Consider the following 144,179-nt stretch of genomic DNA (forward strand, 5'->3'; position numbering starts at 1 on the left):
TTTTTTTGGTGCTGTACTAGTGAATGTTTAATACATAACAAAAAAAAGTTTGTTTTAAACCTTGGGATTACATAGAGAGTATTTTGCGTAGGATATGAGCAGTTCCCATGAGCACTATCTTTTGAATTTCTGCCATTTTGGGGTTTCCTGGTATCTGAGTTAGGTAGCAATCAGCCCCTTTCGCTATCATTCCCATGTATTGTTTTAGTCTTCAATTATTATTATCATTATTATTATTATTATTATTATTATTATTATTATTATTATTATTATTATTATTATTATTATTATTATTGAGTGAGAAAGCAATGCATGCCTTCAACGTGACACTGGGGTACAAATATACGAAGCCCATTATATCCATCATGACTACCCGTCTGATAAGAGTACAATAGGCGCAAGCATCACAACCATATGTGCGCGACATGGTGTTCTAATATAGATGAATTGTATATGACCTTACAAGTGGGGCCCAGTTAGAATTTTCTTCTGGAAGAGTCGCCCACTCGGCTCAAAAGGCCCCTAAATAAGGTTTGTTTAAGGATGATGAGCGAAGTACCCATGTTTCGAGAGGTGAATTATTTAAACTTCAAAGGCTGGTGCACATATCGTCAGCCACTAAGGGACATACTAAACTGGTTAAGGTCAAGCAACTGACAAGCATTCTATAGTAGTGAGCAGATTATTTGCTGTAGCCCACCTTTTACACCGAGACAAAACGTGTGCATGATAACATTTCCAATCAGTTATTATGGGCAGAATCATTATCACGCTGGGTGAAATGCTTAGATGCATTTCGTCCGCCTTGCCGTTCTGAATTCAAATTCCGCCAAGGTTGACTTTGCCTTTCATTCTTTCGGGGTCGATAAATCAAGTAGTCCCCAAATTTCATGCCTTTTGCCTTTAGTAGAAAGAATCATTAATTTTTTTCCTGTATAAGTACGTGTGTAATCATCATCTGAAAACAGAGAGGAAGTTGTCACAGATCTTGAGTAAGATCAATGGTCACTCTACACCAATGAAGTACAGACAACTGACTCAACACTACAGTAAACTATACCACACATGTACTGTCTCCTTAAGATTCACAAGGATGGAATTCAATTAAGACCTATAGTGAGCTGTAGAGATTCAGCATGTCATCCACTGAGCCGTTTCCTTGTGGATATGATCAGTCCATCAGCAGGAAAGTCAACATCGTACGTGAAGAATTCCACCCACTTCACAGAATTGATCGAGGATACCCCCATTGAATCCAACCAGAGGGTGAGTCTTGATGTGATAAGTCTGTTCACCAAAGTTCCAACTGGTGAAGCACTATCAGTAATTCAAGGAAAACTAGTGACAGACACCCATCTAAAAGAATGCACAAGTATACCAATAAGAAACTTGATGGAAATATTGACCTTCTGTATAGAAACTACCAACTTCGGAAAGGACACTGATATATATCGACATGAAGATGGTTTAGCTATGGGTTCGCCATTATCACTGATAATAGCCAATATATATATGGAATACTTTGAGTATTTGGCTTTAGGATCAACATCACTAAACCCAACCCTATGGCTGCGATATATTGATGACAACTTTATTCTTTGGCCCCATCAGAAAGATGTCCAAGTGCTGTTAGATCATGAGAAATCAATAAAGCCATCCATACAGTTCACAATGGAAAAGGAAAAAGAGAATCAGCTAGCATTCCTGGACGTATTAATAACACGCACCAAGTATGGATTCAGGACATCGGTATACCGCAAGCCGACCTTCACTGGATGACACCTCAACTTTAATTCCCACCATCCATACAGTGAAAAGAGAGAAATTGCTCAGTGTCTAAAACATCGAGAAAATAATATAAGTAGCGATCGTGATACACACCACGAAGAAATGATCAAGCTCAATAACAATCTATTAAGTACCCCCAAAACATACTATCCACTCCAATTATGAAGAAAAGAGAAGATGAAACCAATAAACTGGCCACAGTCTGTCTACCCTAAGTGAAAGGTTTCTCCGAAAATATACAAAAGATATGCGGCCCCGACACCCGATGAAGGCTGGAGGGTATATCGGCTGAAATGTTGTTTTAACAACAAACAAGATGAGGACAAATATCCGTCTAATGTAAATAATGTAATTTTATTTATCTCATTCAATTTCAGAAAAACCGAAGCATGCCTGGTAATTACGGAACAGGTGCGTGACTTGCCTTCTGTTTGAGAGAATGTATTTCAAAATCTGTTCTTATACTTGATTATTATAGGTGTCAATGTCTTTGCTTTTCTTAAGATTTTCATCTGAACTTTCACTAATTTTTAAGCAAAACAAGATTCCTTATCAATTGATCAAATATCTTGCAAAACTGTAACATTCAAAATCATACAGGAACATTTCGAAATGATTAACTGAGTAGTAATAACGTTTGAAACGAATGCTCCATCTCCATTATAAAGTGCAATCAGACCAAGTTATCATTCTCAGTATTTCTAGTCCTCAATGGAGTTTTCAGTTTAAAGGAAAGTACACTTAAAATTTGCCAAAATATCTAATACTTTCAATAGACTTAACAAATTCTTGTACACGGCCAGCAGTTTTCGGGAAGGGAGTAAGTAAGTCGATTACATCGACTTCAGTGCTCAACTGGTACTTATTTTATCGACTCCGAAACGGATGTAAGGTAAAGTCAACCTTGGCATAATTTGAACTCAGAATGTAAAACCGGACAAAATACCGCAAAGCATTTTACCCAGCATGCTAACCATTATGCCATCTTGCTGCCTTTCAGTAGGCTTAATGTGTCTAACAAGCATACCGATATTTATACAAGCTCTGGAAAAGTATACATGGCGAAGAGATAAATGCTTTGTTGTTCAAAAATATTTGTATATCTTTATGAAGCTCAAACATGCAGCCAAAATACGTCCGCAAGATAAATATCACACTTGTGTACAGTCAAGAAGAACTTTGAGTTCGAAACCTAAGCAATTTCATAAAACGTTTGAAATGAACGGGGATTTTAAAGAGTATCAGCATGGTGTACGTATATACAATCTTTATACAAATAATCAAAACCTAAGTATTCTTTTCACAGTTTTCATAGCTAACACACGTCTATGGAGAAAAAAAATGAATGATATACAAGGAAAGAATCTTGCTTGTTATGGACTCAGCGAATCCAGACCGATTTTATAACATAGCTGGCGTAGAATAATTACATACGGAGTCAATGATGAGTGTACCTTATATGTATTCGAGGAAGAGTATTCAAGCTTCGACAATTACAAATTTGCATAAAAATTATTACTGAATATGAGAAAATATATTGAAATTCTTTTACTCTACGCTTCTCAGTTGGACATCTGACTCCAGAAGGATTATAAAGCCCATTCCACTTCCTTACTTTATTTTTCCTTATCATTGTTTGTGTGAAAGTTACAAAATAAAAAAAAAATGAAAAGAAAAAAAAAGAAAAGACAGAAAACTCCACCAATAACCGTATGTTATCACTGAAAGAGCCAACTTAATTGCTAAACAATATTATAGAAATATTTGATACAAGCGAAAGTGAAAGTAATTTCTGTTGCATCTAAATCAGTAGCTCTCAACCTCGGTCCATATGACCTTTGGGGGTCCATATAAGATTTTGTTGTTAAAATTCATGTGCAATAAATTGGTTATACTTCTATAACAAAATATTTTAATAATTTCTTTTATACAATTCCTAATATTTAATTATTAGAGTATGATAAGATTTTTTCAAAACACTGAATGGCTACGCGGTTTTACTCGAGTAAAAGAGGAATCAAAGAGGTCCATAGGCAAAAAATGGTTGAGAACCGCAGAAAATAAACGTCCAAACAGGTTCAGATCACTTTTAGATATACAGAACAGACTTATTTTGATTTGAATCATGATAGAGAAAAGAAATGTTCTCTTCAACAGCAAGAACAAAACAAAAAGAAATTTTGTATGACCGCTTTACATAATTGCTCTACAGAATTGTTCGATCCTCTAGAAATAGTAGTTAAGTCTCAAATATTTCTTTATTGTCTTAGAGAAGAAAGCGTCAAAATTTTAATGTCGGTTGTGTGTGTATTTGCATTGGAAAGTTGAATTAGTTACGTGTGGATCTCATTTGGCTCGAATCTCCTTCTCCATTATCTCCTCCTCTTCCTTCTCCATCACTTCCTCCTCCTCCTCGTCCTCTTTCTCGTCATCATCATCACCACCAACAACAACACCAGTAGCAGCAACAGGCATTATAATCAATCTTTCCTTTCAGGTATAACCTTGCCCCTGCAGTTGAGCAGCTAAAATTATTTGGAAATTCATCCCCATATTTCCTTACTCTAAACACTCGTAGACTTGAAGACTACCTGGAAAAAATGGGTGGCAGGAAATAACTCCTTTATAGACTAGTTGAAGTTGTGGAGAGTCGCAGCAAGTTACTTCCGGAAACCGATACATAGTCACAAATACAAATGTATACAAACAGACATACGGACAAAAACATTCACACACACACACACACACACACACCACACACACACACACACACACACACCGTACATACACACGCACGTACGCACGCACTTCACCCTCACAGATGTGGCTATAATTGAATTTGAAACACCGAAGTTTCAAAAACAGTTTTTCGTTTCAGAAGCCGTTCGAACAAACGAATTAATGGTTACTTCATTATAATGTATAGTTGATCAGAAAAGGAGGGAGAGAGAGAGATAGAGAGATAGAGATATAGAGAGAGGTGGGGTATATAAGTATAGTGAGAGGTAATCTACTTTTTAGATTAGCTTTCCACTACTTAAGCAGCAAATGGAAAACCCGCCAACTAAATGATAAAGATTTTGAAGATGCTTATCAATAACTCTATGCATGAGTATGCATACATACTTACATACATACATACATACATACATACATACATACATACATACATGTATACATACATACATACATACATGTATACATACATACATACATACATGCATACATACATACATACATACATACATGCATACATACATGTATACATACGTACATACATACATACATACAGACAGACATACATACATACATATATGCGTACTTACGTACATACTACATACATACATGCATACATACATACATACATACATACATGCATGCATGCATGCATGCATACATACATACATCATACATACATACATACTACATACATACATACATGCATACATACATGTATACATACGTACATACATACATACATACAGACAGACAGACATACATACATACATATATGCGTACTTACGTACATACTACATACATACATGCATACATACATACATACATACATACATGCATGCATGCATGCATGCATATATACATACATACATACATACATACATACATACATACATACAAGACACTGTAGAATGAGTTTCGCCGGAAGGCCAAAGAGATAACAATCAAGTGTAAGGTAGAGTTCATAGCCAATCATTCAAGAGGGCAGTGGTAGGATGTCCCCGTCAAAATCCCAATAAAATATAAACATAATAGCTGAGATATAGTGAATTTGAATTGAGGAGAGAAACTAAGTGTAGCAGCTGAAATCAGTTGCATAGCGGATGTCAACATAAAGCTATAAAGCCCTGCGCAAAAGAAAGCACCTACGCTGAAGTATTGAGAAATGTAACGCTACTCTACCTGGAATAAAAGTTCAAGTTTATACCTGTAATTATTGGAGCACGGGGATATGTAACAAACTGCCTATATGCACCAAAAATACATATGAAAGACACTTTGACAGTATCAAATGCTGTATTCTGTGTTCTAAAACAATATCCACGTTGGTATTAATACTTCTTCTGTCGCAAGTAATTTTTTCAAACATAAAACTGCAGGTTATTTGCGACACCAGTGCCTTATTAGAAGCTGAGATTCTATGCACATCACTAGCGGAGGAATTCCTGGTCTCTCTATTTTTCGGGGGCATGACATTGGTCAAAACCATGAAAGGCCCAAATCACGTGATCTGGTAGCCCTAGCGGCAATGCTGGATGACTATCTCCGGCTAGCAATATAATCACAAATACTGGTATGCACCACAAGTTCATATGGGAGGTTCTTTCATGGTACCTATTACAATATTCTGTATTCTAACACAGCATCTACTTTGAAGTGGATAAATATCTATATATATATATATATATATATATATATATATATATATATATATATATATAAAATTAGAAAAAAACCCACCTTTTATCAATTCAAAATGAACAATTAAATTACAGCATCTAGAAAATTACAATAATAGAAATATTAAAATTAAAATAACAATAAAATGTCAATGATTAAGTAAATTGCAAAAGAATAATAATAAAAACGTATATAAAATTTTATTCCCTTAAATAATAATTATATATATATACATAATACACACACACACACACATCCACACCCACACACACACACACACACACACACCACACACACACATATATATATATATATATATATATATATATATATATATTATGTGAATAGAAAGATGAATAATCTTGTAGTAGATTAATCAAAAGTTTAACCGATACCTTAGTAGCAAAAATCACAGCAGTAAACAGCACGGTTGGAGGTACAACCATCTGGCGTTGCAACCGTGCGTTGGTGCGGATAATTGAAATTAAAACATTATTGGTGAATTGAAGAAATGGAGCTGAACGCAGATTGAACAGAAATCGTTTTATTTCATTCTACACGTGTTTCGAAAGGCACAAATTACCAAAATCCGATTGAATAATGGGACCATATTGTGTCTTTCTCTTCAGGAAGAAAAAAGGAAATCCGTTGGAAAAACAAAAACAGAACAGAGGCGGAGCAAAAAACAAATCGAACTGTGCTCCTAAGAGCCCATGGCGAAACTGTTTATCAGTGTATGTGAGAACCGGTGCTGAAGAATTCAACGGGTCAGGCATCGGTCAATCATGTGGGTGAGGGTGTATAGATGTTCTTTGTGACCGAGAATAAAGTTCTGACTATTTAAAGAATATTGGATGTTTTATAAGGGGCGAGAAAAAATCTACTTAGAGACGTGTGTGTGTGTATACTGTTCTATATATGTGTGTGTTGCGTAGGGGTAGAAAACATTTTTGTGTACGTGTGTGCGTTTGATCGTTCGGCTGTCAGTGGCTACTGCCGTGATAACCGTTGGGTGGCAGAAAAAAAAAAAAAATTATATATATATATTATGTTTTATGTGTGTGTGTGTATGTTCATCTAAGCCTGCCTTGACAAGGAAACCCCCCGCTGTGAAAAAAACCAAGCCCCGTTTGTCTTACAGGAGTAATTTCCTTGCAGTGGTTAATCGTAGATATCTTAAAGGCTATTTCAGAATTTGTTACCAAGGGCTATGGGTGCCGGTATTATTTATAAACGCTATTTAAAGGCCAGATAAGTGTAACGCCGCCAATGGGGGCATCGAAAAGCCGACTGTAAGAGCCCGTTTACCATCCGGCCTCTGGCAAACAAAATATGGAACCGAATACGGCCGGCTTTTTAAAACATTGGATACGCCGCCACCGAACCCAAGACTGAAGAAGTTTGAGGACGACTTGTGGGACATAGTTAGAAAGATTAAGTTCAGGAAGTCACCCAGGAGAAATGCCCACCTCAGATACCTAGATAAAATTACCAAGGACATTAATAGAACGGACGGAGTCCTGGTCCAGTCCGACAAGACCAGGAACACATACAAGATGAAGACCCCATTAAGCAGTACCTAGATTTACTCGGTAAAGAGATCAAGAAAAATTATAGAAAACCAATTGGAGTACCCTGAGGAAGGTAAACTTGGAAATTAAGGATATAATATTTAAACACCGAATTCAAATGAGAACTCAGCCGCTTAGCCCCAAGCAACCCAGATTTATAGTGAAGGACCATAAACCTAACTTCCACACCAACCCAGCGCTAAGACTCATATGCCCTGCTAGATCTGATATCGGGATAATCAGTAAGTACATTTTAGATAAATATATCCCTAGTTTAGTAAACAAGCTGAAGCTCAGCCTCTGGGCCAATTCCTCGCAGGTAGTGAAGTGTTCTCTTCCATCCCCAATAAGAACCGTACTAGGTTCATTCAGTTTGATATCGCCAGCTTCTACCCCTCGATTAACCCTAGTGTGCTAAATAAGGCCCTCTGGCATGCTCACAACAAGGCTGGCCTCACCAGAGAAGAGATAGATATCATTTTAGTTGCCAGGAAATCGTTTATTAAGTTTGATAATAAGTTGTGGATCCGTAAAGATACTCCCAATGAATTTGATGTGCCTATGGGTAGTTCGGATAGTGCGCAGATAGCCGATTTGGTCGGAATATATATTCTCTACGAATTGTCCGATCAATTCCCGGAGATCGCGGGCGGCCTGTATCGTGACGATTGTCTGTTTTACCTGCAAAACACCACGAACAGAATAGTGCAGAAAACTAAGAGCAGGTTAGCTAGGTTTTTTAATAGAATGGGCATGAGTATAGTTTTTGATAATGAACTCACCAAGGCTAATTTCCTAGACGTTACACTTAACCTTAATAGCGACTCATACTGCCCTTACCATAAGCCTTCCACTAATTTGAAGTATGTCAGTGTCTTCTCAAATCATGCCAAAACCGTAACAGACAATTTGGTTAAAAACATCTCTCTAAGATTGTCTGGCTTGTCCGCCAGTGCCGATATTTTTATGCAGAAAGCGGATTTTTATAACGCCGCACTATCCAAGGCCGGTTATAGGCAGAAGGTAATTTATATGATCCGGCCCTTCCGATGCCATCATTCGGTCATCAGGATAGGGCCGTATATAATAACATTAACATTTTAAGTAAGGACGGGAGCGCGGCGGATGCCGGGGTAGTCGCTCCCGCATTTAATTTAGCGAACAAGGATAATTATCGGTCCGGGAGGTCTTACACTAACCCAAGACCCGTTATTCATCCGAGAATCACCCACCCGAATGCGAGAGCTGGCGTCCCGACCCATCACACTGATAGGAATAAGCATATATGGTTTGTAATCCCCTTGGTAAGCAGATTAGGACTAACCTCCCCCTCATGTTTAGACAAGCCATCGCCAATAACTTCCCCAGAAATTCCAAATATTACTCCACGGTTAACTCACATAAAGTTAGGATAGCTTTCTCCACACTAAAAACCTCGCCCAGATAATCGCCTCCCATAATAATAGGCTACTTACTAAGACCCTATCACCTTTTTCCGGAGGCACAGCCTCTTCCGCTCCCGGTTTAATGCTCAGTAGGAATAATTATAGTAGTAATAATGATATGAGAGCCAGTACAGTGACACATAATCTCAGCTCCAGCCAGGGAGTACCCACTAGGGGTATAGTTATAAATAGGGGTGTTGTGGTTGACGGTAACAATGGGAGTAGGGTAGAGAGCCCCATTAGCATCCCCAGCATCATTTCCCGCAATAGCAGTACCACGGGCAGTAGCAATGACAGCTCTCTGATAGAAAGTGGAGAATCAGGGGTTATTCCTATAGTTAATAGTGACGTAGTGGAAAATAGAGTAGTAAGCGGCTGCAGGTCTCGGAACGAATATAGTGACAGGAACGCAGTTCTAATCTCAGAAACCAATCCTAGCAGATTAAGATTCACGTCGGCGAACTCCAAGATCAAAAACGCCGTCTACCAATGCAAGGTTTACACGGACTCAGATGCCTTCACTTATGTAGGGGCATCATCCTCAAGATTGTCTTTGCGTGTCTCCAACCATTACGCAACTTTTCGGGACGTGAACAAGCGCCAGACCACGGGACTCAGTAAGCTAATATGGCGACTGAAGGATGCGAACTTAAGCTATAGGCTGGAATGGTCAATTTTGTCGGTGGCCCTCCCATTTGATAGGGGCAGAAGACAGTGCAACCTTTGTGTCTCCGAACTCTTCCATATTTTGTTTGCCAGAGGCCGGATGGTAAACGGGCTCTTACAGTCGGCTTTTCGATGCCCCCATTGGCGGCGTTACACTTATCTGGCCTTTAAATAGCGTTTATAAATAATACCGGCACCCATAGCCCTTGGTAACAAATTCTGAAATAGCCTTTAATATCTACGATTAACCACTGCAAGGGAAATTACTCCTGTAAGACAAACGGGGCTTGGTTTTTTCACAGCGGGGGGTTTCCTTGTCAAGGCAGGCTTAGATGAACATACACACACACACATAAAACATAATATATATATATAATTTTTTTATTTTTTTTCTGCCACCCAACGGTTATCACGGCAGTAGCCACTGACAGTCGAACGATCAAACGCACACACGTACACAAAAAATGTTTTCTACCCCTACGCCAACACACACATATATAGAACAGTATACACACACACACGTCTCTAAGTAGATTTTTTCTCGCCCCTTATAAAACATCCAATATTCTTTAAATAGTCAGAACTTTATTCTCGGTCACAAAGAACATCTATACACCCTCACCCACATGATTGACCGATGCCTGACCCGTTGAATTCTTCAGCCACCGGTTCTCAACATACACTGATAAACAGTTTCGCCATGGGCTCTTAGGAGCACAGTTCGATTTGTTTTTTGCTCCGCCTCTGTTCTGTTTTTGTTTTTCCAACGGATTTCCTTTTTTCTTCCTGAAGAGAAAGACACAATATGGTCCCATTATTCAATCGGATTTTGGTAATTTGTGCCTTTCGAAACACGTGTAGAATGAAATAAAACGATTTCTGTTCAATCTGCGTTCAGCTCCATTTCTTCAATTCACCAATAATGTTTTATATATATATATATATATATATATACACATATATATATATATATAGCATCAGAGAAAATATGAGAGAGTTAAATAGAAGAAAGTAGTAGAGTTCAATATATATATATACACGGTTTCCCCAAAGTAACTGATGGGTTTCAGCTTTTAATAACTTCTTTAACTTTTTAAATAAATGCATGACATTTTGATACAATATAAAGGACATAATGGAAATTAAGCTGCACATGTCAAATATTGAAACACTGCTACATCACATATGAAAAATGACATCGCTTAAATGGCAGCCATTTTGGGCTTCGCACGCCCATGCTCTTTCCAAAACTTGCACCATAACACCCACCAAGAGTTTCAGACTCCACTTCTCTAATTTCTCTATGGATGGTCTCCTTTAGTTGCACCAAGGTCTCCGGTTTGTTGACGTAAACTCTCTCTTTCAGGTATCCCCACAAGAAAAAATCCGGGCTAGTTAAGTCTGGAGAACATGAAGGACCATTCAAAGTAGACTTCACACATGGTTCCACCAAGATGAGGCAACTACTCATACCGCAAGAGAAATAATGCAGTTGCCACGGCAGTGCTTTGGAGAGAGAATAATCTCCCGCTACAGCAATGCCAACTGGCCTTCATGTTCCCCAGACTTGACTAACCTGGATTTTTTATTGTGGGGGTACCTGAAAGAAAGGGTTTACGTCAACAAACCGGAGACCCTGATGCTGAAGGAGAACATCAATAAAGAAATCAGAGAAGCAAGGTTTGGAACTCTTGAGCGTGTTATGGTGCAAGTTTGGGAAAGAGCACGGGCACGCGAAGCCAGCGAAATTTCAAGGACATTTATAAAGAGAGAGGTAGTCTTACAACTGTTTCAGGGATATAAAAGATATCCCAACATCAGAGACAATATGAGAGAGTTAAATAGAAGGAAATAGTAGGGTTCAGTGTAAGAAATTATTCTGGAAAGGGAGAATAGAAGAAGGCATTCCACCGCATTCTTCGGATGACGTCCTTAGTTTTGGTGAGTAGGAGTAAGAGGAAAGTTTTTGCGAAGGAATAGGCATGTCCTTAAAGGAAATGCCAAGGAATTGTTTATCCATTATATATATATATATATTATATATATATATATATATATATATATATATATATATATAATATATATATATATATATATATATATATATATATATATATATGCCTAAATAGCGCTGTGCTGAGAAGATTTAGCAATCGCAGAAATGATAGCCCTTAAGTTGTGTGTGAGAGAGAAGTTACAGCATTTGCAATTTCGTTGTGTTAGACCGGGACTGGTGGGTGAAGATAATAACTGGTTCATTGAGTTTAAAGGAGAAAGCGTCACTGGTACGATGGAGAATTGCGTATATTAGAGTGTTTTGTCACTTGCTTGAATCCAGAAACTACCGGTAATTTAAGTCAAATGACTGGTTGGAGATCTACTAGTTTTATACTAACTACTGAAGCCATTCCTAAACGAGTTTCAAAACGTTTCTGTTAGGCTTTCTCCCTTTTCCTCTCTAACACACATACATGACCTTAAAAACGCCAATGTTTAACACCACCGAAATATTTAGAAATCGCTTATCTCCACAATCATGTAGAAAGGTGGTGTTGGTGGGAGTAAGGAGGTACCCACGAAAAGAAAACGATATGATCACAATAAATAAAATCTAGGCATACCTTTGTAAATCGGTCACACTACAATTTGTCCACCTTTCAAATAACAGTAGAACCTTCAGATCCCTTGCGAAAATAGTATCTTCAAGTTTTGCTGAATCTTTTTGCACATCACACTTCAACACAAAAGCGACCAGTCCAGACGGTATGACTTCCTTATCTGTCGAAGCACCTTGTCCAGATAGAGTTCTTGTCTTTGCAAAAAGGTTTCACCTGTCTCTATCAACAGAGACTTCAGGCTTTGGAATACACTACATGGTTTTCTAATTCCAAGAATTTCGGTATCCTGATTTTGTTAATTAACGCTTTCACATTCTTCCAACATCTAAAATTTGATGGAATCGCTTGTAAACATTCGCCTCCTTTATCATCACGAGTCACCTATTCTCCTCTGTAATCACCTATAAGGCATCCTCTAAATCCCAAAGTGATCACTTGTACGACATCGACATAGCCCCTCAATGGACACCAACACAGCAACGACATAATCAGATATATTTGAGACTTGACCCTCAATGTCACTCAACAGTGGTTCCTCTCTCTTAAAAGTGACACTTCACAACACTTTTGATTTTCAACTTGGCCTGCTCCTTCTGTCCATCTCAGATTTCTCTGATGAGAAGATTCCTTTCAGGCAATAATAGTATATAGCTTGTATTAGGTTTCTCTTAGACTCGCTTAATTACATCCATAGGATTAAAAACTGGTACTCGCACCCAGCACACTTTATCTGCAGACTCTGAACTAAAGAAATTTAAAAAATTAATACCAACCACATTTAGCTCACCTAACTAGGAAAACCCGGAGAAAACTCATTGTACACTGGTCGTGTTGTAACTACTTTTTTCTATCACAGTTTAAAAGATATTATCATACAATATTCATTCTGTTGTATTTCGGAAGGGCTATTAAACCAATAATAAACATGCACTTGATCTATTCCACTCCTTTTATTATTATTATTATTATTATTATTATTATTATTATTATTATTATTATTATTATTATTATTATTATTATTAATCTCACTCTTTTATAATTCGTTAATATTATGGATTTAAATGTTAATAAAAATAGTAAAAAGAACTGAAACAGAACCAGTGCGAGTGTTTATTATTTGCATAGTGACCCTCCTGAGATAGAATACAATCTGTTTCAACACGTGTTCACATGAAAAGTCTTACAAAGTAGCAAAATGTATTACGATTTTTTTTTAATTTTTAAAAGGAGTAACTCATTTAAAAGCATCCACGGACCAAAGAAATAGATCCAGCAGAACAATGGATTAAGCCTATGAGGTGACAAGAGATCAGAATGAAAAGAGTAAATCCTATGTAGCATCTGGTCCAAAGTTAGCAGAGATCCAGAACAAACACCGTAAGGCATTTTGGCTTACGTTCTTACAACTCTGCCGATTATATATCTGCGTAAACTGAGTAAAGCAGACTGTGTGTTTTCATGTGTGTGTATGTATGCATGTATATATGTATGTATGTACATATGTATATATATATGTATATATATATATAGATATATATATATATATATATATATATATATATATATATATATATATATATATATATATATTATATATATATATATATATATATAATAATTATTAGGGAATATTACTTCCGTGTACACAGGAAAAAGACATTCAAATTAGATGTACTAAAATGAACATCTCTCAATGTTTAATTTGTATATATAAAAGTGATTTTAGAGACAGAACCACCTTCAACTCAATCAACACTGAAAGATTTTATATATATTGTTAGTATACGATTTAATTTTTAACATTTTATGGAGTGGTCGGGTATAAAACCTTTCAGTGTTGTGAGTTGAAGGTGGTACTGTCTCTAAAATTACTTTTATATATATATATCACATACGCGCGTACACACACACAAACAATCAAAGTCAATAAAAGTTTGGTAATAAAAACAACCTGTGAAGTGAACGAGCTGAACGCTCTAGATTAATGATAAATTTCCAGTGATTCAAATTCCCCACATGGCATTAATATTTGTATGTGACTAACTCCATACATTTCAAAGAAAATAAACGATCAAACATCATCCAAGTCTTATTTTCTGTCTCCTGAAAAACTGAAACATTCATTGACAAATGATACAAAGAGATCGTTACCGAAATCAGTTAGACGGTGCAAGGGAGATAATTCTCATTTCTGCACGTATCATTTCTGCCTGTATCCAACGCTCCATAAATTGCTTATTGCTTTATGGATGCTACGTTTGTTCCAGATGTATGATATAAATGGAGAATGATAGCTACTACTATGACTACTACAACAACAATAACAACAACAACAACAACAACAACAACAACAACTACTACTACTACTACTACTACTACTACTACTACTACTACTACTACTACTACTGCGGCTGCTGCTGCTTCTGTTATTGTTATTGTTTATTATTATTATTATTATTATTATTATTATTATTATTATTATTATTATTATTTGTAGTAGTAGTAGTAGTAGTAGTAGTAGTAGTAGTAGTATACTTCTGTCTATACTGCGTTTATTAACTTTCATTTCAAGATATTATCCATGCATTCTGAGTCCGACTGAGAGACTACAGCAGTGTTGGTAGTTAATTCCTCAGTTGTTTGTCTCCGAATTAAACAGTAACAAAAGGCATTCCAGGCATGGCGACCACGATTTGCATTATCCAATTTTTTTCTTTTTCAAAGACACAGAGTGTAGTTTAGAGCTTTGGCTGTTATTTCTAGCCGAGTCTATCGTGGACTTACCGGTGAGATTTATCGATAGCGTAGGTGAATGTGTGTGCATTTTCCCTAAAGACTCCGCAGTTAATTCTTGGAGTGGCGAGAAATTTGAGATGAAAATCGCAAAACTATCCTTCATTTGTGATTTTACCAGTTCATTCATTGCTCTCAATTGTTCCTAGTTTATTTATTTATTTATTTATTTATTCGTTTTCCTTCGTTCTGCCAGTTAGATGATGATATATTTCGTATATATCACGCTGTTTCAGACAGCACGTTACTAACCTTGACGGAGCAACATGTTACCATTTGTTCATGATGTACTTTAAAGTTAACGAAAGGGAAAGGAATACGCTTGCAGATTTCCGAATTGATCCTTATATTCATAAGATGCTAATCTTGGTTTGATAATTGGAACAATCGACGAAAATAAGGAAATGTTTAATTAGCGACTACTTTAAAATATTAGTCAAACGCTTGTTCTCTCTTTAACAAAACAGTTTGTTTCTAAAATATAAAATGCAAATTTCCAGACGAAGTCGTAAATACGAGCAGATGTCAAACAATAGTAATATATGGCACTATAATTAAATTTTCTTCAAAATTAGTCTTTTGAATTTCGCCTCATTAATTTCTACTCATTTTTGTTATTTCCATAATTTTTCTAGTAATTTCTCATTATTTAAATTATTTAATTTTTTAAAATGGATTTGTTTAATCCACTATGCTTTGTTTATTTATAACTAATTATTTTCAATATTTACTTTTAAAATGCTTACATTATTCCCAAAATTACTTTCGTAATTTCTGAAAGCTACTGTTTCATAATTTTATTAACATACATTGCCAAGGAAATTAAACAGACATGCACAGCAGGATGCAGACATATCAATATGTAACTATTTCTGGAGGCAGTGGAATGGCAAAAACGCAGTTTATATATGTTTTAGATTATACAATTCAATCTTCTGTGTTCTGAATTCGAATCCCTTATGGTTTGAGTTGGCCATTCACCTTGCCAGCGTTGATACGAAGTCTCTACATGATCGAATGTTCGATATACTGCAAATCCTAACTAAATAAATCTTATATGTAACTCTGTGGAGGTGCAGTGGCCCAGTGGTTAGGGCAGCGGACTCACAGTCGGAGGATCGCAGTTTCGATTCCCAGACCGGGCGTTGTGTGTTTTTATTGAGCGAAAACACCTACAGCTCCACGAGGCTCCGGGGTGGCGGCGGCCCCTGTTGTACTCTTTCGCCCAATTTTCTCTCACTCTTTCTTCCTGTTTCTTGAGTAACGCTGCGATGGACTGGCGTCTCGTCCAGCTGGGGGGAACACATACACCATAGTAACCGGGAAACTGGGCCCATCAGCCTGGTTAGGCTTGAAAGGGGCGCATAAATAAATAATATGTAATTCTACTATCTAAATGAAAACAGTTAACGACATAGCTAATAATATTGTCTTAGAGAATTATCAAAGACAATATTATTGCCAATGCGTGAAGAAAAATAAAGAGAGAGAATAGTCAAGGCTAGAATGCCTTTGGTAAAAGCCCTATACGATCAGAAATGACCATGAGATAAATAGAATAACAAGCGAGAATATCCGATACATTAAAAAATTCTCCTAGGAAAACAATGGATGTACCCTGCACAGGGTCAAAAACTATTTAACATAAATGTGTTGGAACATAGACAGCTCTGTCGCATGACTTTTAGAGCTCCCCTGTAACTTTTTGTTTCTAGGCCCCCATCCCTTCAATCAAAATTCATAATCTACGCACCTTTAATTCATAGCTATATTTTACTATAATCTACCTGAAGTTCAATATTTCACGCTATTCTAAAGAACATTTTAAAAAGTACAAGTTAAATTTATTTAGGTTTATTACAAATTTCAATAAGTAAAACTTCCAGATATGAATAAAAGAGCACATTTATAATCCAGGCAACTTTCAAAGACAAACACGGCGCACTCTTCGCTCCGCGAAATCATTTATCATTTCAGAATAATCAAGCTGAGAGCTAAGTCCGTGATCAATAGATATCATAGACAATCCACAAAGTCTGGTACACGTTCGTGGTACAATGTAATATTTTTAGGAGAACTTTTGCAGGTACAATGTATTACCATTTTATTTCTTGAAATTTTCAGTTAACATAGTTTAATCGTTTTTCAACATCTTAACCAAGGTAAATAGATGATTCCTCTTCGTACTTTGATTTTAATACAGGGCTCCGCAACCATGGAGGCCCTCTGAGACGGGAGGGATTGCAGGGACTTAGCAACGGCCCTAAACATAGAAATAATCGTGATGATGAATGACCGCGTCTTAAAATCATTTTAGAAATCATGGAGCTTTCTCCTGTCAGAACATATGTCTAGGGGAAGAATACTCTAATGTAAAACCTGAGGGTCGTTCAGTTTCTGTCGTTCCAGCCAAATGTTGGGGCAAAAGAAAAAAATTATTCTATATGAAAAGTGGATGTCGTTTTGTGTATGCTTCGTTCGTTATAATTCATTTTAAGTACAGGAACTTATTAGAACCAGAAACAGTCTATGGACATTTCAAAACATAGCCTTCCCTGTTGTATTGATCGAGCGGTTCGTCGTGTCTGCGATTATGAAATGCGGTAGGCTTAGTCAACTGGAGGAGCAGAACCGACTTCCCAATTCTCCAGTCTTTCTCGCAGTTCAGTCCTTCGTTGCTGCTTTTCTCTAAGATGTGCCTAAGAACTGACCGTACTTTCGACTTGAGTTCGCACACACACACACACACACACACACATACACACACACACAGTACTTCAAAGCTTTCTTTTTACTTTCTAAACTGTAGGATTGTTTCATGGAAATTTGGCGGCTTCAGGCGACTAAAGAGAAAATCTCTAGTTGTTTCTGGAGTGGCGCAGAATCAGATTTGTTGTAAAAATATGAAAAATAATATAACCCAGATACCCTACCCCCAAAAGTCTCGTTTTTATTACGTGACACAGACTGGTGTTTCTATCAGTGACCCTTGTTGCTTTCATTGTTTAAACCTAGATTGGTCTTGATCGTACAGGCCAATAATCCAAGTGTCACTACCTCTGGCTTTACCAATTTTCCTTGAAACTGTACACCTATGACATCATTGAATGTGTCCTTTTTTTTTAACTGGACGGAGATTTAGCTACTATTTTTGTGAGATCGTTTGACCGCAAAGGAGAAACCTCGCCGGTTCGAAGAGGTTCTATTTCTCTCCAGCATATCAGTAAGGCAGTGATATACTATTCAAGTAAATGAGCAGTTTTAAAATAAGCTACATCAATACCTATTTCTTTACTACCCACAAGGGGCTAAACACAGAGAGGACAAACGAGGACACACAAACGGATTAAGTCGATTATATCGACCCCAGTGCGTAACTGGTACTTATTTAATCGACCCCGAAAGGTTGAAAAGCAAAGTCGACCTCGGCGGAATTCGAACTCAGAACGTAGCGGCAGACGAAATACCTATTTCTTTACTACCCACAGGGGGCTAAACAGAGAGAGGACAAACAAGGACAGACAAACGGATTAAGTCGATTATATCGACTCCAGTGCGTAACTGGTACTTAATTTATCGACTCCGAAAAGATGACAGGCAAAGTCGACCTCGGCGGAATTTGAACTCAGAACGTAACAGCAGACGAAATACGGCTACGCATTTCGCCCAGCGTGCTAACGTTTCTGCCAGCTCATCGCCTTTAACTCTGAAAAGAAATCACTATGTAGCCCAAACGGCCGAACTTGCCTCCTTTGTGTTGAGCCAGGCTGCAATTAGAGAGTCTGTAGTCATATGGACTGCATAAACTACGCAAGTCTTCGTTCACAAAGCTAAACTATAATGAAATAAGGCAAAACCATATTTTTAAAATATTTTTGGTGGTAACTTTTATTTACATCTCATAAGACACAGAAGAAAATACTTCGTTTAAACAAAAATAAGAACATAAGAAATAAACCAGAATTATTTATGTATTTTCAAAACATTGATTGGCATCTGGAATGGATATATGTTCATTAATAAAGATAACAATTATAATCATGGTAAAATTCATTCGAGCGTAACTTTGATCCATAAATTCATCATAAATGTTAATTTTTGTTTTAAATATTTATATAAAAAAAAATGTTGTGTGACTCCTTGATTAAACAGAAAGCTCATTGAATTCCTGGTGATTCTTCTGTAATTATTTCTTCAAAAGATGGAGATTTGTTAATCTTAATCAAATTCTTGTGATCGGATCAAATTACCACAGCTGAGTATGTGTGTGGGCAGTAACTGAGAAGTTTGGAATAAGGGTTCATAGTTTCGCCATATAATTTACTTCCCGTACGAAAATCCGCCTCCACTACCACCACCACGTCCTCCACTGCCGCCGCCACCACTTCCTCCACTGCCACCACCACGGCCTCCACTGCCGCCACCACCACGGCCTCCACTGCCGCCTCCGCGACCGCCACTACCGCCACCGCCTCGTCCACCTTGGTTTCCGCCATAGTTTCCACTTTGATTGCTAGGAAAGATGAAAAATGAATGAAGATATATATATATATATATTAAAAAGAAGTTTGAAAACATATATATATATATATGTACATATGCGCTGTGAAGCGCGTCATGTAACCAATGTACAGCCTCAGTAGAAGGTCCTACACTCCACTCCTAGAATTTCAATTAGCAGATAATCAGCAGGCGTCTATTTCCTCTACATGAGTGGTTCCCAACCGTAGTCCATATCACCCATTGGGGTCCATATAAAATTTTTGGGGGTCCACACAAGCAAAATAGCAAATGGGATCCATAGTAGTATTTTATAGGTCCATGAAAAAAAGTATTCTGATTGAGGTGTATTTATTTCAAGAAACAGCTAGGTCTCTTTCCCCGACGTTTTACTCTGTTCAACCTACACAAGTGACCGTGAGAAAAACAAAATAGGAAGTTTTTAAGAAACATCTATAAAACTAATTTCCAAACATTGAATGGCTATGGAGATATACTAGAATTAAATAGTAATCAAAAGGATCCATAGATAAAAATTGGTTGAGAACCACTGATCTACATGTATAAATGAAAGTAGTCTTCTCTATGAGATGCACTTGTGTCCTTTGACAGATTTTATTATAAATCTTAAGTGGAACCCTCGTCACACACATCATCCAATGACATGTTTGGATTTAGGATTGGCTAGTTTAGTCACCATCCCGCGCATGTACTATGATACATGATGCAAGTACAGGTAGAACCTAATCTAATTTGAATTGGGTTATTAATCAATGCCATAGTGTCCTTAAAGATATCAATCAGCTCGTTATATAATGTTCAAGGTAATATCAGAACGGTAATATACAAAGAAATCAAAGATAAATCGTTAAACAAATATTGAGCTTAATATGAAAAAGTAACCATCATATACCAGTGTTTAAAGCTATATCTTATGAGATATCAATCAATACATCATCGCTCTATTAAAATCCTCTCGACCAACCGTGTTTCTTATTTTGTCGAAGGTATTTGGAATTCATAGCAACGAATACACAATTAGATTAATTCGGAACTGATTGTGTACCAGTTACTCGTTAGCACAGTGGTTCACTTTTTCTTATACTTCGTGATGCACAGAACACCAAGTGAAAAACTTACTGGCGCACTTCTCTTGAAAAGTAAAAATATCACTTGGATATTTCTTGTGGAAAGTTATACAAAACTTTGGATTAAAGTTAAAAATTTACATATAGTTATATGCAATCATATCTAACATGTTCGACATGGAAAGATGATGCGCTGCACATATAGTCTCAAGAGGAGAAATTTACCTTGCGGACAATATAGGTATAAACACACTACTAGGTTATGAATGACGTCATCGGATCGTAGGTCACAAGCATTTCTGCGTTATTACGCATCATTAGATGCATATATTGAACCGTCGTTCATGGCCACTACAAGCTGATGGTTCTCATTAGAACAGCAAATAGGACATTTGTTGTAATTATTAGGTTGGGGAAGAGGTTCGTGCGCCATGTTAAAATAATGCTTTTTTTATATATTTTTGTGCTGTGTGTGTTCATTCAGTTCAAGTCATACTCAATGGTAACTCACAATGCATAGTCGCATACCGCCAGAAAGACCATCAACAAATTTGAAGAACTGGACGGTGTGGAGTGCTGCCGCATTCAGCCTATAGTCCAGACGTTGCTCCATCTGACTACGGTCTTTCCAATGAATGCAGCACTTTATGAAAGGTCGCCGATTTGAGTCATTCGATGAAGTTGAAAAAGCCTGTCAATGAATATTTCGATTTAAAGCTGAAGGATTGGTACTTTGACCAAATTCGAAAGCTTGCACATCGTTGGCAGAAGGTTGTGGAAAATGATGGTCTTTATTGTGAAGAATAGTTGTTGTTGTTTTTGAATAAATTTTTACGTATAAAAATTCATTATTTTAACATGGAGCACCAAATTTTTTCCTTAAACCAGTAATTAAGGCATTTAATAATCATACTTGTGTATAACAAAATTATAAATAATACATTTTCCAAGACACTCAAACATATTTATGAATTTTCTAAAGCTTTAAATAATATAAATAATAATTTTATCGCAAATGAAATGGCTGTTGAGCATAATTGATTTGTGAACTATATGCAAAATTAAGGCCTTTTCTACTTCTTGTTCTAAGACCACTGACTATATATTTCAAAAATCTGCAGCTCAAGTGGATACCTCCGTGCAGTGCAGTAATGCCCCACGTCACAAGATTTATTGATCATTGAGTTAGAGGCTTGCAATCAATATTCCATTAGATTTATACTCTTTGTCACTTGAGCAAGACATATAATTCTAAGGCAAACTAAATATCAATTAGTAATGTACAAGAGATATAAAGAAAATGAGAAATTACGAAAAAAGCAAAAAGAAACTTACCCGCCTCTGTTGCCACCACGATTTCCTCCACCTCCCCATTGTCCTCCACGCTTTCCACCATTTCCCCACTGTGTCCCCTGATTTCCGCCGCGTCCACCACCTTGTCCTCCACGGTTTCCTCCACTTCCACCTTGTCCATAATTTCCACCTCCTCCTTGTCCACCTCCACGGTTACCTCCATTTCCTCCATTCCATCCTCCTTTTCCTCCTCCTCCACGGTTACCGCCATTTCCACCATTCCATCCTCCTTGTCCTCCTCCTCCACGGTTACCTCCATTTCCACCATTACCTCCGTTCCATCCTCCTTGTCCTCCTCCGCCGTTTCCTCCTCCTTGTCCTCCTCCGCCGTTTCCTCCACCTTGACCATATCTACCTCCTCCTTGCCCGCCACCGTTACCTCCGTTCCAGCCACCATTACCTCCACCATTTCCGCCTCCACCATTTCCGCCTCCACCACGTCCAAACTCTATGGCACTCTTAGGCACCTGCAAGTTTCCACAGTCAGTGTTATTCAGGTAGTCGCATACTTGGATACTAGGATTAAATACAGTACCAGGAGCACATTCCTGAACATCATTGAGGTAACCAAGGTTGCATTCGTAGTACATCTGACACATTTCATTGTGACGTTTCTTAAAATCTTCTGCATAGTCACCACAGAGTTCGTTGGCTAGAAAATAGAAAGAAAATATTGTCATTACTCATTATCTCCTCCTTTTAACGTTTCCACTCACAAACGTCTTTATTTCTCTTTCACGTTTGCTCTTACTATAAAGAAATGAATGTGTATCTGTGAGACAATCTATGTTATAATTCTGCTTAATCGTTCGCCCATTACACTTTAGTTAGTTAGAGGCAAATGTGGAGTGAGAGTGAGAAAGGAAGGTGGAGTGAGAGAGAGAGAGAGAGAGAGAGAGAGAGAGAGAAAGGAGAAGTGACACACAAAAGGAAAGACGAAACAAGACAGAAAGAGGTATGTATGCATGTATGTAATGTGTATATGTATCTCTTTATTAATACGCTGAGGGAAATATAACATTGTCGTTAGTTAAAGAGAGAGGAGAGAGAGAGTGAAGAGAATGAGAGGGATAGAAAGAAGAGAGACAGGAGATAGAAAGAGGAGAGAGAGGAGATAGAAAGAGGAGAGAAATGAAATAGAAAGAGGGGAGAGAAAAGGAGATAGAAAGAGAAGAGAGAGGGAGAGATGGTCAGCGGTGAGAGTTAGGTGGAAAGGATTGCTATTATATGTGATGAAATAGTTGAAGGAGGAGGTAGATAGAAAGAGAGAGGGTAAAGCGAAAATTTAACGCAGGGGAGATGTGGGAAAGAAGTAAAAGGAAAAAGGGAGAGAGAGAATAAGAGGAAGAATGTGTGTGAGTGAGAGAATGTGTTTACTGGAGGGATAGAGCGAAAAGTGATAGTTTTTCTGTTTTGTTTTAATTTTCTTGTTACCCATCAGTTAATGCATGCGCTTTAGTGAAGTAACTATCGTCTGCTCAGTCAAAGCTTATGAAATATGGCCAGCAACAGACAAGACAAAGAATGATAAGGTTTTTTTTTCAAATAACTATGTTAAAATTTGTTAAAACATTACCAACGTAGGGAAACAGAATAATATTATATTTTTTAGAAGTTTATTGAGATTGCTCGTCTAATATTACTTATATGAACTTTTACATCATCTCAAGGCTCTAATGGTTCAGAAAATTATACAATTCCATCTTACAGTTTTCAAATCAACCGTGGAATTTTCACTGGGTACTACTAGTAACGATAAAGCTACTTTATACATGTTAACGTACATTTGGAAACATTACTTCATGTCAATCATAAGTAAGAAAGTTGGGTGAGCCAATTTCCATCTAAGCACTTGATCACAGTTGATTCTTAACCAGATGGAGTGCAGGGACATGGCTGTTATATAAAGCACAAGTCTATCCCTCTGCTAGTAACCGATTTCTTACACACACATGTACACATAGGATAATAATCCTTTCTATATAGGCACAAGGCCTGAAGTTTTGGGGGGAAGAGTCATTCGAGTACGTAACTGGTACTTAATTTATCGACCCCAAAAGAATGAGAGGCAAAGTCGACCTCGGCGGAATTCGAACTAAGAATGTGGCCACAGACGAAATACCTATTTCTTTATTACCCACAAGGGGCTAAACACAGAGAGGACAAACAAGGACAGACAAACGGATTAAGTCGATTATATCGACCCCAGTGCGTAACTAGTACTTATTTAATCGACTCCGAAAGGATGAAGGGCAAAGTCGATCCCGGCGGAATTTGAACTCAGAACGTAGCGGCAGACGAAATACCACTAATCATTTTGTCCGGCGCGCTAACGATTTTACTAGCTCGTTGCCTTTACAAAGGATAACAATAATAATGGTTTGAGAGAAAGGAAGGGATAAATCGATCGCATCGACTCTAAAATTCTACTGGTACTTATTTTATCGATCACCAAAAGATGAAAGCAAAGTCTACCTCCGCAGAATATGAATGTAAAGAGAGGACGAAACGCCGTTAAGCATTTTGGCCGACGTACTAACGATCTTGCCAGCTCACCGCCTTTTTTCATAGAACAATGTTAAAAAAATGATAAGTGAATGCTCTAGTGTATAGTTTAGAGTCACACTGCATATATCGACAGGTTTCATTACAGCTATATATTTAAGTACCTTGCTTATTTTGATGATTTAATCGTGTCAACATCCATTTGACACCCCTGTGGATCACTTAGGAGGCAGACATATGAATTTTTTGATGAGATGTATTCCAAGATTATTAATGAAATGTATCCCAAGATTATTGATTTTGTACTAGTTGGAGGTCTCACTACACCAGTGTGATTAATTCTCATGAAAATATTATAGGAAAGAGTTACGCAAATTGATCAGTCGGTAATTTTAGAATCCTTTCCGAATCAAATGAGTTCACATAACCATAAGAGACAAGGCAGCGTCTACGAAGACCTATATATTACTAAAGTGACATACTTGAGGTAATTTATGTGCCTATTACGAAGTAATGAACGGATCACTCAACTGAGATGCTGGTTAATGCTGAACTATATTAGCCTGTGGTACAAGGCGGCAAGCTGGCAGAAACGTTAGCACGCCGGGCGAAATGCGTATTTCGTCTGCCGTTCTGAGTTCAAATTCCACCGAGATCGACTTTGCCTTTCAACCTTTCGGGGTCGATAAATTAAGTACCAGTTACGCACTGGGGTCGATTTTTTAGCCCCTTGTGGGTAGTAAAGATATAGGTACTTGCTTTTGTAGCTGGTTAGATGAAGCCATTAACAGCAAAGTACCTAGTACAACTTGTATGACGAGTATTAGAATATAAATCACCACCTGTTAACTGCTTGCTTAGAACGCTTTCATTCGCTCATTCATAATTATCTTTCACTCAGCGAGGACGCATCTATGCAGTAGATCATCCTGCTAGAAATAGCAGCCAAATTATTTCTACTGACACCCAGCCATCTTAAAATAAGGAAACGACTGATGTTGCAGTATACAATAACAATAATATCGATATGAATATATTTTTTCTACTTACGCCGTGCGCCGTTGCATTGGACATTGCCAGGGTAATCACAATACTTTTGGTTATCGTTGAAGTACAACCCTTCTGGACACTGGAGCCTTTGTTCACCACTGTCGCCTTGACATTCGAAGTAATAGCTGCAATCTGATTGGTCAGCGCGTGCACAACTTCCACCTTGCCAGTTGCCTCCTTGTCCTCCACCACCTCCACCACCACCACTACCTCCACCGCCTCCTTGGCCATATCTGCCTCCACCGCCGCCTTGGCCACCCGATCCTCCACTACCTCCACCACCTCTTCCGCCGCTACCACCGCCGCCACCTTGTCCCCATCCTCCACTACCTCCGCCACCACCTCTTCCTCCGCTACCACTGCCGCCGCCACCTCTTCCGCCGCTACCACCTCCACCGCCTCCTTGTCCCCATCCTCCACTACCTCCGCCACCTCTGCCGCCGCTACCACCGCCGCCGCTACCACCGCCGCCTCCACCTTTTCCCCATCCTCCACTTCCTCCGCCGCCTCTGCCACCACTACCACCACCACCTCTGCCACCACTACTGCCGCCACCACCACCCTGACCATATCCACCACCACCACCACCTTGTCCGCCAGTATTTCCACCGCCTTGACCCCTGTTTCCTCCATTATTTCCTCCTTTCTGCAAGGAAAAAGAAAAAAAATGCCATCATTCGGTAAAACAAAGCTCAATTAATGGAGATTTACATTAATTTCGAATATTAACAGTTAGGTAAATAACATTGTTGTTTAGCCTCTGGTCAGTTCAAGGGAGAATTGTAATAGAAGATATTCCAAGTCACCTCTGCGTTTAGAACTGTATTTTCTTGCTTTAATATGGCAAGGTGTGATTTGTGAGCATTTAGCTACTATTTTTAACAGGAGTGTTTTCTCAAATTGATTAAAAAAAAATAATGTCATTGACTCCATAAAAGAAAATGACCTTGTACTGACCAAAGAAATAAGGCATTTATTTCTTACTTGTTAGTAATAGTAAATGTCTATACAAGATTTGGAAAAGCTAGGATTTTAAAACCAAAAAAGTATCCGGCTAAAACGCATTTTACAAATGCAATCTGTAAGTGGAATAGTAAAAATATTCAAGACTTTTCTAAAGTTCAACATCCAATACTTGTTGTTACTCCAATTTCAGCGATGGAGCTTTGTCTTTCTATGAAAAATTCTAATAATTAAAAATACAACGAAAGGAACCATACGCACATACATAAAAAGAAATATATATATATATATATATATATATATATATATACAAACATACGTATATATAGGCATAAGTACATGCACATATATACATATACATGCACACAAACAAACGAATGTGCAAGCGTCATGTTTGTACTAACGCCTCAACAGAAATTTTTCGATTTCTGAAGTCAAACCTAAAACTTCAGAATCACCATCGATATGTAAATGCGAAAGTAGCGATATAGAGAACAAACTAGAATAAATAAATAAATAAATGACGTTCTTTCCCCTCATTCTGTAACTCTTGGCAATCCGTGAGCCCGACCTTGTTTCGATTTTAACTTTAGCTAAAACAATTTGACTTCAATAATCCGATTTATGGTCCTTAGGACGAAAGTACTAATTACTTCCCTGAAATCCTACCCCGCCCTACTGAATAATAAACCGTTCTTTCTGTTCCTTTCAAAGAAAATATTAACTTATATAAAACCATCACAACATCCTAAATAAATATATTGAAGAACGTTGTAGATAAAATGCTTATTTTAATGGTATAGTCCAGTGGTTCCCAACCTGGGGTCCGTGGACACCTGGTGGTCCGCAAAGGTAGTACTGTGGTGGTTTGGGGGAGGTCCGTGATCGTAATTCAGAATTTCACATATCAATATATACATAAGGATAAGCATATTAAAAGGGGTCCGTGGGGAAACTCATTTAAATAAAAAAAAGGTTCGGAACCACTGGCATAGTCAGAGGAAGGAAAGTGTCCAACCGAGATTTGTGGCGGAAAGTGCAATGGAAGAAGAAGCTATGATTCGTAAGATGTCATCAATAAAATGTCATCCAATAAAATGGAACCCTACAGGCTTAGCTTGAAGAGTCTTGACCAAAGTGCCCCGCGGAATGAGCTAACTGAATTCATGGGATTACGAAGCAATTTTTTTAATTAATTAGCCATTTCTGATATAAACACGAGGCCGAAAAGTTCAAGGGACGATAATAATCAAATATTATTTTATGGCTCGAATATTACATATTTTAATACAGTGGCGAGCTGGCAGAATCAGCACGCTGGGAAAAATGCTTCGCGGCATTTCACCCGTCCTTACGTTCTGAGTTCAGATTCTGCCGAAGTCGACTTTATGTTTCATTCTTACGAGAACGATAAAAGAAGTACCAGTTGACTACTGCAATCTATGTAATCGACTTACTCCACCTCCTGAATTACTGACCTTGTGCCAAAATTTGAAACCAATATCACATATTCTAATGCTCCCTGGAAGGATTAAAGCAAAGTCGACCTCGGTAAGGTTTGAAATCAGAACGTACTGTTATGTAACCAAAAGCAGTACGGTATTGCTATCAGCGGCTCTATCGGTTAAGCTTACACTATCACCTATGTTATGAATAAAATAAATTGTGCATTTATACAAAATATTGCCTGATGAGAGTCTAAATAGATGCTTAAAAATTAGGTCAAATTCTACTCTCTCAATGAAAGTTATACCCCAGCAGATCCTCAAATATGAAACGTAACCGAAGACGCCAGTTTACAATCTACAAATGAAGCTGACATACTTAACTAATAGAATTTTTGTTGGAAGGAAGTGAGTTCTTAAATAAGGATTTCTTTAAAAATGAGTTTCATTTATGAATTTTTTTAGACTACAATGTTATTAATATAACATTTCTTGTAAGTTGGCGAGCTGGCAGAAATGTTAGCTCGCTGGGCGAAATGCGTAGCCGTATTTCGTCTGCCGTTACGTTCTTAGTTCAAATTCCACCGAGGTCGACTTTGCCTTTCATCCTTTCGGGGTCGATTAAATAAGCACTGGTTGATATAATCGACTTAATCCGTCTGTCTATCCTTGATTGTTCCCTCTGTGTTTAGCCCCTTGTGGGTAGTAAAGAAATAGGTATTTTGTTTTATCTACTCTGGAAGGATGAAAGATAAAGTCAACGTCGGCGGGGTTTGAACTCACAATGTAAAGAGTATTAACTAATAATTTCATCTTAGTATTTCACAGGAAGTTTTTCATTTCTAATGAATGATTAAATGCAAAGTTAACCTTAGCAGGATTTGAACTTAGAACATAAAGAACCAGAACAAATACCATAAAGTCTTTTCTCCTGCGCTTTAACGGTTCTGCCAACCTAAAAAAAAATATTCTTTTCTAACAAGGTGAAACATTTTTCGGTGACTTAGTCGATTATATCAACCTGTAGTATCTGAATTTACGTTATCGTCACAAGAAGGATGAAAGGTAAAGTAGATACAAGAGTAATTTGAACCTAGTAAGTGAAGTGACATAACTAAATAGTGCAAACACTTCTGGGCGGCTATGCCAGTGAACACCATGATAATTCTTTCACATTTGGGCACAAGGCTGGCAGTTCTGTGAGAAGAAGGCAAGTCGATCACATCGACCCCATTACTTTACTAATACTGCATTTGTTTCAAATTGCAGTACAAGGCCAGCAAAGTTTATGAGGATTGCTGATCTAGTTTATCGACTCCGAAAGGATGAAAGGCAAAGTTGATCGTGGCGGAATTTGAGCTCGGAACGTAATGAATTGGAAGAAATACAGTTAGGTATTTTGTCCGACGCATTAACGATTATACCAGTTTTCAACCTCTTATTTCAAATCATAATTATGATAACAATAATAGTTTACATATAAGCTATTCACATAGAAAATAAAATTCTGAAATTAGCTTCAATAGTAGGAAATACTACCTAAATATCGATATCGCCCCCAAATTTTGATGTTTGGTGTCTAGACAGATGCTAGGCCAATAACATTACAATTAAACATTGCTAATTAATTTCACACAATATATTACGGTTATTTATTGAAATACCCACAGTCTTCGAAGAAAGAGAGAGAGAGAGAGAGAGAGAGAGAGAGAGAGAGAGAGGTCACGCTCGTTCCTTTCCCGATTCGTTACCTGAATGGAAGAAATATTAGGAAAAAACCAAAAAAAAAGTTTCTAATGCTTATATACGCATCATGCAGAAGAGACTTTCTATACGTACCTGTCCGCCTGACCAATTATTGCCACCGCCATTGTTATTGTTGTTAGATCCTCCTTTTCCACCACCGCCAGGATTGAGCCCGTACACTAGAAACATATGCATTATATATATACAACACAACATATAAATATACATACATACACACACACACACACATACATCATACATATGCATATATGTATATATATATATATATATATATATATATATATATACATATATATATACGCACATATGTATATATCTGTGTGTGTATAAATTCAATAAATGAATGACAAAAAAAAACCCCCAGATGTTACTTGACCACTCATTAACTTTCGGCTGTTTCTGCTATAAGAAGCAGTGCACGCAGGACCGAGTTCTTGTGCAGCATTCTATAGCTCCCTCGGAGCCGACCCTTTACTCTAAAGCAAAAGCTGATTGAATTTTTGGTTGCTGGTATAGCCAAACTGAATCAAAATCATTACACACACACACAAACACACACACACTCACACACACCCACACACACACACACATATATGTATGCATATGCATATGCATGTACATATATCCACGTGACCACGTAACCGACCAGGCTATCAGATGTTGCTACACATCGCTGGTCACAATGCGCTTCGCATTGTTTTAGCCTTCAGATGACGCCACCCCGCTGGCTAAGCGAGCAGGCCAATGTACACACACACACACACACACACACACACACACACACATATATATATATATATATATATATATATATACTTCGTTTTTTTGTCTGGTTTGCAAGATTCTTTACGTGAATTCATGTGTTGAAACAAATTTTGTGTTAATAATATTGGCATAATGCCTCTCCCTAGACACAGCAAAATTTACATACGCACATACACATACACCCATACACACAATAAATATTGCCAAGAAAGTTATTTAATTTTTTGTAAATATACAGATTTACGATAATTTTGAATGACTTTTGTCTTGTCAATGTTATGATTTTTTTCCTTTTGACATTTGACAGCCGTTATTTTTAGCTTACTTTAGCGTAATTTAGTTTACAACTGTTAGTTCAGTGTCAATTTTAACATAGAGTGCAAAAATGAACATTTTCGCTAATACTTTGCTTTTTTAAACCTGTAAAGGCAAGAAAGCTACTGAGGCTCACAAAGAAATATGTAAAGTTTATGGTGTTGGTTGCATAACAAAACGCATCTGTCAAAAATGGTTTAAAACATTCCGTTCTGGAAATTCTCACTCATAGATGACCAACGTTCTGATCGACCTACTGAAGTTGATGATGACCGAATCAATAAGGACCAGAAGTTCTATGAGTGTAGAATCATGAAATTGCCAGAAAGATAGCAAAAGGTTATCGAATAGAATGGAAAATATATAATTGATTAAAGTTCATTCTTTGTATGAAAAAAAAAATTACATTTATTTCACACAACCGAAACTACTTTCTTGCCAACCCAATATATAAATAATGAGGGCGCATAGGTGATGCATTTACCGTCTAGCTATCGTAATTTCAATTCCTAGGCCGGGAGGTGCGTTGTGTTCAACAAAACACTTGCTTTGAATTTGCTGCAAAAAGTCGTTTACGTTCGTGGTAGTGAGTTTTTCTTCGGCGGGGGGAATAGGAATGTGGCATGGGTGTCAAGGGGGCGGCAGCCCAAAATTTTTGGGAACCACTGGTCTAAAACTATTAACTCAGTATATTTAGATTAAAATGCCTGCTTTATTTCACAATTATAAGTGGCACAAGTGCGATAAACTTGAGTTTAATTGAAAGAATCGGCTTTCTTATTACTCCGTTCTTAATTGGTACTAAACATAATTTTATGTACATTAGTTAATTATTTTGCTTCGTGCATCACCATTTCTTCCTCTCCAAACGCCGAAATTAAACTTCTCAAAGTAGCTTTGCTTTTAATGACTTCATAAACACGGTGCTTTCATAAATGTGAGATGTCATGTTCCTTTCCCCCGTGCTCTTTAGACCCGTTACAATCTGCCCTGGTTCTTCCAAAACATGCGAAAGATATTTGACCAGTTTTCTTTACATTTTGACCCATTATAGATTTTTCTTTCCTCGCTCCCCAGTTACACTGATATACTAATAATGAAATAATAAAATCACTGTAATTAATCTTTTGCATGCATACAAATACTATTACTATTACATACATATACAAATACTATTACATATTTCTTTACTACCCACAAGGGGCTAAACACAGAAAGGACAAACAAGGTCAGACAAACGGATTAAGTCGATTGCATCGACCCCAGTGCGTAATTGGTACTTAATTTATCGACCCCGAAAGGATGAAAGGCAAAGTCGACCTCGGTGGAATTTGAACTCAGAACGTAACGGCAGACGAAATACGGCTACGCATTTCGCCCGGCGTGCTAACGGTTCTGCCAGCTTGCTACAAATACTATTACAATTTAACAAGTATTCAGAGTAAATGGGATATTCAGGCAATAAATAGAAAATTATATAATCTAAGTCGATGTCGCAATGTCAGCTAAGAGAAATACTGATTTATAACATTGGCACAATGTCACAAATGGTGCGTGCGGAGAATAAATGGTTAGATACATCGACACTACTTTATTTATCGACCCCTGAAAGATGAAAGGTAAAATTAACTGTAGCGAATTTTGAACCTAGAACATAAAGAGCGACGAAAAACACAGACAGCTATTTGTCAACCACTTCCACGATTCTACCATTATCCGATCCTCGTTAAAGGAAATAATATTCAGTTTATTTAGAGATTTTAATAAAAAGTAATTGGGTAATACTATTTTAGTATTGTGGGTTTATTTTATTGACCCAGTGAGGATGAATTTAAAGTCGTCCTCGGCGAGATTTGAACTCAGAATGTAAATATCCGCAATTGCACAACGCAGAAAGATATCTAGAATCGGATTCTGCTATCCACCACCTTTATTCGTTTGTAATAACGAATAAATATATTGTATTATATCTTAAAGCAAATATTATCAGCTGATAATATTTGCTCAGAAGCACTTGAGTGCATTTTTCCATGGCATTATATTTCTATCAAATGAAGATATCACATACATACTGTTCCTGTACACAAATCTATATTTTGTTTCGGCAAGTCATTAAATATTAAACATTAAACACTAAGCAATGATAAAGATATGGGTAAAATTTGTGGAGCGGCAGAAAAAGGCCTTGCCGTATTACGTTACATCCCTTTTGCTAGCATTGAACCATCTACAAAAATTACTTTAAACACAATTAATCTCAGCTTTCAGTATATTAATTTATCTGTAAATTTAAGTTGCTTCGTTTTTGTGCCTTTTCACTATCATAATTTTCTAATTTATCCAAGATATACATACATACATATATATATATATATATATATATATATATATATATATATATATATATATATATATATATATATATATATATATATATATAGTTACAGGAAAGTTCTTTAGTCTAAGGACGCTAAAACTCCGACAGAGTGATAGTATATAAATTAATGAGATATTTTGAATGATGTTCACAACTATGCTTTCTAAAACAGTTAGTTACCCAGTTACTTTTCTTGTTACAACTTAGTGTAGCAATACTAAAACAATTGTTAGAAGAGGAACCGGAATTTAAAGAGAATAATATCCTAGCAAAAGTAACCCTTACTTGGGCTCTCGATTCCTGGTGAGGTTGTAGAGATACCGCTGTGGCATACAATGCGTAGCTCAAACCTCTTCAGGTATGATCTCAGCCAATTCCTTTCAGAAAGATACAGAAACACACCGAAAGAAGGGCAGAGACAAAGAGAAGAACCAAACCCAGGACATTAAGAGTACTTTATTTATCGATTACGGAGAGTGCAAAGAGCCGCAATGTCGTATGGATTAGCACGAGGTAATCTATCCAACATTTCAACGACTCAGGAAAGTAATCATCTAACTAATGCTAGTATGGAAAACTGATGTAAAAACGAATGAGCGTGTGTGTGTGTGTGTGTGTGTGTTTGTGTGTGTGCTTGTGTGTGTGTGTATGTGTGTGTGCATGTGTGTGTGTGTTTGTGTGTGTGTGTGTTCGTGTGTGTGTGTGTGGGTGTGTGTTCCTTAGTGTATACGTTTGAAGGATATAAACATGAGTAAAATAACTAAAATACAAGACGTTTACGAACAGTATCCACTGGAATGTTTGTTCTGCAACGTGTTATAATCATTCTCTTGTTTCTTTCCCTGTCTGTCTGTCTCTCTCTCTCTGTGCCTCTCTCGGTCTGTCTGTCTGCCTGTCTCTCACTCTCTCTTAAAACATACAGAAAGCTTGTGGATAAGTCATTGGAAATTCAACAATTCCGGTACGTAATAAATAATTTTATGAAATAGTCTACAAAATTACCAAGGTTGAGGTCGTTGACTGCATTGCTAAATATGCAAATTAAAGCATATAAACAATCATAAAATCTGCAAGGGATTATAAATCCCTTCGCTTTGATGAATTTTGTTGAAATATATAACCAGTTACACATATTTAACGAGAAACATACGAGTATGCTTTTTCTTTATGTATGGAACCGTTACACATATTTGACCGTTAGCAGTTTCCAGCAACTAGGAGAATAATTGATTAATATAGTACACGCATTACCAACGAAACATTAACCAATTTCCTTGGTGACACGTTTCATTTGATGTTGACGTCAAAAGTAAATTTTTAATTTCCATTCCGCAAGCTATGCACACTTATACATTCAAATACTTATAAACATACACACTGCTAAGTCTATATATATATATATATAGGTTTCTTTTCATTATATATGCGCATACATATGGACGCACGCACGCGCGCACACACATGCACATCTCGCATATATGTATGTATCTATATGTACGTATATGTATATATATATATATATATATATACACATATATACATACATAGATACATACATACATACATACATACATACATATATATATATATATATATAATATATATATATATATAAATTTGACATGGGTGATTGTTTTTTGTTTTAGGATTCACGGTCAAACGGCTGGGTGGAATTGCGTGAAAAATTACACAGATGTGTAGAATGATCCGGTGGTGTTGCTTGGCTTTGTATCTTTTATACCTCTCATGGTTACCGAGATAATCTACTATAATAATACTCTTGTGTTTTTCAATGAGAAAGGAAGGGGTAATAGATGAATACGGAAGGAAGGGGACAATGTCATACTTGGTAGTGGGATGATGAAAATTGTATGCTGAAAAAATAAATCATACAGCGTTTCAACTCTGGGTGAATATATGTGTGTGTATGTAAAAGGGGGTATGTGAATGTGAGTGCGTATGCGCGAGCAATGGAAGTGGGATGGTTCATCTTTGTTCGCTTAGTATTTGTGTTTATTTTTTGATTTGGTTGAATTTTGGTTGTGTTTTTTTGTTGGTCAGTTATTTTTAGCTTTTTGACAAAAAAAAGTCATTCTAAAATTGTTTTTTAACGTAAGTGTGCCCAAGCAAGTCGAATGCTTACACAGAGCAGGTTTTACAGCGACATCATCCAAACCGACCGGGTGAAACCGGGTTTAGCTGTTAGTATATATATATATATATATATTATATATATATATATATATATATATATATGTGTGTGTGGTGTGTGTGTGTGTGTGTGTGTGTGTGTGTGTATATATATATATACAACTTATAAACAAGGGCTTTTGCCCTTGTTTATAATTTTAACCATTAAAGGTATTTTAATATGCTGCCACTTTTTGATGAAATTTTTTCTATAAAAAACTTCATCCTATATTAGTAGTATGTATATATATATATATATATATGCATATATTCACACACATACACCCACACATGCACACACACGCACACACACACACATATATATTGTGTGCGTACGCGCGCGAAATGACTAAGGTTATTAATCAAAAGTCGAAAGAAATAAAGTTCTGAGGTCAGAAATTTGCCACGTGATTTAGAATTCAATGCTTTTCATAACGTGTCAGAAAGGTTTTTTTTTAAAACTTCCTGAGAAAGAATTGAAGCATTTGATAACAGGTTGAGAATCATTCAACACATGAAAAATTATATTGATGTCATTACAAGTGTGGCCTATAAAGAGATGACGACGCTTCAGATTTCAAATACCCCAATCTGAGTACGTCTGACGCTTTAAAAAAAAAAAATAATAAAATAAAAAATATTAAACAAATTTCGAGAAGTTTAATAGTTAATGCATGACTTATAGAAGTGAAAATGGATTGGCATTGCTCTCAACAACAAACCCAACCTTAGACCATTACGTTAAGTAGAATAGCTTTTCTAAGCATAAGCACCTTATCATCACATGTAACCACATTTAGCAAGTGTTGTGGAATATTTTCATTCAGTTATTACTATGAAAATAAAATTAAGTACTGACTAGAAATAATTAATGGAGGTACTAAATATACACGATTACTCTGTTATATTGTAATAGAACTGGGGATTTATCATCTCTGTGAAAACTAGTGTAGCACGAAAGTTATATTCTTTCTTAAAAAGAAGTATTTTGCGAGCGGCCACACACTATGCTGATTAACAAAATCAATGTACAATGAGTCTCATCTGAATTAAGAACGCGCGTTATCAAGAATACCAGTACATACTGAGAAAAGACTAAGATCTAACTAAACTCACATACAACTGAAAGAGAAAGTAGCTGTTCTCGGAAAGGGAAAGTTGCTGCATACTGCATGGCATATGCTGATAAGATCAACAAAGAAATTGATAGATCATGCGTGCATGTGTTAGTGTATATACAATCATACACATATATAAGACAGAGGGGTTGGATGAAAAAATGTAACGTAACTCACGATAATGATATAATTCGGAGTAAAGAATGAAACAGCTGTAATCTCTACGGAAATATCAAAGTTTTTTGCCGCTCACACTTCGTCATTTTGCTTACACGCACCCTCACACAGACACAGACACACACAGACACAGACACACACACACACATACATGCACGCTCTCACACAAACACACACACACACGCTCACACACATACACACATACTCATATATTATATTAGTTGTATACATGCATATATACATATATATGCATACTTATATGTGAGTCTATGTATGTTGTGTTTTTGTGTGCGTGTGTTTGAAATTACTTACATTGTCTTTTTACCAGTCTGCGAGCAGGAACATAGTTGATGCAAAGCAGAAGTCCTACAAGAATGAATGTTTGCTGGAGCAAACCCATCTTTGGACTGGAAGGAAAAGTAAATAATATTTCAATAAATTAAAAGAAGAAAACGCAACATAAGTGATAGCAATAGAGTATCAATTCCAATAAATACTTGTATTTCAAGATCTTTAAATATGAATTATATTACTACTCCTTACATATAAAATTGGTATTAAATGAGGTTAGGAAATTTAATTATACAATAAATACTACAAATATTCTTCTGATGGTGGTCTGTTCGTACAACAATTAGGATTTAGTTGAAAGTAATGAAGGTAATGGTGATGGTAATGATAGTTGTGATAATGATAATGCTGTTGGTGATGTTATGGATGATTATGATGGTGTCTAATATACACACGAGAGAAAATTGCTGATTATAAAGTCCCCACTGTTTTTGTTTTTTCTTGCCCTCTCAAGGATGCAATCTAATGTTGATCTTAAGAGAATTTGAATTCAGAATGCAAAAGGACGCAACTAAAAACGTTTTGTTCATCGTTTTGTTGATTTTTCTATTTAATACTTCCCACGAGGATGATGCTAATGTAAAAAAATATAAAGGAGATAAATAATTCATAATGTTTACTCCTTTCTTCACAACATGAGTATAGAGAAACAGCTTTAATTTGGGAAACGAAACAGTTGCTCACGTAGCTCAATATAGTCAACTTCTTACTAGCTTATGAAATATTCCTGAGTTCTATTGCACTTTTTTGTATTTTCATGTTTAATATTAAATCAGTTATTCTTAATAATAACAGGTAGGGAGCAATCTGTTCAGTAGAATCTGGTATATTACGGTTATTTATTCTTCAAGTAATGCTGGAATGTGAGGTCAAAGTAATTACTGAAAGAATACAGTACGAATTATGGTAAAGCCAGAATAATCCCATTCTACATATATCTCGTATTGTATTATCTATTGAGTGACGAAGCAGAAGCACTCTTGAACGATTTTGTAATTGTGTCCTCTCTATATATTCTATATCGCAGGAAATATTTGTCCAGTACCAATAACTTCGTGCTGTTGTGGTTTAACCTCCAGTCGGTCACCCCAACTGAGTAAAGCTATGATAAAATGTTTTCTATAGAGGCAATGCAGTCTTGCTTTCCTAGATATCGTGTGTGCACCGGAGTATTTTGTCGAATGTGCCTTTTCCTAGATTCTTTCGTAGACCGAAAAATAGTTCTTGAGGAAGCATTTGACGGCAGTTTAAGACCCTCCCTCGCTGACTCGGTTGTGTAGCTCTTACTCTTTAAAACTACATCAGTCATGATCGAGTAGAAGAAAGTCCAGCCGTGACCATCCTGTCTTTTTCAGTAGATTGTAGGATGTAATTCGAGTGAGATGTGGTGGTTGTTTCTAATAGATCAAATGATCAAGATGAGTTTCTTACATCTCCTTGTTTGTTTGTGTGTGTGTGTGTGTGTGTGTCTGTGTCTGTGTGTGTGCGTGCATGTATGTACATGTAAGTATGCAAGTTTCAGTAAGTGGCTGTCATTTTGTTTCGCATCCAGGATTATCTCTGTTGAAGGTAAAAATAATTTGTGATACATACCTTTTAGTGTGGTCCACTCGAATGCTTGATTTGGTGGCAAACTTTCTTTGTTATATAGGCTTAGTGCCACGTGACCTGCTTGAGAAAAATATGTGAAAAGCGAGAAGAGCGAGAAAAGAAGAAAATATGGAAACAAGAGAAACATAGAGAGTAAGAGAGAGAGAGAGGGGAAGGGAGAGGGAGAGAGAATAATGCGGAAGAAAAGGAACTAAATGGGAAAGGAGAGGGAGAAAGGGAGAGAGAGCATGGGAGATATAGTTAACGAGAACAAAGATATACTAAGAATTAACGTACATGGAATAGATTGAAAATGGAATAATATAAAGAGATAGAAAAGCAAAATTGAAAAAACAAGCGAAGAAGAGAGAGAGAGAGAGAGGGGGGAGTGATTAAAAATAGTGATTAAATAAGGGTAGATAACAAAATTATAGAAAAAAAAAATGTTAAGCCTGTGGTGCAGTGTGAGGGGAAAAGATACATCCCCGAAATAAAATAAAACATTAAAAACAAAAAAAAAACCCAAATAATTTTTTTTGTGTAATTTGAAACTACAAAAGGTTTTCCTTTGGAGCAATGATACCAACCATCTCTGCCACCACTCTTCTAAGATCTCTGTTCCACTTCTCCCCTACCCCCGGTGCTTCAAGAATGTATCTAATAGACGAGAAACAAATGTTGCCATTAGCTAATTAACTCCCAAATGAAGGTCTTGTTTGTTCAGCGTCGACTAGAAAATGCACTGATTGTTTGCTGTACGGCTAATCCAATTTCTTAGCGTCCTGTCGTCAAAAATCCGGTTGGAAAGCCACTGAGCAGACTAAGCAACACCCGTACCACAGTTAAGGTATTCGCCAGGTGCGTCCATCCCCAAGCTGACAGTTGCTGGTCTTTTACGTTGACATTACATACCGTTTTAATCCTGAAGATATTACGTTACACGATGATGTTATTTGATTAGACACCGACATAAAATACTTTTATCGCACTAATCATTTGGTTTAAAGTGTCATATACAGGAGAAGTGAGTTTACATACATGCATACATACACACAGACACATATGTGTGTGTGCATGTACGTGCGTGTATATATACATGTGTGTATGTACGTACATGGATATATATATATATATATATATATATATATATATATATATATCTTTATATTTATATATATATATATATATATTATATATATATATGTACACATACAAGCCTACCCACACATATGTATATTTAGAATTATACATATCCACACACAAACACACACACTTATTTGTATGTTTGTATATTTATGTGTGTATATATAACTGCCCAAAGCATGAATATTAACTAGAGAATGCTGAATAATGCAATATTTCGCCTACTAATTTACTAATTTCGCCCTAAAATCCAATAGGTGTTGTTTAAAATGTAAATTCAACAGACAGCATTAACGGAATCACATGTTCAATTTACATGAACTTGATAATCAACACTGATTAGTCTCGTTAATTATTTTTTAGTTATTTGATTGCGGTCATGCTGGGGCACAGCCTTGAAGGGCTTTACTCTTACAAATCGACCTCGGGACTTTTTAAAGCCTAATACTAATTTTATTGCTGAACCGCTAAGTTACGGGAACGCAAAGACACCAGCATCGGTTGTTGAGCGATGGTGGGGGATAAACACAGACAGAAAGACACACACACACACACACACACACACACATATGACGGGCTTCTTTCAGTTTCCGTCTACCAAACCCACTCACAAGGCTTTGGTTGATCCGAGGCTATAGTAGAAAACACTTGCCCATTCATTCATACTTTTCGTTCACCCAGTTGCACTTTCAGGGGTTGATTAAACTCGTGGTTAAAGTAGAAGACACGTATCTTAGGTGGTTCCCATAGGGGGATCGAACCTGAAAACACGTAGTTGCGAAGCAAATCTCCTCTTCGCTACACAATCATATGATGCTGGTCAATTTTCGTCTGCCACTGATTTTCTGTGCTTTATTATCATTATAATACATCAGCGTTAAGTGTGATATACAGATTGCTGTACAAATCTACTTCAGTCGCTAATATCTAAAATAATATATATACATACATACATATATGTATGTGTGTGTGCACACATATATATATATATATATATATAATATATATATATATAATATATATATATATATAATATATATATATATATAATAATTCTCTAAATGAGATATAGACAGTGACTGCTGCATAATATAAGGGACATTAGCCAACTGAATATGGCTAGGGACAGGGCAGGGTGGTGGGGGTGTCACTGTTGCGTTTAGCCCCAGGCGAACATCAACGTCACCAGATAGGCCGACGCCATCACGGCGTCCTCTATCTTGCAAAGGAAGATCATTCCCCAAGAAGCGGATGCCACACACGGACCTAGGTTTCAAGGTGTATTGCCTATTATCAACGTGTGGTAGGCACCGCTTCTCGACGAATGACTCACCGTGCAAGATATATATAAAGATTTTCAAGTAAATACATTTACTGATTTCGAAAATCTGTTCGACAGCAATAATAATTCTCTAAATGAGATATAGACAGTGACTGCTCCATAATATAAGGGACATTAGCCAACTGAATATGGCTAGGGACAGGGCAGGGTGGTGGGGGTATCACTGTTGCATTTAGCCCCAGGCGAACATCAACGTCACCAGATAGGCCGACGCCATCACGGCGTCCTCTATCTTGCAAAGGGAGATCATTCCCCAAAATCTTTATATATATCTTGCACGGTGAGTCATTCGTCGAGAAGCGGTGCCTACCACACGTTGATAATAGGCAATAGACCTTGAAACCTAGGTCCGTGTGTGGCATCCTCTTCTTGGGGAATGATCTCCCTTTGCAAGATAGAGGACACCGTGATGGCGTCGGCCTATCTGGTGACGTTGATGTTCGCCTGGGGCTAAATGCAACAGTGACACCCCCACCACCCTGCCCTGTCTCTAGCCATATTCAGTTGGCTAATGTCCCTTATATATATATATATATATATATATATATATATATATATATATATATATATATATATGTATATATATATAATGTGTACATAGGAGTGGCTGTGTAGTAAGTAGGCTTCTTACCAGCCACGTGGTTCCGGGTTCAGTCAGACTGCGTGGCACCTTGGGAAAGTGTCTTCTATTATAGCCTCGGGTCGACCAAAGCCTTGTGAGTGGATTTGGTAGACGGAAACTGAAAGAAGCCGTCATATATATATATTTATATATATATATATATATATATATTATATATATATATATATATACATAAATTATTAGAGAGTTATCCACTATGTGGATAACTCTAGTGCTAAAAATAGCTCCGAAGCAACCACAGAAGATCTGTTTCCAACTAAATCAACATATTTAGCGGAAGGAAAGTGAAATACAACGAATAAAATAGATTGACTCTATACAATTGTTTCATTACTAATGTAATATGTAGTTTTACTTACACTTACATCTATAAATCTTCGGTAGAGTTTGTCAGAAATGCAATTAATTAGATCGATTCGAGCGTCAAAAACACGAGCGGTCCAACCAATTACATTTTTAGTTATGTCTCAAATTCCGCGCCAAAAGCATGCCTAGACTCCATTGAAACGTATGCCGCATCAAATAAAATATTGACTGCCGCGTAGTTAATTTATAAAATTATAAATGAGGGTGAAAAATCGATATTAATTTAAAATATACCATTAATTTAACACCAAGTGGCTTAGCACAAAAAACTACGGAGAAAATACAAATTTATACATAAATTATTAGAGAGTTATCCACTATGTGGATAACTCTAGTGCTAAAAATAGCTCCGAAGCAACCACAGAAGATCTGTTTCCAACTAGAATCAACATACATTTAGCGGAAGGAAAGTGAAATACAACGAATAAAATAGATTGACTCTATACAATTGTTTCATTACTAATGTAATATGTAGTTTTACTTACACTTACATCTATAAATCTTCGGTAGAGTTTGTCAGAAATGCAATTAATTAGATCGATTAGTAATGAAACAATTGTATAGAGTCAATCTATTTTATTCGTTGTATTTCACTTTCCTTCCGCTAAATGTATGTTGATTCTAGTTGGAAACAGATCTTCTGTGGTTGCTTCGGAGCCATTTTTAGCACTAGAGTTATCCACATAGTGGATAACTCTCTAATAATTTATGTATAAATTTGTATTTTCTCGGTAGTTTTTTGTGCTAAGCCACTTGGTGTTAAATTAATGGTATTATTAAATTAATATCGATTTTTCACCCTCATTTATAATTTATAAATTTAACTACGCGGCAGTCAATATTTTATTTGATGCGGCATACGTTTCCAATGGAGTCTAGGCATGCTTTTGGCGCGGAATTTGAGACATAACTAAAAATGTAATTGGTTGGACCGCTCGTGTTTTTGACGCTCGAATCGATCTAATTAATTGCATTTCTGACAAACTCTACCGAAGATTTATAGATGTAAGTGTAAGTAAAACTACATATTACATTAGTAATGAAACAATTGTGTGTGTGTGTGTGTGTATGTATGTTTGTGTGTCTGTGTCTGTGCCCCCAACAACGCTTGACAACCGATGGTGGTGTGTTTACGCCCCATAAACTAGCGGATCAGCATAAGAGACCGATAGAATAAGTAATAGGCTTACAAAGAATAAGTCCGGGGGTCGATTTGCTTGACTAAAGGCGGTGCTCCAGCATGGCCGCAGTCAAATGACTGAAACAAGTAAAAGAATAAAGGCGTATATACACATATATACACTTATATACACACATACAATAATTATAACGATAGAGAATATAGAGAGTGGTACATCCTCAAAATTTATTTCATTTTATTTTACAATGTTACACAGCATATATTTATGGTTACAACTACCTACACGTGTTTTCGCTGCACAGAGTAAGAGCAGCTGCGTATGCAACCAATCATTATTTTCTGTGCAGCTTCGTTCAGGGTCTTTTAACCAGCTTGGCTCAAAGGATGACATTGTAAAATAAAAGGAAATAAATTTTGAGGACGCATTAGTCTCCATATTCTCTTTCGTCATAATTATTGCAAATATACCATCAAGTGAAGCGAACACAGAATTATCCATCGAAGAAATTTGCAGCGTGAGTGACAGTTCCTAGTAGTCATAGACGTTAAATACTAATCGATGCAGTTAGCTGTACCCCACCCGGAACATGAGAGCTATCACGGTATTCAACCGTAAAACTCTCTCTCTCTCTCACTCACACACACACGCACGTGCACACGCACACACATGCATACACACATGAATTTCGTTTTAGATGATATGATGTTGCTTGAAAGAGATTTGGTTGCTACTTTTAGCTAGTTCAACGACAATACCTTCATTTATTTTAAGTACTTATTGGCATACCATCGTGTCTGTTTTTGCGCAGAAAGCTCGGTTCAATTCGCCTATTCCTCGCTTCTTGAGTGGCAGATCTAATCCATCACCTGGTTAAATAGATACGGTTTGTTGCAAGCATGTGAACTAGGGTGACGTTCTTTTTCCCGCTCATCAGTTTTGAAATCCTTGATTGGACGCCACCTTTTCTCCTTCGGTTTAATATTTACCCATTCTTTTACATCAGTATTTGGTTATAACTTAATCATAGGAAGAAGAACATTGTCCATGATGCTTTCGTGGGGTTTCTGTGATTAGTTTGGAAAGGTATTGGACCACGACTCATGGTTTATCCTAAATCCAAAGACCTGGTCGAAATCCTTTCAGCAAAATGGATACCATTAAAGGCCCCAAATGCCTAGGAAGTGGTGTTGATCCATGTCATACAGTCCATTTCTGAGGCGTCCACACAGGTTCTGCCTTTGTACTTGAACTTATAAGTCTTGGGTAGTTCCGAAATTATGGTAGAAGACACTTGCTGGAGACGTCTCACGTTTGGATCAGACATGGAACAACAGATCTGCAGAGTGAACTCCTTAACTGCTCCGCCCTACTCAATTCGATACTGAGTAGAGAGAGAGAAATTTTGTTTAATTCTATCTTATCATGTCACGTGTCCTTTCATACCTAATTATCCTCTCCTAAGTAGGAGGTAAATCGGAGTTGTTCATATTCACATTTTGTGAGGCAAAAAAAAGACTGGGGGCTGCACCATAGGCATAATTAAGAATACCTTATACAATAATAGTTTTATAATTGTTTTTAGTTTTGACAAGATCTGCTCTTTTGAGTGGAGGAGTATTAGTTGTGACGACACCAGTACTTAACTGGTATTGACCCCAGAAAGATGAAGACCAAAATTGACCTCAGAAGGATTTGTACTCAGCCAGTAAACTGTCTGAAGAAATACCGCCAGGAATTTTTACCTACTCTAACGATTCTGCTAGCTCACTGCCAGCTTAACAACACTAGACACATGTTCTTGTTGTTCTTGTTAGCATTTCAAGCCTTGACTTTCCAGACTTTTTAGGACTTTAATCTTCAATGTATTTTTCTTTTTTTAAGGTGTAATGAGGGAGTTTTGACTGCTATTTCGAATCGGTCAAACTTATTGGTTGAAGCTCCCGCATTGGCTAGTGAAATACCGTTGTACAACATTGAATTTTGGTGTATACTGTGATGTATTTTTCACAGCGTGAATATAATGAAATGTTTTCGTCTCTTTTGAAGAAATTAAAATGTTTTCTAATAATGTTTGTGTCTTTATGTCTCCTCTGTACCCTGAAACACGCTGAAAACGAAAAATTGCCTCGAATGATTGCCAAAAACTGTTAAGCGGCCAAAATAATGAATGAGATGCCGCTTCACTCACCGTCTCAAATAACTTTGCCTCGATGGCGTTGATAAAAATAGCCTTCTTCAATTTACAGTCGGAACCATGTTTTGCTTTTTACTCCATCATCACCGTTTCAAAGATATATTTAGTACCCACTCGTAATTGTGCCTGCTTCAACCAGTCTACATCGCGACATTCGATGGGCGGATCGTAATTTCTAAGATGTGGCTATTAACGAAAATATCGGTGACATTCGCATCAGAGGGACACGTCAATCGGTAGCATACAGAAATGGTCATCGTATCCCGGCTTCTACTATCGCTACAGAATTAAGGGATCGTTTGATTACATTGTTTATTTCCATTTAGCTGGGCCATGTCACTGTACGAAGAAGTACGAGATAGGATGATTTCTTGTGCACCGATCTCTTTAACGCTTTAACCATTTAGCATTTAGACAGGCTCTATCTAGCCCAATTATTCAACCTGTTTTATATTCAAACTGCCAAGGTGTGACCCCGTGTACCTATCTTGCAATGTCATTCTAAAAATAAACAATCACATCATCAAAATCTCAAAGCTACGAGGTGATGCATGACTAATTCAAGACATTGCGAATAAATAAAAACTAAATTTGGCAGGGTAATCTGAACGCTAAATGGCAAATATTCGCTAAAAGTCAGAAACCATATTAACTCGATAGACTTTGTGGTCCAGCTTAATACCACTCGAAGAAGCCGGAAGCAAATTGAGCTTGGTACTGCCTGTGGCTCACATGCGACAAATTTTGTACATCGTCAACTACACACTGCATGTGACTTTCAGCAACTATTTCATTCCAATTTAATTGCTTCTTTTTCGATGCTTGAATATTTAAGATACCAAATCGAATCCTCTGTTTATATAAAACAGATAGCATACTATTTACAAATGAAGAGGTTCCTGATGTAATGGAAACGATACGTCCAGCAAATGTTACAATAGCATCTAATGCTGAGCTATATGATAGGAGTGCAAGGCCAAACCATCTTCATAGCCGCCATCAGAACTAATCATATTAAACTTCGATTCATTGCTAAAATGAATCTGTGACCACTGTTCTTCTGTTCAAACGACAAGACGAGCTCTTTGATTCTTTTTGGAGATCAGAGGTTCCTTTGCCAGTGCTCGAGCAAGCAACCCAGGACCTCGTAACCCCCGAGAAACTGTTTTGTGCGATACGTTGACATCGGAAGTGGATCTAAACTTGCGGGATATCTCAGCAGCGCTCTTAAACCTATCCTTCAGTGACGGTCTAACCATAATACGATCCTGTCTTGGTGAGGTTTTACGAGGTCTACCGGATTTTTAGCTTAGCATCTGTCGATTCTGATGACTTAAACCGAGCTACAATTCGTTGCACAATACATCGCTATCAAAGAATCTGACTTGACCTCTTGGTGAAAGCACACAATCCTTTGTTTTTCATCACAGGACACCAGTCGTCTCTCACTAGCGGCCGTGTTGACATTGAATGTTCCAATAAGGTAAGATCGTAAGAAATAACTGTTAGGCCATAAACAATCTTCTAAACAACTACTACCTCGGTTAGTAATTAATTTCTTTTGAGTGACCCTTAACTTTTGGCCACTGCAATTTTGAAGATTGTTGGTTTATTTCCTCATAACTTACAAAATATTTAGATGTATCTAAATATGTGTAAAATATCTAGTCTCAACGTTTTGTTAATCTTCTATAATAACTATTTCAATGCACTTGTTCTTCGCTACTGTAGATACCACGAAGCGAAGCAGTTCTTCAACATGACATGAGATATACGTTCAAGTATTTCAGTCAGTCAGTCATTCATGTGATTGTTTCACCATCGAGAGTGAGAGAGAGGGAGAGAGAGAGAGAGAGAGAGAGAGAGAAAGAGAGAGAGAAAGAAAGAGATAGAGAGAGAGAGAGAAAGAGATAGATAGATAGAGAGAGAGAGAGAGAGAGAGAGAGAGAGAGAGAAAGAAGGAAAGAGGGGAAGAAGTGAGAGGTGTTGTCTAATGCTATTAACTGGGAAAAGTCAAGTTGAGAATTTTAAGATTCCCGTCTGATGTTACATGAATGTGAACAAGACATTAATCAAATTTATTCTTGGGTGTTATACACCACATGAAGGCCCGTTTAGATGCTCATGGTTTTTTTTTTCTAAAACAATTAGCAGCAAGAGTGAGTGACCCGCTCATATTGTTGTCGTTCAAGTTTAATGGAATGTACGCGCCTTCAAACACACACGCGCGCGCGCAGACACACAGATTTCTATGTGTATATGCAGTTGATATACATGTTCATGTGTGAGGGCGCATGGGCTAGTGGTTAAGATATTGCACTCTCTGTCGCGATATCGTGATTTCAATTCCTGGACCGAGTGGTGCGTTGTGTTCTTAAGCAAAACACTTCATCTCACGTCATCCATGAAAGTTTACCGATTCAATATTGAGTTCGAAATAACAACGCACTGGAGAAAACAACATACTAATGACGCATAAATATATACAAGACAATTCACCACTCATAGAGAATAGTTTTATATATTAACTAGCAGTATCGCCCGGCGTTGCTCGGGTTTGTTTCGACCCTTTAGAATTGGAATTTTTGAAAAGTAAAAATTTTGCATTATGTAGCTTGTTATTCTCTTTAAGTGCACATTTTCTGGTTGAAAAACACCGAAAAATGGCGACAGAGCAGTCAAAAAATCGTAAAAGATAGGAACTTTCATAGGAAAAAAGCACCTTTTTGATGTAAATAATTTTTGGTCTTAACATGGTTCGATTTGAATTTTATTTTCTACGGAATGAAGAACAAGCCTTTTTCTATCATACTCTCAATTTTGGTCAACTTGCACCATAGGGTCTCAGAGGAGATAGTGTTAGTTGAAGGCTACCAAACCTGTCACTCACAGACAACTTCAACTTTATATATATAGATTGAAAAACAATGAAACAAACATTGATAACTTCCTTTATTCAAATAAATACAACACAGTCATCATTGCAAGCAGCAAGCAGTATTATTTTAGAATAAATATGAACTCATCTACTAAGGCTGTTTGGATTATTGTGCTAATAGGTGGTCTTGAGGCAAAAGGTGCAAGTATTTTGTTCTAAAGAGAAGGCTTTTGCTACTGGCCTGGATATCATAACGTTAAGTATAGATATTATGCGATTACATTGTCCTTCTCCGGATTATTAAGAGTACAGTCGCAGTCACGTTCGGGTGGTTTCAATGGTAGTGTAATCTCTGTTTGTGGCATTCCTTCCCAGTTGCCCTAAAATATAGAGAAGAGACAGAAAAAAGAACGACAATTAATAAACCATTCCTTAAATGAAAATATTGACTTTTTACAAGGCCGATAAGTTTTCATTGCCGTTGTTAATGGAAAGCAGGAGGTCTTTACGTTCTGAGTTCAAATTCCGCCGAGGTTGATTGTACGTTTCTTCCTTTCGAAGTCGATAAAATAAGTACCAGTTGAACTCTGAGGTCAACGGAAATTTATGGCCTTGTGCCAAAATTTGAAACCATTATTAATGGAAAGCTGATAAAAACACAGGTATTTTTGACTTTGTTGTCATTGACTGCCATCAGTTTTATTTGCCTTTCTCAGTTGAGAGAAAAGAACGAAACTATACTTTCCATTCCCCATGGTAATCAAATCTTTTGATACTCTACAATATTTCTTCCGGATTATTTGTTCCTGGAGATCCTCATTCGTTTATTTGAATGTCGTGCTTTACTCTGGGTTGTGTTCCAATTCTTGAAATTATGAACTACAAAGGTCCATTAAAGATTCACTCATACCACATGCTTACACCTCACGATCACTAGAATGATTAAACTATTCCACCAACATTTTGTTGCCACTTAATTTCGAATCAAGAGTAAGCATATAAGTGACCACTGGCTTAGCTGCATGGAGTAGCCAAAACTCTACCAGGCCACATCCTACCGTCTTGAAGAATGAGGGAGATATTGTAATGTAATATACAATAAGTAAGGCATAATACAATGGCAGGACGATCACTGCCTAAACAATGTTGATTATAGATTTATTCAGTTAATACTGACCTGGGACGACATAGTATAACATCAATGTATAGACAAACAATAACACCAATACATCCACAGGCAGGCACATGTATACAACAATTAACATGAAAACTCAGTAGAAGACATAGAGGAAAAGGTTTTAGCAGTCGCTCTAACTGCTAGAAATATCAGCCAAATCTCCCTTAAATCGCGAATGACACAATAGAGAATGTAGAAGCTGCTAAAAAAAATGTAGGTCTGTCACAGCTTTAACGTCTTTTATAATTGGTCTGCTCGACAGGGGCTATTCTGATGCTGAACCACAAGTAAATGAATCTTTACGCAAATGGTAATCAGTGAAAACAAAGGGGCCAAAGCTCATTCAAATAATACCTCGGCCCTTAAAAACGGAAGAATACATTAAATAATTAAGTCACAGATGTACATGAAGAAGGTTGGTTACAAATTGGAGACTTTCGTGTCTGTTCAGGTTAGAAATATCAGTCAATTCTCAATAAAAATCATTTCATTCTACCATTCTAAAAAGGAAGGACATAATGTAGTCTCTTATCTAGAAAAAGACATGAAGTCAAGTCTAACTTGAGATTACCATCAGGCTAATCACAATTCAAGGAAGACGGGGCTCTCTATAGTAGCTAGACCTACTAATAATAGCAGTCAAATGACCTTCAAATCACATAAAGTAACATCAATATAAACACATTAATTAATGCACGCATGCGTACGCATACACACGGAAATTTGCATGTACACGTACAAGAAAAAACGGATGTCAGCTCTGAGAGGGCGCTTAAACTGTCAGAAATAGCAAGAAAATCTCTCACGAATTACTCGCCATAACAGTCGGAGTGTGCACTGGTCACTTTAGTGTCTGATATACAAAAAGACAGTATAGTTATTATGGTTGGAAAGCCTTTCATCACGTGTCTGCTTGCCGCCTCCTAAATTAGGGCTAAATATAATGTTAACAATAACTATAGTATTTCTTTATATCTTATCCAAATTATTTAATGCTGTTTACAACACACACATGTACGCTCTGCTATACAAGAATCCAGGCATGTCACGGCGAGGGTGTCTTTTATCAATGTCTGCTCGATTAATGCTAACCCGAGGTTAAAAAGACAAAACAAAGTAAAAAAGAAAAGAAAAATAAACAAACAACTATAGTATATCGTATACATCTTATCTTAAAATAATGTATTTACCAAATCCCATGGGAACATTTATTGCATTCGTAATGTTTGTATTCGTTCCATTAGCAGCGGCAGACCATTTGCGTTATGATAGCCATGTATACCAACCCTCACTGAAATCACGCCCTACCCTCTCATATGTATATACATATATGAATGTATAGATGTTGAGTATGTATGTATGTAGTATGTATGTATGTATGTATGTATGTATGTATGTATGTATGTATGTATGTGCGATGGGGTGCTGAAAAGTTCCTGGCTTTGGGCAAAAGAAAATACAGGAGGATCAGTTAATTATGATTTTAACGAACTTATTACCTCTCAGTTTCACACACTTATTGCAGTGGTCCTTCAGTTTTTCTAAGCCCTGTAAAAGAATTCGGAAGGCAGAACCTCTAAGCAGGCCTTTTGCGAGACCCTTAAAGCGAGGAACTTTTCGGCATCCCCTCGTATGTCATTTGTACTGAGATACTAGCTAACACTATTAAAATCAGATTTATACCATCCCATGTGACTCTGGATTAGAAGAAAACGATGTAACGAGGAGGAGTTTCTATGTGTTCTCCCGATCTGTTAGAAATAAAGACAAAATCTACTTCAAATCATTTGATATAGTCTTAAAACGGAGAAGAATGCACTCTAACGAGCTTCCAAATATCAAAGTATACATGTGGAGAGCGAGAGAGTAGTTAGCTAAGCGTTAGGTGAGGATAGGTGTAGCTCAGAGAGCATTGTCTGAGATCATTGGAAGAGATATCCCAGCGGATAAGTTAACGACAGAGTTTATGGATGCAGTTGATAACATCAGCCACCAAATTCTTCGAAAAGTCATTCAGTAACATCAATATATAACCAAGCAGTAGCACCTATATACATTGAGTAACTCACACATATGAAGGCACAGAGGGTATATGTGAGACACCATTCTATCACTATATGATTCTCTGAAGCAAATAAAAGTACAGAAACACCTATATGCCAATATGTGAGTATCTAAAGTAAGGATGAGATATAGTTGACAGCACCATTGTGTACATATCAGAGTGAAAAGCAGATGCGGTAAACAGCATAACATTGTGTATTAGCGTAAAAGAGGTGATTAGTTGCTGTAGAAAAAGAGGAAATCAATTAAATATAGCCTCGTTTATCACTGATTCATTCAGCACTTATCTGGGATAACACGATACGCATAAATGTGAGCCATATTACGCTTATTACGGATTGATCTGTGGTAACATAAGTCGGCGATCAGTCGAAAGCTTTGCTTCTACCGTAAAAGACGTGTCTCAGCAACTACACACAATATTCAGCTGCCGAGAATTCAGAAACTATTTCTTGGGTTTACATGACCATGCTGCTAGGTTGCGTATCTTTTTATTTTCATACCTTTTCACGTACTCGTACCCCTCGACCTAAGGCCAGCGAACAGAGAAAATATGAAGGCGTTTGATGCTTAACAATCAATGCAGACGAGTATATTTCCTACAAGAAAAGGTAGCGATAAAAAAGCAAAACATGCGTGACAGATTCGTTGCTGTGGGGCGCGAGTTTGATATCAATGTTCTATTCATAAAATGCATGATACTTTATCCCTAATACATCTCATCACGGTGTTTCTTAAACACCTCCCCCCGTGATAAACGAAGTTAGTTGTGCATATATGTGTGTATGCGAAACAAAAGTTTGTATATGTAAACAATGGTGCAGTTACGCCAGCGTTAAATTTAAATTCATGCTTATACTTGAGGTGGCAGCGTAGTGAATAAGGAGGCTGAGAGTGAAAGGTCGATGGTCTAAAGCAGTGGTTCCCAAACTTTTTAGAGTCGCGACCCACTATTTATCACGTCAGTTTATGACGACTCACTTAACTCTACTAAGTATAAAAGCTAATGCGTAATTTTATAAGTTTTTGCGACCCACTAAGATTCAGTTCACGACCCATCTGTGGGTCGCGACTCATAGTTTGGGAACCACTGGTCTAAAGCAAAGGTCGGGGAACATTTTTAACCAATTACCCAAAATATATTTATTTACGCTAACGTTATCCCCTTGATTTGAAAGGAAGAAAATCAGATTCTTTGAATTCGAGAGGTTCATTGAATCTAATTACAAGTCTATTGCATTGGGCAGATGCAATGTTGCCAGAATAAAAATTTCTGTCGTAACAAGGAACACCTTTTTCATATAATTTTGCTTATGTCTACTGAGTCCTCTTTATCCCCAAGAATTTCATATTTACCTCACTTGGGGTAATTTACCCTCGCTTCGCTGACCCTAGGTGTAAAGGAATGCTCGGCAATATGCTGTTAGGCTTTAACAATTAGAGAATGTACTTCCATTAACGCCCCCAGAACACCGCTATAACCAACAACTTCTCCCACAACCACCTGTACAATCATCATCACTGTGACTACCACTCATACATCTCTCGATGACTCACTAACCATTTTCTTCGGTATATGTGATCGTGTGCGCGCGCGCGCGCGCGTGTGTGTGTGTGTGTCCATATGTGTGAATGTGTGAACATTCGTACATTTATGAATATGTATGGAGTGTACGTACATATGCATTCACGCCCTAACAGTACACACACAGTTATACCAAAAACAACTCATACATGCATATTTAGTTATCAAATAAAGCTAGAAACGTTTATATGTATAGTACAGTGCAGTGTATGTTAGCTTGTGTGTGTGTGTGTGTGTGAAGGTACATACACACATACATGCATATACATATATTAAGACACGCGCGCGCACGCACGTGTGTGTCTGTATATATGTATATGCATGTATGTATGTTTGTATGTACCTTCACACACACACACACAGACACACACACACACACACACACACACACATATATATATATATATATGTATAGAGAGAGAGAGAGAGAGAGAGAGAACGTGTGTGTGTGTGTGTGTGTGCGTAACGTGTACTTGCTATCCAGTTGACATTATGCAGGGGCAGGATCCGATGTTTGCAGCTATTAAAAAAGCACAGATTTCTCAATGTTATTTTGAATGCTATTGATTGGATTTATGTCCAGAACATGTCTGTTGATTTCAGAAGAACTAATGAATAAATCTAAGAACCGAAGAAACACGAAGACGATGCTACCGGATGAAATAGAAGCAGAATGACTATGAGGAGGGATGAGGTGGGATGGAGGTGGGTGAAAACATAATAGCCATACACCATATACTTGCCATTCAGTTGAAAGATCTTTATTCTACATGGTCATACAATCTGCTAGAAATAGCAGCCAAATGTATTTAAAATCATATATATTGCCTTAATAATAAAAATGATAAATTGAAAAATGTAGTCCTACATGGGACTTTTCTTGAACTCAGTATACATTGGTCACGGCTATGAACTCCTTTAATTATAGTTTTATTCTGATGGAGTCCCCATAGCCATTCAATGTTTAAAAACTAGTTTTATAGAAACTTTGAAAATTCCTATTTTGTTTTACTTACATTGACTTGCGTAGGGTGAATTATGTAAAATGTTGGCGAAAGAAACCTAGCTGTTTCTTGCAATACATACCAATACATACATTTAAATAAAACATTTTTCAAGAACCATTAATATACTATTGTGAATCTTAAATTTACAATATTGTTGCGTGGACCCCCAAAATCTTATATGGTCCCTCTAGGGTCATATAAGCCCCGGTTGAGAACCACTGATCTACTTTGTCCGCTGGGCAGCAGCACTAACTTAGAGAAAATTTATTATATTATTTATTTCTTAAAAAATATTGTTTAAATATTTTTGATTATTTATTAAAATATTACAATTAACCTGAAGATTGACTGTAACCATAACTCGAATTATTAATTGAATTTAAATTATTGTTATTCGAATTGGTTACGGGCATTAATAGCTGCAAATACTTTTTGATAGTTTATAAAAAAATAAATAAATAAATAAATAAATATAAAATATAAATAAATATAAAAATATAAAAAAATATAAAAAATATAAAAATTAAAAAATAAATAATTAAATAAAATAATAATAAAAAAATATATATATTTATAATTTATAAGTTTAAATTATTAATTCAAATAATTTTTTTAAAGTTTTAACTTTAATTCAAATATTTTAATTGGATTTTTATATTTTATATTTTATATTTTTTTAATATATCTTTTAATTAATTTTATTTCTATGTATTGGCTTATGATTTTCACTGTTTGATTTGCCTAGTAGTGGTTTTATCTCTAATTTAATATATATATATATATATATATATATATATATATGTGTGTGTGTGTGTGTGTGTGAGAATTATTCGGTAGCCGTTATAAAACTCCGAGTTTCGAATGCCGAGGTGAAAATCCACGGCATCATCACTTCAGTTATCCGGCCATCGGAAAAAATGCTATGAAAATGACCATTATAACGGTCATTGTATAACGGTCATTGTATAACGGTCATTGTATAACGGATAACTGAAGTGATGGCTGCGTGGATTTCCACCTCGGCATCCGAAACTCGGAGTTTTATCATTGCTACTGAATAATTGTCACATATTACATTTACAGATAAATTCCTCTATTTACATAATATCGAGGTCTCTTTCATTTTTTTGTCTTACCTATTTTATTTGTATATATATATATATATATATATATATATATGAGTAGTAGGTATTACATGAGCTTTTTAGAAAGTTAATAATATATCAGCTTTGAAATATTTCTTAGAACTAACAAGAACCTCTGCACTTTGTGTTGCTGTTTAGGTAATGGTATGCTTGTAGGATCATCAGAAATTGCGAGGCCTATTATATGCAGCTATTTTCTGGGGTTTAGTTGAATAAAAATTTAGGATATGCAGGTTTGAAAATATCTCACGGAATGACGACCGTGCCCTGCATATTTACAGGATGCCCTTTAGCAAGACATAGCGCCCGTTCAGCTACCCTACCAAGAATATGGCAAACTCATGGGACTGAAGATTGGCAGATTGGGAAGTCAACTGAGCCAACTGAGTCTTACATTGATACTGAGCGGAGGAATCCTGAAAAATCAACAGTCAAGATCACCAATCTGTATCAAGGGAGTAACTGCAACGCATCCATAGGAGTGGCGTTCACGGTTGTGTAATCATCTAATGGAAGATTCATTTTGACTCAAGATTCCACATCAAATTCATATGAATAATAGAATTGGATGGTGACAAAGAGTCACGGGAATCCGTCTAAGCAACCCGATCGGATATATATATATATATATATATATATTATATATATATACCCAGTCGCCATGATAGATCGTTAGCCACTACACACATTTTTTCTCTCCTTGATACCTCTCCTTGTTTTTTCTGTGTCCCTTTCTGTAGAAGAGCGTAGGCTCGAAACGTAAAAGACCTTTTCTATTCCTGAGAGTTATACTAATACATCTGTTTGTTTTGTACACCATCTTTCTTCGTCTTTTGTTTTTTTTCGTAAACTCTCTCTCTCTCTCTCTCTCTCTCTCTCTCTATATATATATATATATATATATATATATATATATATAAAAATATTAATATTTCTAAGTCTCTCTAAAGGAGACTACGGCAGCGGTATTGGGTATTAATTGTTATCGCCAAGCTAATATGGCAGTCCAGAAATATAGGACGAATGCTGCCGTCGATTAGAGCTAGAGGTGATGGTTTCTTGGAGCTAATCAACGGCAGCATTCGTCCTATATTTCTGGACTGTCATATTAGCTTGGCGATGACTATTAATACACACACACACACACACACACACACACACACACACACAATTGAATAATGTTCATGACTGTTGAAGGTGAATCTTAAAGACTTCGTGACTATTTATAAAGACCGAGGCTCTGAGTCGTTGTAAGAGATTAGGCGGCTCATATCCTCATTTAAAGATGCTCTCAAGCTTACTATTAATTGAATTAGTGATGTTGAAGGCGAAGTCTTTAGTAAATGAGGAGGCTCTCTCTCCCCCAACTGGATTCTTTGCGAACAGAGCTGTCTGCATTGAAAAAATGTTAGTGTATAGGAGGACTTTACAAAGTTAAGCAGAGAGCAGAGAGCGGTAATACAATTTTTAGAGGCAGCAGAACTGGTAGCTATATGATGCAAATATATATATATATATATATATATATATATATATTATATATATATATGAGTGACAATTAAATATAACAGAGAAATACACATAAATGACAAATAAATAAGCAAAATAATGAAGGCAGACCACTTAAGGGTGAAATTTCATTAAGCTGAACCAGCACTTCAATGATTTGATTCGCCTAGAAGAATAAAAATCAAACTAGGGACTAAAAGGATTTGAACCCATAACATAAATAAATGTGCCACAAGCTATTTTGTCTGGGCATTTGTCAAGTCTGTCATCCTCACAACAGATATTTCGATTATATATGATGATATTGTACTCACTGGAAACCTTCTGCCGTCTGATTGGTTACACTGCATGGATAGAGGCGAAATCTCGTAGAGTTTGTTAAGTAGGTGTGAGGTTAACGGCGTCCATCTGACGGAGTTGTAGCTATTACGATAGCCCCTCGATAGATCTATTTTATCAACGTCCCATCTGCAACAGGAAGAATTTGAGATTTCGCTTGAAATGTGGCAGAAAATACGACGCGAAGAAAACGTTATGGAAAATAGAACAGAGAACAGAACATAAAAAATAGGACTTTGACGAAGGACATAGAAAGTAGGGCATCGACAAGATGACAGTAAGTAGGACGTAGACAAAGTACATAGAAAATAGGACACAAAGATTAGCACATACACAATAGGACATAGAATTTGAAAAAGATGTGAATAATAAAAAAATCAGTGAAATACAATTTTTGTTTCAACAAAAGGATCAATTGTTGCTTAACCTCAATTCAGAGCTGATCGACTAAACCTGTGGTCATAATAAATTAAACAGTGACTATATCGATCCTCTTGTCAGTCGTAGACTTTACGAGACTATATAATCCATAGTTCCCTTCCATGGAGGACGGTAGATTGATCACCTACGTGGAAGCTCTCACGATGGATTGATCTCTCCGCAAGTTGAATAAAAATATTATCTCTATAAGTTTTACAACTTTTATGAGGGCCATTAGCACATTAGCAATGTGTGTTGAAATAGATTATTCCTAATATTTTCGTATGTGTATATACACTATGTATATTTATACATACAAATATGTATATATGTATGTAGGTCATTATTCAGTTTATTTCAAGATTTCTTGGCAATAGAGAAAGAACCGTTTTCTAACCAAGATCCGGGGTTCATTTCATTGGAACTTCAATATCAACAACAGGGTATGTACGTATGTACGTATGTATGTATGTATGTATGTATGTATGTATGTATGTATGTATGTATGTATGTATGTATGTATGCATGTATGCATGTATGTATGTATGTATGTATGTATGTATGTATGTATGTATGTTTTATGGATGAATTCTCATGCATATAGTTACATACCTAGACATGCTCGTATATAATTAAATGGTAAAACTTCTAGAAATTTTTAGATTTCTACAGTTCCAGTGATGGATTGGATCTGTAGTCTTCGAATTAGCTTTCTTCGTTCTTGCTTTGAGAGGCTTAATTTCTCAAGATTTGTATTTAGGCACTGTGTTACATATCCCAGGGCTCCAATAATTACAGGTATAAACCTGAACTTGTAATCTGGATATGGTAGCCGCAGATTTCTCAATAGTTTAGCATAAGTGTTCTCTTTTTCACTGATCTTCAGCTTTATGTTAACATCTGCTGGGCAGTTAATTTCCGCAACTGTGCACAGTTTCACTTCTCTATCCCAAATCATTATATCAGATCTATTTTGCTTACATTTTATTGAGGTCCTCACTAGTACATTCCTCCAGTATTCCTTTTTATTATGAGTGGATATGGCTTCTATTACATGTATGTATGTATGAATGTATGTATGTATGTATGTATGTATGTATGTATGTATGTATGTATGTATGTATGTATGTATGTATGTATGCATGCATGCATGCATGCATGTATGTATGTATGTATGTATGTATGTATGTATGTATGTATGTACGTACGTATGTATGTATGTAAGTATGTATGTATGTATGTATTTATGTATGTATGTATGCGTGCATGCATGTATGTATATTCAAGTGAATGGTTGCGAGCGCAAATCAGTCACTAGTACTGACTTTTCAGTTGTAAAATACTGCCTTCTAAACAGTTCAGGGTAATTTCTTTTCGGTATCACTTGTTGAGGGAGGCAAAGGAGGTAGAAACGCGTCTAGGCGTCAGACAGAGTGTGTGTGATAAATGTGTTTTAACATCTTTTTACCATTAGCGACAACTTTTTTTCACGGTAAACTGCACTGAAATTGTCTTTATAAATAAAAATAGTGCACAAAACGTATTTCAAATAGCCTAAAAGATTAATGTAAAAAATAAATAACACTGAAGCAAAGTAACACCAAATATATAGTGCGTGTGTTTTTATTGGCTAAACTGGCAAAATGACCATTCCTAAATACAACAATATATATATATATATATTTGTGTGTATGTGTGTGTGTGTGTATGTATGTACGTATGTATGTATACATATTTATGTACACACACACACACACATACATATACATGCCTGTATGTATATATGTATGGCGAGCTCCCGTATTTTCTGTTCGTCTGTGTATTTAGTATATGTTCGTTTGTTTGCTCACAATATGTATTGGTATGTCATATTTTCCGTTTGTTGTCTTTTGATTTAATCCTGAAAATATTATTTATGTTACGCACGCACTCATTAAATATATTTATACCATATATATATATATATATATATATATATATATATATATATATATATATTATATATATATATATATATATATATATATACATATATAATATAGATATATATATACATATATATATATATATAATACATACACACACCCATTATATACATATATCCTGAAAATATTATTTATGTTACGCACACACTCATTAAATATATTTATACCATATATATATACATACATATATAATATACATGCATATATATATATACATATATATATAATACATACACACACACATTATATACATATATCCTGAAAATATTATTTATGTTACGCACGCACTCATTAATTATATTTATACCATATATATACATACATGTGTGAATATATATTGTATTATAAAATAATATCGTGTTAGTTTTAAAAAATAGAATAAAAGAATAATGGGACTTAAATAAGGTTTTATCATATCAAAGTTATGTCCCTTGTTTTAGTAGTTTTTGTTTCTTCTTTTTCTTCATTCAGAAAAATAAAGAATTAGGTTGAAAGGGGTGTAGCAGCACATTATCGTTGGGAGGTCTTATCTAGCTGTCTTCCATCGAGGTAAATTAATCAGAAAGGCAGAAGTCGAGGTTTTAATCACAGAAATGCATATAATTACACTCGACCACAATCACCTGATTCTGCTTGTCAACGAAACCATTTGAGAGAAACTGCCATAATGATGGCAGTACGGGGAGATTTTATTTGTTCTTGAATACTAGGCCCTCTTAGATCAACAATATCTGCAGGGAGGAGTTATTTTAGAAAATATTACAATGAAACAATGTTTTGTGAAGGAAGAGCTGGACATAGTAATCAATGCAGGACTAGGGACGATGTTGGTAGTAACAGAGGTTACTACCTCTGGCGGCGAGCTGGCAGGAACGATAGCACGCCGGGCGAAATGCGTAGCCGTATTTCGTCTGCCGTTACGTTCTGAGTTCAAATTCCGCCGAGGTCGACTTTGCCTTTCATCCTTTCGGGGTCGATTAAATAAGTACCAGTTACGCACTGGGGTCGATGTAATCGACTTAATCCGTTTGTCTGTCCTTGTTTGTCCCCTCTGTGTTTAGCCCCTTGTGGGTAGTAAAGAAATAGGTAGTAACAGAGGTAACGAAAATGCAGTGGCGTAGCTTGAGTGTGTACCACTGGGCTCAGCCCTTGACTTTGCCTCTCTTTCTCTCTCCCGAGCCCACAAGCATATACAAGACTTACAGAGAAGATTTAAAAATGCTGCCCCACAAAAGGTCGCCTGGGGTGGATCTCACCACACGCAACCTTCTAGTGACGGGAAGGATGAGAGGTGAGTAAGACAGATAAGCCTAGCGGGAGATGGTATTGGTCCAGTTAGTTACGAGGAGCTGAGGTCGTTACGGTGGCGGTAGAAGTTGCAGAGAGATGAGAGAAGGCAACTGTAGCGTGTTTGTGAGTGAGTGTGTAAGAATCAACAGTGTTACCTGTAATACATAAAAAATAGCAATACGTTATACAAAACGAGTTTAATGTAATATGCATTTGGCTACCTTCTGATGAATTCGAACCATTTATTTAGCGTTTTCGTTTCAATGGAGCTTTTGCAAACTTCTAAATTCGTATTCGGGTAATAATGTAAATAGCTAACACACATCTCATCAGTTATAGCAAATCCACCCTGAAAATAGAAAAATTAGTAATTTATTTAGCATTCAGTTTGAATATTGATTTCATTTGTTAATGTTAGAAACATTCGTAGTCACATTCCGCCCCCCTCTTGGAGTATCACAGCTGACTAGAATATAACTTATTTCTCGTTTTCTAATGATCGAATGATTATTATTTCGTATGTCGTTACCAGAACTGCGTTGCTTAATTTTCATTAGTCCCATTCACCTCGACAAAAATTGCCACCCCGTTGACTTACTTCTCTATCAGAGCAATGGACTTACGGGGTTATTGCCATAGTCTTTATAAATTATACAAGCTTGCAGAAGAACGCAGTTCAAATATTGTTATGACTAGAACTAACTATTATATGGACGCCATGTGCAGTGTGAAAATAAAATTTAACAGCTTAACACAAGGAAAACTGAGCTCAGACGCAATTCATTCACGTTTTGGTATTGAACGTGTGTAAACAATACATAATTACTAACAAACATGTTCGCTCGTAAATAGAGAATTCATATAAAAAAAGCAAAAAAAAACACGCACACAAAAACAAAGCAGTTCTTTCTTTCATTTCTAAGAGCAGAATAACAAGAAAAGGGGGTATACATTTTCACTGATAGCAGTCTGGTCAGGTGTTATCAAGGTATGTCTTTGCAACCACGCAGTTTCCAGTTCAGTCCTAATATGAGATACTTTAAGCTGCTAGAGTCTTGGATCCATCAATTTGCTTACTGCAGGGCCATAGCAGTCTAAAGTAAGTGTATATGCTAGACAGAGACTGCATAAAAACCCTTCGTATACATACACACATCCATATATACATGTGTACACACACACGTACATACACACATACATACACACATGCATACACACATATACATAATGATTCCCCTTAGTCATGATGGTACAAATAACCCGTTATTGGAATTTCAATTATACTTAAAGCACAGTAAATTAATGAAACTGATCACATAACTCCGCTTATCATTTATTTTTATGTATGTATGTATGTATGTATGTATGTATGTATGTATGTATGTATGTATGTATGTATGTATGTAACTATCTATCTATCTATCTATCTATCTATCTACCTATATATATTCTCTTTATGTTTATTTCACCGTGTTCCTTTCTGTTGAAAAGCGTAGGCCCGAAACGTAAAATACTTTCTCACCTCCCCGAGCGTCAAGTCAAACTAATTAATACATCTGCCTGTTGTTTATACACCTGTCTTCATCTTTTGTTTTTCTGTAAATTTCAACTATATATATATAGATAGATAGGTAGATAGATAGATAGATAGATAGATAGATAGATAGATAGATAGATAGATAGATAGATAGATAGATAGACAGATAGATAGATAGATAGATAGATAGATAGATAGATAGATAGATAGAATCAGAAATATGTTGTGGGTGTTTTAGCTAATAGGTTGTATACATATAATACACTCAATTATGTTTTAGCTATTCGTTTTATCTTTGTGGAAAAGTTGAACTCCAGCAACGTCTATACACATATAGCTAGTAAACCTAAGTAAAGAACGTGAGAAATTTTTCACGGTGCCCTAAGGATTCTACAAACGTATCGCCCGACTTAATACAAAAACTAATTTCAGAGTATTAGATACTAATATTGTTTGTAGTTTATTTTGTATGTGTTTCGGTACATACAATGACATATTAAACAAACAGCAATTATAGAATAAACGTTCTGTTGTCCATTTTGATGTTTACCTCCCGAAGTCGACAAAATAAAACCCGGTTAATCATTGATATACATTCTTCTACTTCACTTCCCATCCTCCTATCTCGACCTCCATTCTTTTCTCTTTCTGGATCAGCTACGTTCCGACAGGACGCTCACTAAATCCCTTTCTGGAAAGGGTTGTGTGAGCAGATGGCAAAGTTTTCTTCCTTGCACACAATTATGCAATATATCAAAAAACAAAAATGAAGAATATAAAACAATAATAGGATAAATGTATTGTACTTACAATCGTGGCGTTTGGTCTCTTCTCCGTGTTATATTCACATTCAATGACCATCGAATCTCCCTACAAGATGAAAGACCGATATACAAATATCTCAGCTTTGCAAATTGTAATATTTACGTACATGAAATTTTAAGCTCGTTTTGACAATAATTTTTAAAATTTTCAAACATGAATTTATTCCTTGACATGGTTTCTTATGATGGTCATTATTTTCCCTTTGGAAGCACTTGGTAGCAGGTTCAATCCCGTAACCTGGTACTTTGAATACGCTTCATTAACCAAAGTATTGAGTTGACTAATTCCGTATGACAGAAATTTAGTTGTTAGTATATCGAAGGTATGTAGAAATCTGTTGAACACACACACACACACACACACACACACACACACACACACACACACACACACACACAAACTCACAATTTAGTTATAAGGATTCCGTAGAACCAAGGCATATTAACATCTAGGACGCCAGAAATGGCTAGGTACGATAACAAAGAGCTCACAGTTAGGTAAATAACATTGAAGACATCAAAGTATTTGTAGGATACTGTAAGTATGTAAGTACAAAATCCAACTTAAATTTTAGACCTAACTTTTGCCTTGGTCTGTGTTGTTTATTAGGTATATAAAACGTAAAGAAAATGGCGTTAAAATTTACGACAGATACCTCGGTAGAATTCAGTTTATGCATTCACAGAAAATTACATCATAGCATAAAATTAACCAGCATCGGGTAAAATTTTAAATAAACAAGATATCAAACAAGTGATTTATTCACATTGGTTTTGTCCAGATTGGTCATCTCGCCTGATCGAAAACTTAGTTGTTTAAAATTTTACCTGATGATGGGGGATTATATGATATGATGTAATCTATGAATGCATTAAGGAACTTCTACTGAGACAAGTGTCGTAAATTCTAAACGCTACTTGTGATATATAGTGTCTACTAACCGGAAGGATGTGAACAGGACGTGGAAGAAGCTTGATGATCTGGAAATGGGGGCTATAATGGTCGTCATAGTTAACAGGAGGTAATTCTGTTCCATTTCGTATATGTCTAATTGTCACCTTCTTCCCAGTTAAATGGGTATGGAGCTGTGAGGCGAAGATGTAAATTCCACCGTCAGGTAACGCCTATAAAGATAATTGATGAAATGACGAAATGACAATAGGGATAGAACACACCCACCCACTCACACACACTCGCTCCATCCCTCTGTTTCTCTGTCTCTCTCTGTCTCTGTCTCTCTCTCACTCACTCTCTCTCTCTCTCTATCTATCTTTGTCTTTCTCTCTCTCTCTCACACACACATGTACATTCATGCAGTACATATCCCTTTTTAAGGCTATCTCTACTGATTTTTCTATAGAAATTATACCCACCACTGATTTGTTACGAGGGTTTATATCAGAATACATCTAATGTAGAGATTTTCTGTAGAGACTTTCTATAGAAAATCTGTAGAGATAGCTTTAAAAAGTGATTTAATTGCACTGCTAACGCAGTAGGACACAGTGTTGACTTATAAAACACTTTAATATACTTGGCTGTATCTTATGGTTGCATAACGAAATACGGTATCCCAACAATGATTAGGAAACTCAGAAGGATGGAATTAAGTGGGCTGAAACTAAGTGGAGTTTCAAATAAGCTAGTAAAAGGACGTAACCAAATACATGAGTGAGGTATTTGACTGGCCACTCTATTGATTCTGATATTAACAGACTTAATCCGAGAAGATCCCAAAATATATCATACTAGCAGTATAACCCGCTTTTGCCCGGGATTAAGTTAGGATTATTGAGTTAATCAAGTTCTTTATTTCAAACCAAACTAAGTAACATCGACGTCAAATTTTGGCGAAATCCGTTGAAATTGGTATATATATATATAAGCCAGTCATTATTTCAGTAATGCTGTTTTCAAAGTTGTCATTATTATCTTTCATACGAACCGGTGAAGACCACATCCGTTAGAAATTGAATGCCTTATTTTTCTTTGAGAGCTCTATTTCACTACAAAGTTGAAATAATAGAGTAGATCTAAAAACAAATCAGTTAGGTAGAAAATTAATCAGGCATTGTATACTTACAAGTTCCGTGCACTCTGAAATACAGTCTCCCGCTAGAATGAAGCTCTTTTGATGTGGAGGGATCGCCATCTTGTTTGTATATTCCAATCCAATTTCCATGACTCCAGAATCGTACTTCCTTCGTGTTGGAGTAACATAGAACCTTATTCCTGAAGTGTCTTTAACTCCTGTAATTAACGACATTAATATAATGAGAATTACATAATGAGAATTACAATTTCCATGGCTCCTAAATCATACTTTGATAGTGTTGGGGTTACACAGAACCATATTCCTTAGCTGTCTTTAGTACCTTTGAATAGCAACAATAATTTAATCCAGTGTGTATTACGTAATAACACATAGGAAAAAGGAGATGTAGTAAAGGAAATATCTTAGTTGCTAGTACTCCTCTATTGTGGAGGCACATGGCCTTGTGGTTAGAGTAGCGGACTCGCGGTCGAGGGATCGCGGGTTCTCAGACCAGGGGAAGTGTGTGTTTATAAGCGAAACACCTAAGCTCCCAGCGGCTCCGGCAGAAGGTAATGGCGAACTTCTGCTGACTCTTTCACCACAACTTTCTATCATTCTTTCCTCCTGCATTTTGCAGCTCACCTGCGCCTGACCGGCATCCCGTCCAGGTGGGGAATCTATACGTCAAGGAAACCGGAAAACCGGCCTTTATGAGCCAGACATGGCTCGAGAAGGAACAAAGTACTCCTCTATTAGGGTAGTAAACGCTGCAGAAAAGCTGAAATTCCAGACCCCTATTGCCGAGAATCAATCCACAAAGCTCATATTTTGGACACACAATGCGCAATGAGTCATTGCCCAAGACCATCCTGACACAAAGTTTGATGAAGAGAGCAAGAGGCCATCAAAGACATTTGTAGACTGACGACATTAAAGAATAGACTGGAATCAAGAGCCTGGCTGATTTAATGCATACTGCACATCACAAAGGGAGCGGGAGAGTCTTGGCAAACCGACTCCCGGAAACTGGCAGGACACTTAGCTGATGATGGCTGATGATTTATTGAGAAAATGAAATGATTACCAAGCCTGGTAGACTTGAAAATAAAAACAACACAATGACAAATCTGTGTTGTCAATACGCTTGTCTTACAATAATATCTAGAAAGCAGGCACAAACCAAGAAAGATTTCATGGAAATAGATTTGTGATGGTTCATTCATTTTACGATGACTTTCATACTTATTCTTATTTCGTGCCACCAGATTCGAAAGAGAATATGTTAATCGTTGTTGTGTTTGTCACAGGTGAAAAGCTTATTTACGACGTACGTTTTCATAAGAGACTCGAACACTAGTACAAGGTGTTCTGGAACAACATGACGAAATACCGGAGCTCTAGAATCCCTTATGCTGAAGAATCGAGTATGTTATGAATATATGTTCATCATAGAGGAAATGATGTCCTGCCCTATGACGAAAACCTATCAGCATATACACGTTCGAATCTGCTGTGAAACAGCTATTAGGATATACACGTTTGAATCTGTTAGAACATATTAAGATTGAATATTCAGGTCATCGATCGTTTTGAATTTTATAGTTCAATTTGCATATGACGATTTATCAATTATTTTACGCCTTCCAGTACACACACATACACAAACACACTCTGCATAAACTTTGTTCACACTCAAAAAGAGTTAATGGGAATGCTCTTATTTTTTGGTTGGGAAAAAGGTAAATTTTTGTTGGTAAAATAGATACAGCTGGAGCACCCCGGCATATTAGTAGCATTACACACACTGTATTTATCAACCCTGAAGAAGAGAATGAAAGTTCCTCCAAGAAGTGTTCAGTTCCAACACAAAAGGACATTACAGAGATGAAAGGTTGGAATTATGCGAGACATAATTTAAACACAAATAAAAACCTACTTGCGAGAATGTATTCACCGCTGCTATATTGTTATTGACGCATATACATGATTACATATAACCATACATACATACATACATACATACATACATACATACGTAGTACATACATGCGTACATACATACATACGTAGTACATACATGTGTACATACATACATGCATGCATGCATACATAATACATACATACATATATGATGGCTGCAAACTTGTGTTCGAGTATTGCCACCACCTGATCGAAAGTTCCACACATGCGGAAGCTACGACCAGCCATTTTTGTGATAGGCCTTACTTTTTTTTCAAGTGATGCCTGTGCATGATGACTTTTATTATAGCGGGGAAGAGATTTGCACAAATCCCGTCCAACTCTCTGAGCATGGACAACATAAACTCGAAAAGAAGAACAAGTCTGCATCATCGAATATTGTCAGTGTTGCACGTTTTCTCTTAGAGTTTCCCTCTCTTAAGGAGTTGCTGTGATAACAGAAGAGCCTCCTACTTCCAGTGGGCCAGCCGTGCGCCTGGACACCAGCCCAGGTATTTCCACATTGCCACGCATACATACATGCATACACATGTACACATATGTGGCCGTTGACTGCTCATGAGCTCTTCAGCCCTACATGCATGCATGCATGCATCCATGCATGCATGCATGCATCCATCCATACATACATATTCTTTTTATTCTTGCACATATTCTTGCACATACTCATCTATGGTGGCTATAAAGTCGCAGGCGTGTATGACTATCACTAACTAATCGTCTTATCCAAGATGTGAAAGTCAATGGGAGTCAGTAAAGCCCGTGCTGAAATTTAAAGTCAATAACAGCTTGCACAACACTGTTAAGACTTCCTCCTAAAAAGCCAAGTGGTCTAAAAATTAGCAAAAGTAACACAGTAATATCAACATTTAGCGCAGCCTCTCTTGGACTTGAAAGCTGTGCCTTTGCAATCTATGAGAGGAGATTGCTACAAAATACCTCATAAACAAAAGAGACGATGAAGTCCTAGGAACTTCAAGATGCAAGTGAAAATGTAGATTATCTCATATTTCTGTGCAAGACATCATGATTGTGATTAGCAGGTGCCCAAAAATGTCATCCATGTATTACCTCACTATGCGATACAATGTTTTCGCTAAAACAATATAGAATGAACAAACTAGCACGTTAAGAAAATCTTTGTTAAAGACGAAAGCAGCATTTATACTGAGAAGTAATGTTTATCGCCACCTAAACGTGGGCGTTCTATAAAATCAGACGATACTGTTATTCTAACCCCAGGAGAACGCCTCCTTCAGCTGGTTATTCAGCGCACTTCGCACTCGATATATATGTTGCAAACAGGAAGAGAACTCCTTACTATTCTAGCTCGAAGACCACCAGATCATGTGATTTCGACGTCATTTTGGTCATCGTCAGTGATGGATACTCGTCAGCTAGACATAGCGGTAGTTCACCCCAGCTTGCAATATATAGAAAAACATAACACACACATTTGAAAAAGTTTGTAGTGGGAGATGCTTATAAAAAAACGACCAGACTTGGAAATCGGTAGAATTTAGAGACGTTACCGAAACAAACAACAAAAAGGTCACCTTGAGGAACCAAGTAAATGTGTCTGTGTGTATTCGTGTGTGCACTGATTTGTAGAAACGTACCGTGTTTCATTTCTGGATTATTATAATGGACTTCAAGTAATATATTGCGGGAGATGTTGCCTCCAATTGCACAACCTGCCTCTGCTGGTAAATGTAAGGCCTGCAATTTTAAATGAAAATGGTTTATATGAAAATTATAGAGGTAATAGTAGTATTTCAGAGCAAAAGGTGTGTAAGAAACACACGAAGACATACATATACATCTACACATTGTTGTATTTTAGAGAATTTGTATAGATTCACAAAATATGCTATATATATATTCAAAAGAACACATATGCTTGGATATTTGTACAGAAGTTATGCACATACAACCAAACAGTATACTCATGCTAATATTATCAAGTGAAGTAAGGCGGCGTGTTAGCAGAATCGTTAACACGCCGGGAGAAATGCGTAACTGTATTTCGTCGTTACGTTCAGAGCTCAAATTCCGCCGAGGTCGACATTGCCTTTCAACCTTTCGGGATCGATTAAATTAAGTACCAGTTACGCACTGGGGTCGATATAATCGACTTAATCCGATTGTCTGTCCTTGTTTGTCCTCTCTGTGTTTAGCTCCTTGTGGGTAGTAAAGAAATAGGTATTTCGTCTGCCGCTACGTTCTGAGTTCAAATTCCGCCAAGGTCGACTTTGCCGTTCATCCTTTCGGGGTCGATTAAATAAGTACCAGTTACGCACTGATGTCGATATAATCGAATTAATCGCTTTGTCTGTCCTTGTTTCTCCCCTCTATGTTTAGCCCCTTGTAGGCAATAAAGAAATAAATATTATCAGGCTAAGTAGGCGGCGAGCTGGCAGGATCGTTAGCACATCGGACAAAATGCTTAGCGGTATTTCGTTCGTCGTTACGTTCTGAGTTCAAATTCCGCCGAGGTCGACTTGGCCTTTCATCCGTTCGGTGTCGATAAATTAAGTAGCAGTTGAGTACTGGGATCGATGTAATTGACTATCCCCCTCCCTCAAATTTCAGGCCTTGTGCTTATAATAGAAGGGAATATTATCAGGCGAAGTAAGGCTACGAGCTGGTAGAATCATTAGCACAGCGGATTAAATGCTTTGTGTTCAAATTCCGCCGAGGTCGACTTTGCTTTTCATCCTTTCAGCGTCGATACTATAAGTACTAGTTGAACACTGGGGTTGATGTAAACGCCTTACCCACTCCCCGAAATTGCTGGCCTCGTGCCAAAATTTGAAACCAATATTATAACGTGAAGGTACATGACTAGTAGCTAGGGTGAGACATTTATTATCGTATGATCGTGGTTTTGATTCACGAACCAGGTGGCACAGTGTGTTCATTTCACGTTACTTCAGGCCATTCAGCTGTTAATGAGTAACCCCGAAACTGACCGTAATCCTGTCCTAGGTGAGTGTTCTGATCTTGGTCATATACACCATGAAAACCGAGTAAGTGATCTGATTAGTCTCAGGGCTCAAAACAGAACATAACAAATATTATTAGAGTTTTATTGCTATTTATTAATTTCTCAGGTCTGCTTGTGCTTGTAAATGAAAGGAAACTGTGCTGTAAATAGATATGAAAAGCTACTTACAGAGGCACCCATAGCCCATGCTCCTATGACATGTCGACAAACACTAAGTTCCTTAGGTTTCTCCCCTACCAAACTTGGTCCGTTAAAGTAGGGTATTTTCATTCCGTGTTTCCACTCACAAAGGAACACTTCGATGTGATGCACTAAATTCTCATTACCTTTTGTTATGGCGCTTTCAAACTGAAAATATATAAAAGAGTTGCATCTATAGGTTTGAATACTCATATATTTGTTGTATATATGTAAAATACATAATATAATATTTATAATATGATAATATATGATATAACATAATATAATGTGTATATGCATACATATATTATTTATAATGTAATATAATATAATATAATATAATATAATATAATATTAAAAAAATATAATGTAATATAATATAATACAATACAATATATATATATGCGTACACATTCACATAGCTACGTAGAAATATATGCTTGGTTACTTACGCGCGTATGTATTTATGTGTGCATGTGTGTGTGTGTATTTATGCGTGCATGTGTGTGTGTGTGTGTGTGTGTGTGTGTGTGTGTGTGTGTAAACGGCTCATATGAAAGCACCGTAGATCAGTAGATAACCAGTATAACGTAAGTTTGGTTAAAGACTAGGTCTCTATTATCGTCTGAAAAACTTTTCATTTCCCTTGTGTTGCTAATAAATTCTTTTTAAAAAATCTTTAATGCTGCAACGTTTACTTTACTCACCAATAAATGCTAGTAGCCTTTTCAAACATTCCTATGAAGTTAGAAGGAAATCATGTTAATGTTTCCTCCTGAGAAATATACTATGTGTCAAAAATATGTGCTATATAAATGTGTTGAGCTTTATAGTGCTATGAACCATGACAAAAAAGTACTATGGATAAATTAAGGTCGTTTGAAGCTCAGAGAGAAAGAGAAAGGAAGAAACACAGAGAAGGAGAGGGAGAGAGAGGGAGAGCAATTGATGACAGGTATCAATACAGTTCACGCTTAAAACTTTTTGACAATGGAAAGTGAAATAGAACATTATCATGTTATTGAGAATGTAAAAATCTTTTGAAAATCTTTTGAAAATCAGTTGATTTTGAAGATTTGAAAATACTATCATATCATATAAATTTCTGAAGGAACCATTGTTTCATTTATATATGCTCCCCAAATTCTCAGTTAATCTAACACCTGAGTTACTCTAACTTAGCCTTATGTGAAGTTACTTTCTCTAACTACAAGAAACTTTATTTGCCATATTTCTTCAGATATCTGTAAAAAAAAATAGGTCTAATTTCAATCACCTGGGAAAAGGAATTTATAAGAGCAAAACTCGGCGCACAATTATAGGGAAAGGCAATGGAATAATTGGAAAACGAAAACTTTTCCATTATATATGAAGTCTCTGACTTATGGAAAAGAACTAAAGGCGACATTTGATGCTTGCACACTTTTCAGTGACATAAGAAATTCATGTTAAGCTGACCTACAAGGGAAAAGAAACTATCAAACGATGTTTGTCGTACACTTAGCAATGATCACTGAATAAGCCAGAATCAATAAATTATTTCACAGGCACTTTTATATATGAATGAGAAATATTTTATGGAATGCTGATCAGAAGTTTAAGAAGGTGGCATTTAAAGAGAAAGCATTTTTAAAGAGAAGGCAATACCTGAATTATATGCTGTCGCTCGGGAAGAGCTGGAAGTTTTGTCGTGTACCACCAGTATGTCGTTTCTCTTGCTGGTATTGTAACCTGGCAAATAAAGAAAAATCGACCTATCAAAGATTGCAGTTGAAATATACGTTTAATTTAAACATTACAGAGGTATATAAATACAGGGTGCTTTCCAGAGGTTTTGAGAATTTTCAGGAGAGACATTTATTAAATTTAAAGAAGTAAAAATCTCTAAACTCCTTCAAAGTAGGATCCCCTGACTTCAACTCACTTGTAACGCTGCAGCCACTTATGAATGCCTTCTGTGAGTGGAACAGTAAAAATATGCTGAACTTTTCTCAAGTTCCAAATGTGAATTTGTCTACGTTTACTACATTCCAAAGAGGGAGCCTTGTATCTTTGTTGGAAAGCGGCTCCTCAGTGGAAGGTTTATAATAATTAAAAAATAGAAGACATACATGTATATATAGTGTAATGTCCTAAGTAAGATTTTAAGCTGCATCTCTCAATGGGGTTCTGGTTCGGAAGAGACAGGTTATTGAGGAGTTTAGAACAACCTTTTTGCCACTGTTGTTCCCAAGAATATGTGAAAAATAGAAGCAAGTACAGACGAAGAGAAAAGGAAGTTCAAAGAGTACGTACGCCGGGAGCTAGAACCGAAAAAGTCCAGGTGTCCTTAGGATGTCTAGGGATCGGAACATCGGCTTCCAGAAGAAGCACACGCTGAAGTCCCGGAGATAAGGAAGTTACATTCACCCCTTCCGGATAATGAAACGTGTTATCACCGATGAAGAACACTACGTGGAGGGTTCCGTTCTAAAATAGAAATATTATAAAATAATTATAAAACTTATATATAATAGATATAAAGATGAAATTGCTTTTCTAAATTGAGTTTGGCAACTTAGCTGTGTTAACATAATGCAGAATTTTTAAAAGATTATTCAATTATTAGAAAATTTCATCCACTATGAAAAAGAAATTAATTAGTGTTAATGATAATATTTTTCTTGACAAAAATTATATATATGTATGTATATATATATATGTTTGTGTGTGTGTGTGTGTGTGTGAGAGAGAGAGAGAGAGAGAGAGAGAGAGAGAGAGAAGAGAGAGAGAGAGAGAGAGAGAGAAGGGGGAATAAGAGCATGTATATACATAACGCAAAATTTCAATTGGGATTGGAACGTCGCTCGTTCACTGATAATCGGTGAACTCGCGTAGCTGTTGGGTGTTATCCGCGCGAGCGGGAGAGGCCACTCGGAAGAACTCCAAAACGGTGGATCGACGAAATACGACAAAAGTTTAGAGCTACGTGGTTGAGGAAAGCACAATCCAGAGAAGAATGAACGGCACGCTCTGACCAGCGGTGCCGAAACGACGTCCGGGAATTCGGTCGGTCAAGCTAATCATGGTGATATATATATATATATATATATATATATATATATATATATACTAAGCAATAAAGGGTTTAGCAACGAATTGCCTTACCACATACCGAATTTAGAAATAGCAGTCAAAGGGTTATAGCTATTTCTTCTACTAAAAAGGGAGATCTCAGTAAAAACAGCAATTGGAAGGCAGACACAAACAGGTAAGAGAGAATGAATTGACTGCAATCTATCATACTGCTATTTCTAAATTCGGTATGTGGTAAGGCAATTCGTTGCTAAACCCTTTATTGCTTAGTATTACTTAAATTTTCCTCGAATGAGGCTTTTACATGCCGAAGACTACTTGGTGTAATTGATAATTATTCCAAATTAATTAATTTCACCCTTCATTATTACGGATATATATATATATATATATATATTATATATATATATATATATGTGTGTGTGTGTGTGTGTGTTTATATGTGTATATGTGCGGGTTTCTGTGTGCCTCCCTGTGTAAATATATAGTAAACGTGGACACTTTGGAAGAATTCATTTTGGTGTTGAGTTCATTTCTTTTCCAGTCATTTATATAAATTTTTATATCGGCGTAGGAGTGGCTGTGTGGTAAGTAGCTTGTTTACCAACCACATGGTTCTGGGTTCAATCCCACTGCGTGGCACCTTGGGCAAGTGTCTTCTACTAAAGCCTCGGGTCTACCAAAGCCTTGTGAGTGGATTTGGTAGACGGAAACTAAAAGAAGCCCGTCGTATATATGTGTATGTATATATATATATATATATATATATATATATATATATATATATATATATATATATATATATATATATGTGTGTGTGTGTGTGTATGTGTATGTGTGTGTGTGTGTGTATGTTTGTGTGTCTGTGTTTGTCCCTCCAGCATCACTTGACAACCGATGCTGGTGTGTTTACGTCGCCGTAACTTAGCGGTTCGGCAAAAGAGACCGATAGAATAAGTATTAGGCTTACAAAGAACAAGTGCTGGGGTCAATTTGCTCGACTAAAGGCGGTGCCCCAGCATGGCCACAATAAAATGACTGAAAAGGAAATGAACTCAACACCAAAACGAATTCATCCAAAGTGTCCACGTTTACTATATATTTGCACACGGACACACACAGACACGCGCACATATACACATATAAACACTTACACATGCATACATGTTTCTTGAGTGTATACATAAGAACACGATTAGATGTATGTATATTAATTCATGCAATTTTTTCATAGACACTTACACTCAAGCACGCGTGTGAGCAAACACAAACACATATACGTGCATATATGATATGTAGTTTGAAAGACAGAGAGAAAGAAAAACAAGGCAGAAAGACATACTTACGTCAAAAGGAAAATCATAATTGTCACATGTGTCGAAAGCTCTTTGATATTCAATGACCAATGCATGCTTGTTCAACTGACCAGATAATATTTTGTAATCTTGCTGATTATCAATGTGGAGTATGCCTTTACTGTCCGTCCATGCATCCTGTATATAAGAAATAAATTTAAATATACGTCTATTAAAAGATATCTCTAATTCATCATGCATTTAGACAACTGAATATCTTTACATTTGTGGAGGCGCGTGGCTTAGTGGTTAGGGTGTCAGCATCATGATCGTAAGATTGTGGTTTCGATTCCTGGACCGGGCGACGCGTTGTGTTCTTGAGCAAAACACTTCATTTCACGTTGCTCCAGTCCACTCAGCAGGTAAAAATGAGCAACGCTGCGATGGACTGGCCTCCCATCCAGCTGGGGAACACATACGCCATAGAAACCGGGAAACCGGGCCCATGAGCCTGGCTAGGCTTTATAAGGGCGCATTTATTTTATTATTTTTATTATATCTTTACATTTACGACACTGCCTCTATATCATTGATATTCCAGTTTGTAGAGGGAAATTCTAAGCTAACGCCACAATAAAAAAATTAATGATTACTCCTCCACACACACACACACGCACGTACGCATGCGCGCACACACATGCATGAACACACACACACACATGCTGGAAATGCCTGAATATGTGTGTGAGGTTTTGCATCTGCTTCTTTTATTAGTTAGGGCCACACAGTCCAAATGTGAATCTAAGATGAGATGGCGTTTCAATCGCCCACTAAATCTAAAGAGCGAGACGATCCAAGGAAAGCCTCAAAAAGCCTAAATAAGTGTGGTTACCCGACCTGTAATTTTCTATTGCTGTTGAGGAGCCTAAAGCCTAAAGCGTATTAGCGTTTCCACGGTTGTAACATCGAGGGCTTCTATCACTTCCAGTCGCTGTCCGCCTGGGATTTTCTTTAGGTTTCATCTAAATCAAAATACCCAACCCCTTCGCAATCTAATTCTCGGAATCTCTTTATTTTTAAGAAGCGTGCTAAGGCCTTCCAAAAATCGTACTTTTTACCATCCACCAGAAATTTAGTTCTGATGGTATGCTTGAGATTTTTATTCGGTTCACTCTCTGCCCCAAGTATCTGCACGAAATCTCAAGTTTTGTGGGACGTTCTAATGTTTCTAAACTACAGTTTCCGAATGGAAAATGACTCGGATATATCCGCAATTACGGGTGTATCCCACAAAATCGATGCCTCGCTATATAATTCTTAAACAGAGCTAGGCTTGGTCCGCAGGAATACGTTCTAATTTATGTCTTTTTGTTGATATGCATCTATACAGAATTGTTTTCTTTTTTGTTAGGTCTGAAATGTGATATGGTATACTGAATGCAACTTCCTGTTTAGTATGTTAATGTATTTTTCTATCTCTTTTAAATATTCATATTTATTGACTAGGCAGAAGAAATATTTTTGCCGTGTTTTCACTGTTACTGCTGCTGTTGTTAGTATCATACCCAAACCGGGCGTTGTGAGTGTTTATTGAGCGAAAACACCTAAAGCTCCATGAGGCTCCGGCAGGGGATGGTGGTGATCTCTGCTGTACTCTTTCACTACAACTTTCTCTCACTCTTACTTCCTGTTTCTGTTATACCTGTATTTCAAAGGGCCGGCCTTGTCACTCTCTGTGTCACGCTGAATATCCCCGAGAACTACGTTAAGGGTACACGTGTCTGTGGAGTGCTCAGCCACTCACACGTTAATTTCACGAGCAGGCTGTTCCGTTGATTCTGATCAACCGGAACCCTCGTCGTCGTAACCGACGGAGTGCTTCCATCCATCATAGCTATCGCTGCAGGTATTACTTATAATGAGATGTTGCTAATAACTATGTGAGGTACTTTGTTTGACATGCTGTTGTTTTTACAGCTTCTTATATTGTTGTTGTTGTTGCTGTGACGATCTTGTTGAGCGAAGCGGTCTTCTGTAGTGAGAGAAGTCGTCCGATACGCGGTCCTTTGCTATTCGTAAGACCCGCAGAAGAGAAAGCAAGTCAACTCCCGACACCGAGAGCATCGACGGATGGATGAATGCGCATCCAGACCCAGCGGTTGCGTAGGAAGTCGGGGACAAGAAACAGGAAGAAAGAGTGAGAGAAAGTTGTGGCGAAAGAGTTAGTTAGTTAGTTAGTTAATTTGGCTCAAAAGCAAATAGCAAGGCCATGTAGGGGGACATGGAGTTAAGTACAGGGTGGTGTTCATGTAAAGAGTTCAGGCCACTTGAGGTCAAGGGAGGCTTTGAACAAAGCGGTCGTCGGCATCTTCACCATCTCGTCTGGCAGCTTGTTCCACGGATCCGCAACCCGGACGGAGAAAGCTCCTCTCCTTCGATTGAGATGAAATCGTCGCAGGTAGAGCTTTTCGGAATGACCCCGCAGCCGACGCTCTGGAGCAGGAGTGAAGAACAGCTCTTTCGAGAGGTTACACTTTCCGCTTATGATGTTGTGGGCGAGAATGAGATCACTACGGCGGCGGCGTTTACAACAGGGTCGCCACCACCCCCTGTCGGAGCCTCGTGAAGCTTTAGGTGTTTTCGCTCAATAAACACACACAACGCTCGGTCTGTGAATCGAAACCGCGATCCTCCGACCGCGAGTCCGCTGCCCTAACCATTGGGCCATTGCGCCTCCTGTTGTTGCTGTTATAACTCTCGTTGATGTTGTTTTTGACGGAGAAAGGTTCTGCATTTGCGGTCCAAAATCCAGTCAATTCCACAGTACCTACACTCTACAACACTCTTCAAAACTGTTCTTCATAAACAATCAGTCTTACCACCATTGCTATCATTTGCATGCCAAATGCAAAAATACCTGCAGTCATTTCATATTAACAAGCCCAGCACATCAGATCCCACTGGGAGATTACCTGGGTGAATGTTTTCTGTCATTCTTATAATCGATGAAAATTGTATGAGTGATATTTCTAAGTAAAATACTGCGCACAATTTCGTTTGGCTGTAAATTTTTTTGGATGATAGAGTTAATCCATTGACCAGTTAAAACTACAATCTGGCATTTGATAACTTACAAGCCTTCGTACTTGATCTCAAATATGATCCGCTGATAACCACTTTCAGCTGCAGCGACCCACGCCATAGCTGCTTGTAGCCCTTTTCGCTAATGAGTCACGGGACCTTGAAAACGTTATAGACCCTACCTGTCTTCGTGTGTCTATTCTATAAGAAAAGCAACAATGTTTAAGAAAAGAGCCATGTAATCTGTATACAACGTGCAAAATCTGCGACGGACAGAGTCCTTGTAAATATCCTACAATAAGATGCTGGCAGCCTTGTGTCTTTTAGTAATATACAAGTATACAGACGCAATCACGAAACGAGCTTGTACCTCTCTCTCTAATCTAAAACATGGGATCTTTTCGGTTTGAACGGCAATTTTTAACATAATTTCTAGGTAACTAAAACAATTTTAAACTTCGTATACTGGTAGAATGTGTTTATAAAACATCTTTTTCTCTTGGCTTTATTGAGAAAATTCTAGTTTGTAAGATATTTGTTGTTTTTTTCTTCAATTTCTGCAATTTCAACCAATCACTGACGTCCATTGAGCTAAAAAAAACATTCTGTGCCGTATGAATATGTCCCTCGTATAAGAAACAGATTGGGTTTATTTACATTTGTGAAGAAAAAAAGATACCCTTCTCCCCACCCCTAACCATAACCCTAAAACAGATTGAAATGCAATAGATGGATACTAGGGTCATAATTATGGGTGACAATTTCATATGACACCACTAGAAAAAATTGCCGTTCAAACCGATAAGATCCAAAACATGTAATCTAAACTTTCAAAGACGCCATAAATTCTATAACTCACTAGCTCTAATGCACTTCCTTGACAATGTAACATGCACATCATAGTTAAAGCAACATTCTAAGGACAAGAGTTTTCCTTTGGGTAAAAAAAACTATTTCATCTCTGTTCAGTTATCTTCTATACAGTTCAAGCTAATAACCACAATAAATCGTGGTGCAGCTATTACATACACAATCATCCGGGAAAGGCAATATATAAAGACTACACGATACTAACACAACAAGCTCACTTAGTCTTTCTCTTCTCTCTGCCTATTCCACAACGGCAACTACAACGGCATCTGATGCTCTGAATTAATTGCAAATTTATATCCGCATCACGACTTTATTGATTAAAAGATATGCACAGTTATATTGAGAAGAAAATATTGGATTAATTATGATACCTAGTCATTATGTCTTCTGCGTATTAATAGCTTGTAGAAATAAACCAGTTTGTTTATTCAATATTTATTCTATACACATCTAGATAAAATACACATTGAATTAAACAAATGGTGATAGCTACATTTATCATAAGTTAAGCAGTATTTGATTTGACCGATAAGCCTGGCAGAGCAACGAAAAAACTACTGGAGGGTCAAGTATTCGATAAGGTTTTGATTACAGTTTATCACAATTTATATTTTACCTCCTTAAAAATATTAAAGAATTTGTACATATTCAAAACCAAAAAAAAACATTATTAGATTTGACTGTGGACTAGCTTTTCTGTTTGAAACTTTTACTAAGGTCACCACAACCTAGAGACACAGTTGGTGCCCTATCCTAATCAAGTAGTCGATATACAAATAACGACTTACCAAAGTTGTCGGTAAAGAAACACACTTTTAACTTTTAACACTCTCCCTTTAAATCACGTTAAAACTAGTCAGTCAACTCTTAAACAGTGCATTGCATCCCACTAACATAACTATGTCAGGAGCGGCGCAACCACAAATAACACATTTTCAACATCACCAATAAATGCGAACCTGAGTTGAGTAAACCTTAATATATCATCTGCCATTATGCATTACTCTCGCTATTACAATTATTACAATCAGCACCGGCTTCATCGCTATAAGTATCACGATGATGACATGGGTGACGTCACCGCCGCCTCCGCTGTCGCCCACCTTCGCCCCCGTCGTCTCCTCCATCTCCACCGTCACCTCTGCCATCGCCTCCATTCCCACCGTTGTCTGTGCCCCCGCCGACGCCTCAGCCATCGTCTCCGCCTCCACTGTCGCCTCCGCCTCCACAGTCTCTACCATTACCGACGACGACGACAAAAACACACACACCACCACCACCACCACCTGAGTAAAATTCATGCTCAAAAGTGGTACAGTAACAAAGTTGCTCTGGATTGAACTAATTTTAATATATTAGTTTTTTAAGTTATTCATCAGACAGTGATTACATCACCTAATTTCATCAATGAACTTAGACGCCACCGAGTCACTTCAGTATCCTCTCACTCACTCGAGAATAGATTAAGGAAAAGGATTGCGACAACATTCGATAGAAGGAGGAAAAGGATCCAGATAATATACCACCAAACAGAGAAATGCCCCTACCTTTCCCTCAAATAGCTTCCGCTTGATGTTATCTCTGATGAACTGGAACAAGTTCCTAATAATAGCTGTTTATAAAGCTACGGAATAGTTTTCAATCAATTCTGCTGACATCTTTTCCATGATTAATGAAATAGACAACTATTGATGCCAGATCAATATTAAGGCGTGCTATGTCATTCACCTTAACATACATTGCCCCTTCACTCTCTTCCTCACACAACAACTCATATTCGCTTCCAGTTTTCTTTTCTTTCTTTTCCATTTCTTTATTTCTTCCTATTTTCTTTTCATTTTTTCTTTAAGTCGATATTTCTACACATAGTCACACACAACTATTCATTCAAGGCGTTTCCTTCGAATCGCCGCTTCCTAAGAATGAAACACATAAAAAATGTATGCGTGTATATATATATATATATATATATATATATATACATATACTTATACATGCATACATACATATATAAATACATACATATATATACATACTTACATACATACACATTGATGTGAAAACCCGAAAAGTATTAACAAGCACACATAATTTCAATATAATCAGTGTCGTAGACCACCTCTATTTAAAACGAAAACAATATTCCTTTGAACGTCGCACCATATCTCTTCGGCAACATCTTTTAACCACCAAGTGTCGAAGTGCATCCCTTGACCAAGTTTCCATATATGAGGCTGATAATATCATAAGACATGGAAGGCAGCTACTTGAGCAACACTCTTTGTCTGATAACCTAGAATACATACCTAAAGAAGTTTCACGACTCTACCACAACGTATCATGAGATGAAAGGATGAGCCTATATGAGCAGAAGACTATGCATGGATATGTTAGTAGAAACCTCCGTGATGATAGCAACATCGATCATCAAAGCAGTTTATCATGGACAAAAAGCTGGATAACTACCTCCCACTTTGGAGGGTATGCGTTTGCAGTCCAGGAAGACGGAATATCAACCAAGTACCTGATGCACAAAAGGGAAAGAGATGCAGGAAGAGCAAAAAATGTGACAACCGATGCAGACTTTATGGAGTTCACACTGAAGATATCACCCAAATCATAAGCAGTTGTCCGAAAATGTCAACACGGTATAATCTAACGATGAGACATAACGTTTTTAGCTAGGACACTCTATAATTAAATCCGTCGAAAGGATTATCCCGAGGACAAAGAAATAAGAACCCACAATATGGTAGAAGCCATAGCCACTCATAATAGAAAGGAATACTAGTGAAATGTACCAGTGAAGACCTCAATATAATGATTTGGGATAGAAAAGAGAAACTGTGCACTGTTGTGGAAATTAGCTGCCTAGCGGATGTTAACATAAAGCAGAAGATCAGTGAAAAGAGAACACCTATGCTGAAATCTGCACTTACTCTATCCAGATTACAAGCTCAGGTTTAAACCTGTAATTATTGGGGCCCTGAGATATGTAACACACTGCCTAAATATCAATCTTGAGAAATTAGGCCTCTCAAAACCAGAAAAGAGAAAGCTAATTCGGAGACTACAGATCCAATCTATCAATGGACTGTAAAATCTGTAAAACTTTCCAGAAGTTTATAATTTAAGTATATATGAGCATGTCCAGATATGTAACTATATGCATGAGAATATATATACATAAAACATACAAATCTGCACATACATACATAAAAACATACATACATACATACATACATACATACATACATACATACATACATACATACATGCATGCATGCATGCATACATATATGTTGATTTTGAAAAGAGTGGGACAGGTTCGGTAAGTTAGTTGTAAGGAAAAGAGGAGCATTGTGGCTTGAACGTCTTAGATCGTAGATCTGTTCTGTCGGAGCTGACCTGCTGTTGAGCAATCATAAAAATACACCACTACAACAATAACAATAACAACGACAACAATGATACGAGCAACAAAAACCTTGCAATTTTATCATTGTCCAAACATAGTTACAAAACTCCAACACTGTAACAATAATTTCGCTTAATATGTAAGCAGGTTATTTATTTAGTCTGAATGGCAACAGAAATGTTTACGTCTATACCGTAAGATCAAAGCAATATAATATGAAATAAAAAATTTTAATTCTTAATATACTAACCTTACAGTGCTGGACGTAGTTTTCGTCGACCCAGTGAACGAAGAAATCGGCATTTGAACAATTCCCATATGCTGAGTAACCAACTCCGAACCATTCATCTAACGTCACGACCGCCAAAAGGCGGAAGTTTACCACATTTCGTTTATAGTCAACGTCCCACCATAAATGGAAACGACGCTGGCTGTCCAGATAAGCATTATATTTATAATGCTGACGACCTGTGACCTTGGGAGCAGCTTTAAGAACGATTAGAAGTATGAGTAACACCTGGCAATAATGCAGCCAACTTTTTGGTCTTCTTAACATCTGAAAAAGAGAAATATTTCTTTTTGAGTTTATTGTTATTTTAATTTCCGTTTTGGTATATAATAGATATACTAAAATATACCTACAATACTTACACTACTGCATTCCTTTCTTTCACATGACTTCTGTTTATTGTTTACCCTAAGAGAGAAGCTCTATCTATCTCTATTCGCTCTTTTCAAGCCTAGCCAGGCTCATGGGCCCGGGTTCCCGGTTTCTGTGGCGTATGTGTTACCCCCAGCTGGACGGGACGCCAGTCCATCGCGGCGTTACTCAAGAAACAGGAAGAGAGCGTGAGAGAAAGTTGTGGCGAAAGAGTACAACAGGGGTCATTACCATCCCCTGCCGGAGCCTTGCGGAGCTTTTAGGTGTTTTCGCTCAATAAACACACACAACGCCCGGTCTGGGAATCGAAACCGCGATCCTCTGATCGCAACTCCGCTGCCCTAACCACTGGGCCATTGGGCCTCCACAAGAGAGAAGCACTGCAGTTAAATAATAATTTTCCGACAAAGTAGGCCTTGTATTAGCGTTTGTTTTCTGGTGATGCTATTTCATTTATCTTGAGTTCCTTTTGAGACATAAGGTATAAATAGTTGAAAGCTGCAGGTTGTATTACCAAAGACAACACAACAGCTATTTGAGCCTTAATCATTCATTGCTTCATATACGGTAGCGAACTGGCACAGTTGTTGCGGCATCGGACTGAATTCCTTGTGGTATTTATTGCGACTCCTTGAGTTCAAAACTTGCTAAGAAAATAACAAATTCGGGGTGGTAGATTTGTGGAACGCCAGATCGAATGCCTATCGTTTTTTGTCTTTTTGTATTTTGTATTTCGAGATCAAATCTCGCTATAGCCTACTTAGCTGGCAGATTAAAACCGTTACTAGGTTTAATATTATCTGATATCTTGAATATCCTTAGTGGAGAGAGTGGCTGTTGCAAGTTTTCATGTCAGATTTCTGGTTTGAGAATAAATACCCTACTTCTTTCGTCCCACCAATCTCGGTAGTCCTGTCCTGTAATGGGTCACAATCGGTGCCTTACCTCCTGAGAGAGAGAGAGAGAGAGAGAGAGAGAGAGAGAGAGTGGCAGAGATAGGTAGATAAATAGATAGAAATAGATAGATAGATAGATATAGAGAGAGGCAGAGATAGGTAGATAAATACATAGAGATAGATAGATAGATAGATAGATTGAGAGAGAGAGAGAGAGAGAGAGAGAGAGAGAGAAAGAGAGAGAGAGAGAGAGAGATAGCGCATTTAAGAACCTATAAAGGAGTGCGAAATCTTTATACGGGATGAAATAATTTCTTCAACTTAGAATGCGACCGCTTGCAGTCATAACCTCTATTTTTATAGACTCTGTTGTAGGGCACTGCTCATGAGATTATAACGGACAAACTTTAGACAAAGACCTTCACTGCACGCTAGCTATCGAGCTGGTCTGCAGAGAAGGGACTTTCGGTTAGGCAGTAAACGAGACTGGGGGTTTAAATGGCCAATCTTACTCTCCCTCACAGTGCAAATGATTGAAGCGGAATAAACGATACTTCGACACACTCTGGTTTCTGATTATTTTATGTATATCTTAACAAAACTATATTGCATCTTTATCTAGTCAAAATTAATCATTGCATTTACTTTTCTTAATGGTAGTAATTCTGCTTTTCCGATCCTTGAACTTTATTTTATCGACCACGGAAATCTGACAGTTAAAGTTCCCTTCGAAGGAGTTTGAACTTAGAATTAAATGGCTATAACTAAAAACATAAGCCATTTTTACAATGCTCTACGGATCCCGCATTCCACCACTCCGATCTTTCTTGCATTTATGAAAATAATTCTCAAATCTTGCTCTCACGAGTTTTCTTTTCTGTGTAGGATTTAGTGTAAAGAAATATTTGACTAAAAAATTTGCTCGACTGTCATTGAAAACACAGGTTGAATTAATATACTATTTACATTATTTACATTTGGTGTTAACAACAAACAAGACGAGGACAAATATCCGTGAAATGTAAATAATGTACATAATTCCTATTATTAAATATAGAACTGATTTAAAATAGATTGAAACAAAAACAAATACATTTTTAGAGGTTATTCAAAAAGTCCTTTGCACGTCAGACATAAGGTCTAAAATTTTGCGGGAGAGATCTAGTCAATTAAATTGACTCTTGTATTCAACTGGTACACACTTTTTCGACCCCGAAAGGATGTAAGTCAAAGTCGATCTCGACAAAATTTGAACTGAGAACGAAAAGACAGACGACATGTCGCTAAGCATTTTGTCCGGCATATTAGCTTATTTCTCTCCCTTCTTCCCACACGTCTTAGAGGACCTACATATAAAAGATTAATGGTACCTCAGCCCTTTCGTTTTTAGATTGAATCACAATGTAGGAAAAATATCCAAATACTATTTCTATTTATTTATTTCATAATTTAGTGAGCTGTTGGGAAATAGTAACACTAGAGATGACATATAGCAAATTAAATCGACCCAAATACACTCTAACATACACATACAAACATTCGTGTGTGTTTGTACAAGGCGGCGAGCTGGCAGAATAGTTAGCACGTCAGGCGAAATGCTTAGCGGCGTTTCGTCTGCCACTGCGTTCTGAGTTCAAATTCCGCCGAGGTCGACTTTGCCTTTCATCCTTTCGAGGTCGATAAATTAAGTACCAGTTGAGTACTGGGGTCGATGAGATCGACTTACCTCTTCCTCCAAAAATTTCAGCCCTTGTGCCTATAGCAGAAAAGATTTGTGTGTGCTTGTATGTGCGCACGCGCACGCACGTGCAAACGCAAGAATATGTCAGAGTATCTATGTGTAGGTAAGTAGCTAACAGTGCACACGAGCATTAGTTAAAGTTCCATAGTAATGTAACCCCGTGTCTAACGACGGACATCTGATTGTTTAGACGCGTGCTAATGTGACTATGAAACTCTAATGACAGTGGAGATTATGAACGTGCGCGCGCATCCACACATACACACGTAAAAACATACACACACACGCGCGCGAACTCATACAGCACACGCCAATACATTAGCTTCAACAGTCACATAGTCACACAAAGTTTCTATCTGTGAGTCCTTTCAGGTCCTTGGTGGAGCGGTGAATTAAGGAGGGCATATTGATCCCTCGGGAAGAAGGAGTAGAGAGTGGAGTCCTGCCGCTGAGACAAAGAAACTTGGAAAGGCGACGAATCGAATGATCAAAAACGAGGGAAAATTCAAACTTTGCTATAAGTTTCGAGTACTCTTTCTCCTCTTTCTATATCAAAACACACACACACACACACGCACACACACGCACACATACACACACACACACACCACACACACACACACGCGCGCACACACACACGCACACACACACACACACACATACATATATATATGGTGTTTGTGGTGTCGATGGTCAGAAGTGGACAGTGGAGTGGCACTGGAAGGGAAAGCCCCCGACGTTAAAAAATAAAGTGGGCTGCTATCAACATACTCTGAAAGGAGATGTCAGAAATGAGTTCGAGGGGGAGGTGCAGCGGTGGATTAAGGAGGGCATATTGATCCTCTTGGAAGAAAGAGTAGAGAGCGGAGTCCTGCCGCTGATGGCGGGGGTACAGCCCACAAAGCATAAGGTCAGGCCAGTGCTTGACTTCCGAGAGCTGAATGACCAAGTATCATGTCATGCCGGCGGCAAGGCCACGGATGTCTGCGGGTACAACTTGCGAGAGTGGAGGCAGATGACAGGGGCCTCCACGATCTTCGATTTGAAGTCGGCGTACCTGCAGGTGCATGTGGCTGAGAGACTGTGGAAGTATCAGCTTGTCAGGTATAAGGGCCGGACATACCATCTGACCAAGCTGGGGTCCGGCCTAAATTCAGCGTCAAAGATTATGGCAACAGTTCTCAGGGCCATCTTGGGAAAGGTGGACAGAGTAAAAAAGGCCACCAATTCGTACATTGATGACATTGTGGTGGATGAAACCGTAATGCCAGCAACGGAGGTCATAGGCCACCTGAAGAGTTTTGGACTGATCGCCAAGCCACCAGAGGCAATGAAAGGAGGCGCTACACAGGGCCTTAAGCTATGGAGAGACAAGGCCGGCGCGTTGGTGTTCCGGTGAGGGAACAAGATCCCCGAACTGGGCACCAGCATGAGTAGAAGGGAACTGTTCTCGGTGTGTGGGACACTACCCGATTACAGGATGGCTCCGGACAGTATGTAGCTTCATCAAAGGACGAGCCGAAGGAGTGAAGTGGAACGATAGAGTGGGGGAAAAGACGACCTACATGATACAGGAAGTCTTAGTCAGAGTGAGAGTAGAGGATCCAGTGAGGGGCAGTTGGTATGTTCCCAAATCAAAGAGCGGGATTATATGGTGTGATACCAGTAGCATCACAATTGGAGTTGTCTTGGAAGTAGGAGGCGTCGTAGTGGAAGATGCAGCCTGGCTCAGGAAGACGGATGACTGCAGCCATATCAACGTGGCGGAGTTGGATGCCGTGTTGAAGGGAGTAAACCTAGTCTTGAAGTAGGCGCTGCGCACCATAAAAATTAGGACCGATTCGGCCACTGTACTTGGTTGGGTGACAGCAGTCATCACCAATGAGCGGAGGGTGCGAACCAAAGGGGCCGCAGATATGTTGGTAAAGCGTCGATTGGGGACACTGCGAGAACTAACCGCTGAATTCGATCTAAAGCTGAGCGTGATCTTTGTGCCTTCTGAGAAGAATAGGGCAGATGTCCTGACCAGAATAAAGCGAGCCTGGGTGCAGGTGTCAGAGGATGCGGAGTAGGCAGTGGCTGCAGTATGCCGTCTGAGTGACTCGGAGTTGAGCAAATTACATAACATGCATCACATGGGGGTGTACAGGACATTGTTCCTAGCCAGGAAAGTCGACTCCGATGTAACAAGACGGAGCGTGCAAATAGTGGTTAGCAGCTGTGACAGGTTCCAGTCTATCGACCCTGCTCCGGGCGTACATGAGGCGGGAAGTATTCCAGTGGACCACGACAGGAAACGACTGGCGGTGGACATAACACACTACCGAAGAACAACGTCTCCGTCGATGGTATGCCATGCCATGTTTTAGATGTGCGGAAGATTGTCAATGTTTCAGAGGATGGAACCAGCAGCAGTGGGCAACAAGATGAAGACAGCTGCAGTAGGCAAGATGATGAAGCCAGCAGCATGACAGGAACTCAGGCCAGTCCTGGAGTCGCACAGCGACCACAGAGGGAGCGGCACCCTCCTCCCTGGTTGGCTGATTATGAAACCAGTTAAGGTGTGAGTTCGGGAGCGAGGAGTTAGTGGGAAAGCCGGTTGAATGATCTGTAAATCAGGGGGGCCTGTGGTGTTTGTGGTGTTATGGGCTGTGATGAGCTATATAATGGTAAAAGAATTTGGGTATCATTGTTCTAGATATTCTCTCTATAAAGACTAATGATTGTTTCCGTTTGTTAATGGTTTATCAAGGCCTGAAACACAACAAACTAGAATAACACCATCACCACCACCAACAATCTTGCTGGTAACAATGGCAACACCTTCCCGCTAAACTCTCTTCTGACATCTAAATATTAATAACATCATGGTTTTCTTCTAGCAATTCTAGAAACTATAACCATATAATGCCTTCATACATAAAACATTGTTTAATAACGAATATATGTTTTCTCTCTTAATATAATTAGTTCAGCAGAATTCAATTTGAATGGTGAGTCACGGAAAAACATCGCCATGCTTATTTTTTCGTTGAAATATTGGCAGTGTCGATGACTACAGCATTACCTATTTGAAATAGAGAAGTAATATATATACACACATATATAGTATAAATATGAATATACACACATATATACATGTGCGTATGTATGTACATATGTACATACTTGGATATGCATATCTATTTATATAATATGCATACATGCATATACATGCATATACATGTATGCATATGTATATATATATGTGTATATATATATATATATATAATAGTTATCGCCATACTAATATGGCATTCTTATAAAAATAAGAAAAAAGCTGTCCGCTTATTAGCTCCATGAGGCCATCGCCTTAAGTTAGCTATTTGATACACAAACTGTATCCATATAAATGGATACAGTTTGTATGGATACAGTTATATGGATACAGTTTGTGTATCAAATAGCTAACTTAAGGCGATGGCCTCATGGAGCTAATAAGCGGACAGCTTTTTTCTTATTTTTATAAGAATGCCATATTAGTATGGCGATAACTATTATTTTCCGGGAACGCTGCCGCTGTTCTCTTTTAGAGAGACTTAGTTATTTTAATATTTCTATTAATGCCAAATCCATGGCCGAGATACTGCAGAAACAATACTGCTCTGTTTTCAGCAATCCTGATATGGCCGATCTGGGCTGTATCAGTGATGTCAACCCCCAACACACTATATCGGACATAACGTTTAGTGCCCCTGATGTCTTAGCGGCGATAAACGAAATAAAACACAATTCAGCAGTAGGCCCCGATAGGTTCCCTGCTTGTGTCCTGAAGGTGTGTCGACACCAACTTGCATCTCCCCTTGCTAATCTGTGGAGAAACTCACTGGATGCTGGCTATATTCCAAAAAACCTTCTGTCCCAGTCTGTTGTCCCAGTTTTCAAAAAGGGAAACAAGTCCCTTGCAGTGAATTACCGTCCGATCTCACTCACCTCTCATATCATCAAGGTATTTGAGAGGGTGGTGAGATCTCGAATAACCCAATTTCTGGAAAGCAACAGACGGCTGATCTCCAACCAACATGGGTTCCGTAATGGAAGGGACTGCCTAACGCAGCTCCTGCATCACTTTGAGGACATTTTGAGAGCTTTGGGAGAGGGCTCCAACACCGATGTCATCTACCTTGATTTCAGTAAGGCCTTCGACAGGGTCGATCACAAGATCCTATTGAAAAAACTATCCAACATTGGTGTCTCTGGAAAGTTACTGAAATGGATTAAGTGTTTCCTGACAGACAGATCTCAACATGTTGTAGTTGAAGGGGTAAAATCAAGCCCAGCCAAAGTCAGTAGTGGCGTTCCGCAAGGCACTGTGCTGGGCCCACTTCTTTTCATCATTTACATTAATGACATTAATGACATCATCAAGCACAGCAACATAAAAATCTTTGCAGATGACTCCAAGCTACAGAAGGTCATAAATGAGGCGAGTGACCGGACATGCCTTCAGTCAGATCTACTGGCTGTTATCCAATGGGCAGAAAAAAACAATATGCTGCTGAACGAGGATAAATTTGAGCTAATCCACTTTGGAAAAGAGGATGCCCTGAAACTCCCATACTCCCTTCCTTCAGGTGAAACTCTCGCGGCGTCCAACAACATCAGAGACTTGGGAGTAATTGTGGACAACAACGTAAGCTGGGCCACTCATATAAACACCAAAGTTGACATGGCCCGCAGAATGTGTTCCTGGATTCTCAGAACTTTCCAGTCGAGAGATATCCACACCATTATCCTTCTCTTCTCCACTTTTGCCCGACCCCACCTTGAATACTGTTGTCCACTGTGGTCTCCCCACACAATACAAGGTATCATAAAAGTTGAAGCACCTCAAAGGGCAATCACAAAAAAGATAGATGGCATGACAGGCCTCGACTATTGGGGTCGACTAGAAAAGCTAAAACTCTATTCTCTCCAACGTCGTCGTGAGCGCTACATCATCTGCATGATGTGGAAAATATTCCATCAGCATTGCCCAAATGATGTTGGCATCACCTTTAAGGTACATCCAAGGCTTGGGCCCCGTGCCATCCGCCCAAAACAAAAATCGCACTCTCATCTAATAACAACAATACGGCACAATTATTTCACCTCAATTGGCCCCGCTCTCTTTAACATTACACCAAAACACATTAAAACAGAAACTGACCCTATAGGGTTCAAGAAGTCTTTGGACAGATTCCTTCAAGAAATCCCGGATAAACCCCCTACACCCGGATATGTCTCTGTAAACAATAACTCTCTACTTGAGTGGGCCATAGTGCCCAAATTCTGACTTGAAAGACTTCACCAGGTGGTGCTATTAAGTTAGACATGGCCTGGGCCAATAATGGCCGAAACCTATCAAAGTATCAAAGTATCAAAGTATATATATATATATATATATATATATATATATATATATATATATATATATATATATATATATATATATATATATATAATATATATATATATACATATATATGTATGCATACATACATATACACATGCATATGTGTGTATATATATTAATATTTATACAATAGATCCATTTCAATTAATTTTTCTAGTCGATTTCAAACACGAGAGTTAGGGCAAAAACAATCACGTATGGCGATTTACGTGTATGTGAAAGTGTATGCTTATATGTAATAAGTTCTGTGTGACAAACATTTAGATTTTAGTATTGAGTATTACTGATGATAGAAGTTCTTATGTCATATTCGTGATAGCATCTGTCTGTATCCAAGTACATATTTCTGTTTATGAGGGCAGGGACTGAAATTTTTGCGTCCAAAGTTTAGGTAGATAACAGGGTGAAGAGAGTTCTTTCGTATAACTCTTTTATCCGCTAAGCAGAGACAGGCCTCGAGTGGCAAAGAGGTACCACCCTACTCTTCCTACTAGCCCTTATCATGAGTGCTGAGATTGTTCCCCACCCACTCTGCCCTGTCACTAAACTCTCGAGTAGGAAACTGAATGGATAAATAATAGTGTATCATATAAGTATCACTATCACCATTCTATATTCGCGATAGCATCCGTCTGTATCCAAGCACATATTTCTGTTCATAAGGGCAGGGGACGGAAAGTTTCACGTTTACAGTTTAGGTAGATAATCGGGTGAAGAGAGTATAATAAGAAATTACATACTCGACAAGTGAACAAGAAGTTTTTCATTTATATAATCTCTTATACACACACACAGACAAACAAACACACAGATACATAAATGCAAGTGTGTATATACATATTAATGTGTGTATGTGTTTCATTCACTACATGACTATAATCGAATTTTGTCATTTTTCTATATTTTTCATGTTTTTATTAGTTTCTTTTTTTTTACATCAATTTGAACCAGTAGAATTCCTAAGTCCTTATCCCACGTTCCTAAATCTTCACTGCCTCATTGTAAAGTTCTACAAATGTCAGAAATGGATTTAGAAACACTACTGTACGAAATCACCCCTGAGAATGCTAATGAGAAAAGAGGAAAAATATAAAATAAAAATGATAAAAAAGAAAAATGGGATTATCATAGTTGAAGAGCTCTTAATCTTAGATTTACTGATCAGAGTTGAGCTGTGAAAAAACGAAAAACATACACGGGTACACACGCATACACACGTACACACAAATACATACACACATACATACATGCAAACTAGTGTTTAGAGCAGCGGACTCGCTGTCGAGGGATCGCGGGTTCGAATCTCAGACCGGGCGATGTGTGTTTATGAGCAAAACACTTAAGCTCCACGCGGCTCCGGCAGAAGGTAATGGCGAAACTTCTGCTGACTCTTTCGCCACAACTTTCTCACACTCTTTCCTCCCGCATCTTGCAGCTCGCCTGCGGCGGACCGGCGTCCCGTCCAGGTGGGGAACCTATAAGCCAAAGAAACCGGGAAATCGGCCCTTATGAGCCAGGCATGGCTCGAGAAGGAACAAACAAAATACATACAAACAAACATACATACACACATAAAGAAATAGATGAGAATACACACATAGAGCAATGCATGAGAATACATGCATGAAGCAAAACATACAAATCTGCACACATACATACATACATGCATACATACATACATACATACATACATACATACATACATACATACATACATACATACATACATACATGCCCTGTTGTTGATGTTGAAATTTCAATGAAGGAGCCTTGAATGTAGGTTAGAAATCGGCACTATAGTGGCAAGAAATCTTGAAATAAAACTGAATAAGGACATGCATACTGATGTTTGTAAAGCTGTACACAGACACATTTATACAGAAATTCTGGATTTTATCACTAACTATTGGAAACTAGATTATATCACATGTAGAAACTCATTCATAATGCTAATAGTGAACTCATTTCTGTGCTGAAAATACACGGGAAATTCATTTACATTTAACTTTTATACCATCAATATGGTTAAAATGATTGCCAGAGTGTTCAAAGGTAACAAGAAAAGTTACCTTTGAACACTTGACCAGCAAGAAATAAAATAAATTGCCTTCAAGTCACACTTGACCGTCTTAAGTCTAAGTTAAGAGTAGTGGAATGGATGGAGAGACCCCGTTGGAATACCTTTGATCAAATATCTTTTTGATAGGGAACGATCTGCGGCTAAAGATAAAAGAATGAACTCTTACTGACCTTCTTTCTTTTAATCGTTTAGAGGTCGCGTATAAAACGTAAAATGAAACTTCTAAACTCTTAAACACTCTCAAGATATTTTACAATTGTTGTGATATTATGTATCCGAAGGCTAAGGCCTTAGTTTTAATTTCTATATGAATTCACTTTACTTCATTTACACTTCTAAAATTCTGGAGAAATGCGTAAATGTCAAGTAGTTTTTCTCATTTCTGTAAGCTAGCGCCCTTATGTTGAGTATGAAATCAACTTTTTGCTGATACATGCTCTGAAGGCAATTTTTTGCGGTAAGTAAATTGAATAATCTACCGTGTCTGGTATTGTTGTTGTTGCTGTTGTTGTTGTTGTTGTTATTATTATTATTGAGTGAGAGAGCGGTGCTTGCCATCAAAGGGAAGCTGCGGTAAAATATAGAAAGTCCAGTATACTCATCATGACTACCTGTCTGATAAGGGCACACCAGACCTGATCGGCACTGTTGTAAAGGAAAACTAGGTAACTAGAGCAAAGATCATCCAAGAAAAGTCAGTCGGTTGCAGTTTTGCACTTTGAAGAGGCAGGTGAATGTCAAAAAATAGCATCGTAGGACGCTGGACGGACATACCGGTTAAATTTCTCGGGGTCTGATTTCGTTGAAACTTCCAAGTGGAGAGAAACGAGGACGAAGTGACAAGGGTAACCCGTCTCATCCAGAAATTTTCTGAGAGAAAGTTTTCGTTGAAAGGACGGGTAGTGATGCGAACACGTACATCGCCTTCGTCGTATACCATCGCTTGACTGTCGTGGCTTATTCCCATTCATGCCTGATTAGAATGAAGAGCCGACTCTTCTGCTATTTGTGGAAGGAATGCTTTTGGCTTGTCAGGTGCTTCATTTACAGTCAATGCCCGTTGACTGGAGAACTCTTGTGGCTGATGATGGGCAGACACGAGGCTTCGACATCTCGAACGGTTCCTTGACACCGAGCACTGTTTATCAGACTCGCTTTCCCGGAACTCGTTTTTTTTTTTTGGGATTGCAGAACTGCGTCAAACGTAGACCAAGGAAAGGTGCTTGGTACCTAGGGTACCGACAGGCGCTCGCAGCTCTCTTCTAGTCGCGCACTGCGGTCGGTGGAAGTTAGACTTTGGCGTTCTATAGAGGTTTAGTGACGGGTAGGAGTGATATCATTCTCATGGAGACACTGGGCGTCGATGAGTATGAACTGGCTCGTCTATTCCGCTGGACTTTCGGGCCAAGGCTCATGATCAATTTCCAGAAGTCCCTGGTCTGATACTGCCGATTCGAAATAGACTTTACAGGTATGGAGATGCTGTTAGCCGGACTAGCCCGAAATGCACGCAGAACGACGAAATTGTTCCGTACGCACTCATCCAGTGCTGGAGAATTGCTGACTTGTACGTTTATCTCGAGCACCTACCGTCGTGTGTAGGATGGATCCGGCTATCGTTTGAGTCGATTGTGAAGATGGTCACGTCGCATTATTTTGGCCGATATGGACAGTCGGGTGACATTAGAGGTGTGTGTTGGACCAGACTGTAAGGTTAGTCAGACACTTTACGGAGTAGATGAAATAAGTACCATTTGAGCACTTGGGTCGATGCAATAGACTTACTTCTATCCCAAAACTGTTGTGTTAAAATTTGAAATTATTATTCTTTTACTTTTTTACTTGTTTCACTCATTTCATTGTGGGCATACTGGGCCCCAGGACTTATTCTTTGTAAGCCAAGTACTTATTCTATTGGTATCTTTTACCGAACCGCTTAGTTACGGGTACGTAAACACACCAGTATCGGTTGTCAAGCGATGTTGGGGAGGACAAACACAGACACACAAACATATACACACACATTCATATATATATATATACACACACACATATATACGACGGGCTTCTTTCAGTTTTCGTCTACCAAATCCACTAACTAGGCTTTGGTCGGCCCGAGGCTATAGTAGAGCCCAAGGTGCCAGGCAGTGGGACGGAACCCCGAAACATGTGGTTCGTAAGCAAGCTACTTACCACAAAGCCACTCCTTATTAAGAATGTCAACTGGCATTAATCGTTAGCACGCACGACAGAATGATTTGCAGCATTTCTTCCAGCTCTTTGCGTTGTGAATTCAAATAACACCTTTCGGGGACGATAAATATAAATTACCAGTGAAGTGCTGGGGTTGATGTAAACAATTTACCTTTCCCCTCAATATTGCTGACCTTGACAGAATAAGTGAATAAGTGACCTCGGGCCATAATATGAAATCTCTTATTATTTTTCTTTACCAACGTTCAAGGTAATATTATTTACAGAAGCAGCAAAGCGAAACAACGTAGTTAAAATACCCAATCCTTGTTGTTTGCCGCTTGGTATATGGCACCGCCAACGAGGAAAAAATCTTTCTCCAGGATAAAGGAGTGATTAGAGTTCGTAGTGCTGAAAGTGTGTGTGTCTGTATATGTGTACGTGCGCGTGCGTATATATACTATATATATACGTATATGTATATGTGTATATACTTGTGTCTGTGTATGTATGCACTACATACACACACACATACATACATACATGCATACATACATACATACGAACATAGAGTGCCTGAGATGTTTAATATAGGAAATATGAATTTATTTCAACATAAATAATTTTTATTTGCTTAGTAATAGAAGGAAAGATGCACCAATGACTTTCCATTTATTTAAGACATCGGCGGCTGTTTGAATGAAGTTATATTCAAGCCAGAGACCTAGCTCAAATGCTTGCAACTCTGCGATGCTCACTAAGGGCACCTGAAAATCAAGTGGTAGTATTAAACCGGTCGGCCGATCAAATCTTCCGACGAAAAACTTAGAAAATGAGCTGGAACAAATATCGCAATGTATTTAAAACGACATTCTAACAACTACGTTCTGGGCTGAACTTTTATTTTATAGAGCCTAGACTGGTTCAACTTCTGGAGGCACTTCGACAAATCAACGTCACCCAAGCCGGACTCTTTACCCACTGGTGCCTAAGACACCGTGAGGATATTGTTATCAAACCGGCTGACAAATGTGAAGCTGCAGTTGTGTGGCGTGCAGGCCCCGCTACTTCCAAGTCCCCTCTTAAATTCGTCCTCTACCTTCCTAGTTACACTTTACTACCACCTAAATATTGATCTAGGTGAGATTTGAACTCAGAGTGCAGTGAACTGGAACTAATATCAGAAATATATTCTGACCCATACTCTAAACATTTATTCTAATTCGCTGCCTAATGTCACTGGGAAGGGCTTAGAAAGAAAGGCTTGGCCGTGTTGTAAGAAGTTTGCTTCCCACCCACATTGTTGTGGGCTCCGTCCCACTGCGTTGCCAAGTGTCTTCTACTGTAGTCTCGGGCTATATATATATATATATACCGGAGTAAACACATAAATGTGAAACAAGGTGGAAAAAAGAGTACTCAAATACCAGGTGTAGAGTAATATGCTTTTGTCCGACGAACGGGAACGTGAAACTCAGAGTAACAGGTTTTGTTTAATTTTCTGCTGCTTTTAAATTAAGTATATATATATATATATATATATGTATATGTATGTATGCATGTATATGTGTGCGTGCGTGTGTGTTTGTCCACCACCACCGCTTGAAAACCGGTATTCGTGTGTTTACCTCCCAGTACCAATAACGGTTCGGCAAGAGAGACCGATAGAATAAATACTAGGCTTCAAAAAAAAAAAAAAGAAAGAAAGAAAGAAAGAAAAACTCTGGTGTCGATTTGTTCAACTTAAAAATCCTTCCAGCATGGCCGCAGTCAATGACTGAAACAAGTAAAAGATAAACTGTAAAATATATAAATTCCGCGAAACGAGACTATTGGCGAAACCATTAATACGTTTGGGCGTCTACTTGCCCGAACTTTGCTTTTCCATGCTGTGACCCTCAGAAAGATGAGTTGAGCGTCTGCGAGCGCGTGTGTGTGCATACACTCAACATATTTCAAATAATATAAGTTGCTTTATATGTAGAGTTTTTTCCTGTTTCTAACACTCTCTATACATATGTGCGTATGTTTGTGTGTGTATGTGTGTTGCATGCGTCTGCCTGTCTGTATGTATGTATGTATGCATGAATGTATGTTTATGTGTGTGTGATGTGTAACAGTTGTGTGGTGTATTGATGTTTATGCATATACAATGGGGAAAATGTGACGTGAATATTACAGAAATAATATTTCTAAACTACATGTAGGACTTACAATCTTATTGAAAATAAATTAATATTTGTCATATTCTTCCGTTCCTCAGTGCCACAAATTTCACTCCAATAAATGATATTTGGTCAGTAAATTTGACTAGTCGTCCACCGCAGGCCACTATTCCTTAGGAACTGAGAAAAAATTAGCTAAAGATTATTTATTTATAAACAATACATGCAATTAGAATCAGATTTACTGCAGGTAACTTAATTATTAATGAAGCAGGATGAATGAAAGTCGAGAGAAATGATAGAAAGAACAAGTATCTTTATGTTTCTTTAATTTTTTACTTTTTTCAACCATTAGACTGTAGCCATGCTGAGGCACTGCCTTAAAGAGGTTTAGTACTTGCATTTTCATATTCTATCAGGTTCCTTTTGATGAAATGCTAAGTTACACGAACGTAATCAAACCGACGCCGTTTGTAAAGATGCAGTGGAAGGCAAACACAGACACAAAGATTTACACACACACATGCACACACACATACATATATAAACGATGTGCTTCTTTCAGTTTCTGTTTACCAACTCCAATCACAAGGCTTTTTTCGCAGTGACACTAAACCTGGAGCCATGTGGCTGGGAAGTAAACATCTTACCATACAACCACGCCTGCGCTTGAAAAGCTAGTCTCGATGGAATTTGAACTCGGAATGTAAAGATCAGCAACGATTAGCAAGAAGGTTGGTATAATTGAGATGAAATCCATGAAAGTGAACGCTTCAATTTAGCTGCAATATATATATATATATATATATATATATATATATATATATATATATATATATATAATATATATATATATAAAGGAAATGAAGAAAATGCTGACAAAATAGTTTAAGTAAGGGAGAGTGTATTTAATTAGGTGAAAGTTCTTTTTACCGGTTGCGCATTTGTTATGCTTATCAAAAGATATTTTTTTAAGAGAGATAGAGTTCCTTTCTGATAGATTTTTTTCTCTTATCCAGATAAGAGAAAAAAATCTATCAGAAAGGAACTCTATCTCACTTAAAAAATATATCTTTTGATAAGCATAACAAATGCGCAACCGGTAAAAAGAACTTTCACCTAATTAAATACACTCTCCATTACTTAAATTATTTTGTCAGCATTTTCTTCATTTCCTTTTTTTATATATCACAACTCGTGTTCCACATCTCCTTTTTTAAATATATATATATATATATATATTATATATATATATATATATATATATATAAAGGAAATGAAGAAAATGCTGACAAAATAGTTTAAGTAAGGGAGAGTGTATTTAATTAGGTGAAAGTTCTTTTTACCGGTTGCGCATTTGTTATGCTTATCAAAAGATATTTTTTTAAGAGAGATAGAGTTCCTTTCTGATAGATTTTTTTCTCTTATCCAGATAAGAGAAAAAAATCTATCAGAAAGGAACTCTATCTCACTTAAAAAATATATCTTTTGATAAGCATAACAAATGCGCAACCGGTAAAAAGAACTTTCACCTAATTAAATACACTCTCCATTACTTAAATTATTTTGTCAGCATTTTCTTCATTTCCTTTTTTTATATATCACAACTCGTGTTCCACATCTCCTTTTTTAAATATATATATATATATATATATATATATATATATATGTATGTATATTATGGAGATGTGCTTGCATAGCAAGTGATTTGATCTGAGATCGTGTGCTGGAACGAAAACAATTGCAGCGTGAAAGGTGTTTGTAAGCCATTTAAGAAACACACAAAAGCCGTTCGATTCACTTCAACATTTAAGTTTAATTTGTCAAAATATTTTTGTCGCTGTATGTGTGTGCTTGTAAGTATGTGTGTGCATGTATGTATGTGTGTGTGCGTTTTTATGTATTTATGTGTGTACGTTGTATGTATGTATTCTGCATATTCATGTTTGTGTGTTTGTGTGTAGCACCCCTGTATACTCGAACTCTATCTTTCTGATCATATCCAGAGAAACTGCTTGCAGTGCATGAAGTTCTGTACATGTTTCTCCATTGCATAGGGTTTGCACAGTGGGGACACGTTGTTCATTATCCTAACTAAGTTTCCTATCAGTATGATAATTTTCATGTCGTGGGACAAGGGTGAGTTCTTGTGAACAACATATTTCGAAGCTATGGGTTCACAGTCTTTAACCAAAGATCAGTATCAGCGCACATGTATGTAGGCATATGGATATGAAAGTAAACAGATAGACATACAAACAGGTAAGTACATAGGTTATATGAACAGACAAGTATACACACACACACATACAGAAATTAAGACTGAAACACATGACCAATACACACGCACTTCCTTCACACAAGGACACACGTGGAGACACACGTCCACACACACATAAAAACACATAAACACAAACACATAAATACACAAGCACAAACACATAAATACACAAACATGAATATGCAGAATACATACAAATAAACGCACATACATACATTCCTGCACACACACACACTTACATGCATACATGCATACATACATACATACATACATACATACACACACACACATACATAAATACATACATACATACATACATACATACATACATACATACATACATACATACATACATGTGTATGCGCACACATACTGACCCACACACATGCGCACAAACAAACAAAAAGGACGCAGCTTGTATAACGGACAGAGTGAAGAACTATTGAAAAGTTTGCAAGACGCAACGAAAATTTTAGAAAAATAAATAAGTAAAGGCGTGGAATTTTTTTACCGGTGAGTGTGTTAAATTATAAGGCATTAAAATGGAATAACTCTCCCCAGACACAACGGTATACACACATACATAAAATACAAATTGGGACAAGAACGCAAAGCATCCGGACAACTAGGTGATACAAAAAGGGACAACAAAACATCCAGATAGACGATACACAAAAAAAACAAAACAAGGACGGGTCATTCGAAGTTTTCTATCCTCATTCAAGAACCGGATCATCTTCGCAATTTCGGCTCATTAATCTTGAGATTGCTCCAATCTGGCCAGCCTCAAGGAAAAACTAAGCTAAGAGTATTATATTCCTTGGAAGAAACCATCGAATGTAAACGAAAACAAGGACGGAAAAACAGACGATGTTACACGATTATAAATACAAAACACAACAACAACAACAAGAACAACAATAATAATAATAATAATAATAATAATAATAATAATAATAATAATAATAATAATAATAACAACAAGTGTTTTCGATTGGGGACGAATTGAATTCAGCTGGCGTGTGTGGAAATGAAGCCTTACTGCAGAGATAAAAAAATTTCACAAACACAGGAAAGATATATATATATATATATATATATATATATATATATATATACTCTTTCACTCTTTTATTTGTTTCAGTCATTTGACTGCGGCCATGCTTGAGCACCACCTTTAATCGAGCAACTCGATCCCAGGACTTATTCTTTTGTAAGCCCAGTACTTATCCTATCGGTCTCTTTTGCCGAACCGCTAAGTAACGGGGACATAAACACACCAGCATCGGTTGTCAAGCAATGCTAGGGGAACAAACACAGACACACAAACACACTCACGCATATATATATATATATATACATATATACGACGGGCTTCTTTCAGTTTCCATCTACCAAATCCACTGACAAGGCATTGGTCGGCCCGAGGCTACAGTAGAAGACACTTGCCCAAGGTGCCACGCAGTGGGACTGAACCCGGAACCATGTGGTTGGTAAACAAGCTACTTACCACACAGCCACTCCTGCGCTATATATATATATATATATATATATATATATATATAATATATATATATATATGTGTGTGTGTATGTGCGTGTATGTATATATGTATATATATGTGTGTGTGTATACCTACCAGTATATATTTGTGCGCGCATACACACACACTAACACACACATGCATATGTATATATAAACTGCTCTGCGTTTGTCTATCTATCTATCTATCTATCTATCTATCTATCTATCTATCTATCTATCTATCTATCTATCTATCTATCTATCTATCTATCTATCTATCTATCTATCTGTTTGTCTATCTATATACAAGTTGTGCCAAAATTCTCGCACCAAATAGGTTCAATACAGTCCGGATTTGTCAGACATGCTTCACCTTTTCTAAAATTGAATACAACAAATAAAACAAATGAGGAATACACGCGTACTTGTACATGGTGAACAAAATGAATACTAATAATAGCATGATATAAATAAAATGTAAAATGTTTTAGTGCGTAACTTTTAGCCGACGCTGTATATGTATGTGTGTGCTTGTGTGTTTGTGTGTGTGTGCAGACATTCATCCACCAAGCCATCAGTCCATCCATCCATCCATCCATATTTATAGCAGAATGTATGCAGTGAAAGAGTGAAACGGTAAACAACAAAGAATCATAAGTGAAGTTCATAGTTAAGTTTTCAACAGCTTCGTTGTCAACATCTACAAAAATGGGATTTGCTCCACTATATCGTTTGGTCTTGTATCTCCTCCGCTGAAGCTCTCTCGGCTTATTCGTATCTTGTCCTTTCGGTAATCATATTGTTTTTCCCAGGTTTTGCACAACCTTTCTTTCCTAGGACTTTTCTTCCTCGTGCGTCGGTTTTTAAGGATTTCTTCACTGTCAATGTTCTTTTTGCAGCCAGCAATTTGCAATTGCTTACGAGAAACACGAAGTATATTAAAGTATTGCGCGTACCCACCCTCAAGACAAAACGAATGATAAGCATCTTTAAAAACATACTGTTTAAAACATATTGATAAACAGATAATGCCATTAATTTATTAGAGGTATTTGAACCCAGAATGTAAAAGTTAGAATATACAGAGTGAAAATCTTTTCCCGGAATACTAATTATTCTGACAATTTGCTGGCTTTTTAAAAATTGTTTCTAATATAGGCACTAGTATTGAAATTTGGTGGGCGGGATTAGATGCTTACACCAAATACCATACTTAATTAGTATTTCATTTCCTCGACCCCAGAAGGATAAAAAGCAAAGCTGACTTCGTTTTACAAATTCTACCATTTCACCAATCTTAAAATAAACTCTGTTTATTTTAGCAGAAGGCCAGCAAGTTTGAGGAAAGGGTACAAGTTGCTCACCAGCACTTGGCTGGTACTTATTTTATCAATCCCGAAAGGATGAACGGCCAACTTGACTTCTGAGGGAAGTTGACTCAAAATATTAAGAGCCGGAAGAAATGCTGCTGAGCATTTTGTCCGTCGTGCTAAAGATTCTATCAGCTCACCACCTAATGAGAATAATAAAAATAACAGTAGAAAGAACAGTAGTAACATGGTTTAGCACCTTTTCTTGTAGTTCAGCTTTGGGACGTTTCGTGTTTTACTAAACAATTCCGCTTTTTATACTTCCGCTTCAGTTTTATAAACATATACAATAACTACAAGTAGACAAGATGCTAACTTTAGAGTAAAATAATTTTGAGTAAATTAAGTCAGATATCACTAAAAGTTATACGACATCACTGGAAATTTTAGAGTAAGACATGCACAATGTGAAGGCTTCCAAGCGAAGAAGTTGTCAACTATATAACGCTGGTTCATTTTGTTGAACGCTTCATGATTAAAAAATGACATAGCCGTACAATGGCCTAGATATCACAGATTATTAAAAACACTCGCGCAGAAAGAAAATTATGGTTGGGATCTCATTGAAAAGTAATCACTCAAGAGATGTGGGTAAAGTCTGATTTAAGTGTTAAAAAAACTAAAAAATAAAAGCAATAAATGAACATATAAAGAATTACAAATGTGAATAATATTTGAAAGGGTATTTTTTGCGGAAGGTTGCGCCTAGAACTCGGTAAACTTTTGGTCTATCCTATTCGTGGCGTAGCTATCACATGGATTGATCCAGGAAAACTAAAGACAAATTCTTAAAAGATTGTAGGGTAATGTACTAGATCGTTGTCCTTTTATCGAGGAAAGTTTGGCTGCTATTTCTAACAGGCTGAGCGACAATAGGAATAATGCTACTATTGTAGATGGGAGTAATGTGAAAGGGAATAAGAAGTAAAAGTGGAAAAAACAACAATTTTGGGAGTCAAACACACGAAAAAATAATCGAATAAATTTAGTGAAATATAAACCAAATTTCTCTCAATTTCCTCACCGGCCCCCCAAAATAAGGCACGTTGAATAATGTGTTCCTAAAAATAATACGATGGTCCAAGGGGGAATACTTTTAGGCATAAACATACTCGATGAAGAAAAACGACATCATAAAATCAACAATAGCGACAAGAATGCATAAAATTAACAGGAAATATAACTCACTTCAGATTCTAGTTCTGCCTTTTGTTTTCTTTTTCTCCTTTAGTTGTATTTTGTTTTGTTTCTTGCCAAAGAATATTTCCCCCCCTCTCTATGGATTACCTTCTTAGAATGTCCCAACTAAAATTAAGTTGGAGTTTTGTTCTGCTTCTCATAGGAATATGTCGTCTGCCGCGCTTAAGTTTCTATCGTCTGCTTCTGGTGCGCTTTTGTCGTCTGCTAAGCAGTATTCGACAACTCCCATCAGCAGCTGATACCGAAGAAGTTATTGGATGTTTTCTATCCATTATTTATGTGTATGTATGATTGACTTGTATGTGTGGGAGTGTGTGCGCGTGCATGTGTTTGGTTACGTTAAGCTCTAGGTGTTATTGTCTATTTCACATATGTTTATATATGTGTATATAAAAAAAAACTACGTGTTATTATATTTTAACAATGCTTCGAGTTCGTGTTGGTGTTGACTTGTTGGGTTGTATTGATGCAAGTAAGAACCAACATTTCAATATATATAGCTGTCGGTGTAGCTGTACAATCTTCTCTTTCACTTTCTCTCCTCTTCTCTGTATATGCGCGTGTGGTCGTATCTTGTAACTAAGTATATATGAGCAGAACTATTCTGCTTGTGAATGTGTAATTGCGTCTCTCAGTCTATGAATATATATGAATGAGACGGTGTGTTTGTGAGTTGTATATTTTATTGTGGGATTGTTTATACGACAGACATACTTTCGACATCCCTCCTTTTTCTCTCAGACTTTCACCATCCACCTTATAATAATATTTAATTTATCAATATCTCTCTCACATTGATTTTTAGGGGCTTGTTCATGTATGTGTATTCTGACATGCATTATATATGTGTGTGTGTGTGTGTGTTTGCATGTGTGTGTGCTTGCGCGCGCGTGTGTGTGTGTGTGTTTGTGTGTGTGTGTTTGTATGTGTATTTGTGTTTGCGCGCGTGTGTGTGTATGTATGTGTGTCTGTGTTCTCGCAAATACACATGCACATAACAATTATAGTTGGACGGAAACAGAGAGAAAGATAGAGAGAGAGAGAGAGAGAGAGAGAATGGGGAGAGAGGGAGAGAGGCAGAAAGGGTAAGAGAGAGAGGGATAGAAGTGAAAGCGAGAAGTAATGGAAGAATGTGAAAGCCATAGTAAATATAAAACGATAAAGTGTGAGGGTTAGAGGAGAAAATGTTGAAGGAGGACAAAGAAAGGAGGAGGAGAAAAAGCAATGAAATAAAAGACGAAATACAGGCAAGTTATATAGAGAAGATAAGGAGAGAAGGTTGCTGAAAGTGAAAGAAAGTGAAAAGAAATAGACGGGAAGAAATTTCAGAAGGGAATGAATGAGAAATAAGAGAAGGTGAAAAGAAAATACAAAAAAATATTTATAAGATAGAAAAAGCAGCAAAGTTAGAGGAAATATAAAAAAAGTAGAAGTGACAAAGCAACGGATGGCTAGATATAGAATACACACACATACACACACGCACATACACACACACACACACACACACACACACGCACATGTACAACGCATACGCACAAGCACGTGTATGTGTATAATATTAATACGTATTCTGTCACATATCCCATCTATCTATCTATCTATCTAACTATCTATCTATCTATCTATCTATCTATCCATCCATCCATCCATCCAAGTCCCATCCATCCATCCATCCATCCATCCATCCATCCATCCATCCATCCATCCATCTATCTATCTATCTATCTATCTATCTATCTATCTATCTATCTATCTATCTATCTATCTATCTATCTTTCTATCTATCAATACATACATACATACATACATACATACATACATACATAATAGAAAAAGAAGTTTCTAAATAAGAAGGAAGAAAGGCAATTACTTGTGAATAGAAAAATATCTTCATTCACTGCAGTAACAACAACAACAACAACATCCATCGACAACAATCTGACATGATAAAAGAAACACAAAGAAGGTGAATTAGAAATGCAATAAAATGGAAGAACAAAGAAGAAGGAATGGAAAAGAAAGTGAACGAACAGAAAGTTCGAAAGAAAGATTAAACAATGCTACTGATATCCCAAGATTACAACATTAATTATTGCGCAGTCACAAGGAATGTTTTCTACTTTTACAACTACGCATTATGTGTGCTTCTCATCGTATTTCCTTGGGTGAATACAAATATTGTCTTTGTTTAGGTTATTATTCATTTCTACTATAGGCACAAGAGCTGAAATTTTGGAGGATTACGTCGATGATGTCGACCCTATTGCTCAACAGCCACTTATTTTATTGACCCCAAATCCAGCAAAAGATGTTTAGCCAATACATTTTGGGTAATGTTTCGTTTGTTTGATTGTCAAAGGAAACAGCAGCGAGTATCAAGGGCATATTTGTTGAACTGGTTGATTCCTGAGATATTAAGCAGGGACCAATCCTCAACTTGCAGTTTCTAGAATTATAACTACTGAAATCATGTATTTTGTGTGTTGAGATCGTGTCTAAATTTACCCGAGAAGTTTGTGAAATCAATTGTCATGATATTGAATCCATATCAGCAATTCTAACTGAAAGCAAAATTCATTACCATGATGTTTAGGTCAGTTTGCAGGATGGCACAAAAATGTATGAACATTTAAAAAAAAATTCGGATAGCATATCAAAATGGATTTTTCCGACTGATTTCTTATATTACAAATTCCTCAATGGAATGTAATTTTCAAAGAGATCAAATCACACACACACAGACACAGACACACACACGCACACACACACACACACACACACACGCACACACATACACACACACACAAATATTTTAATTGTATATGGTAAATACTTTTCAGTTTTTTATTTCTTTATTGCACACAAGGAGCTGAACATAGAGGGAACAAGCAAGGACAGACAAAGGGATTAAGTCGATTGCATTGACCCCAGTATGTAACTGGTACTTAACTTATCGACTCCGAAATCATGAAAGGTAAAGCCGACCTCGGCATAATTTGAACTTAGAACGTAAAGACAGACGAAATATCTATTTCTTTACTATCCACAAGGGGCTAAACACAGAGAGGACAAACAAGGACAGACAAACGGATTAAGTTGATTATATCGACACCAGTGCGTAACTGGTACTTATTTAATCGACAATTTGACCTCGGCGGAATTTGAACTCAGAACGTAGCGGCAGACGAAATACGGCTAAGCATGTCGCCCAGTATGCTAAAGATTCTGCCAGCTCGCTGCCTTTAAATACTTTTCAGTTTCGTTAGATTCAATACATTGTTCATATAGAGTTGATTAATGGAAAAACGAACAAGTATTTAAAAAATGTATATTTTTTTTATTGTAAGATGTTGAAAATATGTAAATTTATTATTCAGTTTTAATTATATTGTTATTCATTGAAAAGTGAAAGAAATTTGAATATGATGATTACTTAATGAACTTTATATATACACTTTATATAATTTATGCACAATTTTATAAACTTATTACACAGCACTCATAAAATAAATATTCACTCTTACTTTTGTATTTTCCCCATAAAAAATACCCCGTACATATAATACAACCTTTACTTAAATTGCATATATCTGCTACGTAAATAGGCTTGAATATTTCACGGAATTGCAGTTATGCGCATGCGTTAAGTGATAGGTGATATTAAAAAAAATTATTTCAATTTAAAAAAATATATATACTTTTCACTATCCACCACCTCCATCTCCATCACTACTGCAACCACTGTCACTACCACTATCATCATCTCTCTCTCCTTTTTATCTCCCCTCTCTTTCCATCCTTTCTCTCCCCACTTTCTCTCCCCCTCTCTCTCTCCCATCTCTCTCTGTGTGCCTCTCTTTAACCTCACCATCAGAACATCACCCCATCTGCTAAAATTATATTTTAAACTCTCCTCCTCTATTATCAACTAACTTTTTAAACTTCATAATAAATATAATGTTCCCCTTACCTCACGTCATGGACGCTTCTCTCTCCCTCTTTTCTGTCTTCCTCTTTCTGTCTCATTCTTCACCTTATCCTCTTTTTCTCTCTTCTTTTCTTTCTCACTCTTTTTCTCTAATCACGTGGAAGCTTTACCGAAGGCCTAAGTAACACAATGACAAGCGAAATTATTATAAGATATGCAGTTGCCTATTTAAAATGATGGCTACTGCTCTTAAGTTATATCATATCATGTACCCAGGCCAATTCCCCATTTTTTTAGGAGGCAGTAACCACAGGAAGACACAAACCAGACATTCCATTCATTTTCCAGCTCAAAGGGGCGAGCCCCGTTCTATGTTCGGGTCAAGGCATAGAACGCAACTCTCAATATCAGCAGCGGGTCCCGACAGCATATCCTGGTTTCCCCTACTCTTAAGTATCTCCTAGGAAATACAAAAATAAGTAATATATTGTGTGGTTAGAAGCTTACCTCCCAACGCAATGCTCCGAGTTCAGTCTCTGTGCGTGGTAACTTGGTCGAATGTCTTCTACTTCAGCCTCGGACCGACCGAAGCCATGTGAGTGGATTTGGTAGACGGAAATAGAAAGAAGCCCCCGATATATATATATATATACATGTATGTGTGTGTGTTTGTCATAAAGTACTAGGTTTTAAAAAAATGTTGTCCTGGAGTCGTTTGTTCGACAAAACTCTTCAAGGCAGTATCCCAGCATGGCCGCAGTCAAATGACAGAAAGAAGTAAAAGATAAAAGATGAATCAACATTGAAAGGCATATTGAAGAATAAGTGAGTCAACATACGAAGGTTGGCTGAAAAGTTGAATGGCTGACCAAGATATTATCATGCAATGTGACCAAATGAGGTTTATTTTTCAACGGAGTCTCCACTGCGGTCCTCATATTTCTTCTTCCGGGGTTTTTTAATCCTATTGGTGAAGAAGCTTTCATGCTCTTGGTCAAAATAGTCATGAAGAGCAGATATGATGTCACTATCACTGCGATACTGTTTCCCAGCCAAGGGGAACAAATGATAGTCAGATGGGGCTTAATCGGAATAACAGGGTCAGAGATCAACCAGTTCAGTCACAGCAGCCATTGCAACCAAGAAATTGGGTGCTGGAGCATGAGCATTGTCTTGATGAAATAAGACCCCTTTCGTCCGTTTTGCTGGCTGTTTAGTCTTGGTAGCCTTTAGCCTCAACAATTTTACATAGTACTCCCCACTGACCAATACGAAAATAACATTTTCATATCAGTCATTCGCTTGAAAATGTTTATCACTTTAGTATTAACAGAGAAAGCTTCCACAGTGTGTAACAGCATGAGATTAGAATGTCTCTTCTCGTCACAGTTTGTATTTAAATAATTCAAACTATTGAAAAGGGAGTCCTACGATTGCTTTTGTTACCGGAAGCGTAGCATAAATTATCGGCAACTAAATTATACACAACTGGAACGACAAGATAAATATAATTTATTTTGACACAATTGAAGATGGATTTCAAGTAATTTCTTAGTAGTGTGTAGGATGAGTAACCGTCAATTCTGTCTAAAGTTTGGTATCTTCTTCAAAAGAATACACGTTGCGGAGAGTATTTAGATGTTGGTCTTTATACCTGTTACTTAGGCAGCACTTGACTTCCAGTTTAGTGGCACAATTAGACTATGCAGCAACGTTAGAATTTTCTCGGGTTTTGTAGTTTCTTTTAAATCACTTGAACAAATGTATTCAGAAATGTGGAATAAAATTTTTCACGTGATAGAAATCCTTCAAACTATGATTGCCTTGAATTCTTTATCTTTCCTTAACTAATTAAATCTCTTCAGTATACATCAATGATTGTACATGTAATGCATTATAGAAGAACAGTTTAATTTTCCCCCATATAGGACCTGAGCCATGTAGGGAACATCTGGTCTTTCATTCATAAGAAAGAAATAGTCTGTTGCTACTCATTGAACAGTTCAAGGAAGTTTCGTCTCTTTAAATTTGATACTTATGTAACATGTGAGAATAATAACGAAAGAAAAACAATGTTAAACTTAGTCGAATGGCTATATCTCGGCCGTACAACACTTGTAAATTTCAGGACAATGTTAAAATACAACCAAATTTCAATGACTTTATTAATTTTTAATGAAAATTGTATTGTTTTTAAAAAATCAATTTCAGATTAAAAGTGTTAACGTATTGATATGTTGTTTAATTCATTATTTATTAGTTTTAAAAAAAATGTTAATTTTAGTCGTTGCACATTGGTGACTGCACTAAGCCGGATATTTTTACATAGTGATTTTGTAATAGGAAAATCAGCGACAGAAAAGAACATGCGCTAGTAACTTGTATTCTATAAGATTATATTTTTGAAATTAAGCTAAAAGGGCACTTGACATGAAGAAAAAAAAAGACCAGGTCTTAAGCAAACGGATTCAACTCTCTGTGTATTTATGTTGGATAATGTGACCAGAGGTACACGATATCCGAAAACTCCAGAAATTAGTAAAGATGATCATATCTCTAAATTTCATTCGATAATAAGAATGTGGCTGTTTCATACATAAACATACTAATGGATTAAAACTAAAAAGCCTCTTGCTATAATGTAGCTACGGGCTGACATTCCCTGCGTTACGTGTATTTAAGACCCAAATTTTTTCATTGCTACTAGCGAACATTTTCGATATACTCAAAATATTTTTCTCCTACTCACTTCTCTTGCTAGTTTATGCTGAAGATTACGTCCCTATTTCTTATTTCTTTATTGCCCACTAGGGGCTAAAGATAGAGGGGACAAACAAGGAGAGATGAAGAGATTAAGTCGATTACACCGACCCTAGTGCGTAACTGATACTTAATTTATCGACCCCGAAAGGATGAAAGGTAAAGTCGACATCGGCGGAATTTGAACTCAGAACGTAACGGCAGACGAAATCCCACTAAGCATTTCGCCCGGCGTGCTAACGTTTCTGCCAGCACTCTGCCCTATTTTACGTCCCTATTTCTTTAAACAATATCAATATACTATTCCAAAAGACTTATTCAATACACTTATTTAGCGTTCAAAATTTCACTGTTAGCCTAAAATATTATGATAACCTGCACATCTACTTTTCATAAGACCGTGTTTCATATTCTTAGATTGTCCTCATTAAGTTAGTAAGCTTTAAACAGACGACCACATAAACGTTTGTCTTCTTTAGAAAATATAATTATACTCTGAAATTCAGGTTTTCAAACTGTTCAAGAAACATTTATTAATGGTATATAAACAGGCAGCGAGCTGGCAGAAACGTTAGCACGTCGGACGAATTGCGTAGCCGTATTTCGTCTGCCGTTACGTTCTGAGTTCAAATTCCGCCGCGGTCGACTTTTCCTTTCATCCTTTCGGGGTCGATTAATTAAGTACCAGTTACGCACTGGGGTCGATGTAATCGACTTAATACCTATGTCTGTCCTTGTTTGTCCCCTCTGTGTTTAGCCCCTTGTGGGTAATAAAGAAATAGGTATTACTTAAGTATTTTTATTTATTTTTGGCTTTCACTGTACACCCATCTTTGTGAATTTTTTTGCTACTGTACTGGAAATTCTCTACCCATGGAGTGTGCAGTGCCTTGTAGCACTATTTTCTCTGTGTAATATACATTGCTTAAAGCTTGAGATTTTGGTTATACATTTGTCTGCAGCATTTTGTGATCAATCCCAGGCAGCTGTTACTTGTTACTATAGGAAATGCTTCTGCTTTTAGTCCCCAGAACTTGCTTACCGCTATTTCTAAGTTTTTATATGTCGATAGTTTCTTCTTCATTTTATTTTCCGAGATATATTATCATCCGATAAGACTGATACACCAATCAGGAAACTCCATTTCCTGATGGTCCTTGAGAACGATATCCGGTCGATTTATCTTGATCTCTTTCTTCCAGAGTATAGTCACTTTTGTTCTGTAAGATCATTATTCTGTTGTATGTTTATACTGATGTATGTTTATTCTGACGTATGTTTATATCACGTTTCTGTTGGCACTTCATGATGTTGCCATAATTTCTAGTGTAAGAATGCTATCATACCTGCATAAGTGAAGTTTTAGCATCAGTAATATATATATATATATATATATATATATATATATATATATATATATATTATATATATATATATAATATATATATATATATATATATATAATATATATATATATGTATATATACATATATATATTCTTTTACTTTTGTATTCTTTTACTTGTTTCATTCAGCTGAGAATGGCCATGCTGGAGCACCGTTTTTAGTCGAATAAATCGACTCCATTACTTATTCTTTGTGAGCCTAATACTTATTCTATCAGTCTCTTTTGCCGAAACGCTAAGTTACGGGTGCGTAAACACACAAATATCGGTTGTCAAGCGATGATGGTGGGGAGACAAACACAGACACCCAAATACATACATACATGCATTATCTATCTATCTATCTATCTATCTATCTATCTACCTATCTATCTATCTATCTATCTATCTTCTATCTATCTATCTATCTATCTATCTATCTATCTATCTATCTATCTATCTATCTATCTATCTATCTATATGTATATATATATATATATATATATATATATATTATATATATATATATATATATATATATATATATATATATATATAATATATATATATATATATATATCCACTCACAATGCTATAGTAGGAGGCACTTTCCGAAGGTGGCACGCAGTGGGACTGACCCCGCAACTGTGTGGTTGAGAGGCAATCTTCTTACCACACAGATACTCCTGCGCCTATATATACATACGTTTGATACACGTACGATGGGATCTCAGATATATAATCTAGTGAGTGGAGAACTGTCCTCTATTTGTAGCAGCCGGACCAAAGGTAATTCACTCTCAAGACCTCAACTGCGGATCATGTGAATGAAGTCACCTCAAAATCCATCAATAACTCTAAAAAACAACAACCGAAAACCATAATTCTCAACTTCATGGGACAGCTACAACGATATATGTTTAATGTAGCCGTTGGTTATGGCCTATCAGAATGATACCATTGGTTTCGCGCTTATAATGTTCTTAGCAACACCGGAAACGCATCAGATCCACTGGCCGGAGGCACATAACGTCTTTACAATTGAAGGAAAGAATATAGTCAAGTTCAGCCAAGGTTGTAAAAAAAAAAAATCTTCGAAGCAAAACCCTTTCTAGGTGAGACGGAGTTAACTCCCTTTGACAGTTCTAGGTCTGTCCAAAAGAGGGCTGTTTATGTTCGATTTCCGTAATATATGTATGTGTGTGTGTGTGTGTGTGTATGCATACGTGTGTGTATTTATATGCATACATACGACAGACAGACAGACACAGACACACGCAAGGAGAAATGCATTAAGTGCAAATAATTACGCGAATATTTGTACATATTTACTCACACTCATTGTAAACACATCCCAGTTTTCAATTGAACACCTACATAAAATGATTATTTCTGTGCATCATTCCAGTTATTCTAAATAAAGAATATACATGTTTAAACTTATTTCTTTGTGATTCTCTTTGTGCAGGACTAAAATTTGCACAACGCTTATGACTTGAAATAGAATTTATTAATCTAAGATAATTTGAAGTACAAATAGTTTGTAGATAGCTGGTGGGTATTCGTTAATCTCATTTTAAAATGTATTTAGGTACAATTCAACTTCATTGAAGTATATCAATGAAGCTTTTGATGCAATTTTTCTCGTCTCTATCATTATGTTTCGCGTTTATTTTGAGAAGATATACAATTGAGAATAATGCCAGAAAACAAAAATTAACATGTATCATGCATATATTGAAATCATCGTGTCTGTGTGGTGATAAATTTGATTCCCATCCATATGGTTCCAGGTTGAGTCCCATTGTTAGGCATTTTGGGCAAGTGTCTTTAACTATAGACTCGGGTCGATCAAAGCCTTGTGAGTGGATTCCGTAGGCGAAGACTGAAAGAAGCCTGTCGTATATATATATATACACGTAAGTCGTCTAAGAAACCATAAGTCAGGGCAAAGATGCACTTGTATACCTGTCAGTAGAGTAGGTAAATTACCTGAAATGAATAGTATTAAATATCCATCACGGCTGATCTTACAAATCGGTTTAGCGTAAATAATACAATGGAGTGTTAGGTAACAATCCGTTAATATAATTTTTCGCTCATCAGAGTTAGCCGACATGGAAGGAAATATCGGCTAGCTCTGATGAGTGTAAAGTTTTATAATCGGATTGTTACCTAACACTCCATTGTATTCTTTACGCGAAACCGATTGGTAAGATCAGCCCTGGTTGATATGTAATACTATATATGACACAGAATATATATATATATATATATATATATGTATATATATATATACATACACAGGTGGAGGTAATAAAATGTAACTGCAAACGTTCTCTGTGGGACAAACCCGTTGTAATTCAGGCTCTCGCCGCTAGAAGCCACTGGATGTGACCCTCAGACATCAGTATGCCGACTGGCATCGTCGAGTGAAGTCGTACTGCTACGTGGTGCATCTTTGTTTTACAGTGCTTCTCCCTTGATCGTTGATTTTTGTGATGGCTGAAACGAAGGAACTATGTACTTCCGTGAAATTCTGTTTTCTGCCGGGAAGAACGGCGGCTGAAACAGTTGTCATGCTTCAGACAGATTACAAGGAAGCTGTGCCATGAGCAAAATACAAATATACGAGTGGTTTTTCACACTTTAGGACTGGTCACTTGTTGCTTGAGGACCAACGAAAGAAAACAGCATGAAGAGTCATGAACTGATCTTGGAAGACTGTCACTGAACAATTGACGAACATGTTGATATGGCTAGTGTGTTCTGGAGCTGCTGCCAAAGAATTTTGAGTGAGGAATTGTGAATGAAAAGAGTTGCAACAAAATCTATGCCTTGCTTGTTCACGGAAGGTCAAAATCAGAGATGACTGAATGCGTGTCGTGAACTGAAAGGACAGTTGGAAATGGATCCTGCTTCTTAACCACACAACCATGAGCCTACTCATAAAGACATTCAATCGCACTATATACATTATATATATATATATTATATATACTATATACATTATATATATATATATTATATATATAGAGAGAGAGGGGGATATAAATGGAGCAAAAATGCCGGAGAATCTGTATACACCACGTAGCAAAATTATGAAGTGAAAATATGTAGAAACCATATAAAAAGGAAAGAGAAATGCCTTCATTTCACACAGTTTTAATATCTTTTTATAAAAAAAATATATATACATATTTTATGGATAGTAAGAGTCTCATAAAATGAAGTGATATACAACCGGTTTACGCTATTTATCTATCTACAACAACCATCAGAACAAAACACCTTAAAAAGAAGAAAAAGAAGAAAAACTTATTTGCTCACCCACGAAACATTCAAATCATTCTTCAAATATCCTTGAATATTTTGTGATGATAGCGGCGATGGTGCTGTGTTCTTATATCTTATGGCAGAGCTGCACAATAAATAAACAAATAAATAAAATTAAAAAATAAAAGGAATTTTAACCTGTTTTGTTGGTAATACTAATTCGGTCGCATGTATGGTGATATTGACCGCGCTCTGACTGAGTCGGCTTAGACATGAAAAAGCATTCGTTCGGAAATGAAGACGTGTAAGAATAGGAAATTGATTTCGAATAGACAGGGAATGAGTGTCTGATAATTTAAATGCTACGGTGTTCAGTGACGTACTTTATAACGTCATGCAGTATTTCAATATATTATACAAATATTTCCTCCTTTTCTTTTTTTTTTTTTGATGGTATGAGATGCGATATGAGGGACATTTGGCAACTCTTTCTAGCTGGTCCGACGACCACAATGAATCTTCTATTTTGGTTCAACATTTTTTTTTCTTTTAGTCAGGAGGGAAGGCTTAATCCGCCAATCTTTTCAGGGACTTCGTTTGAGATAAATAGGAGGAAGTAAATGGTTTTCAAACGGGAGACCTGGCCTAAATGCTTGTTAGTAGGCTATGGCTGGATTTGATCTCAGAACGCAAAGAGCTGGAGCAAATACTGCAAGACATTTAGCCCGACATTCTTACTGTTCCACTGATTCACAGGTTTGGATTAATATGTATTTTTATGTACCAATTTCCGAAAGGAAGTAAGTTGTGGAGTTACTTTCTGCATGCTTGCATTCTTCATGCTTATCTGGGAAGAATAGGAAAAATAGTGCTCTGTGGTTGTTTATTTGTCCGGGTGTTTAGGAGTGGTTTTTATTCAATTCATATAGTTACAGGATTATTAGGCTTAAAGATAATTGCCGCAACAAACGATGCCCCTCGTAGACCTATGAGATGATTCAATTGATTTTTGTTTCGTTATATAAGAAATCTGTTATGATTCGTAGCGCTCTGTTTTGTCTCTTTTATTTGTGGCATGTTGAGCTTATTTTCGAGAGAATGGAGAACCAGTTGGGTATGGTGCATGATGGATCAGTGTGGGTTGCTAGTGGTGTTGTTTAACTCCAGGCCAATGCTGAACCAGTTAACCTATGATCAATGACCACCAGGCAAACTCGTCTTATCTATCGATGTATGTAATGTATCTGTTCTTTTTTTAAGACGGTAGGTTGTATTTTGCGAGAGACTGAGCTGCTATTTTTAGCATGTTGAGTAACTAGTTAGATGGTGCAGGCAAAATTCATCAGCCTTTAAATTCGATTATCACTGACGATATTTCTAAATGCCCTTATGAAAAGAAGAGTTTAAACCTTCAGACTAAAACAGTAATTTAATAGAAATTGTATACGTCCCTAAGAATTTATTAAAAAATCATTAAGTAATCAAGCTTAGATGCATATATCACAGGTTCTTATGCAGATTCCGTTAGGCTCTGGCACTAAAATGTTACGCATTACTGATATAAAGGCTCTTTCATGCTAGTGGTTAAATACCATGATTAAAGTGATTCAGAAACTCTCTCTCTCTCTCTCTCTCTCTCTCTCTCTCTTTATATATATATATATATATATATATATATATATATATATATATATATATATATATAATAAAATATTAGGGAATAAATCCAAACTTACAGGGAAAAATCAGATTTAGGATTGAATCTAATTTTATAGTAAAATATTTTATAGTAAAATATTATAAATTATCTTTTTTTAATAATTTTGATATATATTTAAATAATATAAATTAATTAATCTTATGTATTGGCTTAAGTTTTTCATTGTATGATTTGCCTAATAGTGGTTTTATCTCTAATTTAATATAATATAATATATATATATATAGATATACTGGCTAGGATAAATGACATTGCTGTGGTTATTAAAGCAATGCTCACAAATACCTATGGATGAAATCTGCAGTTTGTGCCTGGGGCATTCATATCTATTAAATTTTCTCTTTTGTAAAATAAAAAAAAAATAAAACGAGATCAATTCATATTCTGTAGCTGATTCTAACGTCAAAGCTAGCCATTAAATTGATAACAAAAAAAAATGAGGAAAAACATAATTGATCCAATCCAGTCTGGTTACAATTGCCAGATGTTAAATTCTCTGGCTAAGGCGACAAAGCAATGTCCCGGCATAACCTCCGTCAAAGCTTATAATTCACTCTGTCGTTACACCGTGTTCTGGCTACATGAGATCATAATGACTATATTCATATAATATCTCAAAATATATTGAGATAGATAAATCCAGAGAAAACACGCTTAGATAGCCAGATGAGCGAAACGTAAAACTCGCAGTTGTGGAAATAAAGTACTTTTTAGTTATAATGTATTTAAAAAATATTCTACATTTAAGTATTGATTTCTGCAATTTATCGTATTTTGGTGAATCAGCAAAATAATATGTGTGTGTGTGTGTGTGTGTGTGTGTGTGTGTGTGTGTGTGTGTGTGTGTGTGTGTGCGCGTGCGTGTGTGTGCGTTTGTGTGTGTGTGTTTATGTTATAATGTGCAGCCAACAATCACTTGTAAATGTCTTCACGTCACTCACCATCCTTTCGCTAATTGTTTTAGGTGCCTCGGTAGCTGCGAGCAGACTTAGATAGTTTCTTGGGGCCATTCACTCTTTCCCTGCGAAAAATCCAGAATGTGATGGCTGAAGAGAGAGAGAGAGAGGAGAGAGAGAGAGAGAGAGGAGAGAGAGAGAGAGAGAGAGAGAGAGTATCGTGTAACAGTTTCCGTTTAACAAATTTAAGTCTATAGTTTTGTTGGAGATTAGAGTGAGGGAAGACATGGTACAATCACAAACCACAGAGAACGACTGCGTAGGAGACTTTTAAAATCCTGTGAGATTTCCCAATTCAAAGAGACCAGGTGCTTGAATACAACAAACCGGACTTAGTTGTGACAGACAAAGTAGACCATATGTGTTGTTAATTGATGTTGCATGCCAGTTTGACACACAGATATTTAAGAAGAGAGGCAAGATGTGTACAATCCTCTTAAATAGGAGATAACCCGATTGTGGAAGATGAAAAATGATTATTTTTGGAGCCGTGGGAACAGTATCAAAAGACATTGAGAAGATAAAGCAATTGACAATAGTGTGTTCAATAGATCTGTTATAAAATGTTTGCTCCGTTGTTACGTCCAGAATTATCAGAGAAGTAGTACATTACTGAAAATAAAATATGGTACCGGAGCAAAAGTATTATGGCAAAGGTTGCAAGTTGGCTACTCAAGCAGGATTCCAGGAGTTCTAACAAAACCTGAGTTAAAATAATAAGTAAATAAATAAATAAAATAATAGATAATAATAATGATAATAATAATAATAATGATAATAATAATAATGATAATAATAATAATAAATAATAATAATAATAATAATAATAATAATAATAATAATTGGAAGTGTTATCATGTACATTGTTTTGTCTTGGTATAAAAGATGGGCTACAGCAAATATTCTGCTCAATACCACAGATTTGCTTGTCAGTTGTTTGACCATAACCAGTTGAGCATGTCCCTTAGTGGCTGACGATATGTGCATCTCTGATCACGAGCAGAAGTAGTGGGGGAGCATCATAGCCATGTGTTGAGAGGGATTCTTTGGGGTTTGAATAGTTCACCTCTGGAAACATGGGTGGTTCTTTCAACATGCTTAAACAACCCTTATTCAGGGACCGTTTGAGCGGGATGGGCTACTCAACCTGAAGAAAATTCTAACTGGGCCCCACCTGCAAGGTCATGTGCTGTTTATCTTGATATGAGATCACCATGTCGCGCACATATGGTTGTGATGCATGTGCCTGGTGTACCTTTATCAGACGGGTAGTCATGATGGGTATATTGGGCTTCGTATATTTTACCCCAGTGTCACTTTGATGGCATGAACTGCTCTCTCACTCAATAATAATAATAATAATTATAATAATAATAATAAATTAATGATATTGATGATGGTGATGATGATAATAATAATAATAATAATAATAATAATAATAATAATAATAATAATATAATAATAATAATAATAATAATAATAATAAAATCTGACATAGAAAGACTATATATACAACGTATAGAAGGTGGTAGAGGCCTTATACAGCTGGAAAACTACTATAAAATAACCACCGTAGGACTGCAAAAATATCTACTTCAGAAGGAAGGAAAACTGATCCAGAAAGCGGCAAAACACGAGCAAAACAAAAAACTGTTCTCAGTATTTAAGGAAGCTGACAAATACAAACAAGAAATCATACCACCTAATAAACATGAAGAAGAAGAAGAAGATGAAGAAACAACAAAAGCTATAAAATAAATGAAATCCAAACTAAAACTAGAACAGCAAAGAACCATGATAAAACGATGGCAAGAAAAGCCCCTTCATGGTAAATACTGGACTAAACTAAACGCAAAAGAAATAGACAAAGAAAAATCCCAGCAATGGTTGAGAAGCTCAGGACTCAAAGCAGAAACAGAGGGATTTTTAATTGCAGCACAAGACCAAAGCCTCCCCACCAGAAATTACCAAAAACATGTAATGAAAAGAAATATTATAAGTAACTGCAGAATATGTGGAGATGGACAAGAAACAATAAATCATATTATCTCTAGCTGCCCAGTCTTGGCTAAGAAGGAATATATTCACAGACATGACAGAGTTGGAACCTACATACATTGGAAGCTATGCCAACATTATGGAATAACAACAGAAAAAAGATGGTATAGGCACACACCAGAAAAGGTCACAGAAAACGAGAAAGCAACCATACTCTGGGATATGCCGATACACACAGATAGAGAAATTAAGGCCAACAGACCAGATATAGTTGTAAGAGATCATGAAGAAAAAAAAATGCTTTCTAATTGATGTATCACTACCGGCTGATGACAACGTGTCTCTAAAAGAAATAGAGAAACTTTCAAAATACAAAGACCTGGAAATAGAGGTAACTAGAATGTGGAATCTGAAAACAGAAACAATTCCTATCATAGTAGGTGCATTAGGCATGATAAAAAAATATTCAGACAAATACATAACAAAAACACCAGGACTTACAAACACATATAACATACAGAAAATTGCACTACTAGGCACTGCACTCATCCTACGCAGAACACTTTCCATACAATAATCATCAGAGCATCACAACAAATCACAGCACATACCCAAGGCACACAGAGCTGTGCTCGGTAGTGAAATGAAAGCACGCTAAAAAAATAAAACTACTGAATGATAATAATAATAATAATAATAATAATGCCCTGATGCAGTACCAGGCAGTGGCTCTCATGGCTTCTGATCTTAACTGATTGGAAGTGTTATCATGTACATTGTTTTGTCTTGGTATAAAAGATGGGCTACAGCAAATATTCTGCTCAATACCACAGATTTGCTTGTCAGTTGTTTGACCATAACCAGTTGAGCATGTCCCTCAGTGGCTGACGATATGTGCATCTCTGATCACGAGCAGATGTAGTGGGGGAGCATCATAGCCATGTGTTGAGAGGGATTCTTTGGGGTTTGAATAGTTCACCTCTGGAAACATGGGTGGTTCTTTCAACATCCTTAAACAACCCTTATTCAGGGACCGTTTGAGCGGGATGGGCTACTCAACCTGAAGAAAATTCTAACTGGGCCCCACCTGCAAGGTCATGTGCTGTTTATCTTGATATGAGATCACCATGTCGCGCACATATGGTTGTGATGCATGTGCCTGGTGTACCTTTATCAGACGGGTAGTCATGATGGGTATATTGGGCTTCGTATATTTTACCCCAGTGTCACTTTGATGGCATGAACTGCTCTCTCACTCAATAATAATAATAATAATAATAATAATAAAAATAATGATAATGTACTGATGCAGTACCAGGCAGTGGCTCTCATGGCTTCTGATCTTAACTGATTGGAAGTGTTATCATGTACATTATTTCGTCTTGGTATAAAATATGGGCTACAGTAAATATTCTGCTCAATACCACAGATTTGCTTGTCAGTTGTTTGACCTTAACAGGTTGACCATGTCCCTTAGTGGCTGACGATATGTGCACCTCTGATCATGAGCAAAAGTAGTGGGGGAGCATCATAGCCGTGTGTTGAAAGGAATTCTTAGAGGTTTGGATAATTCACATTTGGAAACATGGGTTGTTCGTTCTACATCCTTAAATAACTCTTATTCAGGGACCTTTTGAGCGGGATAGGTTGCTCAACCAGAAGAAAATTCTAACTGGGCCCCGCCTGCAAGGTCATGTGCTGTTTATCTTCATATGAGATCACCATGTCACGTACATGTGGTTGTGATGCATGTGCCTGGTGTACCCTTATCAGCCGGGTAGTCATGACGCGTATACTGGGCTTCGTATATTTTACCCCAGTGTCACTTTGATGGCATGCACTGCTCTGTCACCCAATAATAATAATAATAATAATAATAATAATAATAATAATAATAATAATAATAATAACACAAAACCTGAAATTTTAGTGGCGGGGTGGGGGACTATTCTATTACATCCTCAGTGTTCCATTGGTACTTAATTTATCGATCCCGAAAGGATGAAAGACAAAGTCAGGCGTGGCGGAATTTGAACTCAGACCGTAAAGACGGACGAAATGCTGCTGAGTATTATTGTCCAGCGCGCTAATGATTCTGCCACAGGCCTTAATAACGATAATAATGATAATAATAAATAATATTAATATTAATAATAATAATAACAATAATAATAATAATAATAATTAATAATAATAATGATAAATAATAATAATGATAATAATATAATGTTAATATTGATGATGATGATGATGATGATGATGATGATGAGGATGATGATGATGAGTTTGATGATGAGATGACGACGACGATGACGAAGAATGTGGTTGCTATGGTATTGGTAGTGGTGTTAGTGGCGGTGGTGATGGCGGCAGTGATGGTGGCGGTGATGGTCGCGGTGCTGGTGGCAATGATGATGATAATGATATTGATGTTGATGCCGACGACGATGGCAGTGTTGATGATGGCGGTAGTGTTTATAATGGTGACAATTTATTTCTTACAATATTATCATTTCTTTATTACATTTTTTCAAAAAAGTCAAAAATAGTAAAAAAATATATGGAAGAATATGTGCAACCAATTCCAGTGTTGTGCCAAAGAAAGAAAAAAAAAAATCCTGGCGCTTCAATATTGAATTGATTAAATTTGGTTGATGGATGAGTGGAGAAAATATGATGAAAGCAGATGTTGTTTATTTTTATCTTATATGATAGGTTTTAAAGCATGAGTTAAAGACAGTCATAGAGTGTGAGTGATAGAGAGAGTGAGAGAACGAGAGAGAGAAACAGAGACAAAGAGACAGAGATAAAATCAAATTGACAGAGGGTAGAATGGGGAAGGCATTGGAGAATAAAGAAGTGATCGCAATCATGATGACGACGATGATGATGATAATAATGATTTCAAATTTTGGCAGAAAGCTAGTGATTTCGAGGAACAGGGTAAGTCGATTACATCGACCCCAGTGCTCAGCTGGTATTTCACTCCCAGTGAAATCTGACATAGAAAGGCTATATATACAACATATCGAAGGTGGAAGAGGCCTTATACAGCTAGAAAACCATTACAAAATAACCACCATAGCACTATAGAAATACCTACTTCAGAAGCAATGAAAACTAATACAAACGGCCACATAGCAGGAACAAAACAAAATAACTGTTTTCAATCCTTAAGGAAGCTGACAAATACAAAAAAAATGTCATGGTACTTAACAGGTATGAAGAGAAAGAAGAAGCAACAAAAGTTGTAGAACAACTGAAATCCATACTAAAACTGGAACAGCAACGGATCATGATGAAAACGAAAGCAAGAAAAGCGCCTTCATGGCAAATATTGAGTTCGCTAAACAGATGCTTGTGCCGGACGAAATGTCAGCTGCGTTTTGTCCGACGCGCGAACGAGTCTGCCAAATTCATGGATACAGCTACTTCCTCCTTACGAAACAAATATTTATAAAATATACTATTATTATATGTTATCGCGTGTGATTTGTGGAAGATTTGGCTGCTGTTCCTAGCAGGTCGAGCGATGAACAAGACAAAACAAAATCTCAACAATGGCTGAGAAGCTCAGGACTCAAAGCAGAGACTGAAGTATTGTTAACTGCAGCACAAGATCAAAACCTTCTCACCAGAAATCACCAAAAACACGCAATGAAAAGAAATACAGCTGCAGAATATGTGGTGATTGACAAGAAAAAATAAATCTTATTGTCCTTAACTGCTCAATCCTGGCTAAGAAGAAATATATTCACAGACACGACGGGGTTGGGACCTATATATACTGGAAGCTATGCCAACACTATTGAATAACAACAGTAAAACGATGGTATAGGCTTACACCAGAAAAGGTCACAGTAAATGAGAAAGCAACCATACTCTGGGATATACGAATACGCACAGAGAGAGAAATTATAGCCAATAGGCCGGATCACCAAGAAAAAATGCTTTCTAATCGATGTATCAATACCAACAGATGACAATGTTTCTCTAAAGGAAACAGAAAAACTATCAAAATACAAAGATCTGGAAATAAAGGTGACTCGAATGTGAAATTTAAAAACAGAAACAATTCCTATCATAGTAGGCGCATTAGGTATGCTAAAAAATCATTCAGACAAATACATAACACAAGCACGAGGAGTTATAATTATATATACAGATAATGGCACTATTAGGTACCGCACACATCTTACGAAAAACACTTTCAATACAGTGGGAATAAGAGCTGACGATATGTGCATCTCTGATCATGAGCAGAAGTAGTGGGGGAGTATTATAGCCGTGTGTTGAAAAGAATTCTTTGAAGTTTGGATAATTCACATTTGGAAACATGGGTTGTTCGTTCAACATTCTTAAACAATCCTTATTCAGGGACCTTTTGAGCGGGATGGCCTACTCGACCAGAAGAAAATTCTAATTGGGCCCCGCCTGCAAGGTCATGCGCTGTTTATCTTGATATGAGATCACCATGTCGTGCACATATGGTTGTGATGCATGTGCCTGGTGTACCCTTATCGGACGGGTAGTCATGATGGATATTCTGGGCTTCGTTTATTTTACCCCAGTGTCACTTTGATGGCATGCACTGCTCAATAATAATAATAATAATATAATAATAATAATAATAATAATAATAATAATAATAATAATAATAATAATAATAAGAAGAAGAAGAAGAAGAAGAAGAAGAAGAAGAATAAGAATAAGAATAAGAATAAGAAGAAGAACAACAACTGTGGCTCATGGGTTTTGATCCTGACTAGAAGTGTTATCATGTACATTGTTTTGTCTTGGTATAAAAGATGGGCTAAAGCAAATATTCTGCTCAGTACTACAGATTTGCTTGTCAGTTGATTGACCTTAACCATTTGAGCATGTCCCTTAGTGGCTGACGATATATGCATCTCTGATCACCAGCATAAGTAGTGGTGGAACATCATAGACATGGGAAGAAATATGGGTGTTTCAGTCAGTATCCTTAAACAACCCTTATTCAAGGACCTTTTGAGTGGGATGAGCTACTCGACCCGAAGAAAATGTTAATGTAGGTGCCCTAGGTTTGATAAAAAAAAGGGATGTCAGAAACATCTAGATAACATCTCAAGAGAAATTCAAAAGAATGTGCTGATAATCTAAATGTCTGTGTTGTATTACATGATGATATTTCGCCACTGACCCTGCCACTTCCCTTCCACAAGCTTTCAGTCATCTCTTATCCTTCACTCGCCCTAAGACTCTGGGTGTATCTCGGCAAGTGATTGTAACAAACATGTAGATTAAAAGTAAGTAACAATAATAATAATGTTGCCGCATTCGTGGGTTCTGGAAACACTCGACGTGTGTGGAGTAGTTGAGAATGTGCGTGCACCAATCAAGAACAGCATGCCCAGTTGGAAAATAGTTTTTTTCTGTTACAACCAGCACATAGCCGAAGTAACCACCAAAAGACATATCTTCTAGGTGGATTCTTTTTCATCTTAGTTATTTGTTATAGCCTTGATTCCACTTTCTATTGTTCTATGCAAAGTAAATGCGTATTACAAGCTGAGGAAGACTAGACCTCGCCTCAACTATTTTCTTTTCATGGATGATTTTTAAATGGCTCACAAAACAGTGACTGGAATAGAGAGGCTTGCCGTGAGTGGACAGATATGCAGCAAGAATATGAGAATGGTACTCAGAATCTCAAAATGTACCGTGTTCACTCTGAAACTGGGGAAAAGAGTAGATTGCAGGGATATAGAATTGCCAAACGGAGAGTAAATTGGAGACCCGGTTGATGGTTGGTAAAAGTACGTCGGGATTGTAGTACTGGACAATATCTTGCACAGATAAATGAAAGACAAGATGATTGCTGCATATTTGAAGCGCCTCAAACTTCACTTGACGTCAAAACTCAATGCAAGGATCCTTGTGACTGCCATCAGCATATGGGCTGTTACTGTAGTTCGCTATTGTGCTCTTATTCTGAAATGGGCACCAGCGGAGATTGACCAACTCGATCTTACAACTCGGAGGATGATGACAATGTATGTTGCCCTCTACCCTAAGGCAAACTTGAATAAGCTCTACATGAAGAGGGGTAAAGGTGGACGTGGCCTGAAAGCGTACGGAAGTGCATAGACGTTAAAAGAAGAAGCTTTACAGAAACAGTGAACAGGACCTGTTACAATATGCTAATGAATTCCGATCACAAATAACCAACGGGAGAGAAAAGACACTATTCTACATGGAATTATATGGTCAGTACCATCGCGAATCTCACAACTTGAAAGGCGAGAAACCAGCATGGATGTGACTCAACAAAGGTGACTTTAAAATGGGCCAGATCATTGCTGCCCAGGACCAGGCATTGAGCACCAACTAAGGGAAAAGGGATATATACCACACAAGTGCAAAGAACCTCTGTAGAGTGTGCGGGAGGCAGGTCGAAAACATGACCAACATCGCTAGTGCCTGTGTAAGTCTAGCGCCGAAAAAGTAAAAGGGCAGACACGACAAGGTAATTCTAAACGTTTCCTGGCTACTGTGCCAGAAGCATAGGTATAAATTGCGGGTGCTTGGTACCAATATACACTGGAGACGGTAAGGATGAAAGCGAAAAAGCAGATAAGATGTTAAAGTACCGAAGGCCGGATATAGTAACCTTTAAGAGAGACAAGCAAAAATGCCTAATAATTGACGTGGCAGTGCCAGGAGATCAATATACGACGATCAGCTGAAAGTTTCATAGGCTGATCAAGATACTTTCTGCCCTATGTGTCGAGAAGGCAAGAAATGCAAACAAAATTGGATGAAAATTGAAGAAAAATAATAGCCTAAAATTTTGTGAGAGAGGGCTACTTCATTACATCAGCATCAGTGCTTAAACTCGAAATGATGAAAGGCAATTTGAACTCTGGTATTTCAACTCAATAACGTAAAGAGCCGGACGAAATGCCAGCAGCGTTTTGTCCAACGATTCTGTTAAGTAATAAAATTTTCGGGAGGAATATTAATCCAATCGATTTTTCCAGTCTCGATGAGTCTGCCAAATTCATGGATACAGCTACTTCCTCCTTACGAAACAAATATTAACAAAAATATACTATTTTTATATGTTAAGGTGTGCAATTTGTGGAAGATTTGGCTGCTGTTCCTAGCAGGTCGAGCGACGAACAAGAGATTCTGTCCCTGGTTCGAAAGAGAAAATATTCAAGATGATAAAGTTTGAAAAGTGTGCACGTGTGTCAGAGAAAGGGAGAAAAGGAGAGTAATGAGACACTAATAACGAAAGTAAACGGTGTATGTATGTGTGTGCGTTTGTGAGAAAGAGAGAGAGAAAGGGAGAGAGGGAGAGAGAGACGGAGTACGAATGAGATAGGGAGAGAGGGAAAGAGAGAGCGAGAGAAATAGATAGAGATTTCCCCTTGTTGCGTCATCGGTTATAATTGATTTCATTTTCTCAATAACATCAACGAAAACAAAAATGAAATACGATCAATAGTCATTGATCTGATTTACATCAGACAAAGCGGGTTTGACTTGCGTTGTTGCTGTTCAATCGCATGTTAATTCTATATAGAAAACATTTAATAATAAAAAGTGTCTTTCCCTTACTATTATGGATAGCATGTCTGAGACAACATTATCTATTGTGTCTTCGCCTTTTCAAGGGGGCATGATGGAAACTCGAGGGAAATTCAGCTGCATTTATTTCTAACGCGTACAGTCTCCTTCGTTATCTTGTGTATTCAATTATGATTATTATAATTAGATGTATCCATCAATGGGAAATAATCTCATCAAACTAATTTCTTTGATTTACTGAAACTCGTTGAAACTGATTAATACAGGCGACAAGCAAATTGTTGGTTGGCGTTATACACAAAATTGAATTTCGGCCATAAATATTAAAATGAAGTTGTGGGATTAATTATTTCAAAATACTTTTACATAAAGGGTTATTCAGACGTACTAAACGTTTCTTCTAGATTATGGATCAAAGACAAATCGATCTATGATGAGAGTTGCTACTTGATCTCGAGTACACGTGTCCAAATTTTCAGAGGCACTTTGCTCTGCTGTTCCCGATGAGTTGCAGGGCTGATCTCAGGGTGGTTTACAATCCTTAACAATGCCTAACTCGACGGCTTACCTTGGCTCTCAACAACAGAAGTGATGTGCTGTGATTAATCCATAACTGTCAGGGAAATACAAGAAATCATGCAAAGTGATAAGGGGCGCAAATCGCCTCGTTTGGATGATTTACTCTACGAGCTTTGAATTTATATGCAAGTCTCGTTCGGCAACCTCCTGTAAACGTCTACCGCAACCAGTAGCAGAAGAAAATCCGTAGTAACGCTGGAAGAAGACTCGATATGATGTCAAAATTGATAATTCTCGGGCCATAATTATGTGAAACACAGGTTTTAAGATTTTGGTCACGGTGTTATAGAAAATGTTGGCACTTTTCGTCGGTAGTCTGACTAATGTTGCATAAACATATGACATCCATCTCATGCTATACATCTTTGAGGTAGGTAAGAAAATGTGCACGAGTGAAACCCTAAGATTAGTGGAAAGCTTTCGCTAGGGCCTATTACCAATACTTAACCGTTCATCACAGCAATCGGTTTCGACTCTTCATCAGAGGTTGGATAGGCATCATATACAGCGACATCTGCGCATGAAGCTCGGCCATTCAAAATTGTTCTCTTTCATTTCTTCTGCGTTGGTGACGTTATCGGACACTAAGTACATAGAAATGAGTACATCTAAGAGATAATGAGGCAATGATAGAAAATCAATAAACCACCATCTCAGCACCTGGAAAGCAAATGTATAGTACCTAAAAGTGTCATGGAGCGATTACATTCCTCAGTGCTTGGTTTCATTGAGATCTTCATGTCAGGAAAATGTGACTAGTTAACAAGCCTGGTAACCAGTGTCAGTCAAAAGCTATCCTAGAGAAAGCTGTCCCTGAAAGGTTGGACAGAGCTGGCGAACGTCAACATCGCCTCCCTCATTTATCACCGCTTGACTGTCGTGTTTTGCTCCAGCCTTGGACTGGCCAAACATTTATTTACTGTTTTCTGATCTCCCACTGTTTGCGAAAGGGTTGCATTCGACTGGCTAAGCACTCTATTTCCTCTCAATAAACGCTTAGTGGAAGATTGAACATGCGCAAAACAGACAGCGATGTCTCCAGCAAATATTTGATACTGAATAGTTATCGCCCTCGTTTTTCAGATGCTATTCTCGACAACTCATCTTTTTGATAGAGATGCAATCCTAGGATAAGCAAATACCGGGCAAAATACTAAATGGTATTTCGTCGGTATTTACGTTTTGAGTTCATATCCCGCCGTGGTTGACTCTGCCTTCCATCCTTTCGGGGTCGAAACATTAAGTATCAGTGAAACACTGGGATCTATGTAATCGACTAGTCCACTTACCTAAAATTTTCAGGGCCTTGTGCCTAGAGTAGAACTTATTATTATTATTATTATTATTATTATTATTATTATTATTATTTTATTATTATTATTATTATTATTCAGTAGTTTTATTTTTATAGCGTGCTTTCACTTCACTACCGAGCGCAGCTCTGTGTGTCTTGGGTATGTGCTGTGATTTGTTGTGATGCTCTGATAGTTATTGTATGGAAAGTGTTCTGCGTAGGATGTGTGCGTGCCTAGTAGTGCAATTTTCTGTATGTTATATGTGTTTGTAAGTCCTGGTGTTTTTGTTATGTATTTGTCTGAATATTTTTTTATCATGCCTAATGCACCTACTATGATAGGAATTGTTTCTGTTTTCAGATTCCACATTCTAGTTACCTCTATTTCCAAGTCTTTGTATTTTGAGAGTTTCTCCATTTCTTTTAGAGACACGTTGTCATCGGCCGGTATTGATACATCAATTAGAAAGCATTTTTTTTTCTTCATGATCTCTGACAACTATATCTGGTCTGTTGGCCTTAATTTCTCTATCTGTGTGTATCGGCATATCCCAGAGTATGGTTGCTTTCTCGTTTTCTGTGACCTTTTCTGGTGTGTGCCTATACCATCTTTTTTCTCTTGTTATTCCATAATGTTGGCATAGCTTCCAATGTATGTAGGTTCCAACTCTGTCATGTCTGTGAATATATTCCTAAGAAGGAATATATTCACAGACATGACAGAGTTGGAACCTACATACATTGAAAGCTATGCCAACATTATATTATTATTATTATTATTATTATTATTATTATTATTATTATTATTACTTTTTTTTTTCTTCTTTCAAATTTTCTTCCATTTCTTGCCGAGTGTCTTCCCGACTCCTAGGGCAAAGAAACTCATAGTGTATATTGGTTGGCCATTAAACCAAACTCAGTAGTTCGTTCTTTTTTTTTTTTTTTTTTAAGATAAATTAAAATACATGAGCAGCAACAGTTCTCACATCGACAATGCTCTTCTCAATACGTGTGATGTACCAGTTAAGACAATCTTTTGCACTTCTTGCAGGGATGGTAAGCCAGGGATCATTCTCATATAATTTTCGGTTCCCTTCTTGATCATTCCTAGTGCTCCTACGATCACTGGTATTGTAACCACCTTGAGATGCCACATTTTCTCAATTTCAATGAGTAGGTCTTTATATTTTCTGAGCTTGTCAAACTCTTTCGCTGAGATATTATGATCACAGGGGATGCTCATGTCGATCAATAAGCAAACTTTATTGTTTTGGTCTTTCACAACAATATCTGGTTTATTGGCCTTGATGGTTCGGTCTGTATGCACTGGAAAGTCCCACAGAATGGTTACATTTTCTCCTTCAGTTACAGCCTCAGGTGGTGATTATACCACTTGTCGGCAGTTTTGATATTGTAATGCCGACTTATTAGCCAGTGGAGATATTGGCCAACTCTGTCATGTCTTAATTTATACTCCACTGGTGCTAAGACTTTACATCCAGAGATTAGGTGGTCCACTGTTTCAATCATGTCGTTGCAGAATCGGCATTTTGGGTCTGCTCCATTTTTCATCACATTGCCTGGTAGTTCCGGGTTAATAGGCTTTGGTCTTGAGCAGCCAGGATGAAACCTTCGCTCTCTGCTTTTAGCCCTGAGCTCCGCAGCCACTGATGGGTTTGCTTCTGGTCAACATCAGCTTGTTTGCTGCGGGTCACATATTTGCCGTGCAGAGGTTTCTCCTCCCACCTATCAGCCAATTGCTCGTGAGCTTTTTTCATTGCCATCATTTTCACCTTCTTTGCAACAATAGTTGCCGTACTTCCCTCGGTTGTTCAGTTTGGGTATCCTGCACGAGATCAATAGCAAATTTTTTGCTTTCCTTGATGATAGAATGAAGCTTCTTTCGTCTCTCGTGATTTTCCACGAGCTTTAGCATCCAGTCATTCGATATTTCGAGATATTTGGCCAGTCCAATTGTGGTTGTTTTGTAAGCTAGTTCAAATTGGATCAGGCCTCGACCTCCTTGGGCTCTGGGAAGGTAAAGGCGATCTACGTCTGCCTTTGGGTGGTGCATCCTATTACAACTCAGCAGCTTGCGTATTTTTCTATCTATATTCTTTACTTCACTCATATTCCAGTTCAACACATTGTAGCTATAAGTAACAACTGGAACTGCTAAGGAATTTATAGCTAACACCTTGTTACGTGCATTTAGTTCAGATTTCAGGACTGCACGAACTCTCCTATAACATTCCTTCCTGATTTTCTCTTTCATGCTTGCATGCTGAATACCAGAGCCTTCATTTATCCCTAAATATTTGTATGTCTGTTCTTGCTCAAGCTCTCTTATGACTGTGTCAACATCTAACACGACTGAATTTGTGGTCTTCACTTTCCCTTTCTGGAAAGTGACCTTGGCACACTTCTCAAGTCCAAACTCCATCCCGATGTCATCGTTGAATGCTTTCACGGTGCGCAATAGGCCTTCAAGTTCATTATTGTCTTTACCATAAAGTTTTAAGTCATCCATATAAAATAGATGGCTTATTTTTTTATTGGCAATTTTATACCCATACCCTGTTCTGTTTAATTCACTTGTAAGGGGTATTAGGGCTATGCAGAATATTAAAGGTGAAAGTGAGTCACCTTGAAAAATTCCACAGTTGATGTTTATATTTTCTGAGGTAAGTACTCCATTAGAGTGGTATAATTGGAGATTCGTATTCCACAACGACATATTGTGCTTCAGGAAGTTTGAAATCACAGGGGAAATTTTAAAGATGTCCAGCGATCTCAAGATCCATGGATGCGGTATACTGTCGAAGGCCTTTTTTATAGTCAATCCATGCGGTGCTGAGATTTCTGCGCTTGTTGTGACAGTTCTCAAGGATCATACGATTGATTAGCAGTTGATCTTTGCATCCGTAAGAGCCTCGGCGGCACCCTTTTTGTTCAATGGGGAAAATATCGTTCTTCTCCATGAATGCATATGTTTTCTCCGCCAGGATAGATGTTAGGATTTTATACGTGGTGGATAGACAAGTTATAGGCCGATAGTTTTTTGGAAGGTTGGTTTCGTTATTCTTTGGGAGTAGGTAAGTAATCCCACTTGCTCACCATTCAGGTGTTTTCTTTGGGTCTCTCAAAATTCCATTGAGCAGCTGAACTAGCTTACCGTGTGCGCACGGGAGCGATGCGAGCCAGAAATTCGGCACCCTATCTTTACCGGGGGATTTCCAATTATGGGCCTTCGTGAGTGCCTTTCTTAGGTCTGCTATTGTGATGTCTTCCCATGCTTGTTGTTGTAAATTTTGGTAGGATCCTTCAGTTTGTATAATCCAGTCTGCATTTATGTTGTACGTCTTCTTGTCACTCCAAATCCTTTCCCAAAAGTTTTGAACTTCTTCCAGGGGAGGGGGGTCTTTAACGGTTACTTTCTCCTTCCCTATTTCTCTGTAGAATTTTTTGGCATTGGATGTGAACAGCTTATTTTGCTTGTAAAACTTGTTTCTCTTCTCAAATCTTCGTATTCTTTGGGCTTTTGCTTGGACTTTTTGTTTCAGCGTTTCTTTTATTGATATCAGTTCTTCTCTTGGTGAGGATCCAAATTTTCTCTTCATCTTTCTTCCTGTTCTGGATCATACATCATTTCCACATATTAGTTCATTTAATATTGATATTTCCCCTCTCATAAATTCAATCTCTTTTTCAATTTTACTTCTCCAGGTTTGATTTCTTCCCAGGTTTTGTTTTCTTTGTTTTTTCGGGGGCATACAGCTGGTTTCAATTGCCCTAGCAGAAGCGTAAATAATTTCATTTAACTCAGTAAAATCAGGTTTTAATTCTCGTATTATTTCATTTGTTACATAGTTGCCAATTTGGATTTGTTTTTTATTTTGGTTTGTATTTGAGAGTTTATGAAGCGGTTCTCTATCATTCATACTTGTATGTCTTACAACTTCAAGCGTATTCAGGATTTTCTGCCTCATTTCTGCCATAGACTCTCTGTGTTCTTCAGCAAATGCGAGATCTTCAGTTACTGTTGTTTTTTCGTTTTCCTGGCTATCTTTAACAGGTACAATAGAATTCTTGTATCTTCAGGCCTTTGCGTACTTTGGTCAGATGGCAGTCTTTCAATTAAGCCTCGTGGCGGGCTATACTGTTCATCTGATTCTTCATTTCCTTTGTGTCTTATATTTATGTCATTTTCCGTTGCGTGCTTGATCGCACTTATTTCACTGTCTGTGAGTCTGTTATTTCTAAAGATATCCCTCCTCACATTTGCTAATTTGTTCTCGTCCAAATAGGGCCTACTGTCTTGATTCCGTGTTCTCCATATACTGTAAGAGTTTGCGGTGTGTCTCTCTTGAGATGGCCTACCTAATGCATAGTAATAAGCGTATATTACTTCTTTATACTCTTCTCGGGTCCATTTGTTCCGCTTACATTTTTCTTTCTGTGGTGGTTGTGGTGGTGAGTTGAGGGATTTCCCGTTCAAGTGACCATCCATGTCCGTATTCGGAGAAGAGTTTGTGCCAGTTGATGAATTTCGATCCCAGGCTGGCTCTTCCCTGGGGGACGCGCTTCCAGATTAACCATAGGACAAGCGATTTGGTATACTGATTTAGTTTTCCTTTTAGTTTCCAAAAACATTTTGGTGCTACGATAATGTTATCATTTTTTTAGCTTTGATTGGCTCGTGGGGAGACGGCCATCATTGCCGTTACAATTATTATTATTATTATTATTATTATTATTATTATTATTATTATTATTATTATTATTATTATCATTATTATTATTACTATTGTTGTTGTTGTTGATGTTGTTGTAATTATTATTATTATTGAAGGAGAAAGCAGTGCATTCCATCAAAGTTACACTGGGGTACAAATATAGCCCAAATTACCCATCAACACTATCCGTCTGGTGAGGGTGCAACAGGCACATGCATCACAACCATATGGGTGCGACATGGTGATCTTATATCAAGATGAACAGCGCATGAACTTGCAGAGGTGAGTCCAGTTAGAATTTTCTACAGGTCGAGTAACCCATCTCGCTCAAAAGATCCTTGAATAAGAGTTGTTTACGGATGTTGAACGAAGCACCCATGTTTCCAAAGGTGAATAAATCAAACCCCAAAGTATTCCTCTCAATACATGGCTATGATGTTCACCCACTATTTCTGCTCGTGATCAGAGATGCACATATAGTTAACCACCAGGGGACATGCTCAACTGGTTAAGGTTAAACAACTGACAAGCAAATCTGTGGTATTGAGCAGAATATTTGCTGTAGCCCATCTCTTATACCAAGACAAAACATGTAAGCGATAACACTTCCAATCAGTTAAGATCTGGAGACATGAGAGCAGTAATTGTTCTTATTAATATAATCAGCGACAGAAAAAGAAGTGTTGTTTGCGTGTATTCTATTACAATATACAATATATTTTAAAAACTTAACTAACAACATACATTTATGGTGAAGATAGAAACTAACTAGGGCTTTTGTGCCATGAGCCTCTTTTCCACGTGCACGTCTACGATAAGCATTCACGTAAGCGTTATAAAGAAGACAACCGCACAGTTTAAAAGTACCAGGGTTACAAGTAAAAAAAAATCTCAAACACATACACACATATGTCACACATGTGTGTGAGTGTGTGCGTGTCAGTGTATGTGTAAGAATGTGTGAAAATGAACTATGACAATTTGAATAAATATATAGGATTTTGTCGGAATGCATGCATATTATTTGAAGGGCTAGCTGAGTGAAGGATAATAAGGGCAATTACAATAAATCTATAACATCCCTCGCCCAATTCATTAACACACATTTACATATGCACGAACATACGAACAGATACTCATTCGCACCTGAGCATTACTCCGTATCTATCTCTTATGATATTATCAATATATCTACCTTAACATGCTTGCTTTAACGTTCTTCTACACGCACACACACATACAAACACACACACACTCCTCGCTATCTCTCTTTATATATATATATATAATATATATATATATATATATATATATAAGGAACGACCCTTCAGCAGTTAGACAAAATTACAGAAGCTACATACATAATAGAAGATAAACCTAACCAGAATAGGAAACTGGAATGGAACACTAGCACACATCTCACAACACACCACAACATATGACAGAATAAGATCCCCATAAACTGATAACATTATAAACAAAACTAAAATCATAATAAAATACACAGATAAACAAATGGAAGTAAATAACTATATACATTAACAAAAATAGAATTAATTTAACTAAATACAAATAATAATAATAATAATAATAATAATAATAATAATAATAATAATAATAATAATAATAATAATAATAATAATAATAATAATGATAATAATAAGTAGGTGCAAACACATGAGCAAAATAATCAAAAACAAATTACACGAACGTGTATAAACAGGAGATACAAATATTACAGGCACTTCCCCCCCATACACACTAACCAAACATAGACACACATAGGGGTATACGCATGCGCAAATAAAGACATACAATAGGAATACAAAATAAAAATGGCTGACCGTCAGTAAGGAGAGACACACAAATAAGAAAGAGGAAAGCAAAAGACCACTGGTGAGGTCACAGAAGTGTGACGAAAGAACTCTGGCCGAAATAAGATTAAGATTAATCTAAAAAATAAGTAAAGCCGAAGCAAATTAACACCAAATATATAGTGCGTGTGTTTTTATTGGTTAAACTGGCAACATGACCATTCCTAAATACAACAACATCTGTTTCAACACACGACTTCACATCAAGAATCTTGCAAAACAAATATATAAACGTATATATATATATATTATATATATATATATAATATATATATATATAAGGAACGACCCTTCAGCAGTTAGACAAAATTACAGAAGCTACATACATAATAGAAGATAAACCTAACCAGAATAGGAAACTGGAATGGAACACTAGCACACATCTCACAACACACCACAACATATGACAGAATAAGATCCCCATAAACTGATAACATTATAAACAAAACTAAAATCATAATAAAATACACAGATAAACAAATGGAAGTAAATAACTATATACATTAACAAAAATAGAATTAATTTAACTAAATACAAATAATAATAATAATAATAATAATAATAATAATAATAAATAATAATAATAATAATAATAATAATAATAATAATAATAATAATAATGATAATAATAAGTAGGTGCAAACACATGAGCAAAATAATCAAAAACAAATTACACGAACGTGTATAAACAGGAGATACAAATATTACAGGCACTTCCCCCCATACACACTAACCAAACATAGACACACATAGGGGTATACGCATGCGCAAATAAAGACACATACAATAGGAATACAAAATAAAAATGGCTGACCGTCAGTAAGGAGAGACACACAAATAAGAAAGAGGAAAGCAAAAGACCACTGGTGAGGTCACAGAAGTGTGACGAAAGAACTCTGGCCGAAATAAGATTAAGATTAATCTAAAAAATAAGTAAAGCCGAAGCAAATTAACACCAAATATATAGTGCGTGTGTTTTTATTGGTTAAACTGGCAACATGACCATTCCTAAATACAACAACATCTGTTTCAACACACGACTTCACATCAAGAATCTTGCAAAACAAATATATAAACGTATATATATATATATATATAATAAATGCGCCCTTTTAAAGACTAGCCAGGCTCATGGGCCCGGTTTCTCTGGCGTATGTGTTTCCCAGCCGGACGGGACGCCAGTCCATCGCAGCGTTACTCATTTTTGCCAGCTGAGTGGACTGGAGCAACGTGAAATGAAGTGTTTTGCTCAAGAACACAACGCATCGCCCGGTCCAGGAATCGAAACCACAATCTTACGATCCTGATGATTATACCCTAACCACTAAACCACGCGGCTCCACACACACACACACACACACACACACACACACACACACACACATATATACATATACTTACATACACACACACACACACATATAATTTATTTATTTATTTATTTAGACCCAATAAACTTGCACCTCCAGTGCTAATAAAATTACAGACTTCTATAGCCATTGCCTCTATAGCCAGTTGAAGTTTAACTCTTCCCGCAACACTCTCTATATCATATTCGTTGTACCGATGGGCTATAATTTGAAAAATCCATTTATCTTATGTTATGTACAATTCTTCGACATTTACTCCATCTCCCACCCCGTCTGGCCATCCAATAAACCTCGCCCACACTAGTGTGTCGACAATATAATTTGGTCCTTTGCATCCTATCTGGACTTCATCATTCCTTATCAACGGACTTCCCTGCTTACTTATCCCTCAGTATACATCTTCTATGACTGTGTGTATATGCGTGTGTGTGCGTATGTGTGTGTGCGCGTGTGTGTATGCGCAGGTGTGTGTATGCGCAGGTGTGTGCATGTGTGTGGGGGCGTGTATATACATATGTATATATATATGTATGAGTTTATAGATATATATATTAGTGTCAATTAATATTCCCTTAACTACTTTGTTATATACGCTCTCACTATAAACTAGTCTCTATCTACCCTTATGCATTTACAAGTTTAGCTCTCCTTCATAGTCCTACAGTATCTGGAGGCCTTCGACTCATACCTACCTCAGTTTGTTTTCAACGATGCAACTAAGAACCTCTGCAATCTGTTAGCATGAATTTTCTGTGATAAATCAACAATGGACTTCCTTACACTATCTTTTACTATGGATCTCCTTAATCTTTTGATCATAAATCTACCAACCAATATCGTATTTTAATTTGGACGCTCCCTCAATGAAGGGTAACTAATGATATCCTGAATTAAGAATATTCCTTACTGCTTTCTCTCCGACGAAGTTATGCCTAGCTGACGTAGAAATTTTTACTTAATGATATATGATTCGCATGCTTAGCTATTCTTGAAACAGCTGTAAGAGAATTTACCTATGTAGTATAACTACTCCGTACTATGTTTAGATTATAGATTAAATGCTCTCACAGCGATATCGTATGTTTTGATTTTTCCTTTAGTTTCTTCTTTTCTAGTTTCAGCTCGAGAGCTGTGCCCATGCTGGGGGTACCGCCGTTAGCTTTGCTACACTTACATTATTTAAAACCGCGTCTGATATCAGGAATTCGCTGAATGTAGGAGTTTAATGTTGCCGCCCCCATCTTCGGTTCTTGCTGCGAGGTAGTTTCATCGGAACTCTTGACAGGAGGAGAGCCAATTTCTTTTTAACACGTCTACATCCACCTCATGCAGGTAACTCAGGCTTTATAGGAGGATATTCAGTGGGTGTGGGCCTTTGAAACCCAAGCTGTTGATGTATCTGGTCCTGATGGCAATGTTCAGATATTTGGTACTATGCTGTGGTACCCCGTCTGTTTTTACGACCTGAGTCAAAATTCCGCCGATGTCAACTTTGCCCGTCACCCTTTCGGGGTCAATACATTAAGTACCATTTGAACAGAGGGGTCGATGTAATCGTCTTACCCCTCTCCCGCCGAAATTGCTGGCTTTGTGCCAAAGTTTGAAATCATTATATATATGTATGTATGTATGTATGTATGTATGTATGTATGTATGTATGTATGTATGTATGTATGTATGTATTGGGTGTCTATAATTTAAAAAATGAGAAGAAAAGACAAGATAACACAGCAAATATTATTGGAAAACATACGCAAACAAAGTTTTATTAGAAACATCAGAACATTCCCACGTGGGCTCTACCAGGAATCTATTAGCTTTTGTCTGAATTTTTTAAATTGGAAAGGTAATTTATGGACACCCTCTGTACATACATACATACATACATACATACATACATACATACATACATACATACATACATACATACATACAGACAGACAGACAGACAGACATACATGTATACATGTACACATACGCATATGCATATATATATATATATATATATATATATATATATATACATATATATATATATACGCACAAACATACACACATATGCATACGTGGGTATATATGTATATATATATGTGTGAGTGTGTATGTGTATACATACACATATACATATATAAATACATACATACATACACACACAGACACACACATGTAGGAACACAAGCGTACACTTATTTCACTATATATGACGTTATGTGAGTATATGCATACAATCCCATGTACATGTAGACATACATACATACATTCGCACAAATGTTTACAATCAAATATATGCATATAAAGCTATATACATTCCTATATACATATGTCGTAGTTTTCTTAGCCCGTCAAGTACACTCATTTTCATTGATATAGTGGTAGCTTTTGCTTTGAAGGTGGTTTTCACGTTTATGTGCTGTAAACTGCACCATCCTTCTCCTTCAGCTTCGGACCACTAACGTTGCCTAGATCACACTCAATGCAAAGAAAATTAAATCGTGCAGGTAATTTTTCGCATGACTACACCCGATTGTCTTTTACAGGAAGTTCACTCAAGCGTATATCTGGTTTTTCTATTTTCCGAACTCTTTATTTCATTGATATAAAGCAGAAGGTTGTTAACAAGGCAAAAGGATGAAGAGATAGAGAAAGTGAAAGTTGATTTTCAGTGTCAATGCGATGGAACCAATATTTATGTCTGTTGGGATGGAATATCCTGAGAAGCAATTAACTCTTATATCAGTGTTTATATTATTAGACTTCCTATCATTCTCCGGTTAATATCGATCAATGCAATAGAACACGGCGCCAGAACCAGCTCCACTGCCGCCGCCACCACCGCCACCACGAGCTTCCATTATCACAACAATTCTCTTGTTCCTCCTCCTCCCCCTCTTCATCGTCGTCGTCATCATCGTTATCATCGTCATCATCATCACCATCACCATTGCTTTGATCATCTTCACAGTTATCGCATTCAACTTCTAATGATGATCATCAAAATAATAGTCATCATTACCAGCACCACCACCAGCACCTTATGACGATAATTTTGGTGGTGGTTATGCTGCTAATAATGATTCTTCCTTATTTCTCATTATTATAGTTATATTTAATTATCATCATCATCATCATCATCATCATCATCATCATCATCATCATCATCATCATCATCATCATCATTATCACTATCTTCATCATCATCTTCATCCTCATCATCACCATCGCCATCCTCATCATCGTTATCAATATCACAAACACTAGGAGTGGCATCGTATTGTGTTAACCTTGACATTCACTCAACCGTTTTCAAGCACGCCGATTTAAAATCTGCTTACCGTCCACACTAGCATCGGCACCACCAGCAAAATCACCACCGCCGCTACAACCACCTCCACCACCATACCGGCATTATGTTCATCCTACAATCAACCTTTATCAAGATCGTAAATTATCATTATCGTCTTTATCGTTAACGGAGATGGAAGTCGCTATTTCCATCATTATCCTTATTTTCATTGTCGTCAACAATATCTTCGTAATCACCCCAAAATTACACCGCCATCATCATTCCTTTTGAAGTAGATCTTATAGCTATGATTCGCAAACAATCAAGGTGCGTTGTGAACTTATATGTAATATAAGTCGTTTGAAAATCCACCCCTGCAACGTTTTGCAAGACGTCAAACGCCGTCAAAAATTCTTCCATTATTAATTTGTTATGCACGAGCTTGAATTTAATAAACAAAGAAAGCAATAGTTATGATGCATTGATGTACAACTGGAAGCAAAAGAGCGAGTAAATATGCTTGCGTTTTTTGGTCATATCTGAGGTGGCTTCCTCCAAGAATTTTGGTCTTTTACTGAAGATCATTCTCCAAAGATCCTTTCAGCAATTGATATTGTTCGGGTGACAAGAGTGGTTGCAGGTCATTCGATACACGAGAGCTTCCTCTAATTTACTGACAGCCATCTTGATATCATCTCGTGTTTTTAGATACATTATTGATGACATTTTAGTAACATGATTTATTTTAATGGAAACCGTTTATAGTTTGGAGTACAACACAACTGGTGCAACTATAACTACTTGGTGTACAAGACCACTCACCATACTAGCAAGCCATCAACACAGTACACCACAACTGACCACCAGCATACCATAAAATACCAATATGAATCGCAAACACACCTACAGTCAAAGCCCTACCAAGCCAACCAAATGAGCAAACGCCACATTACTCTTCGCTCCTCACATCAGGCTTTACCTTCTCCTTTCTCTGTTAAGATAATCCCATGATTCCGCAAATAAGAACGATGACAAGATATTTTAAAAATTGATACGGACTTTTAGGTCGAGACAGCTATAAATACTTAGTGATAGATTGAAAAATATTTCCAAAGCATCTACATTATTCGAAGTATTTTGTGCGGTAGAAGATAAAGGTTTCCACTTGCTCACAAATTCACCAGACCAAATTCAATCCAATAAAAATTGAAAGTGTTATAATTCTCCTTTTTGGTGAAATATTGAAAATTTATATTCTGTTTATATTAATCGCATGCATATATATATATGTGTGTGTGTGTGTGTGTGTGTATTTCAAAAATTGCACTTAAGGACGGCAAAGGAACTCATAGGAAATTGATACACAAGAGGTGAACATATTCTTCCATCATAAGTTAGCGTCCCCACATCATAACAATTTCGTGCTTTTAACGATAATGTTGTTCCTTTTAGTGGTGCCTACAGTAAAAAGTGCTGCGAACAACATGCAAATTATTCTTACTCCAATAGTAAGATGTTTAAGTAGCAGTCTTCAAAAAGTATTGGCGCCATTCTTTCGATTAAAATCCTCCTAGTCAGTGCTCCAGTGCCCTTGTCCCAACGTGGTCGCAGTCTAATGATTGAAGCAAGTAAAAGATAAAACACATACACACACACACGCACATACGGCTGCTTGCATGTAATATAAGACATTATGTAAAGGCTGGCAGATACGCTTGTACGCCGGTCGAAATGCTCAGCAGTATTTCGTCTGTCTTTACGTTCTGAGTTAAAATTCCACCGAGTTCTACATTGCTTTTCATTCTTTCGTGGTCTATTAATTAAATACCAGTTGCGTACTGGAGTCGATCTAATCGACTGGTCTCCTCCTCCTCCTCCTCCTCCTCCTCCTCCAAAATTTCGGTCCTTGTGCATAGAGTAGCACTTGTGTATAGAGTAGAAAAGATTATAAGACATTACGTAAACATGTGTGTGTGAGTGTGTGTGCGTGTGTGCGTGCGTATGTGTGTGCATGCGTATGTGTGTGTGTGTGTGGTGTGTGTGTGTGTGTGATATCGTGTAGTCAACTCAATACCAGTTAGCTCCCAGAATCAATTATGATACATATTTCAATTCCGAAAGAAAATTGACAAAACACTCTAAACAATAAAAACTATGAATAACATTATAAGTAGCTTTCCATATGTCAAAAATATAACTTTCCAATTATTGGCTATTTTAAGGTTACTGTAACTTCCATTATAAACAACAATATGGTTACGAAACAATGGGGAGCTTATTTCGCTAAAACTCCACTCTTGGTTTCTCTCTGTCTCTTCTCCCTTTATTTCAATCTCCTCTTTCTTTTTCCCTCCTTCTGTTTATCTCTTTTAATTCGGAGCATAGGTTACATTCGCCCTGAGTGAACTGACAATGGGAAAATAAAAGATAATTCTATATTTGTAGAAAATATTTTCTGTATATTTGCATAAGAAAATATTGATCTAGTATACATATTACTCCGGCTTCTTACATATTTTGGCTCTTTACGTTCCGCGTTCAAATCCTGATGAAGTCATTTTAACTTTATCCTTTCGAGATAGGGCAGACATCGATTTCATCCACCCAAGGGGGTTTTAGCACAGTGCCACAGAGCTCGACACGATATAATTTATAGCTTTATCTACTGCCGAATTATACCGTTAAAAAGAAATATATACTATACATATATATATATATATATATATATATATCTATAATATAATATATATATATATATAATATATATATTATATATATAATATATAATATATATATATTTGTGTATATATATAAAAGCTGGTGGTTAGTTTTACAAATACATTACCTGTGGAACGATCGCACTGACGAGTCTACGGACAATTGGCTTATATAAGTAATTCATTTGTTAATAGACGAAACCGCCGGTCTGTGAGTAATTCTGATTTTTTATATAATTTTCATCTCTCTTGCCCGCCTAATTGTTCTGGTGTCCGCGAATTTTCCCTAGAGAACATCTTTTCTTTGTAGTTTGATCATTGATGATCTATTTCTAGCATACGGCGGAGTACCTAGTGGTCTTGCCCTTTGAATATACAGATGTATATATATAATATATATTATATATATATATATATATATATATATAATATATATATATATATATATATATATATATATTATTGGTGAATTGAAGAAATGGAGCTGAACGCAGATTGAACAGAAATCGTTTTATTTCATTCTACACGTGTTTCGAAAGGCACAAATTACCAAAATCCGATTGAATAATGGGACCATATTGTGTCTTTCTCTTCAGGAAGAAAAAAGGAAATCCTGAAGAGAAAGACACAATATGGTCCATTATTCAATCGGATTTTGGTAATTTGTGCCTTTCGAAACACGTGTAGAATGAAATAAAACGATTTCTGTTCAATCTGCGTTCAGCTCCTTTCTTCAATTCACCAATAATGTTTTAATTTCAATTATCCGCACCAACGCACGGTTGCAACGCCAGA

General features: G+C 37.1%; 2 protein-coding genes across 5 annotated transcripts; both read right to left on the minus strand.

Moving 5' to 3' along the window:
• Positions 1-19,158: 19,158 nt before the first annotated feature.
• Positions 19,159-38,943, minus strand: LOC115211615 (glycine-rich cell wall structural protein-like). 4 transcript variants are annotated; one of them, XM_036505923.1, is made up of 7 exons: positions 38,855-38,942; positions 37,223-37,317; positions 30,041-30,126; positions 25,794-26,439; positions 22,477-22,890; positions 22,221-22,431; positions 19,159-19,810 (listed from the first exon to the last, which is right to left on the minus strand). In XM_036505923.1, the coding sequence occupies exons 2-7, from the start codon at positions 37,308-37,310 to the stop codon at positions 19,618-19,620; spliced, it is 1,638 nt and encodes a 545-aa protein (XP_036361816.1). In that variant the 5' UTR covers positions 37,311-37,317; positions 38,855-38,942; the 3' UTR covers positions 19,159-19,617. The 4 variants fall into 4 exon arrangements, with proteins under 4 accessions (XP_036361816.1, XP_036361820.1, XP_036361823.1 ...); XM_036505927.1 differs by having other exon boundaries at positions 22,221-22,890; positions 25,794-26,270; positions 26,322-26,439; positions 38,855-38,941; XM_036505930.1 differs by having other exon boundaries at positions 22,221-22,890; positions 25,794-26,165; positions 26,226-26,439; positions 38,855-38,941.
• Positions 38,944-48,616: 9,673 nt separating this feature from the next.
• Positions 48,617-104,547, minus strand: LOC115219340 (dopamine beta-hydroxylase). Its single transcript, XM_029789504.2, has 13 exons — positions 103,920-104,547; positions 82,637-82,942; positions 75,066-75,212; positions 72,940-73,113; positions 72,292-72,375; positions 70,633-70,812; positions 69,077-69,176; positions 65,526-65,692; positions 64,384-64,566; positions 63,428-63,487; positions 61,302-61,429; positions 57,361-57,514; positions 48,617-48,939 (listed from the first exon to the last, which is right to left on the minus strand). The coding sequence occupies exons 2-13, from the start codon at positions 82,940-82,942 to the stop codon at positions 48,829-48,831; spliced, it is 1,794 nt and encodes a 597-aa protein (XP_029645364.1). The 5' UTR covers positions 103,920-104,547; the 3' UTR covers positions 48,617-48,828.
• Between the last annotated feature and the right edge of the window lie 39,632 nt (positions 104,548-144,179).

This window comes from Octopus sinensis, linkage group LG1 (assembly GCF_006345805.1).
Source record: "Octopus sinensis linkage group LG1, ASM634580v1, whole genome shotgun sequence".
Taxonomy (NCBI): Eukaryota; Metazoa; Mollusca; class Cephalopoda; order Octopoda; family Octopodidae; genus Octopus; species Octopus sinensis.

Excerpts from the sequence above, each read along its gene's own strand:
- LOC115211615 (XM_036505920.1), bottom strand. The coding sequence starts at position 37,310 with ATGGGTTTGCTCCAGCAAACATTCATTCTTGTAGGACTTCTGCTTTGC. Across the intron at positions 26,440-30,040 it reads ATAATTGGTCAGGCGGACAG|AAAGGAGGAAATAATGGAGG; the intron begins GTACGTATAGAA and ends TTTTCCTTGCAG. Across the intron at positions 19,811-22,220 it reads CGTGGTGGCAACAGAGGCGG|CAATCAAAGTGGAAACTATG; the intron begins GTAAGTTTCTTT and ends CATCTTTCCTAG.
- LOC115219340 (XM_029789504.2), bottom strand. The coding sequence starts at position 82,942 with ATGTTAAGAAGACCAAAAAGTTGGCTGCATTATTGCCAGGTGTTACTC. Across the intron at positions 73,114-75,065 it reads ATTATGATTTTCCTTTTGAC|AACGGAACCCTCCACGTAGT; the intron begins GTAAGTATGTCT and ends TTTCTATTTTAG. Across the intron at positions 61,430-63,427 it reads AGAGACCAAACGCCACGATT|GGTGGATTTGCTATAACTGA; the intron begins GTAAGTACAATA and ends TTCTATTTTCAG.